The 144,179-nt window shown below is 38.3% G+C and overlaps 1 long non-coding RNA gene across 1 annotated transcript; it reads left to right on the top strand.

The window, feature by feature from the left end:
* The first annotated feature begins 47,259 nt into the window (after positions 1 to 47,259).
* LOC150080749 (uncharacterized) lies at positions 47,260 to 109,930 on the top strand. The gene is made up of 4 exons (XR_016547398.1): positions 47,260 to 47,661; positions 84,885 to 84,932; positions 99,563 to 99,687; positions 109,412 to 109,930. It is a non-coding gene; the product is annotated as an uncharacterized LOC150080749 (long non-coding RNA).
* The last annotated feature ends 34,249 nt before the right edge of the window (positions 109,931 to 144,179 follow it).

The following is a 144,179-nucleotide window of genomic DNA, read 5'->3' as shown; positions in this document are numbered from 1 at the left end:
ATGACGCGAGGAATTTTAATGGGCATTTTTCACTCCGAGGCTGAGTTAGTCGGTCTCAGGCGTAGATAGTAAGGTTTTCCCCCGAGAATCTGGGGTGTTTCGTCCAGCAAAATATACAAATCGACAATAGAACTCATGCAGTTAACAGTAATTTCAGTAGTAGTCGGAGTGAAAAGTACTATTAAAACAATCTCATATTTACATTTCCTTGATACAACATAAATCACAGTTGTTTTTAATTAAAACGTAAAAAATAAGAACACAAGAAAACTGCGCAGGAACCGAAAGTACTTTCTCAAAATGTGGCCTATTCACGATAGCGCCTTCTTTTCGCCTGTCGCTTGTATTCCACTTCCGGGGCATCTCTTGTTACTGTCCAACAGTAGTCAGCAAGCATAGATGCGTTTCACCTACCCTGATATCGTCTTTCCATTGCTGAAATGTCTTGGTGGGATCACTCACCCTGCTTGTCACTCACTGCACCACAGTTGTCAGAGAAGTCCAGATGAGAGTCGAGAAAGTGGATTTTCAGTGACATGTTGCATCCTAACAGACGATACTTTTCTAGAAGGTTGTTCACAGTCTCAACATAGTTTCCAGCTCTTCGGTTTCTCAGGAAGTCAGGCACAACACTTTTAAAGGCTTCCCAAGCTGCGTTCTCATTACCTTGGAGGACTCGCTCAAAGTTTTCATCCTCAAAGTTCACAAATTTGCGAACCAAGAAAGCATATGAATTTAATTATTCGGGTGGCCTAATATAATAGTTTTTTCCCCCAGAAACTCGGTTTTTTCGTACAGCAAACAGGCAAATCACCAGAGAACACACCCAATTTACAGACAAAATAAATATGGGTAGATGTAATCATTTACAGGGGACTCTAATATCATAATTTTTTTGTCCACATGAAAGAGACACATGAGAATATGAAATTAATTCCAGAAGCAATGAAGTTCAAAGACCACCAATGGCAGATCCGTGGAGACTTAAAGGTGATTGCAATACTACTGGGCATGCAGTTGGGATACACGAAGAACTGCTGTTTCCTGTGTGAGTGGTATAGCCGAGCTAGGTCCTCACACTACAAGAGAAAAGTGTGGCCTATAAGGGAAAATCTGCACCCCTGGGAACAAATGTCCAGCACAATCCTTTGGTTGATCGAAGAAAAATTCTTCTGTCCCCTTTACACACCAAACTGGGACTCCTGAAGAACTTTGTTAAGGAGATGAACCAGGATGGAAAAGCTTTTAAATACCTGAGAGGACAATTTCCATTGTTGAGTGATGCTAAGGTTAAAGAAGGAATCTTTCTTGGTTCGCAAATTTGTGAACTTTGAGGATGAAAACTTTGAGCAAGTCCTCCAGGGTAATGAGAAGCAGCTTGGGAAGCCTTTAAAAGTGTTGTGCCTGACTTCCTGAGAAACCGAAGAGCTGGAAACTATGTTGAGACTGTGAACAACCTTCTAGAAAAGTATCGTCTATTAGGCTGCAACATGTCACTGAAAATCCACTTTTCTCGACTCTCATCTGGACTTCTTCTCTGACAACTGTGGTGCAGTGAGTGACAAGAAATTACTTAAGAAATTACTCAAATGAATGAGACTTTCGAACCATTTTTTATAGTTCCTTTTGTGAATCAACGAGCGGACATATCCTTCTTTCATAGATGAGTCAGGTCTTACTGTAAACATTTCAACTCTTTAAAAATGAAGCGAAGATGTAGGGGGTACTCTAAATGAGAAAGCCTATCACAGAACAAATTTTAAGATTAAATAAGTTAACCACTGAATATGAATGCAACGTTTATAAAAAAATGCTAGACCGAGTTTATATCCGAAATATTTCTTAGTCTAGTAACTAGCCTTCTTGCCAGATGCTAGAATTAGAATTGGAATTATGATATTCTTTACTGCAACACTCTCTAATCGTAATTAGAAGGTTTTCTCACTACTGTAACTTATAGGCGCGAGGGTTTTCTTAAACATGCTGATTTAAATTGTGCTTCCAAAATAGATGCGTCTTCATCCGTGGGCTGTTATCTCTTTAATACGTGATTCAAGTGCTAATCCAATAGGAGAGTTCTATATCCGATCTCATAATGACCTTCGCACAAGTTCGACAGATATTGTGGCCTTTGCGGCCTGTCAGAAGAGGCGCACTGTTCACTTATGGATAGCATCAAGTGGAGAATATCCAGCCATATCGAGAGAGAGATAAGAAACATTGTTTCTTAGAATAAAATATTAATTTCTCTCAGATGGCTCTATTATTTCTGACACTATAATATAATCATTTCAAGTGTTAAAGAGAAAAGGAAAGCAAAAGTGTGTTGATGCGAACCAAAAACTAGTTATTAAAACTGTTGTTAAGCGCTTGCAAATCCTAGCCATGATTTAATATTGATGGAAGCGTGTAGACGAAGTGGCAAGGGCTGGAAATGTGCGTTATTGTTCGCTCTCTCGCTAATGGCATAGTAGAGGGCATCACTGCTCTCTCACGCCATGCAGAAAAGGCCTAGTTTTTCTTCCCACTTCAGGCAGAAGTTGAGAATTGCTTGTTTCCAATGCTGAGATAATTGTCCTTACCATCTTCATCCGAGCATCCGCATGTAACAATTAGAATGCCAATACAGAGGATTTTCATAGAAGTTTATATTTCGTTTTAAATGAAATTTGGGACTTGTTCGAAGCTACCTTGCCCAACTGTTTCGCATCGCTTGAACATCACATGGGAAGTTCTGATAAACATTTCTTGAGAGCAGTATAGAACGTGCCTGAAATGTTAAGCAAACATTACCTTTCCTAACTGGTTTTATTCGCTATTTGTTGCACAAAACGTATCTGACGACGAAAGGCGCATGACATGTGGAACTCATTTTTTATTGCATCGAATAACGAAGATAAAAGGAGGAATTTTGTTTAAGCCTGCTAATTGCGTCAGGTGTTAAAAATCATAACATAAGGTCTGCGAAGCAATATGACAGGTTCTTTACACCAGAGAATGAAAAGCAATTATGGTAGTCAACAGAATAATTAGGAAGTCGGGGACTATAATGAGAAGAGGATCTTTAGATGTTGAGTTCTTGAATGCTACGAAAAAATTAGATACCTGAAAACCATAAAGGAAAGGGCAACACAGTTCCAGGATCATTAATGAGAATTCTCTCTTTATTTCTCTTTTTCCCATTTCAACGTCGCCACCAAACAAAACCGGGAAAGAAAGTGTTTGATAAATCTGCAATAAACTCCGATCCACATAATGGATAAATTTTATTTTAGAGTGAAGTGACAGACTCAGGACCTTCCTTTAGTTGGTGACGTTGACAGTAATATTAATCACTTCGAGAAGAAACCGTGGATTTCAATTTGTTGCGTTATTTAGCTCGGTTAATGCTGTTTATGGTGACACACTGCACCTTAATTACGTAACAAGTTAACCTTTTGTAACCAACGATCGTGAGCTTCGGTAATTTAAAATGTAATCAACCTGCTGGAGATTAATTAGTCAGAAAAGGTGAAGGGCGAAGTTTTTAACAAGTACCTCGTCTGTGGCACCATCACTACTCTTTCTTGTTATTCTGAGTCCATTAAACAATTATATGCACTAGTCTACGTGGAAAGAGAGTTTTGAAAGGGATAAAGAAAGAGAAGTGTTAAAAGGGATGAACCCGACCAGCTTGAAGTCTGTTAAAGATTATTATCCACTTCCTTGTAAATCGGATCAACTTCTAATACGGTCCCACAATCAGAAACAGATCGGAAAGCAAATTGCCTGTGTATTAAACTAAGTTTACTAGTCTTACACACTTCCCTACTATTAATATGCGGGAACCATTCCTTTGTCACGTCCTACCTATCCAAGCACCACGTGTCAGACACAACTATAAAAATTTGTTTGTAAGCCTTCAAGGAGACTGTAGTACTTTTATGCAATATGCCGCGATCTGTAAGATGTAAAATCTTACAAGTATAATATTTTATAGAAAAGTGAGATTAATTTAAATTAAAACTTATAATAAAGCAATATGGGGGAGCGAAACCTTACAAGTCAAGAATATTACTAAGATCACTCGCAAGGGATTAAATTAGACAACGTCTATACAAGGGGAGCGGTAAGCTGAAAGGCTATTAGCAACCTGGGTACACTTCGACTCTCAGCAGACAGTGACAAACCAAAACAATAGAAACCAGTAGCAACTGCTGTTAGTAATAGGTGTTAACTCTGGAAAACAATTGTGCGGTGGGCCATGGTACTGTCGGGACATTTTCTTTGATCGGTGACATCTGGAGAAGAGACAGGAAGTAAATACGGGACAAATGCTGGAATTAGAGTTAAGACTGGCGTCTGGCTGTCGGTGATGGCAAGTTTTGTAGATCGTGTGAAATTAGTCTGCTAAAGTATAACTATAAGCGGCTGACTTCAAAGGTACAGACAGCCTGAGAAATTTTACAAATTTCTTAAAATAAGAAGTTAGATCGAGCAATAAGGAGAAAGCTTGAGAAAATAAAACGGGCAAATAGAACAGAGTGAAAGTTGACAAAATAAGAAACATTGGTTAAGACTCAGAACAAGGGCCGGCCTGAAACATAGGGGCGGTACGTAATTCAGATGAAAAAGGTGAGCGAAAGGGGGGAAAAGATGACAAAGTTGAGATTCTTGTCGGCGTTTCTGAAAATGGGATAGTCAAGAACACAGTTGAGTTTTGTCGGTGTTTATCGAAATGGGTTAAAAAAAAGTAACTGAGTAGGAAACACACAGAACCCCGAGTTGAGTTTATGTGGGTGTTTATGGAAATGAGTTAGGGAGAGACAAAGTTGAGATTCTTGTCGGCGTTTTGAAAAATGAGTTAGGACAAACAGTTGAGTGTTTGGTCGTGGTAGAAAATATGAGTTGGTAACAGTTGACAGTTGAGTTTTTTGTCGTGTTAGAAATTATGGAGTGTAAGGAGAATAAGCCTGTCCATCATTGGAAGGCAAGAGCAGTGGCCGTATGCTATAGTCTAATCCACATCGGAAGAAAGGCAAGGATAGTGACCCGAATGCAACGAGCGCTGTGAAATGTTTCTTAATTTAATAAGAAGTTCTTAATAGGTGGAGCGGAGAAGCGAGGGTGGCACCCTATGAGCTATCTCCTTGTGGATGAGCTGTAAAAAGTGGAGTAGAGGAGTTAGTGTGAGATGCCCTGTGAGTTTTTCTTTTTGTGAATAAGTTTTAATAAGGTGGAGAGGGGAGGAGCGAAGCCGAAAAATTAGTAGCTCGAGAGAAGGAGCGAAAATGCGGAATTAGTAGCTCGATGAGAAGGAACGAAGCAGCGAATGGATGGTAGCCCGAATGAGGTGGAGAATGGACGCTAGTCCCATGCAGACAAGAGTTCCTGAAAATTATCTGTAGCAGATTCAGGTGAAGCAGATGAAGGAGATCCTCAGAGAGCCAAAAAAAATGGAAGGTTGAAACCGCCCCGGAAAGCAAAGGTACCTGGAAAAAGATAGAAGTAGGTGAGAATATAGTAAGTACTGTAAGTTAACAAGGACTGTTAGTGAAACAGTATAGTGATTAATTAAAAAAAAGGGGTAGCACTAGAAGTAAATTGATAGATAAATTATCTCTGAAGTAAATTATATGCAGTCGCATTCATGAATGTTCGTCAGTTGAGGTTAGGTTACATCAGTTTGTCATGTCAGGTTGTAACTTTGAGTTGTCTTGTATACTAACAGAGTTATTATGTTAAAAAAGGTTATTGTAAAATGCAAAGGAAACGAAGGATGAGTAATAGATTAAATTGTTGTTCAAATGATTATAATGTGTTAGAAGGGTAGTAAGGTTTATACGAGAAGTTTTGATTATGTTTTAAGGATAGATAATTGAATTATACGAGAATCTTTGAATGTTTTAAGGATAGATAATTGAATATAGTGTTTGTATTGATGAAGAATTGTTGGTTCATCTGAAAGACTAATAACAAATAGAGACTTTAGGAAGTTAAGATTGGTCTTCAGTGTATTGTAACAGAATGGTGAGAACACAGAGTATAATGATGAAAGTAGCATATTGATTGTTAATATAAGAAACACAATTGTATCCAAGGAGTTAGTTAGGGCAAGAAGAATGAATCAAGTGTTTTCATATAATGGTCAACAACTCAGATTAGCTAGTGAAGGGAAATAGGAATAAGAATAATACATGCAAGGTATCCTTGATTTAACTTTGTATGCATATTACAAGTTTTTTAATTCAATTGTATATTATGTTGTATATATATATGTAAATAAACTTTGTTGTTTATTAACCAGTGAGTTTTGTTATTCCTGAACACTCAGCCTTTCCGAAGGGAATTATACACAATTGAGAAGTTCCCTTGAATCTGGAATTCTCCTGTGAAGCAAAGTCAGATGTGTACGTGGGGGTGTAAGAAATAGAGGTCTATATAGTTATAAGGGAACAGAACAGATAAGGAAATTTTAATAAAGCATTATTACTATTAATATTCAAAATAAAACTAAATTCAAATTCCTTTTTTTTTATTATTATTTCCTCCCCCCCGCACAGATCGACGAAGTTTACAGACTTCCAGAGCAAAATGATAAACAGGTGCTGCATAAGCAGTCGGTCGGTATGTGGCGTTTCAAGGGCACTGAAAATTCGCAGGTCGATGATGATCGACGATGGTATACCATCAACACCTTCAATAACAGCAAGAATGTGAAGAAACTAATTGCAAGCAAGCTTCTACAGACCTGGCAAGCCAGATGGACAGAGACTGACAAGAGTATAATTACCAAAAACGTTCTTCCCGACGTTTCACTTGTTTCCCTCAAAGCTCCATCCCAAGGTCTTTACGCCACATATCTGATAACTGGGCGTGGTTCCATCAATCATAAATTGACTTCTATGGGCATAATAGAAAATCTCTATTGTTCTTGTGGCCAGATTGAAAACTGTAACCATCTACTATACATCTGCCAATTCTATGATGACCTTGTTAGCATATTTTACGCTAGGATTCAAGGCTTACCAGGGATATGAATACCTGCACATTACAGAAGAACAGTACTATCATGCGTTCACCAAATTGCTCAAGATCTGTTCGCAAGACGGAAGACCCTCCAGCGTCCTTATACTGGGGACCATGATGATGCCTAGACTTTAAGTAAGAAATCTTTATTGCAATAATAATGATGATAATGATACAATTCGATAGATTGCAATTAGCCAACTGAATTCCCCTACCATATGCTTCACAGGCTTTACTCTGTCGATAAAACTTTCGCTATATCTGGATTAACTTTCGATAACTTTCGATATATCAGGATTTGCTAACCCTGTCTTTAGACAGAGTAGGATTCAGGTTATCTTTGACCACTACTATACCTTTGGCGTAGTAGTGGTCAAAGGCTCCCTTGCTGTGTGACTTCCTTCCCTTTTCCAGGCCTTGTTCTCCTTTTCCGGGACTTGTTACCCTGCTTCACTCCCTTCTTGCACTGTATCACCATGCTCGATCGACTATAATATATATATTTTTAAGGACCCGCCATGGAAAGCTTAGGTAACTCTGTGGCAGCACTGCCAGAGTGTCATTGCCTCTTCTGTACCTCCTGGCCTATTTTCACGTGGCGAATGACGAAAACGTAGGTTCCCAAAAGGGGCCCCGCTGCTAAACGATCAGAAGAACAACACAACATAATACCACACTTCATAAACCCTAAACTCACACATGCACATTCTGGCCTTTACAATGAACTGTATGCATCACAGAGTTACTAAGCAGAGTTGGGGGAGACCCCCGGCGACTCTTGACACTGAACACTATCTCACTATGTCACTATTTCAGCAAACAATGAAATTTCGGAAGAATCTTTGAAATCGGGACTGCCCCGAATTTTTTCAGCGAGATCCCAATTTCAAGGATTTCAAATAATAATGATGACTGTTCCATGGTCTGGGAAAACCAGCTTTCTGTTCAATCTCGGACCAGTGCTGACTTTTATCTATTCTATTCAATGGTCACATGGGATCAAACCACGTTTAATTTAAACACCTCGTGGTACTATACTTCCGCGCTAATACTGCTATGTTCCACTGTGTTACAGACTACTTTTCAAGCACGTTTCTGTAACAGTTTTATTGGAAAATACTGATAAAAATATGAAATTCGTGCAATACTCAAGTCTCCCTTCTCACGCATTGAAAATGGGTTGTATTGTTTAATAATACAAATTAATTTAATAATAAATACTCGCCAACTTAATAATATGCCCTAAGCTAATAAGGCTGGTTTGGTTTGTTTGTTTTGAGGAATGGAAAATTCTACTTTCTCGGAGAAAAATTTCCTTTTCGCCCAAGTAATTTCTGTAGCTAACCTCATGGTTTTTAGAGGTATTTCTCATAGGGTTTTATTAAAGAGACAAAGGCCTTTTTCAACACGGTTTAAGAGAGAGCGGAAACGCTGTTTACTGCGAGTGCATACTAAGTACCGTCCCTCGAATCCATCAGCTCATGATGTAGTACAGATAATTCCTTCTTCCTGAGGAAATTATGGATGAATCTTAAAATCCATTAAAGAACAACAGTCCCATTATAAATTCGTAATCGCGATCACCATTTAGAATTTCATCAGATGATTCCCACTCATCATCAGCACCTCCACCCCCAATTCCAGACAGAAAGACAGTTGATCGAAACTAGTTGAAGTTTTATCTGAAACACTTTTTATGAGATTCTTTAAGGGAATACGAACTTCACAGACTGGCCAACTAAATGCCACTTTTCACTCTAAAAATCAAGAAACCGCAAGTCTTTCCGATTAAACAAACTGGTTACTGATATTAGAAAAATCTCGAATGAACTGTTTGTTAGACTTTGCATTCTATCAGGACTCACGTGGTAAAAGCAATATCCGCTGAACTGACAAATGAATTTCTCACTAAAGCTAAACAAATACCATTTTCGACACAATTTCTGTTGGAGATCTTCCTCTGACTCTTGAGAAGATAATGAAATCTATCTATCAGTCTTTAGCTACCCAAAAAAAGTCTACTTTCCTCGGGTAAAAGAATATTTTCAAGTTTCTGAAATTGCACCACCTCTTCAGACGTTATGTGGAGTCATTCATAATTGGCCTCCCAGAAGGAAATTTAAGTCTGATAGCAGTGAGCCAACTCGTCAAACTTGTCGCCAAAATGTTGATTTCACAAAATTAGTAAACTTATGTGCCATGATTGTCGGTTGTGCAGTTATATCCAAAAGGAAGTTCCCCAACTTTCCGCAAGAAATTCCCCTGCGGAAAGGAAGGATAAACAGATATCAAAAATTCTTTGTTATACCAAACAGATCTATCCACGATAACCTACATTTATCAGATTAGAAGCGTTAATAAAAACGGAAAGTGAGGATGTGCCTCCACTGTCTTTGTTAGATATGTATCTTTTTATTGCTTAAAAACATCATCAGTATTAGTTTCAGTGAAGTCATAGATAGTCCTCTCTTCTGGTTTTTCGCACCACGCGAAAAGCCCAAAAATTGAGTAAATAAAGATGGAACCGCAGTTGAAAGGAGATAAACGGGAAAAAGTAAGAGAACTACAGGCTGTAGCTGTAATATTTAAGTGTCTTTGCACTGAAGGAGTTAAGAAAGAGTAAACTGACTGTGTAACCCTAAGTCAGCTCTATAAGCATGGTCTCGCCATGTTACTTGGCAGTCATGCAACGAGAAGTATAACATTACATTGCATTCCATTCTAATTTGCATAAAAACTAAATGTAATACATAAATCGTAGAGTTACTAAACAGTATGACCAGACGAACGCTTTTAGCCAAATAGAATGTCCAGATCATGTTAACTGATTATTTGTCGCTCACTTCTCCTTTGGTAACATCCTGGTTCTAATCTTGTTGAAGACTACTAAGGCGTTTTAAAGTGAAAGGAAGAGTTAATTAAATTAATCGGCCTTGTTTTTTTCAGGAGATTTTTCGTGAATTATTTCATAAAGCAGAAAGAAAAACTGGCCTTAGAACAGAATTTTGAGCCACATTTCACTGATGCCTCATTCACGAAGTTTCAGTATTACTAACCCTAGCCCACGTCTTTTCAGCTATATTGCTGGCAGTGCACTTGAATAATATAAATGATATAAAACAACAATAAACTATATTACATATAACTTTACGAAGGCCATAAAAAGAACTCCATGGGATATTCGAAAGTGTCTTCAAATCAAGCAGCAACCTTCATTAGCATAAATGATCCACAATGCACCTCTATAGATGCAAAGAACACCTCACAAACATACGGAACTGAAGGACCGAAAGCATCAGGTGTTATGGCTTATGAAATGCGCCCGAAATACCCGTCGTGCGGAAGCTGAGCTAACTTGTGAAAGAAGCCAAGTAAATGATCCCCGTTTATGTTGTAATGCTTCCGTTTCGAAGTTTTAACAACGTTTGAAAGTTTCCGGGGAACGGCTATACGCGCGCTCCTCAATCAGGGAGTAGCTGCTCTATTATTTAATTCAGACACAAGATTCCAAAGGAGATAACCTGTGTAATTCAGATTATAATCAATTGTAGCCTCCCCCTCATCGAGTTTTGTTGATCATGAATGGTTGGAGAACCCTTGCAATTTGCTGCATAATTCGAGCTTATACAACGAAGACCTTAACTCCTGATGGTGAACACTATTCATTTTTGAGCTCCAAATCATGCAGTTTATTTTTTGCAGGACTGTTAAGGGTGGAAAAGCGAAGAAAATCATTAATGTTCCCTGCAATTTTTGTGGAACAGTTACCATTTTTCTGACGAAAAAAACCTTAACTCAATAATTAAAAGCCATGAAATAAACGTAAAAAATACAGTATACCGAACCCAAAAGTTTTTTTTTTCATGAAGTTTCAAACTTAAATGCACTTATTACAGCGATTCTCTGAGCTTGCATTCTGCTTTAAGTTGAGTTCTTTTAAAAGTGTGCGAATCCACATAAGGCTATGATGCTTTCAGTATGCCTTCTGTGTTGTTTGCCAATAGTGAATTATATGGCAAGTTTGTACACTTCTCAGGATTAAAAAACTTGCTTTCTGGAAATAAAACAACCCTCACCTGATACTAGCTAGCTCAACCACTGTGAAAAACTCCAATTGATTTTTTTCTCTGTTCTTTATGATGTCTTCGTTCAGTTTTAACAACAGGTCATTGCGGCAGCAATCAATCGATCACTTATGATGGTAATCTCTACCATCACAAAAATTTCAGCATTTCTGCCATTTACTTGTGCTCTGTTAGTATCCTTCCGAAAGCAACTAAAGCCAAGGGGCTTCACCTTATTGTATCTATAAATCGTATCGACTCTATGGTAAAATTCCTCCCATCTTGACAGGATTCGAACCAGATTTCTTCCACACTGTGTTAAAGGACACCTATCGTAACCATTGCTTCAGTCAATGGTTACGATATTGCATTAAAGGTTTTCTTTCATATTCTCGACCAGCGAGCCAGTGGCAAGAGAAATTTTCAACTTGAATGCTCCATCAGTCAGAACGAATGTCCTCTCATTGCCTCGTATTCCTCGTGTCAATTTAGAACAGTAAGGGGTTCCTGTGAACCTAACAGTTGTCATCCCTGGATACAGGAGTATCAGTGTTCCTGAAATGTTCAGTAAAAGACATAATCTGATCATTCAGAATATTTGTAAGTCAACTTGATTCATCTTGGTTTGGTATTTCAATTGAGGGATTCAGTTTATTATGGTTAAAGCAGCCCCAAAGAATCATTGATCCGCCATCAGCTTGTACGACACTTTGAAAATAATCTTGATGAAATGCTTCTTTGCTTTTTCTTGCGAACTCAATGCCTAGTCGAGAGGGAATATAATGGTCAGTCTATTTTATTTATTTATTCTTATTTTTTGGCCAAGTGTTGTAGTCGGTCTTTGTCTCCGTTTATAGTGATATTTCACATAATTTGGAACTGGTGCTATCTTCAGGGGCGGCGCTAAATTTTAATTAATTGGCTTAATTTAATTTTTAATTTAAACTTTAATTAATTGGCTCTATGGGTTTGCCATAGAGCAATATATATATATGCATTCCATTGTTTTATATATTTGTATATAAAACAATGGAATGCATGTCTAAATGGCAAAGGTGACTTTTTAAATACGAGTCTAATGCCACCTTCTTTCTCAGCTTTCATTAGAGTATTAGAGCACTACATTAATACGGTATTAGAGTACTACATTTCTTATACTTTTGTGTTTGAGTCTGTCATAAAAATTCTTAGATCTCCATAACATCTCGTCAAAAATTAAAGATCCCCAGATGTTCACTCCTCAAAACGATGGTTGAAACAAATGCCAAAAACATTATTTCGATTTTGTTTTCTACAAAACTGAAACTGACTAAGTTTACCGTGTGCATAAACAGTTTTCTCAGTACTGGAGAAAAGACCAAAATACTGAATATTGCATTATCTTGGGGGCATATATGAAGAATGCAGTTTTATAAATGAAAATACAGAAACAATATGTTTACAGTGTGTACATTTTTCATAACTTTAAAATTGAAAAGAAAACAGAAGCACAGACACAGTGAAAAACTACGATTCTTTAGACCAATACAAGTAATCGTTTATTTCAGTAGATAAAAGATCAATGCTCTCTACCTCGTGTCCTCAGGAGTCCCTAGAGGAAGCTCAAATTTGAGCTCTCTCTCTCTAAGAGCTGGTCTGCAAAAATTAAAAAATATATACTCCCAAATATCTTCAAAAACTGATCCTCGAAACAGTTACTGTCTATATCTGTTCATATGGTTTATAAATGCAAATTATAAGATGAATAATAAAAAATTCTATTCATTCGGAAGAGGCTCTGGGTTCGTGCTGCTATTACAATATGATCTTACAGCGCGATAATCGAAATGTCTTATACTTTAACAAAATTCAGCTTTCTTGGCATAGAAGAAGACGGGGGAAAATGGAAATGGCATATTTCTCACTAGAGGTCAACGAATTTCGCACATTTATTAAATGTTTTGAGTAATATCAACATATGACAGGAGCTGGGCTTGTAAAAACATTTACAAGCCCAGCTCGGTTTTGTTTTCGTTTTCTGTTCAGCATTAAAATTAAATAAAAGTTTTCAAAGTAAATTAAAGCTAATTATTTATTTAAATTAAACTAATTTGCCGCGTTATATATTACGAATTCATAGCTGAAGAACTACGCTACAACCTGTAGAATAATTATCTTTACGTTGAAATTTTGCATCATTTATCTCTATCACGTCAAGCTTGCTACTGGAGGGTCAAGTGGAAATCTTTATGTTAGGGCAAAGCAGCAGTTTTTCATTTAGTCGCACGTGCTTGTAAAATTTAATAAGTGATCGCATGCTTATTGTAATTAAGAAAGAAACAACGGCTGAATGCTCAACTCCTTTTTGTCGTTAATTAAAACTATGTGATTTGTCTACATTTGGCCATAAATTGCTACGCCTTCATCAATAAAAGATTATTTCTGAAATCAGAAATGCTCAAAAGTTCTCCATAAAATTCCATGATAGCAAAACAAGAAAAATAATAAATCAATAATAATTTATCAACATTAACAACACAAGTATGGAGAAGAAAATTGAGCAGATCCTCAGAGCAACGACTTCTACCTGATGTCCTGATGCATCTTCTAAAGCGTTCTTTGAATCAAAGCTTAAACGTACAAATGGCTGACCTTTCACTAGCTATAAAAGCCAAGGTGTTATAGTCCCACATGTCGGAGTGGGATGCTGCTGAATTCACGTGACTTATGGAAGCGGGACAGCTCTGTTAACTGGCAATAGATTTTTTAGACGATACGCTACGTGTGCAAAATAAATCACCGCTCTTGTGATTGGGATAAATATGCTTGCTGTTAAGTAAGCCTGCAATTATTTCCAGGTTTTGAGTTCAACGCTTACCTTGATTTTTATGTTTTTAAACAAAATAAACGAAGCCAAAGTGATGCCACCTACTGGTAGACTAGCACTTGTTGTTGTCCAATGTCAGCGAAAAAGTTAAGAGAAATGGGCATCTTGTCTCGACTTAGTCATGTTCTAACTACTTGTTATTGCTCTACCATAGAACAATAATAAGTAGTTATGATTCTTCTAGCTCTCCATCTCCAAAAGCTTCTATAAGGATTTCAGTGGTCAGTGAGAAAACCTACGCAAGCATACAATATGCGAACTGATATAAATATATATATGGTACACCTGAATATTTTTAGTTTTCAGTTAATATGCCAAAGCTCTTATTTACTCTTCTAACGCTTCGTGTATCAGACTGGATTCCACTTGGCCCAATACACCTAAGTGAACAGAATGAAGACCGCAGTTGTAGCGTGTAAACTTTGCTTTCAAACGCGTGGCTCATCATGTAGCTCATTTCATTATCTTTAACCGAGAAAATGCTACAGATGTACTCGTACAAACACTGAGGGTGTAGACCGACGTGCAGGTTTATTAATTAGTTGGGAAATAACAAAGGAATGAAAGGTAATTTTTCAGCCTCGCTCTTCTCTCACTACGGTGCAATTGACAGGCTTACTTAATTAACTAATCTGTTCTTTTGTTTGTTGGGACGTCAACTTCTGTTCTATTCCTTATAATCAGTACGCACTGTAGGTTGGTAATGAGCACAAACTTAATCTTCGATAATTTCCTCAAATATTGGAGAGTTCGGGTAATTTCCAGAACGGAGAAGAGAAAACGCTTCGACGGGATCTGCCCCTTAAATTATGTTTTAAAAACTAATCTATTTTATTATTGTAAGCGCTTTGCTGTGTTCAATGGGTGTAGTAATAAAGAAAAAAAATAGAGGGAATTAATCCTCAGCGTAACAAATCCTCTTCCACTTTTTCAACAGTATCAAAGATCTTATTAAATAAGCAACGTTACGTGATGGGTATCCACTGTTTTAATAACTGACAGCAAATCCCATTAAATTAAAAGAGCGGCTTCAAACATCATAACTTCGATTTCGTTTTTTTCAAATAAAATTTTTATTTAATTTTTTTATAGTTTTTATACAGTTTTTTTTATATATTTTATATTTTATATAGAGTAATTTAAGATTCGAAAGTCTCTGAAAAGGAATGTTAACGTGGACACGTGCACAGTATTGTTTTTCGGATAAAAGGAATTGCAGAATATGGGATCGTGACTGTCAAGACTCAATTAGTAAAACTAAATGGGTTTGAAAGATTGAAATGGACTTTATTGAGATTAGAATGGCAGTCACGTATGTAGTTGTAAAAATACAACGAGCAGAAAAACCTACTTGTTCAGTCCATGTTTTCTCTGTATATAGTCGAATATAGAATGGTCGGTCTCGCTTTAATATCATCCGAATCCCTCAAAAGACCTCGCTTTTATGAGGGGGGGTCTCAGCCCCACATAACAGCCATGTCTTTTGAAGGTTGCAGGGTTCCATGTCTAAGCCAAAGCATGGTTTGCCACGTCGAGTCTCTATTAAGGAAAGTGGTATCTCACTGGGTGGAGAGAATCATCTGCAACCTACCATTTTTCAATACCATGGATCTAAGCTCGATCATTCTTCTAATGGGGTGTGAGTACAAAACTTAAATACTTACCTATATCGGTTCACACTTTGGAGGTCACATCGATTATATTAGGTCAATAACTCTGGGAGGCATACGCCCAGGGTTACTAAAACTTTCATTAATGGTGAAGATACAGGGGATTTATTTGGTTAATCTATCACTTCTGGTACCTTCCTTCTTTTGTTATCATCACTACAAGAGGAGTGTCCACAACCAATCTCAAAGAACAATTATTTATTGCGGCTGTTTTATGCATGGTCCTAAGCGAATTTTCGGACTAAGCATCTTTAACTATTAATCTGCAAATCTACAAGTAGGTTCTACTTAAAATTCATGATATACGTTCTCCCTAAATCAAAATATTCCTACACGCAGTTACCTTTTAGCAAAGAAATACGTAACCAAATTAGAGATAGGCAAAACAAATTTCTTAGCAGGCAAATTAGGATTTAAAATTTTCTATCGTCGATTTTCAAGAATAAAACTTTGATTAAGTACTGTCACCAGTAGAAATATTCTTAAATTCTAGTAACCTGGGCAAACCTCAGTTCTATGTAAAACAATGACTTGGAGTGTGTTCTAATTGTGAATTTATGGGTCAATCTGCTTGTTTCTTCAACGAAAATCCAAGTGTCCGGGAGAAAAAACCAAGGGTTCGAACCCGGGAATTTTCTGCCTGATGTGGAATGGCTTAGAATTTTAATAACTTCTTCAGAAATAACTCGCTTTATTAGTGACTGCATCCAGATAAAGTGGATACTTACAAAACTTTGCAGTGATGCGTATTATTTTATTTTATTTTATTTATTTATTTATTAGCTAGCAGCAGTAGGCACCTCAATCTTCTCGTAACAAACTTAAGTATGCTAGCAAACATTTCCAGGGAAACATAACTCGGCCCATTTCATAAAACAGGATGAAATTAAACTGTTGCCGACTTGCTTTAAGTGAATCTTTCGACTTTTCGATTGAAAGTGCATCGACTTCACTTAGTTTGTTTTTTAAAAAATGTTCTTCACTTTAACCCGTTTATTGAAAATGCCTTCTTTTCAACAGCTTTCTTAAGACATTGCGTTTCGATATGGAGATCGGTAAGCAAATTATTATATTTATTTAAGTCAGAGAAAATCTGAAATAGCAAACTAATGTATTTAGCAATTACAATTATGCAATTACAAATGTATTTAGCAATTACAAAAAGGGAAAAAAAAATCCAGATTGTAGAGAGCGCCTTTGCAATGCATTTGACACTCCTTATGGAATGAGATTCTATTTCTGAATGAGAATAACTTTGCGCCTGTTGGAACAAAATTTCTTGAACTTTTGTCTGTTACTCCACTTACAGTAAACTGAATCGATATCTTTGAAAACTGACTTTTAGATATTCTCTCAAAATATTATGACCGCCTCCGTATTTTAGAAATCGACCGTTTCTTCCCACCTGGTGGAATAGGTATCGCGGTGAGAACCGGTAAATGTGGACTGCAGATTCGTGGTATGTGGTCCATACGAAGTACCTAATCGACATGAGCAAGGCAAGTGGTCTGACAGACTTCAAAAAAAGGGATAATTTTTGGGTACCGTTTTGAAGGGTAGCAGAATATATAAACTGTCTAGCGGACAGAGCAGCGATCACTGGGCTAATGGTGGGCGCTCACGCCTCATTGATGGCTATTGTGGACGTGGGTTGTCCTGCCTTGAGCAAGCCAATAGAAGGAAAACATCACATTCCAAAATCACGATCCAGCAGACTTTCCTCACTGGCCGCCGGAGTAGGTGCCCGGTCAAGGTACCTATGCTTAAAGCAGCCAACCATCGCCAATGACGCATAAAGTTTGCAGATGAACGGCATAATTGTACCATTGACGACCGCAAAACAGCTGGCATTTCCGATAAAATACATTTCCTGGTATGCCATGTGTACAGTAATTGGAGGGTACGACGACAGACTGCAGAGAGGAATCACTCCGATGCCGTGGTCCAACAGAAACAGGCAGGTGGTGGCAGTGTTTTGGTATGGGGATGTTTTCTTGGGAATCTCTTGGAGCGCTCATATCCCTAGGCTGCACCCTGAATGCTAACAACTACCTATACATTGTGGCTGATCAAGTACATCAATTCATGGTAACTTGTCTTCCCGAATAGCACAGGTATGTACAGCCACACCTAAACATTAGCTCAACTCCGGGACGTGAGGGTGCTTATCTGACGGAAACCGCACGAAGCTATGCACCCGCCATGTCAACAAGGAACTGTTCAGGCAGATGGACGGTTAGTAATGGTCTGGGGGGGGGGGGGTTCAACTAGCACACGTTTGGACCTCTGGTACGTCTAGACGCATTTCTGAACGGTTCGAGTTACATGTCCATCCTTGCAGACCATCTGCATCTCTTCATGGTCATCGTGAACCCACAGGGCAATGGACTCTTCCAGCAGGACAATGCGCCTCTCCACAGAGCCGTGGTGACTAGAACATGGGTCTAAGAGCATTCTGCAGATTTTATCACCATGGAATGGCCTCCCCGTTCATCGAATCTTTTCAAAGCATCCCAAAATGCTTTGTGGTGCATTTTTGGGATGCTGTGGAAAGGTCCGTTCGAGCTTTGGATCCTCTACCCAGCAATGCGACGGAATTATGGACAGCGGTGCAGCAAACATGTATGGAAATACCTGTAGAAGGGTTTCGTGAACTAGCGGACTCAATGCCTCGCCGTGTGACTATTGTTATCCGGGTGAAAGGTGGGCCTACCCGTTACTAGGTAGTTATCCCATGATGTCTGTCCACTCAGTCTACTCTGGGCGCTGTTGTGTGTAAATACCACAGCAGAGATATATATTCATCGGTATGTCTAGCGTGTACTATCAAACACCTCAAACTAATCTGCGGGAGCACGTAAACGCACACAGTGCCTTGATATCTGACTTCCTGCTTTACATAAATTAGTACGATCACGTGGCAATGTTGTTGAGTCTTTGGTCGATCAGGGTGTAATTAATAAATTAGCCACTCAGTGTACATATATTCTCGTGAACTTCAAGGCTCTTTTCAAGAGCCTTGAAATTAGCTTTAAATTGGTTTAAATTTAGCTTTAAATTAGCTTTAATAATAATAATAATAATAATAATAATAAACATAATTCTATTAGCAATTTATTAAGAGATGCTACGGATAAGGTACAACAGCAGACAACTTCATCAAGTTTCACTCTTGTCATGTTCATTAGCAAATCACCCAGAAAAACAAATGCATTTCAAAAAAGGTATCAAAAAATCAGCCACCCGATATTTGATTAGATACCAGTACTCACAAAACGAAATAAAGTAAACTGATATCGCAATTAAAGTAATTCATCCGACTTTTGAAATAAGAATCCACTTTCACAAGGGTGGAGAATTCACTTCCAACGTTGTTCGATATTACACGCATAACACACTGCTCGACAAAATTAACAGAACAAAATATTTTTTTGTGAACAGTGTCGCCGAAGGCGAATATTTGATATAATAGAATGTTGTTGTTGTTGTTATTTGGTTTTTAGGAGCATTAGCAACTAAGGCCATGTTGCTCCGGGGATATGCGGTGATCATTCCCTGACCTTTCCGCATCCTCCGTATTTGGTGGATATAATAGGATCCTGACATGCAAATTAGCAGTATCCAATAGAAATCGATCTACCAACTTACAGAGCTGCACATTATGCAAATTATTCATGCCTATAAAACACGGGTTGCAACCACGTCAATTCCTATGTTTTTGGCTTGCCCAGTGGGATGGCTACATCTCCAGTACTCAGGATGGCGAGTCATCGTCGATTAGATGATTCTTTGAGATGGCGGACCGTTGGACGACTTGAAGCCTGGCAGAGGTTGCACGTTGGCTTAATGTATCAAGCAGTGTCATCTCGAGACTATGGAAGCAGTTTGCCCAACATATGGCACCCTAACCCTATGTTTTATTCCCAACTTACCCATACTCCATAGCCCAGCTGTCATCCCTATTTTTCGCCTGGTGGACCCTACCACCACAAATCTTTTACTTTTCTTGCCTGTCCTCCGGTGTGGATGATTGGCTTCTTCCACAGGGGTGCCCCTCTATTCCTTTAACTTCGTACTTCGTCGTGGAGAGCCTTCCTCTCATCCACCTTGACCTTCTTGCTCTGCTCCCTTTCCCCAACAACTGTCAGCCCTTTCACCTCTACCGAGTCTAGAGTTTTTTGTTTTTTTTACACAAAAGTCTCTCCCTAGCAAGCTCAGGCGCTGTCCAGCGTTCGCCTCCGCCAGAGCAGTTCTTCTAATGTAGCCGGCTGCCTCCTCAAGGCCGTGGGCGAAAACGCGCGGTCCCACTAGGGCCCCTGGAGGCTAAATTCCGGAGGAACACAACAGATCAACATAACCCCGCACTACACTACACAACTAACAGAAATACTTACACAATCTCTGGGATTTATAGACTTTGTACTGCGTCACAAAGCATATTTCGCGGTTTGTAGGGAAAACTCCAGGTGCCGCTACACAAGAAACCCTATACTCTATGGAAGCAGTTTCAGGAGACAGGAACTATTACAAGAAGAGCAGCCAAAGTCTCTCGAGAGCGATCTTGACAGTTCTTCTTGTAATGATTTCTTCTCTCCTTGTAATGGTTCCTGCTCGTTTTGTAATGGTTCCTGCTCGTTTTGTAATGGTTCCTGCTCGTTTTGTAATGGTTGCAGCACATCTACATCAACCAGAACAGACCGCTATCTGGCTCTAACAGCAAGATGGAATCATGAGATGTACTATCATCAACTGTCTGTTGAGGTTGCTGTGGCTACAAGAGAAAATATTTCCAACCGGGCTGTGTTAAGAACGCTCAATTCAAGTGGGCTCTGCGCAAGAAAGCCAATGGTTTTTTTTCCCATTAACCCTAAACCATCGCAGAGCTCGTCGAAACCTCGGTACCACGAACATGTGAATTAGAGCCCTGACAAATGGGACACAGTTCTATTCTCTGATGAGTCCCGTTTTTGCCTAATTCTAGACGTTATTTCATCTGGAAGTAATGAGGAATGCGGTACCATCCCTCCAACATCAGATAAAGGGACACTTTCGGCGGAGGCGGTGTTCTCGTGAAGGGCAGAATAATGATCAACGGCCGCAACCCTCTTCACGTTTTTGATAGGGGTACAGTAACTGCGCAGAGGTACCGAGAGCAGATCCTCGAACCCTACTTATGTGAGACTTTTTAGGGATGCGATTGGCCCAGATTTTCTTTTCGTACGCGACAAAGCTGTTGTACACATAGAGGTCATGTGGTAAAGAAATATTATTATTATTATTATTATTATTATTATTATTATTATTGTTGTTGCTCTTATATTATTTCTTCCTGATTGGGGAATTCCACTCCGTGACGGGTACTGCTACCAAGTACACAGGGTGGTTGTAATGTCTGGTTACTGTTATTATTATTATTATTATTATTATTATTATTATTATTATTATTATTATTATTCAGTTTATTAAGCTTGATTTCACCTCCTGTACAGCTGGTTGGCATACATACATTAAAAGGACAATAGATAACATTTGACAATGCGCTCGCCTGGAGTTGGGAATGAATATGTATACATATTTACAAGAGGAAGAAAACTTACATTTGAATTTACATACAAAATTTGTATATACAGAGAATTAATTAAATTTACAGTAAACAAAAAACAAGAAACAAGAAAATATAAAATCTATTTAATGACAGCCAAAGTCTTGAACTCCAGAGAATTTTATGCGTCTGTCGATGGCATGTGATGAACTGGTAGATTCGCGTTTGTCGAGATTCACTGGAGGTCGGTGCTTCGATGCATATCTTCCAGGATATTCTTACTGTATTTCTTGTCATCCAATAGTTTGTTGGGGTTAATTTGCAGATCGTTGAAATGTTCCATAATTTTTGCTGGGAACATATCTCTAAGGCGGACAAGGTTGGTAAGAGTCGATCTATACATAAATCGTTGTTTATGTCGCTCTCTTGGATTTCTTGCGCGTTGGAAGAATCACTCCTATTAGTTAACAGTTTGGCAAGAGTGATGAGGTTCTTTTCCAGGATTTTGATCTTCAATGGTGTCACGTTCATGTTAACATGTAGAATAGATCTAGAGATGGTGAACGGGTTCCCATGAATCCTGTTCAACCACCTCAGAACCCAATATTCAATTGCCAGGTATTTCTTCTCAATACTTGATGGGGCTGAGGACATAACTCAGACGCGTATAAAGCGATGGGACCGAGACACCTTTCAATGTGTTTGCATATTAGGGACGTATATCGCCCAGAAAGCTGCATATGTTTTCCTTTTGTATATATGAAATGGTCCTGGAAAGTAAGGTTTTCGTCCCAGGTGAGACCAAGGTCTGTGTGAGCTGAAACCTTTGTGTCCTTATTGCCATTTATTAGAGCTTGGATATCATTTTTATTCCATTTCTTGGTTATAGATATTTGCGAAGACTTTTTCTGATTTAGTTGGATGCCTGCCATGTCTAAGTATTCAACAACAAGTTGATTAATTTGTGTAGCAGTGTTTTGATTTATTTCTTGAACACTTTTAATGTCATCAGAAATGACGAACAACCTTCAAGGCATCAGCGTAAGAGCTCAAGTTTGTAAATTTCGCTAGAAATTATTATAAGATTAGTGAAAAGAGCGTGGTAGATAATTTTGTGGTACTCCTCTTCTTACCGTTGTCATAGTCTGGTAGCGAATATGAGATATTATCAGTATCCTTTCATTAAGGAGGTTGCGAAGGATGGAGATTAGTGAGGCGGTTGCCTTGTAATAGTTCTTTAATAAATGAAGCAGCGTCTGAATTGACACATTGTCGAAAGCTGATTTTATGTCAAAGAAAGTGATGTCTATTTGAGGTCTGTTACTGATGACATGTTGAATCCGAAACAGCGTGTCAAGAAGGTCTTGTTATTGTAGATAGGTGCAGCGAGGTGTGTAGATGTGATGGTCTGTCACCGAGGCAGTGATCAATTATTGCAGGGAGTAACATCTTTTCCAAGATTTTCAGGCTTTTCAAACAGCTTTTCAAAGACTATCTTGAAACCGAAGATATCCAACGACTGCCAGCACGATCGCCAGACTTAAATCCGATGGAACATGTTTGGGACGTCCTTCGGCGTCGCATTGCACGCCGACAGCCAACTCCTCGGTCACTTGATGAGCTAAGGGCTGCGCTCGTGGAAGAATGGGATTCGTTGCCACAGAATCTTATAGACACCGTTATATCGAGCATGGTTCACCGATATCAGGCCTGTGTAGCCGTTGGAGGGACCATCTCCATTACCTGACGGATACCCTTAGTATTGAGACCAAATCTTCATATTCCAATAGCCTCAATATTCCTGCTGCTGTATTATTAACATTAATATTAATTAATATATTAATATTAATCTGTATTATTAATTAATCTGCTATATTAATCTGCCAATGCCAGTTAATATTCATGATTCAAGTCATTCAACAGAGCAATTTATTGCCAAACAGACACTGTCAGATGATTCTTCTAAAGTAAATCGAACTGCTCTCACCACCTGCTCTCCTCTGCGGAATACTTCTGCTTGTACCCCTACTTTACAAGGTCAGAGTCACCAAGGGGAATCCTCTTCAACATCAGTTAAGGCAACATATGCAAAAATAACTGCTGCCACATCTAATGAGGTATTCAAACCTATCTATAGGGCTGACGCCACAGTGAGTAAACCTGCTTCTGATTGCCAGTCTCAACTGCCACACCAAAGATCAAAACAGAAGAAATCCTCAGAAAATGCTAAAGCACCTATATCTCAAGCTACTCTCTCTCTCTCTCCAAGCTTCCAGACATAATGCACCAATCTCGGAATGTAACTAATGCAGATAAATCTCAACTACTCAAACAAAAGTACAATATCACAATTATTCCCACTAAAGACCGAATTTTTGTTTCTAGGCTTGGACCCGCCACTAAATCTGAAGATCTCAACTTAATTAAAGAAGAATATGATTTCGGAGTGGATGTCCGTTCTCTGAAGATGCGATGCCCCGCCTACTCATCTTTTATAATAACATGCCTTCCATCACAAACTGAAAAAGTGCTGAATCTAAGATCCCTCTTATCAGGGGCTCTAGTAAAACGCTTCACGGACAGACCGCCAAGGGAGTCCAAAATCTCTTCTCTACATGCATAGCAATCAGTGGCCCTGCTATCTACACATACTACGCTCTCCCCTCGTCATAGAATCCCCAGATCTCAACTGTTCAGTGTTTACCTTCATAATTGCAGGACTATAATTAGCAACCTAAACCACTTTAGAGCAATCCAAGGCTCACATATTTACGACATTTACCTGCTCGCTGAAACCTGGCTCTCCACAGATATTGATGATCAGGAGATTATAGATGGGCAATATACAATCCATAGAAAGGACAGAGGATCTCGTGGAGGCGGAGTAGCTATTATACATTCTAACCATATACTCTGTGAAATTGCATCAAATTTCACAAATATTGAATCACTATATTGCCTTCTCCATCTTGGCAAGTTAAAAGTTTTATTAATATTACTTTATTTTCCACCTCCCTTAACTAATAGTGACCTTCAGTACTTGGAAAACTCGCTGGACTTATCTTCCCGCTAATTCAATCTGCCGACATAGCAATGGTTTTGGGTGACTTTAACTGTCCACTGGCCAATTTAGGATCTTCCTCTCCATCACTGCAGACTAGGGCTCTCTTTAATATGCTTCACAGCTATGGTCTTGAACAAGTTTGCAATTTTCCAACCAGAGAAAATGCTTATCTTGACCTAATATTCTCCTCTACTGATATTGAGGTTTGCAAAGACAATCCTATATTCCGCTCGGGTCATTTGCCAATTACTTTTGACATCACTGTGACCTCTCATAACTTCAAATGCAGCTCCCGTTCTCCACGCTTTAATTTCAGAATGGCTGACTGGCCTCTGCTCAACCTAGCTCTGAGCAATATGGACAAGCAGCTCTTTGATTCTGTTGATGACATCGATGTGCTCACAAATAAACTGATCAACTGTGTCCACTCAGTTATATCTGACATTGTTCCTCAATCCCATCTGACGGCACGTTATACCTACCAGCACTGCTATAACAGCGAATTAATACATAAAATTAAATCCAAAGAATTCTATAGAAACAAGTATAAGAAATCAGGTGACAGTCGATACTATGAAATATTCAGCCAACTCCGCAAATAAGTGAAAACCCTCATATTAAAATCTTACAACATGTATACAGAATCAATTCAGAATAGTCTACTTACTCACAGAGATATTAAACCATTCTAGAATTTCATGTAGAATAAGAATATAACCATCAGAAAGTTACTACTCCATAACGCAGATGGAATTCTCTTATTGGACGAACTCAGTATTGCTCAAGAGTTTGCCAAACATTTTTCCAGAATCCAAACAAACGATAAATTGAGACCTGCCTCATTTCCTGACTTCACACCTGTTAAAGAAGATATTCTCATCAACGTCTTTATCACAGATGAATATTTAAAGTCAGCATTAAAATGCACGAGAAATTACTATACTAGAGGTCCAGATAACATTCCTGGCTTATTTTGGAAAATGACTGTCGCTACCATAAAATCCCTCATACTGCGGATCTTCAACTTGTCTCTCAGGCAGGGCAAGTATCCTAAACACTTTAAGCAGGTCAATATAGTTCCAATTTTCAAGAAAGGTGATAAAAATGATGTAACTGATTACAGACCCATATCGTTGCAAAACAGTCTGGCTAAACTCTTCGACACAGCAGTACACAAACATCTCTTCGAATTCTTCATGCCGTTCACCTTGACACAGTCTACACAGATATATCTAAGGCATTTGATAAAGTCCCGCACGAAAAACTTCTGGAAAAACTTAAGCAATATGGTATCCGTGACCCTTTGCTCTCATGGCTCTCATGGATTACGCATCGTTCCTTGAGCGTTATCATCAATCAAGTGAACTCAGATCGTTTTATACCACTAAGAGGAGTACCTCAAGGCTCTTCCCTAGGTCCTCTTCTTTTAATTGTTTTCATAAATGATCTTCCTTCTTTCATCTGCGCCTCCGATATTCAAGTTGCTCTCTATGCAGATGATCTTAAGATCTACTCACCAGTGAAGGAGATAACAGATTCTCAACAGCTTCAATGCGCTCTCAATAAATTCTCTCTGTGGCTATCTCTAAATGGATTGTCTGCTAACCTCTCGAAGTGCAAAGTAATCTCTTTCTCATCCTGCAGATCTCCACAACTAATAAATACGGGGTACACTATTAACTCTGTGATCATCGAAAGGTGTGACCAAGTTAACGACTTGGGGATTCTCTTCTCCAGCAGTGCTAAATTTGATGCCCATGTCCTTAAAATCACCAGCAAAGCTTTCAAAACACTGGGATTTATCAAACGGAACACCTACAAGTTCAAAAACTACAGATATGTGGTTATCCTTTATAAAACTATAGTTCTCCCAATCCTTGAATTCAGTTCACCCATCTGGAATCCTCACACAAAGACTTTAACTAACAAAATCGAAGCACTCCAAAAAAATTTTGTCCGTTACCTTACGTTCCGTAATCCTTTGTTTTATCACACGGAGTACTATGAATCGTTGTGTGATTACTTTCTTCTGAGGCCTCTGTGCACTAGAAGAGTTATTGCTGACATCACCCTTCTAGCCAAAGCAATCACTGGAACTTATGGAGCATCTGATATCCTAAATAAAATAAACTTCAGTGCTCCTTGTAGACAATTTAGGAACCTTACGCTGTTTCGCCTTGACTCTGCCACTACGGACTTTATGAAGTTCAGTCCACTGAACAGCATCAGCAAATCAGCAAATGACTCTCTCAGGGACTTCTTTGACAACTCCCAATCACTGATGAACTCCATCCACAAGTTTGCCTCTTTTATTAAACTGCAAAGTGACTAGCTCATCTAATTATTATAGTTTATTATTTGTTTTATTATTTTTCTGTTCTCTGACTAATTAATTTATTATTTATTTTACCGGTAACTTAACTTAATGCAATCCTCTTTTGTACATATGATTTTAATTTTGAATCTATATCAATGTTTATCTTCCTGTTGGATTTCATAAATTTGTTATCAATTGTGTTCACTGTTCAGCTCTCAGATACATTGTTAATGGTTACCTGTTGTGTATCTTGTTGTCAATAAAATAAAAAATAAAATAAAATACGATTTTCGAGCATCTTATATTGATTTCTGTAATGTGACCTTTTGTAATTCAATAGAACCCCTATAAATGTCCCTTATACCTGTCCGAAGTTTCTCGCTGTCTCCTCATTTCATCGTTATTCTATGGTACACCACCATACCAAATTTTGTCCCGTTTCATCTCAAGCTGCACGAGTTACACCACATTTTCTACGTGTTCTGTTAATTTTGTCGAGCAGTGTACCTTTTTAACCCACGAAATAATTCTGTTTATACACTACTTTTAAGTGCTCTGAATTTTTCTCCCCTACTAGTTGCTCGTAGGCTAAGCTTTTCAACAAATTCTGCGCGCTGGAAGAGAGAGAGAAAAATTCTCTTTAAAAAAAAACGGATCGATTTTTCATCGCTCCAATAAGTAAACACTTAAAAGTCTTGATGTACATAAAAAATAAAGTAATTTTTGCGGTTATCTATTCGGAATAATTTTGGAGGGTGATAAATGTTGAATAATACACGGCGATCATTAATATTTTGAATTACTAATTAAGATACCGGCTTTAAAGTTTTAAAATGCGGTTATCATCTTTCAATTATGTACCAAATTATGCCACAGATTATATGCTTCATTATATATTGAAAAGAACCGCATTCAGGGAAAACGCGTTAAATTAATTGATAAAATATAATATTAAAATCGTTTTGATAAAATAAGGAAATTTAAATAAAATAATATGAACATATCTTTTGTTTGACTCGTTGAAATATTTCAATAACTTTACACGGTTTAATTTTAGCTCGATGAGATTTTGTTAGCGCCTTCCTTTCACGTATTGCATCTCTGTGGTGTGTCTTGGTTAGATTTCGAATATCAGTTGTCAGTACTACTTCTTTCATAAAATCTGTCACGTGCAGTTTTAGAGCTTTCTTCTTCTGTGGTGCTGACTCCTTACCAATAGCGAAACTACAATTCCTCTACCACAGGAAAGGTTTGGTACCGGAAGATTAGAAGGGCTGAATGATGTTTTTCTTTTGTCTTTTTTTTTATGGTTGCTAAAGAGCACATTGGGGGGGGGGGGGGCTTTCGCTGAGTTTAGGGAGGCAGAATTTATGGTTTTGTTACTGCCGAAAATCCATTTGGGAAATCCTACAAATGCGTGTATAAAATAAAAGTACATTAGAAAAGCAAGACAGGAATATTAGTAAAACAATCGCATAAAAACGGGGCGAGGTAAGTTACTTTACATATTAAAATTGCATATCGTTATTTCGTGTAATCCTGATTGATTGTTTGTTTGTTTTTTTTGTGCTTTTACTGCAGGAAATTTTGAAAATTCTCCAGAAAGGTGAACGCGTAATTTTGATTAAGTAAAGAAGAAAGTTTTCTAATAGTGAAGTTATCTGCAGAGATGGCCAACACATTTTTACTGCGCTTTGCCAACAAAACCAATTAAGTTACCAAAAAATCAAGAGTTGAAAGAGTACTGGGAGTGCTACAGAACTTCAAACTCTTTTTACATCATATTCAAGACTGCAATAAATGGTAGGCGAACTGATGAAGCTGAACAGCAATTTTGTCAAAAATCTACAACAAGACGGCTCTCATTTGAATTGAAACTGCCACGAGTTACTCTTATAAGACTTTTAACATTCTGGGTATTAAGTTTACATTGCAATATTGTATCAAGTCACAAATGACGATGATGCTCCTGATATAAATATAATATTTGCGGAGGCTTTAATCTAAAAGCTTGGAAAGAATGAAATATTTTGAAAATATTCTTGAGCTTTAATTGGATTTAGTATTAGTATTAGTAACGGCCGCATGGTGCAAGAAAGCCTATGGCTTATGCTGCACCAGCCAAAAAAAAAAAAAAAAAAAAAAAATCCGAACAAAACAATAAAAACAAAAAAAAAAAATAAAATAAATAACTAAATAATAATAAATAATAAAAAAAAAAAAAAAGGAAATTAAACCTATCATCCTATGCGCTTCCCTTACCCGAAAGTACTATCCAGATGACCTTTGAATTTCCCCAAACTGTCGGCCTCTACCACCCATGAAGGCAACTTATTCCAGTAATTAATAACTCGTTGGCTAAAATAAAACTTCCTGCAGTCCAATCTAAACATTTCCCCCCGTAACTTGAATTTATGTCCCCTAATTCTAGCATCATTTATAATCTTGAAAATTTCGTCCTCATTCATTTTATTGATGCCTCTCAGAGCCTTAAACACCTCAATAAAATCTCCTCTAAGGTGTCTAGTTTCCAAACTCTGCACCCGACATATTCGAAGTCTTTCTTCATAAGGACGCCCTTTTGCCGATCTCACCAGGCGAGTTACCCGTCTTTGCACCCTTTCAAGAAGCTCGATGTCTTTCTTTAGGTGCGGTCTCCATACTTGAACACAGTATTCCAAGTGTGGTCTAACATAAGCCTTATATAATGGGATTATCACGTCCCTATCTCTACTTGCAAAAGTTCGATAGATCATCGATAGGACACCATGGCCTTCCTTGCAACCTGTTTACAATGCTCAGAGAATTTCATGTCTGACCGTATTGTAACACCCAAGTCCCTTTCCTCCAGTACTGGGTTTAGTTGAACTCCACCAAGTGAATACGTTATTTTAGGATTACTGTTTCCCAGGTGTAATACCTTACACTTTGTTGGATTAAAGCACAGCTGCCATTTTTCTGACCATTCCTGAAGTCTATCTAGGTCTCTCTGAAGAAGCTCAGCTTGACAGTGATCATTAACTACTCTACCAATTTTAACATCATCTACAAATTTAGACATCACGCCCTCTATCCCTTCATCAATGACGTTTATGAAAATTAAAAACAACAGTGGTCCTAATACTGATCCTTGGGGAACCCCACTTCTTACATCAACCCAATCTGAGGAATAGCCATTTATCACAACCCTCTGCCTCCTGCCCCGAAGCCATCCTTCAATACATCTAAGGATTTTCCCAGTGATTCCAACCTGTTCCAGCTTATAAAGCAACCGCTCATGTGGGACTGAGTCAAAAGCTTTGCTGAAATCTAAATAAACAATGTCGAAATTATTCCCTAAATCCAGCTCGTGAGTGACCCTTTCGAAATAGCGAACCAGATTTGTTAAACATGATTTTCCCTTTACAAAACCATGCTGAGTATCCTTGAGAATTTCAATTCGATCCAAATGATCCTGAATTCCACCCTTGATCATTGCCTCCATGATTTTCCCTACTACTGAAGTCAGACTGACAGGTCGATAATTTCCAACTTCACTTTTAGAGCCACCCTTATGCATGGGAGATACATTGGCACTTTTCCAATCCAAGGGAATCTCCCCAGAGTCAAGTGATGCTCGCATAATTAGCCTCAATGGTTCAATGCACTCACTTGCCGTCTCCCTTAAGATTATGGGGTATATTCCATCAACTCCAGGAGCCTTACTGGTCTGTAGGCTCGAAAGTGTTTTCATTAAATAATCTTGCGAAATTTCAATATCATTAATTACATATTTTTTAACTTCGCTCCCACAATTTCCCATTGACAGAAAAAGGCTTTTCATTTGTAAATATCGATGCAAAATAACTGTTGAGTTCATCTGCAACGGCAGCTGGTGTATTTATTACTATCCCCTTTCCCTTACGTAAAGGTCCGGTCTGGTTTGTCCTGCTCTTCTTGGCATTTATATATGTGAAGAATTCTTTATCCCCCCCTCTTTGCTCTGTTTGCTAGTGATTTCTCATAAACTGCCTTTGCCTGTCGAACCTTTTCTGTGGCTCTATTGTGTGATGTGTGGCTCTACACATCACCTTGTAGCTGTTATAGGCTTCAGTACTTTTTATTGCTCTGTAACCTTTCCATGCCACCTTTTTCTGCTCAAGTAATGTGGCAACTTCGCTATTCATCCAACTTGGAACCCTTCTCGTGGAGTATTTTTTAATGGTATATACGCATTCAAGGCATCTGTGATTAATGTTTTAAAAGCGTACCACAGTTCAATTGTATTCATTCTCTGCGCGATATCTACCCAGTTAATAGAGGCCATGTAGTACCTTAAGGCATCGTAATTTCCTTTTCTGAAATTAAAATCAATTCCTTTGCCTTTTACTGCTGCTACCTCTTTCATCATCATCCACCGTAGAACTCCGTGATCACTTCCTGCTACTGGTTCCTCTACTGTCAGCCCTGTTATGTCATCTGATTCATGGGTGATGATGAGGTCTAGGATATTCTTTTCTCTGGTACTTTCCCTGACATGTAACAGTCATCTAGTTGATTTAAAAATTTTGTTCCTCATGTCGAGTTTCCTTCCCATTTACTTCAATCAATTAGAGGCAAATTGAAATCACCCACAATAAGGCATTGACGCTTACTTGCCCATTCCATTTGCATGTAGAGGCTTTTGTCATAATCTTCACAATCATCTGGTCTGTAGATTACTCCTACTCGCATTATACCTTTGTTTCCAACTATCTCACACCATACAGATTTTATACTAGCATGTGAAACGTCTGAATCCGGGAAAGCTATCGTCGCACTCAGGCTGCATTACCCCACCACCCCTTCTATCTACCCTATCCTTCCTAAATACATTATACAAGCCGTACTGAAACTCATCATCCCCAATTTCCGGGTGGCACCACGTCTCTGTAAGCCCTATTATGTCCGCGTTACTTGTTTTAACCAGCAGTTCGAATTCGCTCATTTTATTGACGACACTTCTAACGTTACTGTGTAAACAATTAAGATTTACTGTTCTTGTATATTTAACAACCCTAACACAACCCTTGAAGGTTTTTAGGCTCTTTTCCCTGATATTAGCTACCCGCTCACGATTTAGAATCATACCTTTTTGTGATTTCAGCGGTTTGCAGGATCGTAGGATCATCTGTAGGAATCTAGCCTCCCTTCTAGATGCCTGTTATGTGAAGCGTTATAAACGTCCTTTGGGGGATTTTGGAGGAAGAAGAGTCGGCAGTGTCTCGCTCACTCTCTAATAAGTAACGCTTCCACAGTAGAGAAGGTTATTGTTTATCAGTGGGTATTACCACCCATTTCTATTTGGCCCCCTCATCGGTGAGTGCGCAGGCACCTCCGATAGTAAAACGCCACCGCATTGCACAACTTCAACTGGCTTACTGTGTATACAAATCATGCTGATGCACTAACTTGTATGACAGTAAACTCTTCACGCATTCTGAGGTTTTTAACCCAAAATCTTGCACGTATTCATGGAAATTAACATTCCTTGAATTTTAATTTCCTGATTTTTCGTTCATTCAATCTGCTTGTGATTTTTTGTAATTATTTCAAGTTAATTAATATTCCAGGTGGGGAAAGCTGGGTTTTCTTCTTTGAATGAAGTTGGCTTCGTTAAATTGTCATAGGTTTTATGACGATGGTGGAATGTATGCGCGTTTTTCATCTGTCAGTTTAATTTGTGTATAATTTTCGCACTCTGTATATATGCGTAGTATATGTGGATTCGAATGGATGTTAGTAATTTTGGGATTTTTTTTTCAATTTATTTATATTCAATGTACCTTTATTTCTCCCTTTATTTTTTATTTCGTCGTCGTATTCAAACGGGATATCTGTATTTCTTTGAGATATTTCTCTCAGTTTTAATCTTCTTGAGATGTCTTGTTACGATTTTGTTACGTCTTTGATAATTAAAGTTTACTTTTGCTTTTTAATTCAAATACTTGTGTGATTCCGGATATTTCATTTTGTGTCTCTTTTTATTCCTTTCATTGTATGTTTCTTAAAAGTTCATCTTTGATTAATGATCTTTAATTTTCTTTACAAAAACTTAAAATAAACACAATTTTAGTATTTTCTTTTTCATTTCATAAATCCATGTTTAAAAGTTTTGTACCGTTTTTCGATAATAAATCTGATTTTTAATTTTTGGCATTTTTTTCCATTTTTTTCCATTTTATTTATAATGTATCCTTTTGCTATTATTTATAATAAGTATATATATATTTTTAATAAAAACTCATCGATGTTGTTAATCAGTCTTTCGAGCAAAACAAAAGTGAATTTGTTGTTTTTTTTTTTCACTGACATCTAAAGGTTGCAAATATATTGGAAGACGTGTGCTTTGTACACTCAGTGGACAGAAATCATGGTATACCTACCCAGTAACGGATAGGTCCCCCTTTCGTCCGGATAAGGACAGTCACATGGCGAGACATTGAGTCCGCTAGTTCACCAAAGCTTTCCACAGGTATTTCCATTCATGCTTGCTGCACCGCTGTCCATAATTCGTCCCATTCCTGGGCGGAGGATCCAAAGCTCGAACGGACCTTTCCACAGCATCCCAAAGATGATCCACAGAGTTCATGTCCGTTGAACAGGGAGGCCATTCCATGGTGATAAAATCTGCGGAATGCTCTTCGAACCATGTTCTAGTCTTCACCGCTCTGTGGGGAGGCGCATTGTCCTGCTGGAAGAGTCAATTGCCCTGTGGATGCACGATGACCATGAAGAGATGCAGATGGTCTGCAAGGATGGACACGTAACTTGAACCGTTCAGAGATGCGGCTAGATGTACCAGAGGTCCCAACGTGTGCCAGTTGAACACGCCCCAGACTATTACAGACCGTCCACCTGCCTGAACAGTTCCTTGGTGGCATGACGCGTGCATAGCTTCGTGCGGTTTCCGCCAGATACGCACCCTCCCGTCCGCTCGAAATCAGTGGAAACGGGACTCATCGGACCAGGACACTGGGTCCGATGAGTTTTAAGTTCAGGTTTAGTGAAAATCGTATATGTAGGCTTAAGAATAGAGAATCCTATACTTTTTTATTGGTACGCATATTTTTATTTGTGTAAATTAGCTTATATTTTCGTGTTTTTTTATATAAAAATAACTATTATTAATTATAAAATTAAATCAGTATTGATTTTTAAAATTTTCTTACTTAAAGATTTAATAAATCTTGTCCAACTGACATCATTCAAATAATAAAACGCTGTTCAAATAAGAAAATTCCCCAGAATTAAGCAAAGCGTGAATGTCTTAATAAAAAAGCACATAATCGATAATTAAACATACAAGCACTGATAATATACCACTGCATTTTTTTAAGAAGAGGATATATTATAATGTTTACTGATAAATCTGATTTTGTTTTTTATAAAACGAAAGACTGTAAGTTTATTATTCGACAACTTTAATATATATTAAACATTAATTTTTAAAATTCTTACTGCACTTTTTTAAAATTCTTTATACTCTACTGCTTTCAGTTAACATGACCGCAAATGGACTTGTTCCTTACTCTAATATCAACGGTGGATTGTTACCTAATGAATACAACTGGGATGAAGTAATAAAAAATAAAAGAAATCCCCCACCTCACCCACCACAAAGAGAAAAATCACAAAAATAAAACAAATAGATTATTTCCCTACAAAGACATAACAATAGATTTCCTCCATCCCTACGAATTCAAAGGAAAAAATATTACCGCATTCCCCTACAAAGAAATAAAAACAGCCAATTCCCCAACCCCTATAGATTGAAAGAAATAAAAATTGCCACACCCTTCAGAGGGCATTTATAGACCTACATCTGAGGATCGATATGAAGGGGAGGCACTCTTCCCCCTTCTACTTCTATCCATTCACGATATCCCAAGCGATTCCGAGCATGTTCGATCGACGTTACACCTGGCCTGGGCTTCAGTTACCGTTTCCTTACCTTGCTTTTATCCCCTTTGTGTATTTCATCCTACATTACTACTAACCATGCTGTCCTTGCTGAGACCGACTAACTCGGCCACGTTGAGAAAAAGACAAAAATTCCTTGCGTCATTAACGGGATTCGAACGCAGGTCTTTTCCACCCGGTGTGGGGAGGTCGGTGATTATACCAACTGTCCTACCAATGAGGGCATCGTACATGGGAACAAGTATCCATGTAGCAAAGAAATAATTGCACAATGCAGTCAAAATGCACTCGTTTACCCCGAAAAACGAACATCATCAATATTGCTTTTAGCTTCTACTGTTAAACAGTGATGCAGGCCACTATGAGTCATGGAAATGAATTGAGTCGAAAAGATGGCGGATATCATCCCGTGGAACCTGTTTTTGTATTTCTTGCAGTGCTCTAACTTGGGCAATAGTGCGTGCATATCGTAGTTGTGTATCTTTGTTTGAACACGTGCAGAATACATACCTCAGCTGTTCTTTGCATACCCGTGCGCAGCTGCTCAAACACCCTTAACAAGCACACCCATTATGAGACAAGAATGGCATACGACGACTAAAAAAAAAAATACTTTGAAAGTGTATTCTATCACCTAACTGGGAAAAATCCGTATTGCTATCGGTAGCGTTGTTACGTGACTACTGAAAGTGCTGTTGAGAGTTCTGAAAATATTCTTAATCTCCGTTATTTTAGAAATTTAAATTGCTCATATCAAATATATATTTTTTTTCTGGATTTTTTGTACTGGTGCACAGAAGAACTAATCACATCCCTCTTACGTGGTGCAAAGAAAGAAAAGAGAATGAGAAACATGTGATAATTGGAGAAGTTGAATTAAACATCTCCTAATAAGGTGATATAACCACGATTCTTTTAGCGTTTCTCGATTATCTGAGACTAATGGGCAATTACGAGTTAGAATTACTCTGTTGATCATCTGTGACTCTTTCTATAAACAAATACGAAATATGATCTGGAGTTAAAGGATGTTCTCGGTTGCCGTGGACATCTTTCAAAGATAAGCATAACGTCGGTTGAAATTGATTAGCCCATATTTCAGATCCATATTTTGTCTTACAGAAGGTCATAATGGCACACAATTCCCACATTAATATCCGCATAGATATTGTTCAAATCTTATCTCTTGATTGTCTTTCCACAGTTAAGTACGTGTGCATATCAAGGTGATGAGTATATGGAAGATAATAATGGATAGGATTTCTTCTATGCATTTATCCAACTTGGACGATTATGTTCATGGAACTTCTTCTGCAGATCAATTTATTGTACTGTTCTGAATCTTTCTTGTTGGAGATCCAATGCAGATACGTTTGTCAGATATTAATTGAAGTTGTATTGGAACGCAGAGTGCGCCAAAAGGTTGGTAAAATGTTTGAGACATGCTATTGACTATTCCGATATCGAAACTTAACCTTTTGTGGGCATTTTATGGAAATGCCCACAAAAGGTTAAGTGACTACTGAAAGTACGTCATTCTGGCATGCCGATATTTAAGCAGTTGTTGGGTATGATAAATGAACTGTCTGTAATGGAATAATCGATACAAATCGTTTTAACCTCTTCGCAGTTTAATACCATCTACAAAAGTGATTCCAAACTATTTAATTTGTAGCTATAAATTGTTAACTATACTTCTTTATTAAGAATAACAAAATAAGAAATAAAAAGATTTATAAATTAATAAATAGAATTAATAAATTTATCCACTAATTACATTGAATAAATCAAAGTTTAATACTGAATTAATTGTTATATAATTATAATAATAATTGTTATAATCATTTTAAGTCTTAATATTTAAAAGTTTTTTTACGAGGATTTATTTATTTTTTAATTTTTCATACACGCACCACAAAATCCGTCACATAAATTGTTGAATTCTAGTATTATGTACAACTCTTACTAATGACCTAAATAAATTCTAATAAGACCTTCTGAAGAGGCTCTTTAATATATTTAAATAACTTTAGATGGTATAATTTTAAAGCGAGATTCAATATTGTTCACGCCCCTTCTCTTTTCATATTACACTTTTGAGGTGTCGCCTTGGTTTGGTTCTGAGTATTTGTTATGGTTTTCCGAAGTATCTGCTTCGGAAATCTGTCACGTGCAATTTTTAGAGTCCCTCTCTTCGGTAATATTCTTTGTTCTGTGAATATCCCATTCCTTTGTTACCAAAAGCCCATTTCGGAAATCCCACTTCTTTCCATCCTTCTCTGGAATAGTAGAAGTCCCCTTCCTGAGAAGAGTAGAGGATTTCTCTTATTTTATGCATTATCATCAAACACGTTTTCTGGTTCTTACCTAAAAAATAAAAATAAAAAGACTGCGTGCAATTATATTGAAGATTTTCACTTCAGAAATGGATCACTGCATAGATGGTTCTAATTAATATTCTAAGTAAAACTGCTACTTAACTGCAGTTGAATCATTCATTATTTCTTCTTTCTGTTTTTGAATGATATTTATTATTCATTGCGTGTAAATCGAAAACAAATTTTTGAAGTTATCACTATCTAGGCCTCCGTAGCAGAATGGTCAAGTGCGAGGGTGCATTTCTGCACCCTCTTTGAGTGATGATCGTAGTTCGAACACGCGTATTCATGCGTGCTTGAACTACCGTTCTTTGTGAATTTCTCTGACCTTATGCGGTTGTCCTTGAGTAAAAACAGAAAATTTATTTAGTTATATTTCGATATTAACAGAATAGTTAATATTCAAAAAAGGTATTCTAAAAGTCAATAGTACTTGAAATTTTATTCCAAACGTTTATCATCGTATATATACGTTTATATTGAAATAATCTTCCTTATGTTTCAATGAACTGTGTTCTCAATGATGGTACGATATAACTCCTTCTAACATAATTAACTTTGTAATATTCAGTTGGCTTTTTTTATATATCATTGATATTTAGTTTCTATTTGGGGCATTGTTCTACCCCGTTGGAATTTGTCACCATTTTTATTTCTACTCCTTTTGATTCACTTCCCATGTGGGATTCTCCTCGCTCCCCACTACATTTCTCAAGCTTGCCCTTTTGCTACGACTCTTATTTATAATTCAATAATATTAAGAAACCAAAAGACTGTAAACGTACATAAGCCAAAATTTATCTTGCTTATTGATATTAAATTAATTTTACAGTCAACGAAACTCCAATGTATTCTGTGTATAAAATTTATTTAATCTAACTGAGAAAAAAAAGGAAAACTATAAAGGAAGGAAAGAATATATCCATTTATATAAGTACTTGTTATTAATAAAATCTTTAATACAAAATGGGTGTTCATGGTAATAATCAGAATGACCGAAATAAGAGTTTAATATATTTATGAGGAAACTTTTCGGTTTTTTCATGGAAGTGTTTGCTGCTGTGTTTTCATATCATGGAAATGGCAATATTCTTATCAAGAATACATAATTTAAAGAATAAATACTGGTCACAATTACTGGAAATGTGTACATTCTGAGAAAATCAAGATTTGGGTTCGCAGAAGAGGTGGCCGTAATTGAGACAAATAGGAACTTGGCAATTAGAAGACATTTAATCTATCTGCTTATGTTCTGGTTTTCACTTTTAACTACAGCATTAGTCGACTAATTGCTGTAATCTTGTTTTTGTGTTATCTGAGATCTTAATATCTCGAAAGTTAATAAACAACCCACAACATCGACAGCAAGGAGACATCGATGTTTTCAACAAATTTCCATTGTCTAAAATATCCAAGTTTCTGCCTACCTTCCTTTCTTATGTGGAATCGGATATCCGTTTATCATCAGTTTATAATAGTAAAAACAAAAATACGCCCATGTTGGCAAAAATCAATTAAAGTTACCACAGGTGGAGGTCAAAGTAAACAGAAGCATCACATTGATGCGTTCTATTTCATCAACTCCTATCACGTCGATTGCTACATTTCGTAATTTATTAAAGGTTTCGGGATGAACCACGTACATACCAATTCACAGAAACCTACAAAAAGCTTGACAACATCCCAACTTAATATTCTTACTTCTCCACAAAAGATTATTTAGTTTATATTGTTTTCTTTGTTTATATTTCGTCGCTTAGCATGATTAATATTCGTAACACTATTACCTTGTCATGTACTTGTTTTTCTTTCTTTTTTTCTGTCCTTAAATGCACATGGATATAGAATTTTCCACGTAATTGATTCAAAAGATGAAAAACATTCTTTATGAAGGACGATTTTCAAGACGAATTTTACTTTAGCAAACGGCAACAAATAAATAATCTTATTTTTAGACATGCAAACTAAGCAGTGCAGTCAAAAAGTTTCGGAACTTTGCAAACAGCCTCTGAGGGACGCAATTCCTGTTCGCATCGTTGTGTCTCCCCACGTAGGAGCATGTACCATAAGAAGTTCTGGTTCGCTCAATGAGTTTCTGATGGCTGGAAAAAGTACATGTGTGTATGTTCTTCGTTATCATTATTATTGAATTTCTTCTAGTCTCCGAAGGATTGTAACCAAGACGAGTGACAAGTAGCTAAACCAATATACATGTATTTCCACGGAGGACTATGTTCTTGTTGGAGTGAATTATATTCACACTGAACGTACAAACATTATTTTGTGTCTAAGTCTGTAAAACCTTGAGTGAGAATGTCTTTATCAAACAGACATAAAATTCCATAGTTCCTAGTTGTTCAAATGGCAGTACGAAAAGCTTACTTTGATAAAAGTTCAATATTTCCATAACGAAAGCAGCTCTTCGTGTCAAAGTTGACTATCGAAGAGGGAGGCAGCAGAAATCAAATTGGTAGACTCCAAAAAGACTCGATTTGATAAAAAGAGGACTCCAATTGACGGTCATGGTGCTTGGAAAACGGAGTCCTAAGTGCCAAAGTCCCATGGGATCAGGACAAGGTACAGGAGTAGTTATCGGTGACCAACAAGGGCTCCACGGATTCGTTTCCCACAAACCTTTCATCAAAAAAAAGTGTAATAATTAGAGACCAATAGATACCATGAAACGATGTTGGTTTTATTGCTCCAATGCCTTTTTAATGTAAATTTGTGCTGTGTATTTATTTACACAGCAAACAAAATGTTTAAATAAGTAACTCATGTTGTGTATTTAAGTAACGTAAATAAAGTAAAATTATCATAAAATTAATAAATCAATCAGTCGTATTCAAACGATGGAAGTCCTCTTGGACAATTATAAGTTGTGGAGAAAGGCAGAAGAATCAGAAAGAAGCCAAACCAAGCTACTAAGGCAGCAAAATGGCTAAATGCTAACTATACTACATTGAGTAGGTAAATAAATAAATCCCAAGGAAACAAAAATACGAGTAATACAAAGGAGATCTGCGCTTATTAAAAATCTGTAAAATCAATTTCAGTGAAAGCATGTCGAATACTAGGCGATGGGTAGTCGTGATGAGTTCTACATAGGTTGGATCCAAAAAATTAAAGATTATTTCCTGCTCATCTGAGATATTAAAAATCCTACTTAAACAAATAACAGGCTGGAAATCCTCCAACGCGTATTATGAGTCAGTTCATAACTCCAACAAAGTTCAAATTAATGTTCAAAGCAGTGCATAACTCCAACAAAGTTCAAGTTCAAAGCCAGTTCATAACTCCAATAAAAATTTCAAACTAGTAACTAACGAATAAGAATTTTCAAAACAAGATTGAGAGATGAAGGAAAACTATTTTTTATATTCTATAAACAGATAGTTAAGAAGTATGACAGAACCGATTAAAAACCCATTATTCCTAACGGAAGATTTTTAGTAACAATTGTACAAACATATCTAAAAACATTTAGAAAAATTATTGTTTCCAGAGGAATATAACCTTGAAACTTCGCAAATTAAAATAATCAGAAAACGTTCTGATTGGCAGAATGCGTTTTATCTGATTCCAGAGTCTTCATGGGTAGGATAGTTTGTATAATCACCGTCATCCCCGCACCGGGTGGAAAAGACCTGAGTTCGAATCTCGTCAATGGAGCGCTAGGAATTTTTGTGCGCCTTTTTCGCAACTTCGCCGAGTTAGTCGGTCTCAGGCGGTGGTGGCGTGTTCATTCCTCCCGAGGAAACTCGGGTTTTTCGTCCAGGAAACAGCATATCGACCACAAAACACACGAAGTTTACAGACATTATATGCGGCGCAATATGGCCTAAGTAGCTGATGCATCTAAAACCTTAAACACCTTACAACCAACAACAGACCTTGCCATGATATATAATGTAGCCTTTTCTTAGCAATGTACGTAAACAAGGACTGATAACATCCTGAAAAAAGGTCATATAAAAAACTATACATACGAAGCACACCGTGGTGCGTGCATGGAAAATCAAGAACTAGTTGTTTTTCTCCGTGCATAAACGATTCTAGTTCTGTCCTTGAATTTAATAGATCTGGGTTGTCTTTTGAAGTAATAATACTACAATATTATTGTCGTAACACGGAATATGCTGGGAAGTCATTAAAGATTCTAAAAAAGAAGGTTTCGAGTATGTAGCAATAATTTACAAAGTTCACAATTAAATCGAAAACAAAACATTACGATGCTTAAAAGATAACCATATCTGTAACGATCTCCTATAAAAAGCTCTGTGTGGAATTATCCCGTTGGGACTTTTTCTGTTTGCTTTGCACTTATTTCGCCTGATTGCTATATTTTTCTTGAACAGAGTATTCCAGAATCAAGGTGGGGAGCTTAATTTAATGTACAGGAGGCAGCAAAAATGCAGTATATCAATACGGAACATTCAACATATGAATTAAATTTTAAAAACATTTATAAATAATGGAACATAGTATATAGCGTCAATTGACTAGCGGCCCTACAGAGGGTCTCCCCCAACTCCACGATGTGACCTACAATACTCTGCAAAGGCCAGAGAGTGTGGGTTAGCGTTTGTTTATGTAGCGTTAGTGATGAGTTGTGTTATTATGTTGTTTCTTCTGGCCACTTAGCTAGGGGTACGTGGAACACCACCGACCCCGCCCGCCCCCGTTGCCCGTCCAATGGCGCGTGGATCTGGGCTAGGAAATAAGGAGGTTAAGTGCCCAATAAATAATGGTACATACACTATCCATCCAAAAAAAGTTATAGGACGCTTGTAGTTTTAACGTTTATTAATTAGACAAAATTAATAGAGCGTTGGCCCGTTAGCGAAGAGAGCCATCTTATGGTCGTCACTGCAATGTTCCGATCCTATTCTCTTCAAACCAAGTTTTCACATTTCGCAATTTTTGATTTGTGACATGGAACGTTGTCGTGTTAAGTGCAAGGGCTGCGTCCATGGAACCTTCACAATGCAGAGCACACTAGAACATTAAGGTAGGATGTAGCATTCGTCGTTCTATACACCGACATAGTCCATGCCATAGTTCTTCACACCGACAGGCGCCTCCGTAGCCAGGTGGGCAGGAGCAGCTGTGCGTAGCACACGCTTCTTGAGACCGGGATTCGAGCCCGTGACCACCAAATCCGGAGGATGCGGAAAGGTCAGGGAATGACCACCGCATATCCCAGGAGCAATATGGGCTTAGTTGCTAATGCTCCTAAAAAAACAAATAACAACAACAAATCACACCGACATAGTCCATGCCATGGTGTAAGGGATGCGTCCATCCATGGAACCTTCACAATTCAGAGCACACTAGAACATTAAGGTAGGATGTAGCATTCATGGTTCTATACACTGACATAGTCCATGCCATGGTTCTTCACACCGACATAGTCCATGCCATGGTTCCTCACAACAAGACATCTCCTACTCCCAACTTCATAGTTGGGAAAACACACTTAAGCACTAAGCGTTCTGCAGTCACCATACACAAACACGTCCATTAGACTGGAAATGTAGAGTATCTTGACGCTCCACAGAATTGATTTCGATTCATTCTTCCAGGTTTCAGTGAACATTTATTTTTATTATCAAATCGTTGTGGGCTACAGTTCTTCCATGAAAATTCATTACATGACATGCAACTCGCTACATATCCTGGATCATAGCTTCCAACTCAGATTCTCCAGGGTCTGATAGTGAGATTAGTTCATATTTTCACAGAGTTTGCTTTAATCAGAGAGGAGTGCGGTATTCCAGACTTTTGATTTGCAAAATCAGCAATCAGCTCTACAGTCACTATGGTTACACATTAGATTTTGCACGACACCGAACAAGACACATTCCACATAAATGTATACTCTTGCGTTACTATAACTCCCACTACATCATTAGCATAGTTTTATTTCGCATTTCATCCCAATACAACGCAATATGAGAAACCAAAAATGTAATGGAATAAAAATGAGGTGAGGGGGAACCCTCCGCTGTGTTATCTAATGGCACTTTTGATAATATAGAGGAAGGGGTTCTATTCAGTTAGAGTTTTGGTTTCTGAAATGCGTTACATTTCCATTGGGTTGATTTTGTCTCCATATTAATGGAAAAAAAATTATTCAGCTGTGATAGCCTTTTACGTAACTTATTCCTGTTGTTTGTACATTCTAAATTTCGTTTCTCATTTTAGACACCCTTTGAGACTTAAAGTGTTGGAACCAATCTGCTAAGAAACGGCCTTCTCCATTATTTTGATCAGTGTTCTGGTGTGGTCTTGGAGTTTATTGTCCTTTACCTGTGCGTGCTTTAGCTGAAATGTAGCATTTCCACTTCAACCGGTAGATTTTTGTTTCACGCTGTCTGCTTATTCCTGGTTCCGTAATTGTTTTCCTCTTCAGTTCACTATGTGCAACGTACGAATGTATATTTTCTCTTAAAATTTTATCACCTACATTCACTTCGAATAATTATTTTCAAGCTGAATATTGCCTAATGTCCATAAAAATGTAAAGAAAGGATATTTATAAATCAATGCAGAAAATCACATAAGACAGTGCTGTCTCTGTACTGCAGCACTGGAACTAGATCAACATGATTGTGAGTAACAGAAAAATAAAACAAGAAAAGACAAAACGCGTAGAGAGAGAGACTGAAGGAGATCCTCAATCCTCACATTCTTTCTGAGTAGAGTTAAATGAAATGTGTCAATAACCAGTAGTTTAAAAACAAACAAACTGAGATTACTCAATCCATTTAGAGCCTTAAATTCCTCAATTAGATCTCCTCGCAGGAGTCTAGTCTCCAGACGGTGTAATTTGCAGAAATGAAGCCTTTCCTGATAAGAGAACCCTTTTTGCTCTCCTCACCAATCTTGTTGCTCTTCCCTGCACCCATTGCAACAGCTCTATACACTTCCTAAAATTAGACCTCCAGACTTGTATTCAGTACTGAAGATGTGGCCTGACCACTGCTTTATACAATGGAACAATCATCTTCCTATCCCTGCTGGCAAAATTCAAGAATGTTATTGGCAAAACTCCATGAGTTATCCTGGCATCATCCTGTGTGCAATGCTCGGAGCACTGCACACACCTGCCTGCACAATTACCCCATGTCATATTCCTTCCCCACTACAATGAGTGTGGTAACGTACAATTGTTACGTTAATGTGGGATTATTACTACTCATATGAAGTGCCTTTCATTTGTGAATGTTAAACTTCTTCTCATTATATCTGCCAAATTTTCCACTTCTCATCACATCTGTCATTCACGTTCGTATCATCTGCAAACTTAGACATTTAGACTGATATTCATCGTCAATATCATTAATAAATATAGAAAACAGCAATCGTCCCAGTAGTCAAGAACACTGCGCTGCTCTACTAATAACATTAATCCAAGAAGAGCAAAGCCCATTGATATCCACACTCTGTTTTCTCTAATTCAACTGTCCCTTTACCCTTAGCAATAACTTGCCCTTAATGCCACACGGCTCTAATTTGTACAGCAGTCTTTTATTTGCAACAGTGTCAAAAGCTTTTTTGAAATCTAAGTACATGATGTCAGAATTATTTTTTTAATCCTGTTCCTTTGTTACTGCGTCACAGTATCCAATCAGATTGGTCAGACAAGACGCCCCTTAACAAATTCATGGTGTGACTGCGTATAACTCCATTGCCGTCTAGATGCTTCCGTGTTATTTCTTTAACTGGTTACTCCATTCTTTATCCTGGAACAGAAGCCAAGCTTACGGCTCTGAATGGGGAACATTCAGGGCCGTAATCGTACTGTCAAGGGCAAAGGTAACTTGTCCTTAATATCCTTTGCCCTTGACGGTAGTTATATCTTTAAGTAAGCCATAATACATGTATACTATAATCACTGTCACCTATTGGGTCTTTTATCTGCAGATTCTTATTGCATGAAGAATTGTTATTAATCACGAGATCAAGAATACTACTTTCTCTCTTTGCTTCTAACATTCTCCTGTAGAAAATGATCATCCAATAAAGTAGTAGATCCACTTAGTAGATCATTATAAATGGAAATAGTAAAGGGTGTATCATACTCTTATTGAGCAAAGATCCTATCTTTTCGTATTTAAGTTCAAAAAAACACTTTTTTTCTCTATTCTTGGCTGTGATAGCAATGACTTCTTATATTCTAACTTAGTTTGCTAACCACCTCTGCAATCTTCTCAAAAACTAACTTATAATCATTATATAACTCTGAGCTACCGTCATGCTGCAACTCCCAGTTGCCTTTTTCTGTTTTATCAGTGTCTCTAAATCCTTTTTCTTCCACTTTGTCTTCCTGCTGGTAGTACCTACTTAATGAACTGAAGGCGCTCTTGGCTTCGATGATGCATATCTTGAAAGTATCCTACAGTTCCTAATGGATTCGGTACAAACCTCCTAAGTCCACAGTAATCACTTCTTACTTTCTTTTACCTTACCTCCTTACCAATGAAGTTTGGACTTGGAAATTAATTATATGTATATTTATTTTTTGTTATTTGATTATTCTCAGTTTTTTCATATCAATCTTTTTCGGTCATGCAGTTTTTCCCTCCCTGTACTTGGGAAAACAGGAAATGGAGTATATCAGAGTACTGCTAAATTATGTGTAACTGACAGCGGGATTGCCATTGGTTGGCTGGGACTGTTTAATTAATAAATAATGCATAATAATAACTCATTACCTTCTAGAGTCATCCGGATTTTACCCTCAGGCGCGAGGGTGCACATGTACACGTTCTTTGAATGACCGTAGTTCAAGGCCGTGACTGCTCAATACGGTTCTGTTACTTGTATTCTCTCTATCTTGTGAACTCCTCTGACTGTGTAGTTGTCCCGGAGTATAAACAGAAAATTTAAACTATGGAATCCTCTCGTTCAAACCCTCCAGGAGAATGTAAGTGTGATCTTGGCTCATATCAATAACAAATTTTGTCTTTATCTGCTTCCCAACTAGCATTTCTCCTAAACCCTTTAAAGTTCCTTCAATGACATTAGTAAAGACACTTGCGTCTTTGTTCAAATGCACTCCTCCATCCCGGAAAAATACAGTTTCTTCTACTAATTAGGGCAAGAAATTCTGATAAAAATCCCTCCCCCGAAAGCTTTGCATGGCCCATCAAGCCTAGAGTTAATCGACAAGGCTTACGTCATGAAATCTGTCCTATCGTGTTTAGGCAGGACTTTGCAGAAAACATTGTTGTGCTCTAACTCAATGTAATTTTTCAACAAGATCCTATACTTTGTCCAGATCCTCAGATGGTTTGCATTTATTATCGTTAGTATTTATACACATGTATAACAGAAATTTTACATTGGCTGTTCCTTTGAGAACTGACAGCTAGGTTGGTATATCATTGATTGTTGCACCAAGCAGACATGTTTTTATTCCTTCTATTTATCTCTATTACAAAATATTTTTCTCCCAAATGAGTTCCTTAACAAAATTACCTCCTGCCAAGCCAAAACAATCTGTTCTTAACGATCCACATCGTGGGACCTGAATGAGGAGTGCCTCTCGTCGCATATCCTACTAGTATCTAGAAGAATATGCGAAGACTGGATACTTGAATTGCTGCCAAATATCCATTTTTTTTTCTCTTTCAGGGCAACAACCCACTTTCTTAGCGACCCAATTTCATGTATTGAGGAACTAAATTTCATATTCAGATCGCTACACCCCCCTGCATCTAGTATACAGAAATATTCACCATTCGTGCTATGATCATCTGCTGCAATTATGTGCCGTAGCATTTTTAGATGAACTTGTATTAACACACTTTATGGTTTTGGAAATATTTAAGGATAAATTTACAAAGTATAACTGATATAAAGTATTACAAAAATTCAGAAATTAATAAACAAGTGGTATTTATATAAAGTTTGCTTAAAAATCACTTGATACTCTATCTAATATTCTAAGCTGAAAAATTAAATTTAGAATGTAGGCCCAACTAGAGCTAATAAATGAATGTTCTATAAAATGTTCTAAAAGCATATACAACTTATATGAAAACGAATACATAATCACAAATTATTTAACTAACAGTTATATTGAAGGAGTTAGGAGTTATGTTTCTAACCTGTTGATTTTCCTTTTTTCAATCGAAATCAGTAAATCTGTCGCTCAGATTGACAGCATCCCAAACAAAAGGAAGAAATTTCATCCACCTACACTCCACCGATTTTTTTAAGGCCCGCCTCGATTCTCCCACACCACTTTTTAAAGCATCCGTTGTCGTGTACGATTCTGGAGATCTGATTGGCGCTCCACGCAGCTACGTCACTAGCTTTCAGGAGAAAGACGGTGAAAGGGGTGGGTTGAAATTTTGAACAATAACTGTAACAGGACAGCCTTTAATTGGAGCAGATATTTCGCAGACATCGGGTGCCGCTTTATAAAAAGGACCCCAAAGCACTTGTATCAGCTATCCTGTCACAACGTGCAAGGCGCAGCTGTCTTCTGTTCGCACTACCTTCCGTACAACCTCCTTCATCACGTGAGCGTTACCACTTGTCGCACATACTTTGTAGAAGAGAAACTCTTCTCTAATTTGTTCGGATCGGCCCAGCCCAAGCTTCGCAAAGATGAAGAGTTCTCAGTATTGTTTTCTTGTGGCAGGATCGTTGATCGCGCTATTAAGTCTGGTGTCCAGTATGTCTCTTGCTAAATCGCTGGACTGCCAGGATTTCTGCAGATAAATGAGCTTTGGCGGTATCCTGGGAGACTGTAACTGTGGATTTTAGGTATTCAACAAAAAAAGAGCTCCGAAAGAGTAAGCTAAGAGTTTTGCATTCATTGTATAGTTAATAGTGGGCGACTGATCACTTTTGCTTCTTGTTATTACCAAATTAATTAGGATACAGATAGTTAAGTAGTTTTTATTCGTCCTGATGACTGCGTACAACAATCCACACATAAATCCACACATTCTGTACCTAATTATCACCATAGTTGGCACTTGGAACGTTTGCATGGCAATTTTTTCCATCACTTTTAACTGCGTCGACTATAAAACGTGACCTAAATAACAAAATATTGTTATCTGAAATAATGAGCGTGAAAATAACTGAAATTACAACAGCCAATAGAAACTATAGTCATCATAGCGGTAGGTGTACTAGGAAATTCTTAATCAATAAAAAATTGCGAAAATTTTTGACAGAATAAAATTTCAATTTTTATTTATACTAATATTTATTTGCGACACTTTCACGGCTGAAATATGCAAAATTCTATTTGTTAATCAGTAATTCTTGGTTTAGTTTGTCTCCAATCTCTCTTCTAGATGGTTCTTTACTGTATTTCTTGCTATAGTATTCCCAAATTTTGTATATTTTTGCTCTTTTATGAAATATGATTTGTTTGATGTTTTGATTTCAATCTAGCGTATTGATCGAGGTTCGAATCCCATTGATGAGTCTAGGAATTTTTATGTTTTTCACAACGTGGCTGAGTTCGTATGTCTCAGCTCCAGAAACTCGTGTTTTTCTTCCAGCAAACGGGAAAATTGACCACGAAAGAACATACGCAATTTACAGGCATAATATACACTGCGCAATGGTGAAAGTCACTCATGCGCCTAAAACTGATTACTCTGGGGGAAGTACGACCTGTGCAGTCAGATATGCCGTTTTCTGAGCAGTGCAGACAGGCTGCAAGAGTAGCTCATGGTGTCTTGTCAATGACATACAGGAATTTTTCTAGCAGGAATAAGGAGGTGATTATTCCCTTGTATAAGGCAATGGTTACGCCACACCTTGACTACTGTATACAGGTCTGGAGGCCTCATTTTAGGAAGGATGTAGAGCTGCTGGAACGAGTACAGAGAAGGGCAATAAGATTACTGAATGGAACAAAGAACAAACTCTTACGAAGAAAGGCTTAAGTTTTGCAAATTACAGTGTCTGGTGACTAGGCACCTGCAAGGTAATCTGATAGAGGTGTATAAGGCCTTGAATGGTTTGAGTAAGATCAATGCTGATGGGATCCTTCCTCTTGCTCAGATTACTCACCTGAGGGGACATAAATTCAAATATGAGGAAAGACCATTGTAGAATAGATGTGTGAAAATTTGCCTTTAGCCAGTGGGTGGTTGATTGTTGGAACAAACTTCCATCTGTCGTAGTGGAGCTTAAAGAAGTTCAAGGCAGAACTTGATTTTTTGGCTGATGCTGTATAAGCTTGCTTTCTTGCATAATATGCGCCTACTAATGCTAATGCTCGCTAATACTCGTCATTAAACTTTTGATTTATGTTCAACTTTGAGACAATAGGGTTATCCAAGTTGGTTCTGCCTAAGTTGCTAATATACTTTTAAATTGCACAGAATCACATGAAGAGGTGAATCTGCTACACGCTTAAAAGTCTGATACCGCAAAACATCTGTTTTGAGTCTTACTGGCTTCTCATCAGCAGACGGGTGATCTCTACTAGCGAAGGAATGCCGAACTGTGCATGATGATTTTTTCGAAGTGAATAGCCAAGCGATATATGGAAGTGAAACTTCTGTTTTTGAAATGTCACAATGGATAAAGTGGAATACAGATTAGTGATTCGGTTCCTCTTTCTGTTAGGGAAAACATCCAAAACAATCCACGAAGAAATAGTCGCTGTTTATGGAGGAGACTGCCCAGGTTACAGTGTTGTTGCACATTGGTGTGATTAATTCAAATGTGGAAGAACCTCAGCGCATTATGAAGAAATCCTAGCAAATGCTATAACAGAAGAGAGCATTGCAAAAATTGAGGCATTAATCGTGGAATCTCCACGTTAGTGTCAAAGAACTAGCTGCAGGGTTCCAAATTAGTGTAGACTCTCTGGAGAACAAACACCATCCATCAACAGTTGCATATGAGTATAGTGCTTGCTAGATGGATTCCCTAACTACTTCTGACCCAATTTCCAGAAGAAGGAAAGAGTAAGTACAATATAAACATGGAATGTTGTCGATGTGCCAGGAAAGCAAGAGGAGTTTTTTTAACAGCTAGTCAACATGATGAAACTTGGATCTATCACTATGACCCCGAAACTAAACAAATCTAAAAACAGTGGAAGCATGCAGAATCACCACCCAGCCCACAAAAAGGCAAAGATACAATCAAGGGCTGTCAAGGTGATTCTGTCAGGATCAGTATGGTTTAATAATAACAGATTATTTTCAAAAGACTGTACTGCGACTGTGAAGTATTATTCCAACCTCTTAATAAAGAGGTTGAAATATTTTTATGAATCCTGCTTCCTCTTTTCTGCCCTGAAGTCCTTTCTTCGTGGAAAACACTTTGCTGCTTATAATAAGGTGATTTATGATGCCGAATGGTGGTTAGAAGGACATTTACACTCGGAAGACTTCTAAAAAAGTAGCTGCGGAAGTGTTTAGAGAAGTGGCAAAAATGTGTCATTTTGTCTGGTGACTACGTTGAAAAAACGTAATACATGGGGTTTGTTTCAACCTTCTATCACAACTACTTCTAGGTGAATACAAATATTTTTGAACCTCCCCCCCCCTCGTAAATAGTGTAATGTCAGTGGTCGTATCTTGACAACTGTCTAATGTTAATTAGTGGTCTGCTAAATATTTTATTAGCAAACAGTCATTTGATGTTTTAATAAGAAAAACCACCACGAAATATAAAGCACATTTGCACACTCTTAATAGTATATGCATATATATCGTATTATTAATTTGTTTAAGCATATCACAGATACAGTACGTTACCAAAAGTACTGAAACAATAAGAGAAAAGAAAGGGTCAAGAACGAATAACCATGTAGTCTTCGTGCAACAAGTTTCAACAAGTTAAAACACATTTCGAACGAAATAATCCTCTACTCTTCCAGCGGTCCTACTCTACCTTTAATATGGGCTTCTATCGAGTTCCCAACTCAGTGGGATTCTTTGGAAAATCTGAAGCGGATTTTTCAGAACGATGAAAGTTATTATTATAATGAAAACCCAAATATTTCCTTGTATCGCGTTTCGCACTGGCTGCGTCAAATGTTTTTAACAAAAGGAACCTGACTCAGATGTTGGTATGCCACAGTGCAAACGTGAGACCACTCATGATATTCGACTTCCGCAAAGTGCCTCCCGGTACAGGAAGCATTTGCTTTTATAGCTGCAGCCTTAATGGAATGCAATGGTTCCAGTAGAGAGTGAAGTAATTTTATTGAGAGTACAGTGGGTACTGTAATTTTTATAACTATTTCAAAGCATAATGCAAATGCTATAATCGATTATTTCCATTATGACCTGCATGATCTGAAAGGTGCCATAAAACTTTAGGAGGGTGTTCTACTCAGCATAGGGATTAAGATAATCCCTACTCAGTAGAACACGCATATGGATATACGGACGTAGGTCCGGAAAAGTTTCCCTTTCGAATTTTAGCCCGTTTTCTTATTTTGTACAGCGAAGGTAAGGATGCCTTGACAGGCATCCTTACCTTCTTGAGACTCCTTAAGAAAATAATAAGCTCCTCAGAGTATCTTTTCATAGATCGGACACGTTCGAAAATCCCCGCCGTATTTGGAATTGTTCGACGACAATCCACGATCCCTTATTGCAGAAGTTGTGCATTACAAAACTGGATAGCGTAAACAAGCGCCTTAAAGAAATCCAATTATTTAGATCGACAGATTGCAATCCATGCATTTGGTCTACCTCTACTAAACCAATGGCCGTGATACTTATTATCATGAAATTCTAGAGCAATGAGGCTAAAATGTGCAGGAGGCCCATGATGCATGAATCACATTTGACGGCGTTTTTCAGATTTAACTTCACCCAGAAATTCATGCAGATCATCCTCCAAGAAACGCCTGTAATTTTGGCCATTGAGCTTAGGTTGCAGGAAAAATAAACGAATCAGGCGCTCATCATCAACGGTAATAGCCGAAATGCGCCCTTGAAAAAACGAATAAAGGATCCTCTGTCTTGAAGATCTCTCTAGATAGCAAAAGCATTCTTGGCCAGACTTCGTCGTTTCCAAAAACGACGAAGTCTGGCCACTGTTAATCTCGTTCTATCCTCTATGAATGAAATGACGTCCGCCATGTAATTCAAGCGTTATAATACCGGTTATTCTCTTTAAAGGCAAAAATAATATGGGGATTTAAAATAACAACGGGAATGTTGTTATTTTAAATCCGCATGTTAATTTAAATTCACAAATGATAAACAGAACAACTGAAAAACAGAACAATCGAGGATTCATTTTAAGAACAGTTGCCTCACTCAGAAACAGTTGTTGGATTCGTTCGAAGATTTGTAAGCATGAACAGTCAGGTATGCGAATTGTTCAGATTTACCTATCGTCTTCTGACAGGTGTACTTACCTTACCTTCTTCTATGAAAAAGAAAAGATAAAATAAAAAGAGATTATAAATCTGGAAGGGATATGTTCCTGAATTTGTGTCCGTATGAACTTTTTTCATCCCCATTTTCAGTGGAACACCCTCCCAAATTTTGAAGAGACCAAAAACACTCGGTAGATCTCAGGTTACCCTGAAGATGTCTAATTGCTAAACTTTTCAGTCAGCACTTTCTAAGCTGTTCTTCAGATGGACATCGATTAGTACCCCGCCTTCTCACCAATCTGGTTGTCATTCTTTAAATCGTCTCTAGAAGCTGTAAGTCTTTATTTAGTCGTGGCCTCCAGACCTAAAAACAATACCTGATGATCTCAATGACGATGATGAGTCTGAAAAACGATGATCAGACTGCAAAGATGTTTTGCGGTCTCGCCATCACCTTGTACAGAAAAAGAGTCAATAATACGTATAGCGGGAAATGATTTCAGTAGGCATAAACTCAATGTCCCTCGCACAGAAAATGTATGGCGTAATGCCTTATCAAAAAAGTACTATCCAAAAAATGATAACGCATCATATATTTCCAGCACCATAGAACAAAATGAGTGCTGAAATACCAGAGGAGCATCACTTCAGGTGCGAAAGACTTCGAGACAAAAACTATATTCCTAATCATTGAGTGTCTGCTGAAAAGCCTGAAAAACAATTTATGCTATATTACATAAATATGTGCATAATAAAAAGAGCCCTTGATAAAAATGATCAATCTCATAAGGCAACACAAGAAAGAGAGAGAGAGAGAGAGAGAGAGAGAGAGTGGGTGTTTGTCTGACTATTCCCTTCACTCCTCCTCCTCCTCCTCCTGAATATTTGACCTTAGCATTCAGAAATAATAATCTATGAAATATTTTAACCAAATTTAGTACCTTTGAAAATAACGGAATATTTCTTTACATTTATTCAAGTAACAAGTTGATTATTCTGATAAAGTTTTATTGCATTACTTCATCATATTCCTCCAGAAATCTAATTTATATTTCAATTTTCCTTGGTTCGGCTTCTTTAATTTGTTACGAGTAATTACCGTAATTACAAACAGTCGCCTCCTTAATTCTTGACAAGTTCATTTCGACAATGTTCACACTCTAAGCGACTATGGAAATTATATATCTCTAGTTCCAGTGGACTCATTTTCAAGGAACCTTTTAAAACACAATTTTTCCATTTGTAATAATTATAGCACACGTGTATGTTCATTAAGATGGTCAATCTTTCTCGGCTGATTATGCGATTGATAAGCAATTAAAATTCGGCAGGTTGGAATTGAACACTTATTTCCGTTTGAAACTTTATTATCTTTGTTCAGAGAAAGAGGCTGTTGTTTCTTGTGGAAGATGTACATATATTTTATTGTTGCTGCCAGTTTAGACAAACTCAACTGGGTTAACGGTCAACAAGGCAAGACGTAACTTAGCATAACAGAGGCAACTTAAATATTCGATTTGATACCAGATTGGGAACACTCGTATAATCGACTCTCAAAGAGAGCGTAACGTATTCTAAAAGCACCAGTTTTGAAAGAAAATGTAAATTGGGTTGTATTCCAAACCTGCTGTCAATTATTATTATGATTACTATTATTATTTCTGTTTATTAATCATGGTTTAATCCTCCTCCCCATACAACGCTGTCCTTGAACAGTGTTGAACAATGTTGAACAAATCAAAGTCACAAGGCTCATGTTTGTATAGGATGGGGGACTCAAAATGCAGCAGGATATGACCATTCGCATTCTTTACTGGAATATAATCGATGTCACCAACTAGTTCCTGCACCATCCATCGCTTATTGATGTCCATTAACGAGCTCCACCTTCTGCTCATCAGGTGGCCGACGTCCAGCACGTACGTCGTCTTCTTACTTTCCCATAAACGGCAAATTAACCCGCAGTACGATACCACAATACATACTCGAACGCATTTTGAAAGCCAGGATGTATTCAACGAAGGGCTGAATCGTTGAATAACTCGAATATCTGGAACGAACTGCTCCAATTCGGACAGTGTACTAATGTGCGTATATTTATAAGGATCTTTAGACTTATTGACTATGAGTTTATTTCAACATAAATTGTACCAAAGAAATACGAAATTAAAGAGCAAATTCAGAACAGAACACTGAAGAAAATTCCTTCTCCCCAGACCCACTTATTAGATTTAAATAACCATTATAAGCTAGATCATTTTTAATGATATTTCAGGATTTTAGCTAATTTATAAATCTACAATTAATTTACTAATTATAACCATCCTTATGTACTGTTGACATGTACAGTTACCGAGGGATTTCCACATTTGGAGGTTACATTCGTGACTCCAGCTACCAGATAAATGCTTGTTTTTTACATTATCATCGATTTTAAAGTATTAATTTATCATGTAGGATGTATAAATCAAATTTATTGTACCAATACCATATATTACACATTTTAATCGGGACTAAGTCTTGTAATGTTTAAAAAAATAATAAAACTACGAACAAGTATTCCTCAGGTACATAAAAGTAACTTAACTTGGAAAGTATATTTTTTGTCCTGTATCGGCACTTGAATGAACAAAAAATCCAATCAAAGTTTATTATCCATTAGACCTCAGTCACCATAGAGCATAAGTACAGTCTGATGTGTAGTTTTGAAATATCTATTTCTCGAAAATTGAATAGATGGATTCTTCTTTCCCGACTTCAGTAAGAGGAATAAAATATTTACGTATATCACTCGACACGGAAACATTCCGATAACCAAACTTGTGTGTTCGTACATCACGGGTCCCGGTTTCAGCGATTTCATCAGCGCATATGGTTATGTTTATGAGGTGACAACAGCAACCATCCAAGCTCATTCTATAAATTTCACTTGAAAAGCACGTTTGTTCCATTTCTATACGGATATCTTGAGCTCGTATTTCTTATATATAACTACTGTATAGCAAACGTTTCAATTATATCATGCAAATCACATTTTGATGGGTGCATCAAGAGAATGTACGAATACAGCAGGTAATGCATTCTTCTAGGGTTTGTATATTAAGATCGGCGATGAAATAAAAAAAATTCGGGTTCTTTTCCATCGGAAATCGGTTTCATAACCTTACTTTTTATTTATTTTCTAGAAAGATCTTATATTTTTTGGTTGAACCTAATTCTTAGATTCAAGTATGATCTGTCTGAGAAAGGAGTCGAAAATAATGGAAAAGAAACAATATTATTGGGATAACTAAATAACGTGACGAATAATCAATGATGAGTGAAGGTCGGATAAAGATGGATAACTGTATTTTATTTGGAACTGTTTTTCTGTTTGATGATATTAAAGAAAAGGCTGCGTGTACATACACTACACACTATTACAGACATAATATACCGGCGCCCCTCCTCTGGGTCTTAACACTCTGCTCCTATAAGCCTGACGTAGCCGAGTGGTCAAGAGCGCGATTGCAGTAGCACACGCTCTTTGAGTGAACCGGGGTTCAAGCTCGTGACTACTACTCTGCTCCCAACTTTCAGTGGAGGATTTACAATGGTGGATGTAAATCAAAAACAATGTAGCTTTGTTCTGAAATCTTTTCTTTTTCGTTAAAAAGATCTGTAAAATGTAAGCTGCAGATGTAAATGGATTTTTCTGCATGCAGAAGGATTTCATTCAAAGTCTAATATACTCGTGCCAAAAAGTATTGGGACACTAAGAGAAAATAAATCGGCCAACTACTGAGCGCCAGGCACTCAGGGTCCGTAATCACGAATGGTCGTTAATGTGGTATCTCAAATACAGAGCTTTATGGTAACTGACAAAAGTTTCTAGTACCCCGGCTTGGCCTTAAACTGAGGAACTAACGAAAACGTTGTCTATTTGAGTATTCCAGTTGTTGTGAATGACAAGGGTGGGAAAAGCGACTCTGACTTCTTCCTGGAGAAGCGATTAAAGTTTTGGGGAAGAAGCGATTGGCAGATGAGGCGCCTCCCCATCGCCTCAACCCTGGCTCACTTGAGTATCTCCTTGCCGGGACAACTCCAGCTTTCAAAATTGTTAAAAAATACTTCTCTTCGCAAAATTTATAAATGACCTTTATAGAATTATTAACTAACTATTTAACAACATTTTTGTCACCAAAAGGAGAGTTACTTAATACAAAGAAGCGCGCTATCGAAGTGCAATTAAAAATAATTTTTTTTTAATTTTAACACAAAAAGTAAATGATAGATTTCAATTGAAATAGTTTTTCCTTGATAAGCATCGAATAACACATAGCTAATGTAGACATGTAGACATGTATAGTATCTTATGTAGGACGGCACCTTATCGAAAGTTTAACTCCGACTTTGTACATGTGATGATTACAGAAAGCACTGTAACTGGCCAGAAATATGTGTAATATTATCTTCGTGCAGTGTGTTTTTGTGTTGTTTCTGGCCGTTTTGTCACCAAGCAGGCGATCACCTGTAAAGCCTGCCCAGTGTCCGTCTACACCACGGGGAGGTAGACCACAATTACTCATGAACCATGGTCAGCCTCAACAGTCACGCACTGATTGTCCAAAGCGAGTTTGGAGCCATTCAAAAGAACCCCATGCCAGCAAGCCGGCAACAGCACACACACACACACACACACACACACATTCCCAGGAGACAAGACAGGACAGCAGAAGACGAAGAAATAAAGAAAGAAAGAAAAAGGCTTTATCTATGTCTTTGCCCCCGTCTTTATGCGGTGCTGCCCAAAGTACGACCACAAAGAGAAAAGGTGTGTCGTCAAACAAAAGTAGTAATGCCATCCAAAAACAAGATCGGCAGGAACAAGTTCAAGATATAATTCTGTTAATCTGGAGTGGTACCAGAAGTCGCTGGTTGATAACGGTATCACCGTGCAGGGGAAGGATTTGGTTGTGGAGAGTCTTGATAAAGAATGAATAACCAGCAAAGTGCAGCATCTGTTAAAACCTTCGTGTGTTCTTGAAAACCAACAAAATTTTGGACATTACGTCATCAGGATGACAAACGAGGCAACAGGTTGTATTTTCATTTATGAAGTGTTTTCAGTTTGATTTCTTGCATTAACGTTGAAAGACTTCCTGCGATTAAAAGCAGCATTGCAGAAAGTTTGAAGGGCCTGGAAATTATTGAGAGATATGAGTGTCTTCTCACATCCAGGAGACAAGTTTGAAACTGTTGCCTTAAGAGCCAATCTTAGGTCCTCGTAAATGGAGCATTCAAAAAGGATGTGAGGAGAGTTTTCCAGTAGCCCACATCGACAGGAGACTGTATTAGAAAGTCTGAATTGGTAGAGTTTTGCGTTAAGCGAACCATGTCCAGTTAGTATATTGGAAGTAAACAGTGAGGTAATAGCTCCTTGTTCGGTAGAATTCCATCTATTCTGACAGGTGTTGACTAACAAATTCCAGCATCGGATTCCTTCAGTGTTTGGATCAGCTTGAGAATTGACAACAAATCCTTGAAATTCTATAGAAATGCCTTGGTGGATGTAAAAAAGAAAGACCTCTAAACACAATATGCAGGTCAAGTGGTATAATGCCCGCAAGAGTCTGTAGAGCTGGAGTTGATACTGTTCGGTAAATGTGAAGTAGGCTAAGGAGAAAACAACGTTGAATATTGGATAACTTAGTTTGTACAGCTTTAAGTGCAGTACGTCTAAATCAAAGACTGACAACACAGGTAGTGTAATTGGGATTATGGCAGCATTATAAAATAGATGTAGGGTTTTAGTGTTCTGTCCCCGGTCTTCTCTGGTAATTTGGAGCAGCATTGCCGTAAAACTCTTAACTTTGACGGACAGGTGTTGAATACACTGAGTGAACACTGAATTATGACCACCTACCTAATACTTCGTAGGTCCTCCTTTTGTCCTCAGTACAGCAGTAGCTATCCGACGTGGCATTGATTCAACAAGATGTCCGAAGCGTTCGGGAGGTATGGCCAACCAAGCTTTGTGTAATGAGGTCAGCAATGCAGGTATGGAGGTGGTTGGTGTATCCAGACGCTGCATATGCCTTTCCATAGTGTTACACAATTGCTCTATGGGATTGACATCGTCGGAGTTCGGAGGCCAATCGATATTCTGGAAGTCAGAACTGTGTTCGTCAAACCATTCCTGCACGACAAGTGCCCGATGGCTCGGCACATGGCATCTTGGAGGACACCATCGCCATTCGGGAATTGCTGTCGGGTCGTTGTTTGACGCCAGTCCTGGTACACTTTAACTACGGCGACCCTCGAACACCCCACCAGTTCAGCCGTTTGGGAAATCGAGGCACCAGCTCATCGAGCACCCACATCTGTCCTTTATCAAAGTCCGATAAATCCTTCCTTTTACCCATCACACTCGGAATTTTACCACCTACTGAACCACTGACACCTTATCTATGCTACGTAGGTCGACTAAATCCGTACTCTCGTACCTCCGTGGTCAAAGGGTCGCATTCAGTTTTCACAGAGATGGTCATAATTCAGTGATCATTCAGTTTATGTGCAATAAAGGAAAAGCGGTCGTCGATGATGACTCCTAAAAATTTGGTGCTTCGGTCAAGTGGAAGTGATTTCTTGTCAAGATTTACAACTGTTGGTCTGCTACAGTCTAATTTGTGTTTTAAAATCATAATCTTCGATTTGGTTGGGGATAATTTCAATTTGTTCTTAGAGGACCAAGACGATAATTCGAGGAGTACTTTATTGGCATGGAGTTCTAAATCAGATCTTGAGTTTCCATTCACCAAAATGACAAGGTCAACTGCATTTGCAAGTTTTTTTTTTTTTTTTTTGAAATTCAGTCTTCCTAAGAAGCCAATCATCAAGAACTAGGTTCCAAATCAAAGGACCCAAAATTGATCCTTGGAGGCAACCAAGGGAGACAGATCTGTGAATCTTCGTGTTTTTAGTGATGACGGTGACAGTGCGATCAGCAAAGTAATTTCTAACAAGTTTATAAAGCTGAAGAGAGCAACGATTGGAACCGTGTCTACTGAGGGCGCTCTATCACCATAAAATATCAAAAGCGCCCTCAAAATCTATAAAGATCGCCATAACGTATTTGGAAGTGGAGCTATCAATAAGGTGGTGAAGTTCTAATAAGGCGTCTTCGCATCCAAACCCTTGCCTAAAACCGTATTGAAGAGAGGAAGTGGTAATTTTATTAGCGATTAGTCTCCTTAACAATTTTCCCAGGTGAGAGAGCAAGGCTATGGGGCGTTAGGATCTGGCATTGTTTAGTGGCTCACCAGGTTTATGTACAATCTTAAGAATGGCGTGTTTCCATGGTCTGTGAAACGTTCCAGTATTTAAGCAGTTGTTGAATAATTTAAGTAGAACTTTGGGCCTTAGGTCATAAAAATTTTGATAAATATATTGTCAATCAGATCATCGCCAGGACATTTGTTTGACTGAATTTTATTCAGTATTGAAGTAAGTTCCTCTGCAGTGAATGGACTTGTTTCTTCTAAAGGAAGGTATTTTTGGTTTAAATCTCGAATAGATAGATGGTGTGAAGTGTCAATAGTGAGATCATCATTAAGCAGCAGTCTGTCCAAGATGGCATTTACGGAGTCTGTTAATGTAAGAGTTTTCATACTGTTGGATGTAATGGAGTTAAAAATGTCACCTAGGATAATTTTATTTTTAGCAATTTTATAAATGACATCCCAAGGATTATTATTCCCAGATGTACGGACACAATTGTGCCAGGATTGCAATTTGCTTTCATAAATCAATTTTACGTATTTTCTTTTGAGAGTTTTGTATTCTTCGTGTAATTTGTTAACTTCTTCTTGAGGCCAAGTACGCCGTTTGCGCTGAAATGTCTTCTGGCTTTATGTACAAGTTTCCGAGTAGAAGAAAGTTCGTTATTCCACCAAGGTGTGCAGTTAGTTTTTAGCTTCTTTTTATGCGTAGATTTCTAAATTGCAGTAATGATAATGTTTTAAATCTGCAGTGCTAGTTGTTCGGTGGTAAGAGAATTAAAATTTTCTAGGTAGTCTTCAGACAAATCAGAGAGAACGGAACGATTAAAACGATCCCATTTTATGTTTCTAAGAAAGTAACATATGAGATTACGAAGAAGTTGTTGAAGAGGAAGACGATAGAGCGATGATCACTTGCTGTTAGGTCAGTTTCTACATGACAGTCAGTAATATAAGGAGCAATACGGGCTGTAGCCAGAGAAATGTCTATATTTGATTCACCCAGGGAATTAGAAAAGGTACATGGCTGGTTTGGTTGATTCAAGACAATAAGCTGATGGGAGAAGATGGTATCCTCAAGCAGTAATCCCCGAGCATCTGTGAAAGAACTATGGTACAATGCAACTTGGAGTTTGAGTCGAGTAAAACGGTGTATTTTTCCAACGGTGTATAATAAGCTATAGGTTGTTCGACAAGATTTTGTCCCCCCCCCCACATTTACCCCCCATTTCTCAGACAATTTTGTCAACAACGATCAATATAGCGTTATGTTGGCCCATATGATATAAAAACCCATGCAAATTTTCAAGTCAATAGGTTGAGTGGTTCCAGAGATACAATGCTGTGACAGAAGGACGGAGGAAACAGACAGACAACCGAGTGAAATTATAAGGGTCCTTCGTTAGACTACGGACCATAAAAGAGCCTTGATCTCTTTTCTCTATGATCTAAATTATCCAAGTAAAATAATTGAATAGCAGGTAGCAGAAACCATTTTAAATGCAATCCAGAAACTTTCAGGAATACGTATATACATACGATACAGCATCTCATGCATCTGGAGGTGTCGTTCCAGAGAATTTTCTTTTCCAATTCTCCAAATATCGATTTCTCCAAGCGTGACACTATTCTGTTAATGGCCATTCTGTGTGCATTAACTTCTGTGATGAAAGGTCTGGTAGTGGTGAGGAAGAACATCCCTCTGACTCCTATTGATACTCTTTTCTACTTAGAGTATACCGCCGACAACTGTTTTCTTAAATTCATCAAACCTTTTTGGTTACCAAACCTTAGCTCCTTTTTGTAGTTTTGCCAAATAGCACAACCAACCTTTTGAAGATCTCTTGTTATTAAAACGCTTACCATACAGTCGTTTTTAGTGTGTATAAAGCGGCGATTAGTAGGGAAATGGGCATATCCCTCGTGCGAGTATTCTTTAAATGACTTAACTTTATGCGAAACGAAATGACTGATGCCAATCAAACTTGATAAGGATGCAAATTAACCCAAGCAGTTTAGACGCAATGCAAGAGTAATGGCTTCCTACCCAAGTCTTACTGCCCAGTACAAAAGTATTGTCTCGAAATAACATATTTCGAGAAATTGCAGCCGAAGACGTGATCCCAATTTTAGCTAATGAGATGATACGAAGATAACGAAAGGTGGCGTGACCTCATCTGCTACAGTCGTGTTCTTTCATCCACAAGTAATTTCACATTATTCATGAATGCAAACGGCAACAGTTTCTCTTCGCAAAAATAACTCACATATTTGCTGAGCTTTATTTGCAATTCGAGCTTTTCTTTCATTTTTCCATCGTTCAGAAACGAGATTGCGGTCTCTTTAACAAATCCGTGTCCAATGACCATAATTATCAACAGTAATTACGTTTACGTGCAGTGTTTAATGTATTATCTCGTTATAGATTATGTTACCCGTGTGTTGAGGTCATCAAAGAGGATAATTTTCTTCAAACCTATTCTAGAAAAATAAGTGATTTTGAAAAAGGAATTATACAATTACTGATTATAATAAAATAAAATATACGTGTATTATTTAAAAAAAATGAATTTCATGTGGAAGTTTCGATTGGCCCATCTTATAAAAGAGTGTCATCATTAAAGAAAGCCGTTCCATTTTGACTGGCATGGTTCGTTGGTTTACATGGTCATCATCATCATCAGCCATTTTCAATCCACTGCAGGATGAAGGCCTCTCCAGCAACTTTCTAGTTCCTTCTGTTTTGAGCACTGGCCATCCATTTACTACCCAAAAACTCATGAATTTCATCTATCCATCTCCGCCTTTGTCTTCCAGGTTTTCTTCTAGCTCCTCTTGGGTACCATTTTGTTATTTTCTTAGTCCATCTGTCATCATGTCTTCGAGCTATGTGTCCTGCCCAAGAACATTTTAGTTCTTTAGTTTTGATAAGAATGTCCTTTACTTGAGTTTGCTGCCTAATCCATGTGTTTCTCTTCTTATCTAACAGTCTGATTCCCAATATAATTCGTTCCATTCTTCGCTGTGTAGTTCTCAGCTTCTCTTCCATTCTTTTGGTGAGTGCCCAAGTTTCACTTCCATAAGTCATGGTGGGGAGTATACATTGGTTCATTATTTTACGTTTCAGACAAACTGGGATATTGCTCTTCAGTATGTGACTATATTTCCTGAATGCTATCCATCCAAAATTTATTCTTCTCTTGACTTCCAGCCATTTATCATTATTACAGCTAATAACTTGTCCCAGATAAGTATATGACTCCACCTTTTCAATTACTGCTCCTTCAATCATTATTTCCCTTTCCGTGGCATACTTGTTCATCATTACTTTTGTTTTAGCCATATTCATCTTTAGTCCAAAATCCTTACTAACTGTGCATAACTGATTAAGATTTTCCTCTAATTCTTTGGGATCGTGGCTTATGACCACAATGTCATCTGCAAATCGTAAATGGTTTAGGTACTCTCCGTTCACATTGACTCCTTTCTGCGACCAGTCTAATCTTCTGAAAGCTTCCTCAAGGGCAGCAGTAAACAGCTTCGGAGATATTGTGTCTCCTTGTCGAACTCCTTTCTCGATTTTAAATTTGCTACTGTCTTTGTCTAGTCTAATAAAGGAGGTAGCACTCTCATATATTTTCTTCAAAATCATAATATATGGGGTATCTATGCCTTGTCTTTCCAGTGCCCGAAACATTGCCTTATGCTGTATGGAGTCAAATGCCTTTTCATAATCCACAAATGCCAGGCATAATGGTGTTTTATATTCATTTGCTTTCTCCATTAGCTGTGATATTACTTGAAGGTGATCCATAGTTGAGAATCCTGTCCTAAAGCCAGCTTGCTCTTTCGGTTGATTCTCATCAAGTATTCTTTCTAATCTGTTAGTAATGACCCTTGTGAACAACTTGTAGATGTGGGATAACAAGCTAATTGGTCTATAATTTCCAATTTCTGATTTATCTCCTTTCTTATGCAGCAAAACTATGATTGCATTATTCCACTGCTTAGGCGTCACACCTTTTCTAATGCACTTTGTGAAGAGTCTTGCCAGTTTTTGTGTTATGTCTCTTCCTCCCAATTTAACAACTCTACAGTAACTTCATCTTCCCCCGGGGCTTTCTGATTCTTCATTTTCTTCAATGCATGTCCTACCTCATCAGGAAGAATATCGGGTATGTCGTATGTGTTGCTACTTTGCAATCCATCTTCCCCACTGCTGGCATCATTCCCTCGCTCCTTGTATAATTCTCTATAGTAGTCTTCTGCTATTTGAATTATGCCTTCTCTGCTGTTTATAAGTACACCATCGCTATTCTTCAGTTTCAGTATCATTTGTCTTTCTGTATTACTGCTCATGGCTGCTGATTTAAATCCTTTGTTTTCCCTTAATGCTTGTTCTACTTTTTTTGTGTTAAATCTTCTTATGTCCTCTCTGAGTCTCTTTCTAATGGCTTTGCATAACTCAGTATACTCAATTTTCTCCCTGTCAGTGTTACATGGTAGGGAACATAATTATGAAAAAACAGGACACTGAAATACCACAAAAGTGCAGCGTAATATACATTGTAATTTGATATCTATGCTTTGATGGGTTAATACTCCATTTCCAGGTACAGAAGGTACACGAAACAATAATTAACAAAACCATACTCAAGTTTGTGCATTCTCCCTTTTTGCCGTTTGGAATAGACCACAAGACCTGCACCTCGATGAATTCTTCAGATAAAATGAAGGAAAGGCATGAGTTTAAAAATATATGTAACTTTTATTTTCATTCAGTCTCCAAGACAGAAAACAAGTCTATCCTTGGGTTTTACACGAAAAGTTATATTAAACTTCTTCGGCTACCACGGCCGAAGAAGTTTAATATAACTTTGTTAGACCAAAAAACATGATATCAGCATTAAATTGAAACAGCATATTGAAACTTTAAACAGCCTACGCAACATCATCAAATGGAAACAATCGGGACTACTGACAGACGAAATCATCCAACTTCGTGATAGCGCATATCCACATATATGACCTGGTTCAGACTGTCCTACAGAAGATGCTCGGAGAGGCACTCACATATCCTACGCACAGATGTGTCGTCATGTGCCTTTCATATTTTGGTCCGTTAAAGACAAGCTCTAGAAAGGTCGACATGTCCTAAAGCTTTATTTCGAACGATCTAGTAAACACGTCGTCGAATAATGATTAGGCCAGCGGTCAAAAGAAAATTTTAAGAGGGAATATACGAAGTAGTAACCCAATGAAACCTACGTCGAATATCTAAGTGTGATGTTAAAAATATTTTTAAAAATCTTAAACGTTTTTAATTGAATAACTCTCGTGTTCTGAGTGTGTTCGTATTTCTAAATTATTTGAGCACCATGGCCTCTGCAACCGAAGCACTAAGAACAACCAACCAACCTGATTGTTTCACTATGAGTTTCAGTAGAAAGCGAAAAAGATAAATAAATAAAATTATAAAATAAAACATAAATCAAAACAGAATATTTATGCCAATCCCATTCTCACAATGTAGCCCTTCAAATGGTCAGGATGGAATGGTATGCGTCTTGTTATACTAAAAAGGCTGCATATGAATACATCACCTGTTGAGATGTTATTAAGTTCATTATTAGACTTCGGAAGATTTTCCCGGCGCTGGAGAAGCGCTAACATATCCTCAATTTACAAAGGTGATGGGCAATTATAGACCAGTGAGTTTTGACTTCAGTGATGGGTAAGATCATGGAATCCCTGATTAATTATATAGTACAGAACTATCTCGATAGAAATAGTATCCTTAAAGGATCATAGAATTGGGTCGTAAAGAAGAAATCTTGCCTAACAAATCTAGTTAATTATTATGACGAAGTTATGAAATAGTTGGTTGCAACAAGCAACTTTGATATTATTAATCCTTTTGATACGGTTAACCATTAAAGGTTTTTATATATAAACTGGAACAAATGGAGATTAGTAACAAGATCTTTCGTTGGATCAATGGCTGGATAAAAAATAGGATACAAAGCGTACTCATAAATGGGCATAGCTCAGGGTGGGCCAGCGTAGCAAGTGGAGCCCTGAAGTATCAACGTTGAGGCCATATATATTTCTTATCTTCCTTACTGATATTGAGTAGGGACGGGACCGTAGGGCATTGTGAAAAGTTTGTTGATTATTTAATTGAGGTATGGGTGATTAACGACTAGAAATAGGCCATTTTACTTCGAAATTGTCTTAGGATAGTTGCATAAATTATCTAAAAAATGGCAACTGAAATTTAATGCTTCTAAATGTAAGTTTTTGCAAGTGGAGAACAGAAATCCAGGAGTTTGGTACAAGCTAGAATGGATGGAGTTAAAAGTGTTCAAGGACGAAAAAGACTCAAGGGTTACAATTCAGTTAGAAATGAAATATTCCATGCAGTGTAAACAGGTAAACATGTTCTCCTGTATATGATATATTTAGAACCTTTGCTAGTGGGGAAAAGGATGTTATCATACTTTTGTATAAGACGATGGTGAGACCGCTTTTAGAATATTTTGTCCAGGTTTGGAGAAAGACATAACACTTCTAGAAAGGCTCTAAAAAGGGCAACCATATTGATGAAGGATGCTAATCGATGTCCATATAAAAAACAGCTCACAAATTGCTGGCGTAAAAGCTTGGCAACTAGACATCTTGAAAGGCGGAACCTGATAGAGGATTATAAGGTCCTGAAGGGAATCAGTAAAATGAACGCGGAAGGCATATTTCCACTGTCAAAATGCGAAATTTTGGAGCTTAAAGGATAGATCTCATGAAGTTTATTTTTCATTTAGGTCATTATAATACTAATACTAGTAATAATACTCTCGCTGATATCATTTATGAAAATTAGAAATAAGAATGGACCCCCACTTGTTGCACCGTCCACTTTGAAGACTGACCAGTCAGACAACCCTCAGTTTCCACCTATCTTTTAGTTAGACAGCGATCCCGAGTAGGATCTTGTCAGCAACCCCAATTTGTTCTAGTTTATATTGCAGCATTCCATAAGGGCCAAATATGGGCCAAACAAGGGCCAAATATCAACGGCAAAGAAAATAAAGCTTCTTTATCTGCTAATAATTAGAAGAAATGCAAGCTTGAAATGGATAGGCCACTCGCCATCTACTGCACTCTAATTACGCTTAAAATTATAAGCAAGTGATTATAATATACTCATATTCAGTGATTTTTAAACGAAAAACAAAAATTTCTGATTTCGTATAAACGGCGAATTTTTGGTTTGTTAAATTTCCTCAGTTTTATTAAATAACGATTGTATTATCTGCATGTGCCCTTCAGTCTTTACTTATATTCCAAAAGTTTTACCAATATCTGTAATTCCATTGGCCTGCGGTAGCTCTTTTTGTTATTTTTTCAGAGACCTTACGTGAAGACTCATCGATTCGCTTCATTAACAGCGAAAAACGAATGACTAATTAACTCACTGCAAATAACCGTCAAGGTATTAAGTGGCTAATGAGTTCCCTTAAAATAATCCGAAGACCGTTCTCAACGTAATCGGCTATCAATACAACTCACTACACCATCAGCTCCTCTGAGAATGCGTGTCGATTTATGGAATTCTGACTATTTATATCCACGTGCCCGATTCATTTATGATTCATTATATCATTCTGATGGCATTGTGCATTAAAACCAGTTTAAAAGAGATTTACAAATACGATTGCTGGCTGGAAGGAATGCCCACTATTATTTTATCTGCTAATGGTATGCAGGCTGGAGTATTTTTGTCTAGAAACAAAAAACAAAAAAAAAAACAATGTACACTAATGTAAATATTGGTATGTTTGTTGAAATATCTGACAGTACTGCTGTGGATATCCAATACTTTGTGCAATGAAATGCATCCATCCCCTTTAAATTAAAGAAAGGATATTCCGTCTCCTTTCTTTAATTTAAATTTCACTTTTTCCCTTCATTTTTATTTTTTCTCTTTGTAAATCGCTTCTATTAATGTTTTGAATACTTTATAAATCATTTTTAACTTAAAAAGCTTCTTGGCTAACTGTTTTCATCATTTTAGGTGCGTTAATATACATTTATAATGCGCCTATTGTCTTCGTCATTATCCGTCTATCAATTCGCATGCAATACTTCGGCTCCAAGTGGATGGATTTTGATACAATTTTATATTTCTGTTTTCTAGAAAGATCTGTGGAGCCATCCGAAATTTAATTAAAATCCGACAAGCAGAAATATAACAATTGTCCGTCCGTCGTAATAACTCAACTCCCAGGAGATGGGTTTTCATCTATTGGGAATTTGGTTTTATATTTCGCTCTTTTAGAACGATTTGTTGAGACATCCTAAATTTCATTAAAATCGAACCAATAAAAAGCCAACAGTATTTATTCTTTTTTTTTTTTCCTACATTTCAGATAGGTTATCCAAATACAGTACTATACTTGGTCGTCCAAGTCAGTAGAGTTTACAATAAATCGTCAATCCAAATATTTATAGTATTTAGTAGTCACGGACTTGAACCCCGGTCCACTCAAGAACGCGTGCTATGCACTCTCGCTCCTGACCACTGGGCTACGTATTACTCATGGTTACAACCAGAAAATCAAACGAAACAGCCTATGGCGATTTGCATAACTGTGGCCGTTCAGTAGAAAGCTGGTGCACATGCAAAAATTTGAATCGTGATGAGAGGGCTCACAGATAAAATTGAACAGATAAAATTGCTGTTTATGTGAGCAAATTACTGAATGTTGAGCACGATTGTTATAGACCTTCGATTGGTTTCATATCGTGCTACAGACAACGAAATGGCCAGTAGACAATATCTGGATGACTTTACCAGGGGTCGAATAATTGGGAAGCTCGAGGACGGTCGAAGTGCGAGGAGCGTTCGGTATTGCCCATAGCATCGTCTCAGTTGAGTGATCGGCCTTCAGAGCGACAGATACAGCTGTTCGAAGGACCAGTGGTGGTCGTCCACGAAAAACAACCCTCAATGATGACCGCTATATACTCCTACAGGCTAAGAGGGACCGACACCAGACAGCGGGATCCATTGCAAACTAGCTGCACAGGACATAGGTTATCGCTTTTTACTGTGGCCAGGCGACTCCACAAAGGCGAACTGTTTGCCCGAAGGCCAGTACACTGCGTCCCTTTAGCACTTGCCCATCAGAGACACCGTTTACAGTGATGCATCGAACACAAGGGCTGGACAGCAGCGCAGTGGGGTAAGGTACTCTTTACTGATGAGAGTAGATTCAGTCTCAGCAGCGATTCTCGACGTCAGCTAATCTGAAGAGAGATTGGCACAAAACCGCAAACATCATTGAAAGTGATCGATATGGCAGTCGAGGTGTTCTCGTCTGGGGAGGAGTTATCTTGGATGGACGTACACAACTCCAGATACTGGAAGGCGGTACTGTAACCGGTGTACGCTACTGTACTTTTTTATTATTATTATGTCTAAGGTGGCACCTAGACTTCCGTCTATCTCCACCTGATAAAGTTGACTTTGTGCAGAACCTCTGCAAAATAGACCTGTAAGGAAGGTCTCTTCGCCATCAGGGAGAAGCTGTCACCTGCACAGCCGCTCCCCGCTGGCGAATAGACCCTAATGGCCGCCCATATTCACTTGGTGCTGGGCCTGGTCTTCTATTTTAAGTGCCTCATGCACAAAAATCCCGCACCCACCGGAACTACTACTGTACTGAGGTAATCCTTCCTCATGTGCATCTGTTCCGAGGTGACATTGGCCCCGAGTTCGTGTTTGTGGATGATAACGCCACACCCCATTGCACTGCAGCTGTTGATATTCTTTTACGAATAATACGTCCACACCCACCAGAAAATGTTCACCGGCTGAAGATGGCGCTGAAAGAGGAATGGACGATGTTAACGCAAGAACTTATCAACATTATTGTTCTAAGTATCGACAGGCGGTGCAAAGCCTGCATCGACATTAGGGATGGCCATATCTCCTACTGAGGACCATCTCTTCTCTTTGTCCATCTTTGGAAGTGACGCATCATTATCATGGCAGCCACTGCTAAGTTGCCATTTTTGAATAAAGTTCCTCTACCGTTTTGTTTCCGTTGTTGTGTCGGTGTTATTTCCTTCATCATTTCTGTACGTCACGAGATTCCTTTGGTATGCTTTTCCCATATCCAGGCCACTCCTGTGAGAAGCTGCATAGTGGCATAGTAGTGGCATAGTATTTAGGTTCAGGCGCCACCGGTGGTTTCCCACATCTGCACCATATGTACTCTGTGATGAAATGCAGAACTACTGCACAGCCAGAAAAAGAGTGTAATGTCTGGTTAATGTAGTATTGTGCTATGTTCTGTTGTTGTGTCTGGCTGCTTGGCCGCGGGGCCCCTACTGGGACTCCACGTTGCCCGCCACAACCACTGGGAGGTGAGCCAGGCTGCCCATTATACTCTGGCTGCCTCTGCCAGGGTTGCCTGAGCTACCTGACAGAAGCCATAAAAAAAAAATAAATAAATAAATAAATAAAAATAAATAAAATAAAAAATCATAAATAAAAAAAAATAAAAAAATAAAATAAATAAAATAAAAGAAATGAAGAGTGAAAAAAAAAAAAAAGTTGAGGCTGTAAAAAAAAAAAAACTATAATAATAATAAAAAAAAAATAAAAAATAAAATAAATAAATAAAAATAAATAAAATAAAAAGATAAGAGAGCATATGGGGGGGAATAAGAGAAGAAGAAGAGGTCAAATGTGGGGAACAGTACTTGGAGTGGACCAAAGAGGGAAGGCAGTCCACTCTAAGGAAGAGGATGGAGAAGGGAGTTGAAAATTACAGGAGCAAGTGCTCCTGTGAGTATCCTGCACCCAGGGTGAATTGTATTATCCTATCCCAGTAGGGGATCGCTGGGGTGGCACGTTGTTTTGTTCTGCCCTGAGTTCTGCAAGTCTTGCTCTTCTACAATTGAAAACAGCCTGGGCGTAGCGTGTTAAGGCTAGGTATGTGGCCTCTTCTTGGAGTAAAGTTGACTCCTGATTGCGGGGGTTTCCTTGAATATCTGTGAGAAATTGAAGTCTGGCGTTGTCGTAAGTGAGACACTCGTACATAAGGTGTTCCCAGGACTCCTCTTCACCACAGTGGCAATATGGGTTATTTTCTATTCCCATGGCTGTTAGTTTTTGCTGAAACGGTCCATGGCCTGTAAGCAGGAAGGTGACTTGCAATCCAGGCGAGTACCAGGGAGGAGGCTTTGGGGAAGTCCGACTAATTGAGGGAATAAACCTTTTGGTGATTGCTCCTTTAGGCGTTGTGTCCCATGTTTCTTGCCAGAGGTTTTGTAGGTGGTCTGCAATTTTTCTTCTTTCCTTCTTTGGGTCATTTGCATGGTTCAATTGCAGGTTTAACAATTGAGTTGGGATTCCCTTCTTCAGGCGCTGGAAGAGACCCCTCTTGACAACTTCCAGATAGAGAGGTAAGTATCCTGCAATGACTTGTAATGCAGGGGTGCTGACAGTACAGCACGCCCTGGTAACTGATAATAACATAAACCTTTGAATGGAATCAAGCTTGCGCTTGTTCCTTTCCAGGATTGCCTTTTCACACCAGATGGAGGCTCCATAGCACACAATCGGGACATATACTGCCTTATATATTAATGATAGAGCTTTATTCTTTAGGCCCCAATCCGCTCTGCTAATCCGCCTTATCATTGCAGTGTATTTTCGGATTTTAGCTGACAGGTATTTTAAGTGGGGATGGAAGGATAAGTTGGCGTCTAGATACAGGCCCAGATACTTGATTTCTGTGTAGAGACGGATTGGGGTGTTGTTAATTTTCATCACTGGTGGCCGTCGGATTTGGAGCTTTCCTTTTAGAAGGATTGACTTTGTTTTTTCACTGGAGATTGTTAATTTGTGCATGGCAGCCCAGTCTTGAAGTTTTCCCAGTGCAAAGTTGGCTTGAACTTCCAATGTGGCTCTTGTACCAGAATGAATAACCAGTACGAGATCATCAGCAAAGGCCAGGGGCTTGACCTCGCCGAGATCCATCCCCAGGAACTCGTCCAAGACAATGGACCAAAGAAATGGCCCAAGAACAGAGCCCTGAGGACAGCCTCGCAGTATATTCCTGGTGACTGTTTGGTATTTGTTGGTTACCTGCACTGTTCTATTGCTGAGGTAGGACTTTATACAGTTATATAGAATGCTGGACGTCTTGGCCTGCCGAAGTCTTTGAAGTATGCTGGGCCACCATAGTCGATCGAAGGCCCCCGCAAAGTCCACCATTATGGCTAGAGAGTATTTAGATTCTGTCTGGGTAGCTAGATAGATTAATCTGTGGATAGCATCTTCTGTACTGCAGCCTGTTTTAAAACCAAATTGATGCGGAGATGGTAATTGTTGCTCTTTGTAGTAGTCGGTGAGACGGCAGAGCAAAAGACGTTCTTGGAGTTTGGCCAAAACAGGAAGCAGGGCTATTGGTCTGTAAGAAGTCGGTACTTGAGGTGGTTTTTTCGGGTGTTTTAGGATTAACTTGAGTGTTGAAATTTTCCAGAAGTCAGGAAATGTTCCTTCAGCTAGGCATCTATTAAATAAACTTAAGAGAGTTATAGGATAGTGTTCTGCGAACTTTTTTACTACGTCAACTTCCAGCAAATCCAAGCCTAGGGTTTTACCCTCCTTCGTTTTGGCCAGGGCCAAATTCATTTCCAGGGATGTGAAGAGCGGTTCACTAGTATCTGATATGTATGCCCTGTTCCTGTCAATGATTTCTTGTTGTTCCAGTGTCGGTGCCAAGTCATCAGTTGGGTAGATATTGTCCAGTATGTTGTTGAGAGAATCAGACCAAGAGTATGTCGAAGTTCCATCCGGCCTGAGTGTGGTTTCCAAAACTTCACCTCTGGGTAGCCTGTTTGTAATGATCCGAAATACAATGCCCCATGGATCGCCATTTCCCACTGTGGAAACTAGAGTTTGCCATGACTCCTTCTTACATCTGCGTATTTCTTTGGAATATGCATTTCTTATCACACGGTAAGCCTCTCGTGCTGCAGCTACTTCTCTCGGGGGAAGGTGTACACGGGCTCGTTGAAATGTCTTCCTGGCTAGGTGGACTCTTATTCTCAGATCTCGCAAATTTGTATTCCACCAGGGGACCGCGTACCTGTATTGTCTTCTACGCGGGATGGAAGCATCACAGGCACTCCTGATGGCAGCTGTTACCTTGGTAACGCTTTCTTCAGGTGTGAGTGTAATAGGTAGTGGAATGTCTTCCGGAAAAAACTTGACCAATTCCTCTTGGAAGCGGCCCCAATCTGCTTTTTTGGTATTGTATCTCACTATGTCTCTAGGAATTGGTGGGGCACGTTCCACAGAACGAACGAGGGAGAAGGTGATTGCTCTGTGGTCTGACGTTGTCCATGACTCTTGAACAGCCCAGTTGATCAGTTTACTTTGAATGTCAGGTGTTGCTATAGTGACATCAATTGTGCTCTCTCAGAGGGAACTGCTGAAGGTGGAGAGGTGACCTGGACGATTCAGGATCCACAGACCAGACGAAATTATGTAATCTTCAAGTCTTGTACCATTTCTGGTTGGTGTTCTGTCTGGAGTTGGGCTGTGCCAGAGTGCTGAGCGACAGTTAGCATCCATGCCTATCAGTAACCGCCCACCTGGGAGGAGATGGAGTGCTTCCTGGATGATGGAGATTGCAGTAGTAATATCCTCACCAGGGTGAGAATATAGTGAGAGAAGATATAGGGACCCGAGAGATGTCATGATCTGCGCACAGGCGCTGATGGAGGTGCATAATGGCGCGATTTTAGTCACCGTTATTTCTGGACTCCTCACAAGAACAGCAGCTCATGGATGGTCTTCCGTGCAGTGAATGATTTTATATGAAGTGGGATATCCCACGACCTTCCCGGAGTGAACGTAGGGTTCCTGCAACATCATGGCGTCAATTTGATTTTCCTCAGCTTTGATCTTTAGCTGGTCTGCGACTACTCTCGCTCTCTGCGCATTTAGTTGCAGTAACTTGATCTCTTGTTGTCTGTTTCTTGTGGGGCATCTATCCATAATTTACTCTCATTTGGTAAAGGCTCTTCACTTTTTTGTATACTGGGCAGTTTGTGTCACGAATCGAATGATCGTGTGGTGCCCTAGCTGCCTTACAGTTTGCGCAGGTTGGAGACTGTTCTTTGCTGGGGCAGTTCTTAAAAACATGGCCCTTTTGAGCACAGTGGCCGCAGGTGTTCTCACGCTGGTTGCAGGTATGGGACGTATGCCCAAAGCGGAGACACCTATAGCACTTAGGAACCGATATGTGCTCTTTAAACCTATAGCTGCCCCAGCCAATATAAATTCTATTTTGGGTTTCAACAAGTTGCCACACTCTTGGGGATAGTTCAATTATCCAATTAACCCTTGTCGGTGATTTTGTTTTAGCTCTGTATTTTGGTTTGATGTCTTCTACCGCCTTTTCGTCCAGTAGATACATACTCAAGTTTTTATGGTAGATCTCTTCTTTGAGTTCCTCGGGGGTCATATTCTGGTCTATATCGAAAAGTATAATCGATGGCCCATTTTTTTGGGGGGTTTCAGCTCTTAATCCATAGTTGGTCATTTCTGTGTTATTTAAGATGGTTATTGCCTCCTCCCTGGTATCAGTTTCAATTATGACTCCGGGGTGTCTGGTTTTCCTGATACTCTTAATTCTGATGGTTTTCATCTGGTTCTTCATATTTTTTGTTAAGGCGTCTTTAACTGCATCGCTAGTTTCCAGTTGTGCATCTTCAGCTGGTTTAATTATGATTACATGTGACTCTGGCTTCTTGGCTATCCTTTTATCTTGTACGTTTTCAGGTAATTTGGTGTTTGATTGTGTTGCACCATTCCTCAACGCTTCTGCGAAGGAGCGGGGGCGTTGTTGCATTTGATTTCCTCGCTCCTGTGTAAGGACGTCAATTTTGGCTTCTAATCTTTCATGTTCTACATGGAGGTTTAAAACCACTGTCTCCATTTTGCTGAAGATACCAATTAAATCAGACCTGATGGCAGCAGTGATCCTGCTCGATTGTTTTGCCATATATTTCTCTAAGGACACTCTGATTGTCCTGATCTGATCAGTCGGAGAACCCGTTAGTGGGGGATCTTGACGCTTAGGCACTTGACTTTTAGGTTCTTCGCATTCTGAATCGCTGCAGGATTCATTTCCGCCCTCTAAAGTTGTGTCTTTAGGTGTTGGAGAATCTGTAGCCGATATCATTCTACTTCTCTCCTTTTTCTTGAAATTATCCTTAAAGGGCTTGTTTATCTCTTCCGCAGCAGAGGGAGCTTCGCTCCTGGATCGTGTAGAGTAGCTTACACGTTCATTTTCGAGATTTTGAACTTCTTTCTCACTCATATTTATTTCAATAGTTACCCAGATAATTTTGGGGAGAAGCAGTCGGTTTTTTACGAATATCAGAATTTAATCACAAGTGTGTTTCTAACTGAAGAAAACTGTTCTGATAATCTTAGCTGTATAGCAATAAACAGTGAACGTATTCTTTTTCCAACCCCGTGAGCACAAGAATCTAAATTTAACCTTTTGCTTCAGGGCTGACCACAAACCGAGGGGAAGACAGAAGGCAAACCGTGTAGTAGCTTTGACCTTGGCGGGAGGTTTAACTGACAAGCTATAGTCTTTGTCCTTCTGCAGGCAAATGCAGAATAAACACAACACAGAGAGTTAACGTATGATCAATCAAAATTTGAAAAAAAAAGTAAATTACCTTTTACTTTTTAGCAAGCTGATTTAACCCTCATAGAGATAAGATCTTGACCGTCTTGATGATATAAAATATAACAACTGTTCTTTCATTATGAACACTAAAATTTCATTAGAGGACGGAGCTAAGAAATACTGAACTTCCAACAAACTGATGTTCACTATCTGTAACTGTGAGAAGCTGCAGGTGAAACCTAACTGGTCCTTAAGTTTTGCACACCAGTGTATATATTGTAACTGAAGCACTGAATATTATGTTTTCTGTCATGCGCTGGTTAGAGGAAAGAATGCCAATGGGGCGTATGCGCAGAAACGAAATTTCTCATGAATTTTTCTTGGGAAGGGGGGGTAGGAATTCATAAAGTAATAGTCAGGTAACCAAAGTTTCTTTATAGATAAAACACATACTATAGATGGGCATGAGTTGTTTATCTTGGAATTGCCAGAAGACTCCATTTCTGCACTTGCACCTTGGACTTGCTATTGATTGTACATAGTGTATATACACTGTGCTGCCACTTTATTAGGTACACTTCTGCTGTGCACAAAAATGGTTTGACCCACAACGCTGCAAGTCACATGACCGCAGTTGTGGATATAAATGCAGCAGAACAAACTTTCTAGTACAAAGGGTACTAGGAAAGTTTTGCAATACAGCTTTGTTTATTTAATTTTTTCAAAGTAATTTCCTCTACATTCAATACACCTCTCCATCCTCCGAAACCAATCTTTAAACCAGTTCTGCCAAGTTTCACCAGGGAGTAAAGCACACTCGTTGTCCCAAGCCCGTAGAAGGTCCTCATCACTGGAAAACCGCCTCCCTTTTAGCTTCATTTTCACATGCGGGAACAGTGCAAAGTCGCAGGGAGCAAGGTCTGGACTGTAGGGAGGGTGCTCGAGAAGTTTCAGTCCTGTCGTGGTCAAATATTCGGTGCAGGTTTTGGCGCGGTGAGCTTTAGCATTATCGTGATGGAGGCACCAGGTGTCCATTCTTGACTTTGGCCGCAGGTTCTTCATAGATCCAATGACTTTAGGCAGGCATTGTTCAGTATACCACTTAGCTGTGACTGTCTTCTGCGTGTCCAAAACGACACGTTCCACAATTCCACTCGATTTGAAAAATACAGCTATCATTTTCTTCTTTACAGATCAGGATTTTCTGACAATTACGGGTGTGTCGTCATCATCAAAGACCCAAACTTTGTTTTGAGCCTTGGTCGGCAGATCGTAATAGTACAGCCAAGTCTCGTCACCTGTCACGATGTTGTTCACATACCGAGATTGTCCCTTATCAAACTTTTTTAACATCTCCCGGCACCAAGTCACACGTCGTGTCATCTGCTCTTCAGTCAGTTGATGCGGCACCCAGAGAGAACAAAGTTTCTTCACGTGCAAATGATCTTGCGGAATCGAACGAGTTGCTGGTGCATTTAGGCCCAAAGTATCCTCTATCTGTTGGTAGGTCACTCGCCTGTTTTCGTCAAGCATTTTCCTCTCGGCAGTAACGTTTTCCTCCGTAACTGACATTCGTGGCCTTCCCGACCTCTCAGAATCCTCCAGAGTGAAATTTCCCCTTTGGAATTCTCTATACCACCTGAATATCGTTGTACGATGTGGACAATCATCATCTAGTGCAAGAGTCATTTCTTCTAAGCACTGGTCTATGGTTAAACCACGCACGAAATTATACCGCAAAACTGTCCTTATCTCATTTCGTGACCATGATGCCATCGCAAGCACTTTACACTCTCACTACTAATGAATAACTGAGCCCATCGACTTGGCGAGGCGGCTACTATGCACGTATGAACATGTCTCAACATGCAGCAACAAGCAGCTTCCTGTGATTCATTGTTGCGTCATATTGCAAAACTTTCCTAGTACCCTTTGTATCAGTTAAGCGTACAAACCGTAGCAAGAATTGGGAAAAGGAGTGATTTAACGGACTTCGAACGTGGCATGGTAGTAGGTGCAAGACGTGCTGGACAAAGCATCTCAGAAACGGCAGTTCTCCTGAACTTTTCACTCACCACAGTTTCAAGGGTGTATCGAAAATGGTGCAACGAACAGAAAACATCCTCTCAATGGCACTCCTGTGGAAGAAAATCGCTTGTTCATGAGAGTGTAGAGTGTAGAGTGTATTTAGTGTCAAGCGGCACCAGGGGTTTCCCCCATCTCCGCGTTGCTTTCATTGTAGGTGTGCCAGTTCACTGGAAAGGCCAGAGATTTAAAAGTGTGTGGATATTGTATACGTATAGTGCTATGTACCGTTGTTCTTCTGGCTATTTAGCCGCTGGACCCCTGCTGAGGCCCAACGTTGTCCACACTCAGCCCCGTGGAGGCAGGCCAGGTACACCAGTATTTTTAGATAAGTACTCTGGCAGGTCCTGCCACCTAATTTCCTGAGATTTCAGTGGCTAGGACCTAAAAAAAAAAAATAAATAAATAAAAATAAAATAAAAAATAAAAAAAAATTGATCTTTTGCGTGGCGGGGGTAAGAGTGCTAGGATTTGATAGGCCGAAACTATTGGCAAACAGTAATTTGGACATGATTAAATTTGGACGTGTAGGGCAATCGCTTGTGTACAGATAGAGTAGAGGAGGGAGACTGAAGACTGGGCGAAGAGACAGAAATATGGAGTCAATAGGGAAGGCGACCCCAATAGGTGTCAGTGGGGCATGCCCATGCCCCACCAGAAGGAAAATTGGGGGTGGCGAGGAAGGGAGGAGACAAGAGGACAGGCACCTTCGCCCCTGCCAGGGAAGTGGAGTGGAAAGAAAGCCAGGAAAGAGTGCCCAGCTTGGTCGCCAATTGGCGCACTGGCAGCAAATCTGCTGTTCAAGGTGGGGAAAAAGATATGGGTCCAACGAAGCAGTTGGAACCAGTTCCCCGGTGTCATTCATTGGCTGTGTCCATCCAGGTAGTTTGAGGTCAGTCACGTTCATGGGTTATATACACGACCAGGGTAGGCTTGTGGAGTGTCTCTTTTGCATCCCGGATGGGTTTGGTCCATTGATCCTGTTTCCATCATCAGGAAGGGTGGTCTAGTGCTGCTTAAAGTCCGGTGTTGTGGAAGTTTAATGTCTGCTACAAGGCATACTGTGCCCTTAGTTCCTGATCGCAGAACAGGTTCTTCTTCTGGCAAAGAGTTCCTGTGCAAATCTGGTGAGGTTCTTATATTCTTCGCTTGTGTCCAATAGATGATGCTCCTGGCCTCGCGGCACGTAGGTCAATCTTGTTATTAGATTTCCACGTAGGTCCTCGTAGTTTGTACATTCGTGCATGAGGTGGGTCCAGCTTTCCGGTTCGCCACATGAACAGTTGAGGTCTTGGAGGAGGCCCAGAGATGTTAGTTTCTCGTTGAAGGGGCCGTGACCCGTCAATAAGTAGGTGGCATATAGGCCTGGGTGGAACCATACAGGTGGTTTTGGGAAAAACCTGTCTACATCAGGTATGAAGCGTCGTGTCACTTCTCCTTTGGTTGAGTCTGTCCACCTGTTTTGCCATTCCTGTTTTAAGTGTGCCAAGAGCCGAGCCTTTTCCATTTTTATATTGTTTGTGGGTTCAATCGTAAAGCCCGAGTAGGTCACAGAGATTCCTTTTGATATGTAGTATGCTAGTCCGCATCTGATCACTTCGAGATCCAGGGGTAAGGATCCAGTAAGAACCTGGAGCGCCTCCGTGCTCACAGTATTGCAGGCTCGGGTTGTTTTGAGCAATATTGTTCGTTGTGTTGAGTACAGTATTCTTTTGTTGGTGGTCAGTCTGGTTCTATGGTACCATATTGGTGCACCGTATGTGATCACTGGGAGAAAAGTAGTCTTGTAGTATAGCAACATGGTTTGTTTACTCAGCCCCCAGTCCTTGCGTGAGACTCGCGCAATCAGGCCTGAGTAGTTCCTAATCTTCGTCCTGAGTTGCCTGAGATGCGGTTGGAATGTGAGCTTGCTGTCAAAAATGATCCCGAGGTATTTCATTTGTTGGGTGAATTTGATTGTAGCACGATTTATTTTAATTTGCGGTGGCCTCCTTATGTCCAATGTTCCCTTAAGCAAGATGGAAGTCGTTTTGGCAGGCGAGATCTGTAGAAAGTTCTCCATAGCCCACTGCTGTAGAGTATACAGAGCTTGATTTGCTCGAGTCTCAAGTTGTGTCCTATAATCTGCCGTCACAGTGAGAATTAAATCATCCGCAAATGCTTGGGTTACCACATCCCCAAGGTCGGTGTTCAGAAAATCATCAAATACCATATTCCACAGCAATGGACCGAGCACGGAACCCTGGGGGCACCCCCTGTGGATGTTCCTGCTGATCTGTTTTTATGGTACTTTCACTTCTATTTTTCGGTGTGAGAGGTAGCTTTTGATATTATTATAAAGGTTGCTTGGGACCTGTGCCATTCTGAGCCTGCCCAAGACGCTCGGCCACCAAAGTGAGTCGAACGCCCCGGCGAAATCCACTGCAATAGCGAGAAAGTACTTCTGTTGGCAATCATTCACTGATATCAGTAGGTTTCTCATCGCATCGACAGTCGAGTGACCTGGCTTGAATCCGAATTGGTTTTTTGCCTCAAGGTTGGCAGTGGAGTAGTAGTGTTGTATCCGTCTATGAAGGAGCCGTTCATATAGCTTACTTAAAACTGTTAGGAGCGCTATGGGTCGATATGATTCCGGGAATGCCGGATTTTTGCTTGGGGATTTGAGAATTAATTTGACATTTGCTGTTCTCCACTCCTTAGGGAAGTAGCCAGCCTCCAGGCAGCAATTGTACAGCCTTAAGAGAAGTTGGGGTTCTAGGTCAGCAACCTTCTTTATGATTTCAGGTTCAAGCATATCTGTTCCAGGGCATCTTTTGGGCCTAATCCGGGCAGTCGCTTCTTGGAGTTCCTCCATTGTAAATGGTTGTTCTATCTGTTCCGTGAGGTATTCTTCATTTTCTTTGCACAGCTTGAGTTGTTGTTCACTGGTTGGCTGTGCTGGTTCCTTCAGTATTGCGTTTAGGAGGTTGTTGACTGATTCCTCCCATGTTGTTGTTAGAGTGCCTTGTGGAGTTCGAGTCGTCGTGAGGACTTCTCCCCTGGGGAGTTTATTCGTAGTTACTTTGTATATAACCCCCCAGGGATCCGCATTTCCAGCTGTGGAGACAAGTAACTCCCAGGATTTTCTTTTACTCTTTTGGATTTTGTCTGTGTATAGATTTCTTGCCTCCCTATAGCGTTGTCTTAAGGCCTCCACCTCAGCCTGCGGCCAAGACCTGCTTGTTCATGAGAGAGGTCAGAGGAGGATGGCTAGAATTGTGCAAGCAAACAGACGGGCCACAATGTCGCACATCACGTCAGAATACAACCTTGGTGCGCAGAACAAAATATCGCAACGGACCACTAGTCGCACTTTGTCGCGAATGGGCTACAACAGCCGACGGCCACATCGCGTACCTTTGTTATCAATGAAGAACAAGAGAGCACGCCTCCTGTGGGCACAGAAACACCAGCACTGAACTATCGAGGTTTGGAAAACAGTTGCTCGGTCTGATGAGTCGAAGTTCCTGGGGCATCATGTTGGTGGAAGGCTCAGAATTTGGCGAAAACAACATGAATCCATGGACCCGTCATGTCTGACGACTAATGTGCAAGGAGGTGGGGGCAGTGTTATGGTGTGGGGATTGTTTTCTTGGCACACCTTGGGTCCATTTAAACTCATAGATTCACGTCTGAATGCCACACCGTACCTAAACATCGTTGCTGACCAAGTGCATCCGTTCATGTTGACAGTTTATCCACAGTCAGATGGTTACTTCCAGCAGGATAATGCGCCGGTGCACAAAGCCCGAATCACTATGGAATGGTTCCAGGAACATGACAATGACTTTTCTTTGCTGCAGTTGCCCGCTCAGTCCGCGCATCTCAATCCTATTGAACATCTTTGGGATGAGCTGCAAAGGGCTGTTCGCTGCAGGCCTACACCTCCGTCGAATATCGAGGAACTGCGTGACACACTCATGCCTGCATGGTACTCCATTCCTGCACAACGTTTTGAGCATCTTGTTCAATCCATGCCTAGACGAATTCAGGCTGTTTTGAAGGTTAAAGAAGGCTCAACACGCTACTAGGTAGGTGTAACTAATAAAGTGGCAGCACAGTGTATTTGTTAATACTGAATCTTGCCCTTTTATTGGATTGTGACGGGGTGAAATTTGGTCCATGATCCTTGGACTCTTTTCTCAAAGAAGACAGGAATGTCCCTGACGACCCTCCTTTCATTGCTGATCCTGATACCAGGATGGAATTTTTGATACGTTGCCAAGTCACTCAACATAACACCAGAACAGAGCACCAAATTTACACACAAAACACTACATGCATATGATCGGATTTGGCGAAAGCCTCACCACAACAAGTGTAAAAGCGTGTAATGGGGGAAACCCTGGTGGTTGCCCCATTAACAACTACACTTAAATACTTAATTAAAAGAATGGCTGTATAAACACTACCAGTCTATAACTTTTCCGAAATCTATACTGGAGTGCAGGTTCTAAGTTCGAATCACGTTGATAACAGAAGTTCTTTGAGACCCCTTTAAGTGGATCCCAGTTAGTCGTTCTTAGAGTTAGAACTCATATCGCTTCTACGCATTAGAAGTAGAATTGATGTAAGTTCTTGGAGAAAATAAGTAGGTAATTGGCTACTAAGAATTTAAAGAAGCGCCTGCTGTTATTCCATTATTGAAATGCTAGAAGAATTCAATCTTTTCTCAAGAGACATTAAAATTTAATGAACGCCTTGATAATAAGAACAAAACTTTAGAAATGAGTATTTTTTCGTGATTTTTATGTTAAAGTGAATATCAATTCAGTTTACTTTTCTATGGTGTTTGAAATGCACACATCCATTTCGAGAGAAGACGTTATTTAGAAAAAAGGCTTTTAAAAAGCTATTATAAATGGAAGTGAGCTTTATGAGCGAGTTTATTTGATTTATACCTTATGTCGAATGTCCTTCTTTTCTTTATTAATTCTTGAGAATGAGAGTGCCTGACTAGTTTTATGGGGCAATCGAAATTAATTCGAAAAATATTTTTTCTTTGTTCACTTCAGCCTCGATATAAGTATAAATATAATATTGATTTGCGTATTTTTTGTAAAATACATCAAAATTATTCTTTTTAATAAAAGTACCTGTTTCCTGCAATTTGCGAAACACAAAAGTATTTTTGTTAGAAACGCATGTAGTTAATAACGAATTTATAATTCATTCTCGATTCATTTTCATCAATGTTCGGATGTAATTGATAGTTATCTTATCCGCCATCATTTGGAATTATCCTTAAAGAAAGCATAGTTAAGGTTATGTTAAATATTACGCAGAAAAAAAATAACGAAAAAGTCGCATCCAGCTCATTACGGCTTAATTTAGTCAATCTTTCCAATTTTCTTGATTTAGGTTGGATGTACCACGTTTCTGTCATTGCATCATGATTAAATTTCAAAATCCAGTGGACGCTGATTATTGTCATCACTTCGAGACTCAGTTTACTTCGTCACAAATAACTGATGATAACAACTGAAGAAACATGAACAGCTGCAGAGAAAGGAGACATTTACTCTTAACAAGAACTACTTCAGTTCTACAAATTGCAATGTCTAGAAACTAGACACCTACAAGATTTAAGTCTTTGAATGTGCGTGAAAATGCGCGAAAATTTCTTTTAGCCAGAGAGTAATTGATTGTTGAAGCAAAACTTCCATCTAGTGTTTTCGAGATCGGTCGCTAATCAAGTGATACATTCTAATTGCAGGAATCCTTGGATTCCTGCAATTAGAATGCAAGACGTTGCATTAACAAATGACACACCGCAACACGTTTCAGGCTTTTAGAATAATTAATTTATGTAGCATTCCCATGTATATTATTGTTAAGTAACATACCTACCTCTACATCATCAGCAAACTTAGACACTAAATTTCTATATCAATATAATACCTATATCATGACTATCTCAATAATACCTATATCAATCTCAGTAATAAATTGTAAGTAACTTGGCATTTTTAATTTTCTTTTTTGTCAGTATACAAAAGTGACGCGGGTGAAGGTTCAAAGTCGGAAACGGCTGACATAATGTTGTATATCGCACGCATGGCGATCAATTTTTGAGTGTCTGAGAGAAAGAATAGATCGGTAGAGATCTTTTCAACTTCGTACGTTTAATGGTTGTAGGGCAAGACGTGCAGGTGCCAGTATCTCGACAACAGCCAACGTGGTTAAGTGCTCCCATTCTGTGGTGTCACAAGTCTACCATGACTAGCTCAACAGCTGTCGAACACCCATGTGGACATGTGTTGTGTCTTATGTAAAGAACACCTAGCCGAAGATCACACATGGGACACCAACGTGTGGTCAATGCCCGTGGTGAGCGTCTTTTGTCCCGTATCATACAGCAGAAACGCAGCACAATGGCCCAGCTAACTACCTAGTACAACGTAGGAATAGAAAAACCAATATCCATATAGACTTTTTTCCATTTGTGTATTCTGTCTAGCGGCACAGAGGTTCTCCCAATTCCGCATATACACATGGACTATGAGCCGGACATTAGCACGTATAGGCTGTGGCAGCCGACACTGGTACCCATGCTCACTGCGAGACACAAGAAACTGCTCCTTACATGTGCAAGGTAGCACCAACACTGAACCAGTGACATGTTGACATATGGAAATCTGTCGCTGGTCTCGTTTCCAAGTCTTATGCTGATGATGCGTGTATCCGCATTTGGAGAAAGCAACACGAGGCCATGGCACGTGAGTGCACTGTTTGGTATTCAGCAGGCTGGGAACGATAGTGTTATGTTTTGGGTACTGTCTGTGTGGCATGCCCTGGGTTCTCTAATCACCGTTAATCAACTGCTCGATGGGAGCATCTAGCTTCCTCTCGTCGCATACCAAGAGCATCCTTCAAGATGGCAGTGTATCCGGACACTTATCAATATGTATTGCTAACCGGTTTTAGGAACATAACAATGAATTCTCCGTCCTCCCATGGCCGCCCAACTCATCCGATTTCAACCTAACTGTGCATGTGTGGGACCTATTGGAAAAGGACATTTGGTGTTACGACCATCACCAGGTGCATACATTACCGGACATATTGTGCAACGCATGAGTAGCACTACCACAAGACACCCTGCAATGCCCTGTGGTGTCCGTACCAAGGCGTGTAATATTAAAGGATGAAATTGGCTTCCAAGAGGTATTAGGTACCTTTTGGGGTCACAAAGCCAACTCAGTGAATAATTTTTAGTTAAAATTTTATTGATTCTCCAACTCTGATAATTGCTATTTCATAGTATGTTCGTCTTGAAAATTCTGTTCTTAAATACACCCTCTCGTTACCGCTTCTTACAACGAACTCTTCTTGTATGAGTCCGATATTTCATGAATGAAATACCGGACTTTTAATTATCTTCAGCATATCACTGCAGATAATTAAAAGTAAGCAAATAAACATTAAATTTTTCTCCAAAAACATTACATTTAAAAATAGCTGAATAAAACTAAATCAAATATATCCGTTCATTATTTCTCTATATAAAACAAGTTATTTAATTATTATTATTACAAATCGAACAAAGCAGTGTTGAATTTATTTAATCATCCGTTTTATTTTCTCCACAGTTCTGTGTATTCTTCCCAGGAAGACATCTCAAGACACAACATCTCCAGGTAAGATTAATACTGCGATATACTGTTTTTCTCATATATGCTGTAAATTTATTCTGGGTCATAATTGCGCTGGGATATTAAAACCTACTAATATTTCATAGCGGAATCAAGGTTCAATAGTCCTGAACTACCAAGTCATGTTAAACAAGAGAATTTCGAATAACTTATGAATAAGTTATTCGAAACAAAGTGTTGAATATCATTCACGAACCCAGCACGAAGTGTTGAATATCATTCAGATCACAAAACAACAGCTGATCGTAGCCATCAATTCTCTACCTGCCTCGTCAACCACCGGTGATGATGGAGTTCTCCAATTCATGCTCAAATGCCTAAGGCCGTACATTATTCAGCCACTTTTAATTATCTTCAACCGGTTACTCTCGAACTAGATTTTCCCACAGCAGTAGAAAATCTATCTCATCAAACCTTTAGCTAAAGTTCAGTCGCCATCGAAACCTAAACACTTCCGACCCATCTCCAACTCCTCCAGTCTGCTGAAGCTCCTGGAGAAGGCCTTACTCCCCATCCTCACTAAGCAGATCTTGTCCAGTAATCCAGCCCAAATTCACTACTCCCTTCCAAACAGATCAACGATCACCAATCTGCTAGCGACCATGATACTATCTTGTCAGCATTTGAGAAAAGGCAAGAATTAGCTGTTATTTACTTAGACATTGAGGCTGCATTTGATGCCGTCCAAGTAAACCAACTACTCACTCTCCTGGAATGCCACTTCCAGATCACAGGGAACATACAATGCTTTCTCTCCTCTCTTCTGCAAAACAGAGTTATACAGCTTCATACAGGAGATCGCACCCTTACAAGATCCGTCACCGCAAGAGTCCCACAAGGAGGGGTCCTTTCGGGCCTTCTGTTTTCATCTATTATCTTCCCACTGGTTGCACATTCCCGATGTCTACTGAGCTATGCGGATGATATCAAGATACTCACTCCCATCATCACCCGTCAAGACCTAGATCTGGTAAAAGTGAAAATTAACAACACTCTCACAGCAGTCACATCTTACCTCTGCCAGTTTGGGCTCAAGATCAATCCTGCTAAGTCCGAATTCATGGTGTATTAATTGAAGCAAACTCCTTCTTCTCTCCAGTCTTCAGTCGGCAACACCCTCATCCCAATTGTGTCCAGCCATCGTGATCTGGGCGTTGTATTCGACTCAAAACCTCGATTCAACGCCCACATAGACATACTCCTCACACGTGCTTCAAGACTCCGGTGGATAGCAAAACAACATCTCCTACATATCACAGATAAAAAGACAACCGTGAGATACATAAGAACAGTACTCTTTCCACCTTTACTTTATGCTGCTGAAATTTGGGCGTCAGCGGCACCGTTAATAAAGAAACCACTGTTTGCCGCAGAATTCTGGCTCCTAAAGTGGGCCAACAGGAAGCACAACCTTCCAGCTCTGATTCGCACCACGCAGCTTGTCGACTCTCTCGAGATTCCATGGCTTCCCACCTTAGTCGACGACCAACGCCTCCTAGCAACAGTCAAGATGATAACAGGCATAATTGCAACACCTTCATTCTGGGATACCATCTCTCGGACAGGTTCCTCCATCAGCAGATGCTCAAGCAAACCCAGGCACTTGACGCCGACCTGAACAAATTCGCTGTTGACCGGACTTACCGGAAAAAAAGTATGACTAGCAGGACTAATCAGCAATGACTGATGTGTACCTTGCATCTGTTCCTGTCTGATTGAGCTGGTGCTCTTATCTCGATGTTAAGCCAGCTCAATCAGACTTAACTCTCGTGAGGAGTTCTCTCCTTTGTATTAAAATATGTTTTCGTTTGTACCTTTTTTTTGTAAATAATTGTTCGATTTTCCCGGAAGTTTCGGGAGGCTGTAAACTCCTGGCTTTATGGCCGTGAAGGGCAATAAAGATTATCTCTCTCATAAGAAACCATCCAGTTCCGTACATAAATCTCCTACGTACATACAAATCGGCCCGAAGAAAATAGACTGGAAGAGAACTGAAGAAAAAACCAAGTTATTCATTTTATGCAATAACATTTCCTCTCTTTCTGTTTGACATTTTCGAGATTTTTTCCTTCGCCTTCTTCATTAGCAATGTCGTATCCTCATTACCCGCACAGGAGTTAATGATTAAGCAGTCCAGAGAAAGTAACTCGATTCCCAATTACGAAGCCAGCTTAACGTACAATGATGTTTTCGGAGTGAGAAGTCGCATTACCATCGGCACGTCTATCTCCCATCCGGAAATCGCTTTCTCGGTGTTCTTCGTTGTATTTAATATGAGATGAAAAGTAAGGAAGCAAAATCTTTCCTCTGAAGATATTTCTGTACACAGATAAACGAGATCTTCAGAGGACGCGCACATAATAAACACATTTTTATAAAAGAGAACGCATAAGTAACTTATTTTCATATAAAATAATTCACAGCACCTTAGTATTCTTCCCACTTAAATCCCACGCGATTAGTGCAGTGGATAACAACTTGCTCCTTCGCATCATATATCCAAGAGGTTCTATATTCGAGAGGATCTTTTATCGGATTTTAACACCATATTCGAGTTAGTCAGTCTTTCGTATGGATTGCATGATTTTAGCTCCAGGAAACATGCATACTCCTAAATATCCATACTCCTAATGTCATCACTTGCCTTTGCGCTTAATCGAAAATAATCTGAGCAAATCTGACTAAACCGTTGAATTAGAAAGATGATAATCTGACCAGCTTCACGAATCTAGTATCGCGAATTGCAATTGTAATCTCAATGAGGCAATATGCTATACATACATTGTGCTAAATATCCATGATAGCAACCTCTTTAGGTCCAAGATTTATCTATTTCAGTTTGGAATTATTTAGCAGAAATATTTTGCAACTGTCTTGTGTCAATGGATGGACTGAACCAACATGCTAGCATTCGCAGCCTTTAGAACCTCATTGATTAAACGTTCACAATTATTTAAGTGAATTATACAAATTTTTGTATAATTCACTCAAATAATTCGATTGTTAATGACCCATTGGTGAGAAAAAAACAGCTTTTTTTTTATTCATTTATATGCCTATTGCTCCACAGGATGTGCGTGAACACAACTGGGATCGAACCCCTTGACGGAAGGAACGTTTATCGGTAGTGTACCAACGTGGCCGAGCTAGTCGGCCTCGTGATTTGATTGGTTTTATTCGAAATTTATGTTTTTTGTATAATGGAAAGCAAACCGACCGACAAATTCACTCTACTACAGAAAGTAATTTTATATAATATAAAAATAAACTGACCCACATAGGTTTTTGTTCCTTTGGCACTTAACAACGTACAATAAAAGAATAAAAGTTTGTTTTATTCCAGCAGTTTTTCCAAAAGGAGTTTTTTTTTCTGGTGCTGTAAGTTTCAAAGATCTGTAGTGATATTAAAAACAGAAAGGTCGTTCTTTAAAATAAATAAAAAAATATATGCAATAGTACGAAGAGCGCTAACTCACTTTCCTAATAACGTTCCTCGAATTAACAGTCCAATCTCTCCTCACCGCACCCTTTGTCTCATCTCATTTCGTTATTGTTATTTACAGTTGAGTTCACTACAAAGATCTTCAAAGAAAAAAAAAGGAAAAGAGCGCGATTTTTTTTAAAAACTCGAGAGAAATGTAGGAAATGCATACATTGCAATGCAGAAATTATCATATGTGTCTGAGTAAAATCTACAATTCTATTCGTACTTCGGATTGCGTGTCTGTTATTGAAGGGAAAAAACACTCAGTTGCTTGGAATAAAAAAATGTATATTTTTAGACGTCTTAACAAAATTGAATAAATGATCAAAGGAATTAAAGATAAAATACTTTGCTGTGGAAATTTTTTCGCTATAAAGTAAAAACCAAGTCTGAATATAAGTTTCAATCTGACTTTCTTTCATTTTGAGTATGGATCGTTAATGTATATTTCTTGCCGCGGCCTACGACTTCATATCCTTGACTTTTTATTTTCAAAAAATCTTCTTCGTTGTTATTAGGAATCCAACTACAATTAAAATATCAATAATCAATATTTTAATCCAATTTTTCTCCAGTATGGTTGGTGGTTTTGCCGTTCGCAACTCGCTTAGAAAGGATTGAGTTCGAGATCCATCGAATCTGAAGGAATTTCTTTAAAAAGATTTCTAGTCATGACTAAAATTAGTCGATCTCAGACTTAAATATCCTCATGAAGTATTTCAGCTTTCTTATCATTGTTTTTTTTGTTGTTTTTGTTCTATCTTCACTTAAATTACAACCACGACATCAGTTTGGATTCCTCAAAGACAGAATTGCCTTAGCGCTAAGTGAAACCACCCAGCCTAACCCCACAATCTGGTTCTGAGTATGCGAACTTGAATGACCACTGCAAATAAAAATGTCTTCTTCCCCTTCGTTATTTATAGAGTTATAAGGGAAGAGACCCTTGTTTCTCTGGTCGGTTTTTCTATTTACAGGATGAAAAATCGTAATTTCTGGAAGTAAAAACCTTGCACTTCCACCCAAGGCTGCTAACTCAGTCCAGTTTGAGAGGTGTTTTTGAAGATACTTCTCCTGCTAACAGAAAAGAATATACTACTCTGGTCTTGCTAAAAGAAATCGACTTAAACATTTCTAAAAGGGGGACGAAGCCACTATATTCTTGAGAAAGACTTTTGTGTTATTCAATATTTTTATCGAACTATTGTACTTTCATTTAAATCTAGCTTCATTTAACTTTTTTTCATGTAACTGGTACTTATAATTTACAGAGTCTATCGGATTTAATATTAGCTGAGGTTCCTGGTTCTGTCTGACAGTCTCAGTCGTTTTGAATCGGTTATAAATCAAATAAGGTTAATCAAATAAGCTCGCCATTCAGATTAAAAAGAATTTCTTTATTTTACAGTGCAATAAGCTTTTTCGATAGCTTCTCGTCATTATCTCTGCTTTAAAGCATAAACACAGAATAATAAGGCAAATATTTTATTAAAATTCCAGTTCCGTTTATACTAATAACAAGTATTCTCCGAGGGAATTTGGACAGCCATAGAACAATCAAAATTTTTCTTCCTTGGGCACTAATCATGTCTATCTTTTCGATAAAAGGCTACTCGCATATAAAATGTTTACAAAGGAACAACTTGGAACCTTGCAAAATCCCCAAAACGCGTCTTTGTTGGGCAACAGATTAACAAAACCAAAAGAGCTGTTCAAACGTTCTGAATAGAATTGTTCCTGGACAATAAATGTTCCGTTGAGTCTAAGAGCTATGGCTGAAAGCCAACGAGGTATAATTTCGAATTTGACTCTATTGGGATTCCGATGTTTTCCGGCTAACCGATGAAATTGAACGGAAAGAATGTCATTATTTTATGATAAGCCTTGGAGAAAACGTAAATCGGCATCAGGGAAATTTACGGTGTTTGTTCTGGCGGGTAGACGATCGAGAAACAGTTTGGCGAAGAAATTTGGCTTTTACAATTGCTCTTTAGCTTCAGTATTCGCAATTTGTCAGCCACAAAATGCAATAGGGAACGGCGTATAGTATAAATATACCAATCGACATTTTCAAAATCTATATACAATGTAAACTTCTATACGATTATTTTAATGAAAGGGGCAAACCACTTTAATGGTAAGCCCTTACCATTTTTGCACAGAAACTCTTTGTTAGAAGGCGAGCACTTATAGCAAACCACCATGCACAGCACCCAGAAGCTGATGATGAATCCCAAAACCAGGACTAGAGAAAATCGGAATACACAAGAAAACTGTACCAAATAACCCACGAACATGACCATCATCTAGCCTTGTTCACGAGGGAACTGACAACCAGGACGACCTACGTCTGAACCAGAGACAACCGGACACAGGACTTGATTCATGTATGACCCTGCGACTGGGATCTGACTCCCACATTGAAAAAGAACACCAAAGAAGATCCAGTTCAGATCGCTTGGACCCCCACGTGCTCACAACTGTCAATGCCCGATGGCGATCAGTACCGGGCTCCCTTGCCTGGTACCTTTACTCCCTTTCCCCTGGTGGGGAGGAGGAGACAGTCTTGTCTCCTCCCACCTCTGCCAACCCTGATTCTTCTCCTGGTGGGGCTTGGGCCTGCCTCACTGAAAATCCTGGGGACGTCTTCTCTATCGTCCCCATACTTCTGTCTTTTCCCCCCAGCCTTCAGTCTCCCCCCCTACTCTGCCTAATACGCCAGCGTATAGCCCACACAAACTGCAAAAACTTAACTTCGTCCAAATTAAATCGCATACACCTCAAATGGCTTTTCTAATTCCAGCGCTCACCCCTAGCGAGTTTTTTTTTTTTTTTTTTTTTTTTTTTGGCCCTAGCCACTGAAATCTCAGGAAACTAGGTGGCAGGGCCTGCCAGAGTAAAATTTCATTCTGTGTACCTGGTCTGCCTCCACGAGGCCAAGTGTGGACAACGTTGGGCCTCAGTAGGGGTCCAGCGGCTAAACGGCCAGATGAACAACGATACACAACATTACACATATACAAAATCCACACACTTTTAAATCTCTGGCCTTCCCAGTGAACTGGTACACCTACAATGAAAGCAACGCGGAGATGGGAGAAATCCCTGGTGCCGTTAGACATCAATACACTTTACACTTTACACTTTACACACCACTTTAATGTTGTTTCTGCCAACAGTACATACAGTATATTCCCTTAACTTAACAATAGAAGTGGTTTGCCCTTTTCATATATATTATAACAGCTTCTAGAATATATTAAGCGCTTTTATATACTTTATTTATCAATCTTTTAATTTTCCAAAACAAATTCTCGTGCAGCGTGAAAATGAGTGGTAGTAAATATCATAAAAAAGTGTTTTTTTTTGTTATACTTTTCTAAAAAATATTTTTAAAACAATTTATTAGTTTAAAATCAACGAATTACTCATAAACTAGTGAGAGAGGGACTAAAATTATTCAGGGTAAACGATTTAGGAGTCATGATATAATAATCTGTGAAATTTATCAAATTCGCACGAATATGAAATCTTAGGGAGTAATAAAAGGATGGATCTTGTGAAGTTTACTTTCGGAAAGAGTGTTGTAGGTGATTGGAATACGTTATCTGCCAAAGTGGTAGAGGTAGAGAGCTTTCTAAGTTTGAGAGTGGAATTGGATAATCATTTTCCCATGGAAGGTTTTTTTGGCAGACAGAGGATTGTTTAATTGCATTATTTAATCATTCAAATTGTAATTAATGAGTATTTGAAACTTCTCTCTAAATGAACAGAAAAGTCGTTGTTATTATTATTACAGTATTATCATTATTATTATTATATTATTTCTTCCTGGTTGAGAGTTCCACCTCGTGACGGGTATTGCTACCAAGTACACGGGGGTGGTGGTTATGTCTGGTGTTACTGTTGGTCGAGGAACTCTTTGATTATCCTACAGATGTTCAGGATTGCGACTTTCTGGAGTTCCTTGTAGGTGTTCGCTGGGAGCTCTATTGCTGCTAGGTTGCTATGTAGGGTCTTTGGCACCATACTTGTGGTTGACACGATGATCGGGATGGTCGTTACTTGTTGCATATACCACATCTCTTTGATCTCCTGTTCGTGTACTTCCTGATTTTTTCCCCATTGGTTTTCTGCAGGTTGCCAATGTTGGGTACCGCTATGTCAATCAGATAGGTAGCTTTTCCTTCTTGTCCACAAGGGTTATGTCCGGTCTATTGTGCGGGATTGTCCTATCCGTTATTATGGCGCGGTCCCAGTACAGCTTGTGGGTTGGGGTCTCTAGTACTGCCTGGGGTCCGTACATGAATCCTTCAGTCTCGGGGAAGAGCGTCCCGCTCGTGAGCCATGTATTGGAAGCAATTTTATCTACGTGGTCTTGATGGAGATCAATGTAGTGTCTGCCATGGACTGTCTTTCTTTTCTGCCCATCTTTCTAGCTTCGTTTATGCCTCCTGGTGGGGAGACTCCTCGCTTAGGTTGAGTGAGGTATATCGCTTGTCGATCTTCCTTATGGCCTGGTAGAGTGCTGCTTTGTGTTACTGGAAGTTATTTTTCAGGTTAACTATCTCTGTCTTCTGTTGCTCAATGAGGTCTATCAGGCTCCTTCTTTCCGGGCAATTGTCAGTCTCTCCACGGCAGATTTCGGGTGGTGTTGATGGCTCTTTGGCACCATACCTGTGGTTGACACGATGATCGGGATGGTCGTTACTTGTTGCATATACCACATCTCCTTGATCTCCTGTCTTAGGTCGCAGGAGATCAAAGAGATGTGGTTGCAGGAGATCATGATATCCTCCAGCTCAGTGTTAGTCCAATCTATGACCCCGAAGGAGTATGTCAGCGCTGGGACTGCATAGGTGTTTATGGCTTTAACTGTGTTCCCTCCGTTCAGTTTTGCTTTCACCAAGCTTCTGAGTCTCTGACGGTATTTTTCAGTCAGTCAGGTCTTAATTTCCTTGTGCTGTAACTGCTGAGCCTGCATCATCTCCAAATATGTGTAGGCCTCTCCCTCTGCCATGGCTTCGATCTCTTTACCGGTCTGTAGCTGGTAGTTTCGGTTAACTAATTTTCCCTGGTGCAATCCGTGGGTCTTGTATTTGTCTAGACCAAATTCCATCCTAATATCATTGCTGAATTCTTCGGTGACTTAGAGTAGTTGCTGGAGGTGCTTCTCGGTTCCCGCGTAGAGCTTGATGTCATCGATGTACATCAAGTGGATGAGGGTGTACAGGTTCTTCCTTCCTTCTTTGAGGTTATATCCGCACTTGCTACTTTTGAGCATGGTGGATAACGGGTTAAATGCTAGACAGAACTATAATGTGTTCAGTACATCTCCCTGAAGGATTTCTCTCCTGATGGGGGATTAGCCTGGTTGTGATGTTTTCGACCTTAATGCTGGTACTCCATTTCGCCATCGTTTCTCCTAGGAAGTTTGTCATTATCGGATTGATTTTGTAGATGTTAAGCGCCTCTATTAGCCAGCTATAAGGCACGGAGTCGAAGGCCTTGCGGTAATCGATGTACGCTGTGTACATCTTGCGGCGCTTCTTGTAGGCTTGCTCCATAACCGCGGCATCTTGGGTTAATTGCTCCTTGCATCCTTTGCTTAGCCGCTTGCATCCTTTCTGCTGTTCGACCGTTATGTTCTGGCTCTCCAAGTGGTCTGAAATCGAATGTCTTCATCCAACGATTCTTTAAATTAAAGCCTGACCTCCTTCTACTTCTGTTTTACAAATGCCCCTTCTCCTCTCAGTTCCTGAAGGCTTGGAAGGTGGCCCTTCTTCGTCTCATCACCAAGCCTAACAAACCACTGACTGAATCCAGGTCCTTCTGGCCCATTGCCCTGCTGGCCAAACTTGGGAAAATCCTTGAGAGACTGATGTCCTACAGGGTCACAAACCTCCTACTATTAAAAGACTTGATATCCCCTTCACAGTATGGCTTCACCCCGGGTTGATCCAGTGAGGAGGCCCTTTCTGACCTAGTCCTTCATCTGGAGACTTTCCAGTCTAAATATGAACCGGCCATGTTCATCGACTTTGAGGGCGCCTTCGACAGAGTATGGTGGGAGAGTGCCCTTCAATGCCTCCGTCAAGCAGTTTGTCCGGCCAATCTATACAAGCTTTTTAGAAATTATTTTACTGAACGCACCATTATTGTCAAATCCAAACATCAACAGGTCTCCAGGCCTGTTCACAGGGGAGTGTCCCCAGGGTTCGGTCATTTGTAGGATAATTTGGAAAATTATCCTACAAAGTTTGCGCAGCAATGCATTTGAAAACACAAAAATAATAGCCTTCGCAGATGACCTCACCATCAATGGTGAGGTCATCCGAGTGACCATAACCGAGTGACTGCCATCCTCTTTTCATGTGTCTTCATTTCACATGTTAATATTAATTTTATATGTAAAATATGTAATTATACGTTTTATGTCCTAATATATGTTTTAAGTAATTTTTCCTGTATAAGTTATTTAATGTTAAACCCCTAGCATTGTCGCTGTTGTGGGTATTATTGCATCAGGCAATCATGTAACCAATCACTGCCTGCAATAAAGATACATAAATAAAATGTTTCAGGTCGGTCTCGCTCAGTAATTGAGATGAATGCCCAGGAAGATAGATATCCTCGAACATCTATCTTCCTGGGCAAGACTGCACAAACTCCATATTAATCCAGCAAAATCTAATATGATCATCTTTAAAACGAAGCTCGACATCAGAAGGGCCCCTCGGGTCAGGATCGATGGCACTCAGTTATCACTTGTCCTGCAAACTAAAGTCCTAGGAGTAGCTATAGACCACAAGTTGTCATTTCATCCCCACCTCCCACACTTGAGCGCAAAAGTCAAGAAATTCACCGCATCCATAGTTAGGATTTCGAGATGTGAGTGGGGACTGTCTCGCAGGACACTCCTCTTATACTATAAAGCTGTATTTTTGCCGATTGTAACTTACGCTGCCAGGGCCTGGTTTCACCGAGTGACTATTGTAAAATTGTGAGAGAAACTCCAATCAATACAAAGAAGTATGACTCTTGCCTCCGATCGGTTCTGTCACACTGTGTCCACGGCGGCTATTCAAGTCATCGCGGGGACAATCCTGCTGGATTTGGCTGTGATCTTCCGAGACCTCTGCTTTCGATTAAAGAAAAGAAACTTCCATATTTGACATAGAGCTGAACTTCGATAATGACATCAAGCGAGAAAAGACTAGATGTTATGATGAACTTATCAATCTGTGACAGACCAGATAGGACACTACCACTGGAGCAGGTAACCTTTGCAACGTCTAAAACCACCATCTCATAGTTTTCATGGAGTCTGGAAACTACATACATTGTTATCGACCACGGTTCCCTTAATGACAAGCTCCACCAGCTGAGATTGACCAATATAGATCTTTCCATCTGTGGCAACAAAGAAAAAAACTGGTTCCATATCCTTTTTCGAATATGATCTATATGAAGAACAACGTGAACAACTAAAGACAACTGTCTCTAGCTTTGCAACTGACCAACTGGGGCAACTCATCCAGTATCCTGAGAACCTCCCATCCTTCTAGAAGTTTGCCAAGGCTGCCTTTTCAAGGCGTTGTACCCTGCTGGCAGGGTACGACGCCTTGAAAAGCTCTGACTCTAGGGCTGTCCTTGGAGTTGGAGTAGCTCTTCTCTGCACTCCTTCCGAAAAATTTTTCACACCGGAAAATTTTTCGCACTGGCCTTACCGAGCCGGCCGCACATATAATATAATACATACATACATACAAGTGGTCTGATATCTTCCTGGTCATGCAGCTGGTCAATATCTTGTACATTGTTGAGAGGCAAATGATTGGGCTATATTTCGCTGGGTTTCTGTATCTTCGTCTTTAGGCTTCAGATATCTGATTCATTGAGTGAGAAACTTCTGGATTGTCTCTGGGTGCCTTATCATTCGGGTGAACTGCTCTGCCAGGTGCTTGTGCCAGGCGCGTATTATTATTATTCCCTGTTTTCAAACATATCTTCATCAACTTCCTCAGTAACAGCTACTTCTGCTCTTGAACAGTAAGCTTAATGCAGCAGTAGAAAACGACGTTTCAAAAATTTCTCACAAAAGAAACGTAATCGCTGAATCAACTAGATTCTCAAACCTTTTTTTGGAAAGCAATTTTACAACATTCGATTTTTTAGGAAATTTTGTAGAGAAAATCCATATCCTCATTTAACGTGTGAGGTCGTGCATCGTACTCTTGAAAACTGATCGATCAAAATTTTCTAATCCTGAAAGGACAAGGATGGCTATTATCTTAGCTATCTAAGAAGCTGTAAGTAAAGACAAATCTGCAACTTTGTTCTTAATGTACAGGGATCATCATATGTCGCGGAGTCCAATAAAATTGTTTGTTTGAGTATAAAAATTGTTTTATGAGTATATAACAAAAACCTCTTTAGAATTGTTTTTCTTTTTGTTCAGACAAGCAGTCTATGTTTAATACATCAAGAAATTAATGGTTAAAGGACTACGTCCTTTTTGGGACAATTCTGAAAAGGTCACCCCAGTGACACAATCCTTCGTTAAGTTTTTTTTGTTTCTATATTAGCCTATTTCTTCTTTTTAGCCCAATTCAGTATCTAGTGGTTCTAATCCACGTGAACTTGACATTCTGTTGTTTATGAAATCAGTGTATTTTTAACTTCCCAAGAAAAAGATCCAACTCTTAATAATACACTCGGAAAGTGTAGTACATAACCTCTGGCTTAGCATAAAATTGGGTTGTTGTTGTAGTAGTTTTAAGAGCATTAGCGCTGAGGCCGTATTGCTCCGTGTATACTGTCTGTAAATTGCGTGTGTTCTGTGGTCGAATTTTTGTTTGCTGGATGAAAAACCGGAGTTTTCGAAAGAAAAAACCACGCTACCCTCTCCTGAGACCGACTAACTAAGACACATTGTGAGAAAGGTCCATAAAAATTCCTCACATCATCGACGGGACTCGAACTCAGATATTTTCCATCCGGTGGGGGGAGGACGGCGATTCTACCAATGGTGCTATCCACAAGGGCATTAAAAATAGGACGAAACAGCCAAAAAAGTTATCAAATTATTTGTCTGAAAATAAACTGAAGATACGGGATGTCGAATGCCTGCGAAGTTTCTTTAGATTTTCCTTATTAAAAAAAAGGAAGAGTTCCTTTTGGTTTTTCATGATAAACTGTCTTAATCTACAGACATAGTCAACCTTTTCTATAAGGAGCTTTCACCAGATCGATTTGGTTACCATTATCAATAAAGCTTTATAGATCCTTCGCTGCCATCTTTCAAAAAATATTAATAAGTACTGCAATTTTCTCTTAAAGAGGTTATAATGGCTGTCGAATTTCCATTGGCACTCTTAATTCAAAATGTCTTCTTTCTCTTTCTATTGAGATCGAATATTTTCTTTTTGCAGCGGCGTTTACGTCACCAATATTTTATTTCTAACAGTTTGCATTATATTTAGGATGAACCGACAGTCGGTTTTTGTGGCAAATATTTGTCGTAATGGAAGTCCACAAAAGCACTGTCGGTGGTAATTCTTGTAAACTAATAGACTTTCGTAAAAACTTCGTAGGGCTAATCTGTTAATAACTCATGTAGCGTTTTTTCTATACAAGAGGAGTTTACCTCTAAGTCCTTTCACATCAATGCGCTCTTTATGCAAACATCAAAGACGTACAAAACTCACTGTCTGGTGTTGCTGTTTATTTAAGGCGTTATTATAGATTATAGATGTCATGAAGAAGCTATTATGAACATATTTATATTTCTACCTGCAGCCTTACGGAACGACAATTCCATGTCTGGTTGTAAACGTCCTGCCAAAAGAACTATTATACACTTGATGGCCAAAAAATTAGAAACCTTTATTCAATATCCAGTGGGGATATCCTTGCCCGTACTACAGCGGTACACGTGGCATGGATTCCGTTCGGTGTCTGAGGGAGTCTAACTCCAGATTCGACCATTCTTCCATCAGGATATTTGTCATCTGATGTACTGTGGTTGATAGAGAACTGCAAAGCCGAACTGCCCTTTCGAACATATCCCACACATTCTCAATTGGATTCAGAGCTGGAGAATTAGGCGGTCAGATGTTAGAAATCTTGGGAATGTTCCTTTAACTATTCAGATAGAAGTTTTGGACGGTGGATAGTTATACAGAATATACGGTGGATAGTCTTGAGAGAATCCATCTGGGTAAAAATGAACCATTGTAGGCTCAGTTAGTCAGATACGACAGAAAGTTATTCATTGGAAGTAACAGGACCTTCTAACTGTACGACCGGATCCATTCCGCTTGTACAGTTAGCAATCCAATCCAGTACCAACAGAACATACTTCGCATCCAGACTATCTCTGTCCACCACTCAAGAGCCTGGAGATGGTATCGTGATATGTTGCTACATGGCATTATGAGGCTCACGTCACATCCTGCCATTTGTGAAAAAAGTGTAAATCGAGACTCGGGGACCACATCATTTTTTTCTATTATTACAGAGTCCAGTCTTGGCATTGGCTTTCCTTAAAAATCGAAAGATTTTTAGGGAAAGAAGACACTTTGATATAAATACAAGACTTCCAAATTCCAGATTATTCAACTTCGCCGCATAGTTCGGCTGGAAATGGTTTCCCTTTGCCTAAATTGAATTTTTCAAACAGTTGCTGCACATTGGATTTTCTACTCTGACGCACAACTTGCTTTAAATTCCTGCGGTCCTTGGAGTACAGACTTTCTGTTGCATTCCCTCCTTTTAGAGCTGCATTCTCCTTTCTTTTTGAAAATCGGAAAGATTATCTGTCTTCCTAATGACTGGATCGACTAAGAAGCCCTAGGAAAGCGTACAGTATTTATCTGATACGAAGGAACTTGTGATCATATGATGGTACAACCTACTTTTGTATACTATACGCTTAATTAACTCTTGACACCTATTGCAAAAGGTTTCTAATTTTTTTGTCTGTGAAGCGTATAATCTTTATCGCGAATATTTTCTGACTCTTCTCTAAAAGCAGTTCCAGTTACAGCAAAACTCTTTGACTGATTTTTCAAAATAACTTTTAGTTATTTATGTCAGTAATTTTTTTGTAACTCATTTATTCAAACAGGATTCGGGCCATATTGGACAGCAAGCTTATGGATCTTCTTCGTATGGTTGCCATGGACACAATGAAACCTGAATTATCAGCTAAATAAATGTACTCACCAGAATATTTCTGCACTGTGTAATTTGGTAAGTTGAAAAGGGCTTCTCCTGTTTGCAGACATTTACTATGAAACTTATATTATTCAATAATAAGAAATAAACTATTATAATTATTAAATATAAATATTAAAATAAATTATTCAATAATAATAAATAAACTATTATATTAGAATCACCTGGAAAATCAATTTCAACTACCCATGTATGTAAATTGCATGAGTTCTCTGGTCGATTTGACCGTTTTTTTTGGACGAAAAACTCCAGTTTTTCCAGGAGAAAATTTTGCTATCTACTCCTGAGACCGACTAACTCAGCCACGGAGTGAAGAAAACCTAATTTCTTTTTGCAATGAAGGTGTCATTTAATTGTAGAGGTAGCGATCACGTCTCTGATTTTCCTAAACAGAAGAATGCAGCACCTCTTTTAGATTATATCGAGTTATTTGAACTGTTTATGATCCTTTTAAAATAAAATGAATTCTGTTTGTATAATCTTCTGGTGTTTCACGCTGATGGGAGGACCAGGATATGGTGAAAACAGTATTAATATAATCCATGGCTCCATCTTGCTAGATGTCAAAAATGCAGGCTGGTGGTGCGGTGTTTATTTTAATTGCAGATTATGGTAAATAACCTCGGTTACAGTGTGAAAAATTTCTTCAATAGTAAGCAAAAGGAATCAGTTAAACTTTAAATAACATAAGGGTTAATGTAATCGCATCATCTTATACGTAGCAAGCTACCCAAAGTAGGTACATGGCATCGTTTTAATTATATCTCATATTGTGAAGAGCTTCACAACGAGTTGCCATGATATTGCACTACCTCTAATAGGTAACGCTTCACCAATGGCGAAGACTATTATTACTTATTCTCGGCGGATACCACCACGCAGACGGCACCGTTTGCAAAAGGGTATGGGATAAAAACTGTGTTATCCACATCTCTGTTCCTATTAGACTTAGAACAATTAGGAGAAGAAGAAGAAGAAGAAGAAATGGCGTTGAAAGAAGAAAGGGCATTTACTCCTCACACTCACTCAACTCGTAACTCCCTCGAATAGGCAACGCTTCCTCATTAGAGAAGACAGTTGTTACCTATTTTCGGTAACTTGGGCAGTATCAAGCTTCCCCAGACAGCACCGTTTCGTGGGTGAGCAGGTACTCCGATGTTGTAATCGTGACAACTCAGATATAACTCAAGTATAACTCCACAATATGAGAGATGCATGATGGTGTGCAGTAATTTAGACTAAAAGAATTCTAGGGCAAACGCATGAAGCTACATGGGAGTTTACTGAAGTGCGGGTTAGTGCAATCGCATAATTTTTATACGTACCAAACTATGCTTTTAGTCTAAATTACTGCACACCATCAGGCATCTGTCATATTGTGGTGTTATATTTCATAACTGAGTTGTCACGATGGCAACATCAGGGTACCTGCCCACCCACCGAAGAGGAGCCAATAAGCCTTGAAACGGTGCGGTCTGGGTGGGAGAACATGAAGTCTCCATTATCGAAATCGAACTTCACTATCAGTTGAAATTACTATCGGTCTATGGTATTGTTTCTGGCATTTGTTGTTTACAAAAAGTGACTTCAAATCAAATTGTGGGGGTTATGTTTTCTTTCTTCCCCTTTTGTCACTTTATGTCTTATATCACCCTCCTTATACCTTAACTTTAATTGCAATTACCTTTACATGTATATATCTACATATATTTATTCTCTTTGGATGCTTAATTTATTCCCCTTCACTAATCCCCACTTTGCAATCTGACTTGGGTGCCTCACGGAAGACTTCAGGTTTGAAATGAGGTTCTATACTAGTGCTCTCCTCCTTCGGATTTGGTTGTGTGTTCAAAAATGACCAAACACAATTTTTCTCAAGTTATATACTCGTTTATTATACAAATTTACGTGAATGGAAATGATCAATGGTTAAGTACATATTGCAATTAAAAGGTATTAACCTTACCGAACAATTAATTAATTAATTTTTAAATTAATTAAAATCTGTTTATTTCCCAAGAAACCTTGGTGTCACCCCGGGACGGCTCTGTGCCAAAAGGGTGTGAATATTTACAGACTAGGGTGCGAGGAACACAATGTACAATAAACAAGAGTACATGCGTGCTCGACCCGAGACTTTTACAGGATTAAATATACAATAATATACAAAACATACAGTAATATACAAAATATATGATTGCATGAAGACAAAAAGTCTTTGTCATATACAAATAAGCAAGTATAAAAAAAAACCAAAAAAAAAACCAAGTCAGTCATGTCCAGGAGCAGGTGAGTATCATAGATTCATTATCTGGTAGCAGTTCTTGAGGATTTCCTTCCTGTAGAGCTTGTCTTCACAGAACCTATCAGGGTGCATCCTAAATTTATTGAAGATCCGAAGACAATTGGCTGGAAACATGTTCCTCAGGGAATCAATGTTTGACAGCGTAAGACGCAGAGGGAGACAGGAGTCGGGGTGCTCCCCTCTTGCCCTCCTCGGGCCAGAGATTTGCTTGTAGGATCGATCTGGAGATAGTTAGGGGGTGGCCTCAACCCTGTTCATCCATCTAAGCAACCAGTACTCTAAACTGAGATACTTCTGAAGGTATGAGGCAGGGGCAGATGACCAAATTTCTGAAGCATAGAAAGGAATCGGCGTAATACACCTCAGGATGTGCCGAACAAGCAGCGCTGGCTGATGCACACCAACGAGCTCTTGACGCACTGCCCAAAGACCCGCGTACGTCTTCTGCCTCATCCTGACAAAGTGAAGCTGAAATGTGAGCCCAACATCCCAGGTGAGGCCAAGGTCAGTATGAGAGGTCACGATTCGCACCGATTTGCCACTAACAAAGATTTGGATATCATTTTTTGACTTTATTCTTGGTTATTGTCAGTTGCGCTGATTTGGAAGGGCTCAGATGCAGCCCAATTGATGCAAGATAACTTTCCAAGCTCAATATCCGCCTAGAAGCTTGTTGATTGATATCATGAATCTGATGATTATGATCTGAGCTCACGTAGAACTTCAGATCGTCGGCATAAGAGACAAAGTTCGGATTCTGAGAAAGGAAAGGCTCCAAAACTGCTGCAAACAGGATAGCTGACAGTACACTTCCTTGCAGGATGCCTCTTGAGACGTCAATAGTTACTTGAAAGTCATTGTGGGTCACAGACAGGTGTCTAGGAAGTAAAATAGACTTCAAAATTTGAAGTAAGGTATCTGCCAGGCCGAAGTAGTGTTTCAGAATGGTAAACAGACCTGGGAGGTGTATTCTGTCATAAGCCGATTTTGTGTCGAAGAATATGATATCAATCTGTGATTTGTTGTTAAGGGTGCGCTGAATTCTGAAGAGGGTATCAAGAAGATTGGTAGTTGTCGATCTCCTTTGTAGAACGGTATGCAGGTACTCGGGCCTGTGTGCAAAGCAATGCTGGGCAATTGTTGGCTGAATTACTTTTTCAAAATTTTTGAAAAAGTAATTCAGCCAACAAGATGTGTAATTATCGTCTAGGTTAAACTATCTTCCTGTACATCACACTTCTCTATATCACAAGGCTGTTAACACTTCCATAATTTAATTGGCACTGACTTCTCTAAGTAACTCACCTTTATCTCTGCTGTATCAACATAGATTCCACATTCGAATCTTCCTACATCCAATACTCTTCTTCTAGTCACAATAATGATGATAAACTCTTCCTATTTAGACTTTATCTTAGTACAATAAAAATCATCTTTAATACTTACGTATATCTTATTTCTAACACTTATGCTGGCAACGATACCTCCGACCATCCATTACATCACATTCGGGACTTCATGTTTTGTAACATTCATCTTTATAATCCTTCCTAATTATCCCATCCAAAATTTGTTAATTTACATCCATTCATTTAAAGGCAATTTCACCTTATCTATGTTTTTCTCTTACCTTATTCTAATAGTCTACATTACGTATAGATTTCTGATTATACATATATGCTAAAATGTTCCCCTTAACTCCCCTATCCATTCTCTAGAGTCCTTTAAGTCATTAAGTAATATTTACGTTATCTGACCACTTACTTCTATTGGTGGATTAGATCTCTCCGCTAGGGCTTTCCGCTTCCTCTCTCAGGAAACTTGGGGTTTCCATCTCGTCCTGGGCAGGTTCGCCTCACCGTTACCTCACTATATTTTTTTTACTTGGACCTTTTAAAACTTAATCATCCCTTCCATATCTGGTTCTCCGTTAGACTTCTCTCGGGAACTATTTTCTGGGCCTTTCTCTCCAAGAAGGACACAACTCGACTCTCGGCTCTGCCTTTTCTCTTTCCGTGGCGGGCTGGCATTCTTTCCTTACTCGGCTCACATATCTTCACTACTGGCCGGATCCTGGACACAAGTGTAGTCTCTTACACGACAAAACTTAGGAGGTACAGCTTGCGATTATGTTGCCAGGAAATTCGATCACCCGATTACTGCCTTCCGATGCTGGACCAGGCTTTATTTCCCTGCTTGGCCCACTCATCTGCACACTGGCCATTATTACTGCCCTCCGATGCCGGACCAGGCTTTATTTCTCTTCTTGGCTCATTAATCTGCACACCACTTAACTGTTGCTTCCATCAATAAGTTTATAACACAACCACTCAACTGTTCTCTACCGCGGACAATTTATAGGACCTACTCACTCACTTCTTTCATCTTTAAACTTATCAAATTTTTCTTAACTGATTTATCTGTCTTAAAACTTTATCTAAACTTATTCCGCTAACTATTCCATCTTAACCTTGGTCAAAACTTACTCAACTGACTGACTGAACTTCTTTTTCTCGTGCGCTCTCCCTTTTTGTTCCCCGACATTTCGTACTGCCCCTCTTTGCTGACCCGCCTTAGCTCGGGACTTTAACCACTCTCTTCTCACTACTTAACATTACATCCCGTGTTATTTATTAGTATTAATTTCCCAATGCCGTCCCCTTTTTCGAGCGAGCCAACCTCACTTTTGGATATCAGCCCCTTTCCTTCCCAAACCGTAACTCTTTTGATGTTTACCGGCCACTTAATTTCCACTTCTTCTCTCCGTATCCCTTTTGATGTTAGACAGGAGAAGGGTTGCTCCCGAGCAACTCTTCTCCTGTCTTTCTACACAATGACCCCCACTGCTTAGTCCCGCTATCCTTGCTTGCTCTTTCGTTTTGATGGGCGTTGATACTTTATCTTTTGCTACAGTTTATTCTCACGTTATACCTGTCCCTACATTAAATTTAACCTTCTCTTAATTTAATCCCCTAGCGTGTGACCCACTATCTTTAACAACATTTGTGATTTGTAATGTTTCACCTCACCTTTCACTATACCAGAAGTTTCACTTTTAATTAATCTCTCATATATTTTTCTTTTTTGTCTTGTAAGACTTTATATCTTACAAAATTAAATGCGTAGATAGAAAGACATTACGTAGTTGTTCATAACGAATTAATTTGAAATATGAATAACCCATTTCCATGAGCTGTTTTATCAACGGAATTTGTTGTGCGTTAAGTTGAATCCCCCACATAGTAGAGTCGCTAATTATTAAGTAGTTCTGTTGTGTTTGGTCATCTCAGGTTGTGTGGGTGTGTGCTGGTGTGCTTGCATGCTCTCTATTGTGTGAATTATAAAAAATAACTTTAAAAAGTAAAAGCATTCTGGTTAGCAGAACAGAAATATCCAGAATATCGATTTTGGATGATCCTATCGTAAAAATGTTTTCTAAACAAATAAAGAACACCATTTACCGCATGTGGTCTCGGTCCACCTTGCTGGAAAAATATTTCTTGCATATTAACTTCCATGCCTTGGATTTGGAACAAAGCTGTCTTGAAGAATTTGTAGGTAACAGTCGGTATCCACTGTACCATCACGAAATATTGTTCCACTAGATGGAAAGCATAATACGCTCATTTTCTGGGTATAAGGTGTCTACTTGGGGATTTTAAGTGGCTTGAACATGCATATTCGCTTCATCTGTGAACCAAATATGACGAATAACCGCTGGATTTATGGTCCATTTGAGTAGTTTTTCTTCAAGAAAAACTACTCAAATGGACCATAAAAGTCGAGTCGCCATCTCTGTCTTCAACGGTCGTGGATTATTGTACCTGAACTTTATTGGAAATCATTTTTATGCGTTGTTGAGCAAGTTAAAGCGGAAGATGCCGCTGAAAGAGTCAATCTACTGGCTGATTTTTATAGGACTATGAGTAAAAGCTGCTTCCTGTACGCGGTCAATGTTTCTCGGTGCTCTCACATACTTTTCTTCCCACAGCTCATTTCTTTTAACCAATTGTTAATTGATGATTTATCTGGACATTCTTTGCTATAAAATCTTGACATTCGCAGTGTATCTCAGTAACGCTATCACTTAATAAAACGTTTTCATCCAAAACACGCAGAAATGTACGCCATTTTCTTGTTCTCTTAAGCGCTTAAAAAGAATTTACGCTCAACCTATCACGGCCACGTCATTAGTTCTATATGCTATTTGATACCAAATTGCATATTTTTAATTTTAAATAAATATGTGCAATTCAAACCATACCATGTGTTTGATACTCTGTATTATTACATTTATTATCAGCTGATAGAATTGATTTAACTCAGGCCGTTAATGTGGTTCATGTTGATATTTCCCATATAAACCGTGAGTCAATCTATAAGCCACCAAGTGTTGAATAAAATAACACTTTTTTCTCCCTAAAATTCGATTATTGGTGTCTTAAGCTATACAATCCCAGAATTACGGTACTCCAATGCACTCTGTTTGATTGTCGAATGAGTTTAGTGACTCAATTATCCCTTGCTAGTGTTTTTACTGTTGTTATGTGTTCGTATTGACCATGAACACAAAATCTTCAGGCTTTCTCTAAGCCACAATTCTTAAAATAGATGCTGGAAACCTCCAGTAGTCACGCAGACTATTTTGTAGGAATATTCTTGAGTCCCCTGGTTAATTAAAAAATGTTTTTCATAGATTCTATTTCGTCAGACGTCTTTCTAAATTATATTTTCTTACCGCTTTATAATGAAAAAAGACTTGATCTTAAAAAGCTCGACAGAAGAAACATAAAGCTATTTTTCGTTTACAAAGCATAGTTTTCAAGTTCCATATATTTTTTTGCATTATTGTTATGCTATAAATTAAAACAAACTATTTATATTAAAAATGAGAGTGAATCCATATACCCAAATTAAATTGAAGGGAAAATTCTCATTCACTTCATATCTTTATATTAATAAAATTTATTTATCGTCCTTTATATGGCTTGGTGAGAAATTAAAGGATATATGTCGTTGTTAGTGCATACTAATATTTCGTTACTTTTTAACAGATTCATTAGCAGTTGGTAAATTTTCTAAAAGTTGTTATAATGAACAAAATAATGTGAAGTGAAATATTTGATTGCATTAAGAAGATGGTCACTTTCAGGAGATGGTCCTACTGGGTCATCGCCAATTTCAGGATCTGATACCCCATCTTTACTTCCAGGTCCTATGGAGGTGGTCCTTTGGAGTCACGGAGTGTTTAATAATTAGACTAATTTCGGACACCATATTTCTAAATGGAACTGAAAGGCTGCTTGATGTTATGGCGCTCTAAGCGCATCAGCAACTTAGGCCATATTGTATATATGTCTGTAAATTGCGTGTGTTCTGTAATCGATTTGCTGTTCTGACTGAAAAAACCATGAAACCCTCACCTGAGGCCGACTAACTCAGCCATATTGTTAAAAAGGCCCACGAAAAATTCCTAGCGCTTCATTGACGAGATTCCAACTCAGATCTTTTCCACTCGGTGCGGGGAGGACAGTGATTATACCAACTGTGCTACCCACGAGGAGGAATCGAAACGATAAATACAAAAGTAACTCTTTGTACATGCAGGTATAACCTCATTAGCTACTGTGACCTTAATTTTAATAGAGAAGAAAAGTCAGTCAATATGCCACTTAATTGCAAACAATAGAAATAAAAACAATTCGCTAAAATCTAGTTTCGAGCCCGTCACCACCAAATACGGAGGATGCGGAGAGGTCAGGGAATGACCACCGCATATCCCGGAGCAATACGGCCTTAGTTGCTAATGCTCCTAAAAACCAAATAACGACAACAATAACAACCAAAATCTAGTATAATTTATTTAGTAATATTGACAACCCAAAAGGTCTTAAAAGCTGAACCAAACATTAAAATTGATAATAAATTTCATTTGATTCAACGAATTTCAATTGTCTTGATATTATTTTCTAGCGAGAAATCAGTTCCCACGAATCCAAAATATCTTCGTCAATGACAGCAACCGGCCCAGAATCTCCAAGTATATTTCAGGAGCAGACTATAACCGTAGAAAGTACTGCTAAATGTAATAAAATATTGATGTCAATACAATTCATATTTGTCATAATAAACCATACAACCTACGAACTGAAAACTTTGTATAACTCACTCGAAACCACTCCTCCTCGTCCGAGATCGACTCCATACAGTCTAGACTGATGACGAGTTCCTAGGAGTTTATGGTCACCGATGGAATCTGAGCCCAAATCTCTCGAAACGAATAACAAGTTGCTAAACACTATAGTCCCACGGAGAACCTTGTTTCTGCTTCTTATTATAAAGTAGTACAGCCGAAACCAGTATGAAATTAGAAAATATATTTATGCAAAAATAATAAAAATATATGGTGTTCATAACATGCATCAACAATCGATTTGTAATATCTCATTATAGCTGTAGTAAAAGAAATTTATAAACATTATAAAAAGAAATATTTATTTATTTATTAAAAATAAACGCACACACATGAACTCGAAACAATCGATCTAAGTCTAAGTCTAAAACAATAAGTCTACAATATTGAACACAGATAATGGTCGCAGGGCCTGATGACGTCCATACCTCAATGGCATAAAGTAACGATGAGTATAAAATGGTTTCGATGTAACGGACAATATTTTTCTGATCAATGAAGTGTATTGGTGTCTATTGCTGAACTACTGAACGTCGTAATGATATAACTCAATAAGAAGCAAGTGTAATTTATTTAAATCAAAGAATGCAATTATTTATGGTAAAGTATGCATTATAATGTACTGACGCACCATTACAATTGCAGTATGCATTGTATTCTGTTGTGGATTCTCCTTCCGGAATGAAAAACCAATTTCTGAGAGATAAAAACGCGCAGTCCTCGCTCGAGAGCTTCTAACCCAATCTTGTTATAAAAAAACACATACAATTTCCTCCTCTCTCGATGGAAAGAATTTCTTAATTTCGACCAGCGATGAGAATCGAATCCAGGCCTTTATCACACTATGCAATAAAATGCAACGAAGCTATCCATGCTACCTGCGAAGCTTTAGCATCGCAGAAGTGGATTCATCAATGAAGCAGCACACGACGTCCAAATAAACCGACTGCCATCTTTAAATATTCAAAGTTAACTTATAAGAGATGGTTATGATGAAGAATAAAAATTCTTTTTTTCGCTTTTCCTTTACCGAAAGTCTAACTCAAAATGCATCTCCTTAGATCCTGTTTTATTTTAGCTCAATACACGTTTAGCAATTCAGATCACTATACTTGAGAAACATCACTAAAAATTTCATCGGTTTTATCTAGAACAAACATAATAATTAAAATCAATTATTGTAACAATATTATATATTCATTTCTAACTACAATTTCAAACTTATTTTTATTTCTTTTTAGGTTAATCGTCGCACACCTTTTCTATCATCTGCAATTTTTTGAGAAAAAACTCAATTAAATGATTATCACAGACGTTAAGACAGTGGTAGGGCTGAATGGTCAACAGACATTGAGTTTTCTAATGAACCCCCACCAAATTTCTACAGGTAAAACGTTTAAAAGCAGCTGCCCTCAGATGAGAAGACTAAATGTCGGATCCCGGTCTCCAAATACAAAATAAACCATTAAGGTATTGTTTCGATTTTTTATCTATATCGCATTAAAATAGTACTTAACCTCATCACTAAATATTATCTAGTTTTAGTAGGATTTAGTCTTAATGAGACTGTAGAAAATGTATAATTTGGAGATTAATTTGCTTCAGGAGCATTAAGTATTTCGTCCGAGGAGTTGTTGATGGAGTTCGAGACCTTTTAAATTAAAGATCTTTTGGATCTTTTAATCCAAAGCGTAGCTGAGACCAGAGTCTTTCATTACCTCTTTAAATTGTGGTTACACAAATTCCCTCTTCCATCTTCATATCACCTCTTATTGTAAAGTTCTCCTGTAAACAAAGAAATCCTACATTGCATTTAACATAGGAATTTTACGGATTCATAACTTTACGAAATTTTCATTAAATGATAATTTATGTAGTATATCAAATGTTGTGTAATCCCATCATACGAAAGATACATAAGAGATGTACAAATAGTTTTCTCTTAGGTAGAAACAGTGCCTTGAAACTTAATTTACAAGAATAATGATTCAAATTCATCTGGACCACGGTTTAGAAAACAAAAAAGACCACCGCTCATTCATAGATAAAAATTGATTTATTTCCTTTAGCGGCTACAAATATAGAAATAATGATGGATCATTTGGATCATGTTTTTCAGTAGATTCCATTTTAATGTATGGCTTAAGCCGCTGACTTGATTTTATGCATATTCATTATTAGTAATCAAATGGACATAGAATTAAAATTATGAATCAAGGAACTTTCATATTTTTCATGGGTTCGTTGGAAAGTTCATCACGTTCAAAGTAACGTGAAAGTTCATCACGTTAATTATTATTATTATTTTTTTCTAGTTACAGGCAGATTTTCGTTGTGAGGCACACGATCTGTAAACTCGAATCTGAATACTCGAAAGTTTCACGTATACAATAAAGAGTTTTTCTTCTAATGGAATATTTGAGTGCTGGAGGGCTTCGTTTGAACATTGTATAAAACCCAGACATATCTGTTAAACAACAATTTAAGTTTGTTTAATAAACCTTTGTTTTAAGGTTTGTAGTCCGATTTTCTTGTTCTACACATGAGATTGAAAACGAGAACCTTTTAACCTGCATTCAGGTTTTTCCGTGCCAAATGCCATTGTGGAGAATCCAGATTTTAACTCTCGTATTTGAATTAACCTTTAATGAAAGGTCAAATATTCTTAAACGATGATAAAAGAGTTGTTTACTACACAAAAATTCCCATAAGTGGTTGGTGATAAAAAAATTCAAGTAATTTTCGTAATTAGCATTAAAAACCACAAGAATTAACTACTTTTATCTAAGAAATAAAATAAATGTCAAAAAGTGGTATTGTACTTCTCCATCATGTGGAAGTAAAGCGTGAAAATTAATATTTGTTTTGAACACAAACATAAAATTTTATTCCTCGTGCAATAAACAATTTTAAATTAATATATTTTGTGTTGTCTACTCGTTGATAGTAACAGCATAATATGTAAAGTTTCTATGAAGTAAACTACTTCTATATACTGAAGTTACATAAATGATTTATGTTGTAAAAATATTTTAAAGTGAAAGGGAAATAAATATAACATACTCAATAAGGATAATGAATTTCTTTTCTGCGTGTCAAATATTAATTTCTAAGTGTACGGAAAACTAATCTTGGAAAATTACAAATAGATTAAAGCATACATTCAAAGCTGGTACGCTTAAAAAATACGCCAGACAGAAAATATTAAGAATTATCAGTATAATTAAAAGAACGCAGCTGTTCCTTAACAAGATTCATAAACAGTGATATCTCATTGATAGACGGTTTTTACTGTTTTAATTCGTTATAAAGTTATATCATTGTTAGTGTACACCAAATTACGTTTAGATTAATTAAATATTCTCGGGAAGTGATGATGATGATTATGGTAGTTACAAAATTTGAAAAGTTATAAGCAACTGTACACTAGTTGCTGTAATGTAAATATTGTATTGCATTATATAGTTACGGTTATAATTTTAATTTGCGAGTGTAAGAACTTGTAGTTGCAGTTCTAATTTTGGTTAACTGCAAAAAGCTGGAAATAACTGGTTTAAACAATTATGAATAATATATTTAAAAATGTTTTGAACAGTTGCCGTTTTTTACTTCATAAAGATAAAGAAAATAGTAAACCTGTAACCATAATTAAATCATAGCTTGGAAGAAAGAATATAGATAATTCTCGGTTTATTTTTATTTATTTTTGATGAATTTAAATTCTAAGTGTGATCGTTGTTTATAAATCTTGCGTTCAGATGGCGTTGCATATACTCTGGGCTTGCAAATTTTATTTAGTGATGCTTTCGTAATTAATGATTCTACCGTTTAAACTAAATTAGAAATTTCACCTTGTGCAATAAAAAAGATATTTATTTAGCGCTGGGATTCTCTATAGAAGATTTTCGTAATTAGCTTTAAAAGTCCTCCAGCGATTAACTACAAAAAATAGACCTTAAGGCCTTTCGGACGTCATTTTTCATCCATTCTCTGATAAGCTGTAACAGTAATGAAATAGTTATCCAAAAGTTATAAAATGTAAAAAAAATAATGTGTGGATTAAATTATGTCGAACTTTAAATAAAAACAATGATCGGATATAATAAAATATTCAAACACCAAATAATATTTCAACTGGTCATTCAGTAGTAGCTTCTTTATATAATTGGATGGGAAAGGAATACAGCGTTATGTGAACACAAACATAAATGTTATTGCTATGCGGTTCCTGTGGTTTCCCACAAATCCGCATTAAGTACTCTGTTAACATTGCAAAGCCAGTCAATGTGAGCTGTGTGAGTGGTATGTTGTTTGACTGGCCTCTGTTACTAGGAGGCTCGATCACCAGGAAGGAGCCTTCCAGCATCTGTCCACTGGCACGAGGAGCCGGACCAGGGAGTTAAAAAAAATACATCTGACGGGTCGTCCACACTCTTGCAAAAGCGAGAGTGGGGAGGGGCCAAGGAAAGCGCAGAGAAGAGACAGGAAAGTGTAAGACAGCGGAGGATGGCAGATTGTATGCATCCCCCAGCGAAAAGGAGCAGGAAGAGCGCCAGGTGCAGTTGAGGGAATCCTAGAGAAGGGCTGTGGGTAGGGAGAAGAGAACAGGCAAAGTTCAAATTGGGTGGCCCCTATGGATCATCCCGCCCAGGGGCGCACCCTGGGCCAAGAGTGGAGCCCAATTTGCTGTTTCATGACTGGGAGCTTCCGGTGCTAGGTATCAGTTGCTGCGTGGAGGAGGTTGTCCGGGAGTAGTGTCAGGAAGTTGCAGGTGTTTGTCAGCGACGATGAAAGACCTCGTTGGCATAACTGGTCGGTGCACTGAAAGCATCGTTAGATTCCAATAACTTGGTTTCTGGCCGAAGTAATGTGATGTGGAGGTCTAGGAGTAGTTGGTTTCTTAGATCGAAGTATACGTTGCATGAGTGCATCCCGTGGTCCCAGTCTTGCACAGAGAGAATGGCATTAGCAAGTAATAGTTTATCACCACTGATGGTCTCAAGAAAAGTCCTTTAGTATAAGCGAAAAGCAGAGACTTGGTGGGGCCTACTGATTTCGCCACAGAAATGAAACAGTCAAGAATTACTTCAGGGAAACAAAAGTCACGATTACTATTTTTCAAAAACATTGATAAAACACATTCATTAAACGACAAAATTTAATTATAACGAGTATTTTCGAAATCGTTGTTCCTTCGATACAGTGGACTAGCTGGCGTTTATTTCGGCATAGTTCTATAAGTAAGTTATTCGACCACCATTGCATTTCTTCTAGCTAATGACTACAATTTCCATATATTTACTCATCCAGCCTATAGCACATTTTCATTCCAGATCATCCTCTTTCTAATTTTGTTTGTTGCGTTTCATGTAGGAAAGAAATCGCTTTGTGATTAAAAATAACAAAAGGCGACTCCGGATATGATAGCTGAAACTCTACCGAGGCCCTGTTCATTACTTTGAATTATTACCACTGCGATTTCGCGATGCACAATTCAAGAAAATCCACCTTTGTGTAAAAATTTCGAGTAACTTCTTATAAGATCACGCAAATGGAAAGTAAAGATTTTGTGTGAGAATAAAAACGTTATCTGCCCTACCATAATTGAGTTTTGCTGGCATCATTAAGGGAAAATTACGAAGGAAGTTCTTAAAAATTAAATGGCATTCATTTGTACTGACAGCTCTCGTACTTGGTTGCCTGGAATTTACCAACGTTATTCAAAAGCAAGAATTGGATGATATCAATGCATGCACCGCACTTTCTTTTTGTTGTATTCAGACGTGATAATTGCGAATGCTATTTGGAAAAATTTTAACAGAAATGTTTAGATACGCAAAACATGATAAAAATTTTTTATTTCGATTTGCTGCTCTTCTGGAATTATGGAACAGTTATTCTTGTAATTGCTGTACTAGGTGGTAGATGACTCTCATCAACCGGTGCAATACCACCACTTTGCTTATTGGAGGCTCGAAGTGGTGAAACCCATGTTAAGTCTCTAAAGCTACGTTCCGGTCAACCCTTCCCTATCTCTTCCATTAGGCAGTATGATTGATGACTTTTTGAGGTTATGATGAACATAGTGGCGAGATCCAATATTCCTTACATTTCGAGGGCACAGCTCTAAAACGGTGTTCGCAGGCCGGCCGCTAGTTAGTACACCGGACCGAACCTATTAATAACTCTCTAGGAGGCTTCCGAATCAGCTACTGTATAATCTTGCTACCTCTACTCTGCCAGATAGTGACTGGAGGGAGTCCGAGTAGAGTGTATGCGAGGGGCATTGTCGAAGCCACGTTATGAGAAGAATCTGGGTATATTCTTACCATGTGTACGCCATATCGAAATATTTCACTACTTCATACAGCATGTCCCTCCCACTTTATCTTACTATTGAATACACCAAGAATTGTCAAACTAATAGAGTAAGCTTATCTGCGAAAAGATCTAAACTTTCCAAACACTTCCTAATTCATTTCACAAATATACGTGGTCTCAATTCTAATCTCAACGATGTCCATTTCCACTTGCAGTCTGCCAAACCCCATGTACTTTTTCTGACAGAATCTCAGTTATCGGTTGATTCAATTACTGCTCATCTCAGATGCCCAAATTATTCGCTGTATGATTCCTTTCGCCTCAAAGGTGGTACTTGTGCATTTGTCCGTTCTGATATTCCCTGTCAGAGACTTGGTAATTTGTAATCTCCTCCTCTCTTCGATGTTCTCTGGCTTTAAATCTCTCTACCTCATTGTGTCAAATTCATCTGTTGTCTCTACCGTTCTCCCAACTCCACTAATCACTTGGAGCTCTTTGACTTCCTCTCTTTGCAACGTGACTTTCTCCACACCAACTTTTCTAACAGTGAGGTAATAATTTTCCTTGATGATTTTAATGTTCACAACTCCAGCTGGCTTCAGTTTTCTAGTCACACTAACCCAGCTGGTCGAGATGCTGAGGCTTTTGTAATTACTAATAACCTTGCACAGATTTTTCATTTACCTACAAGAATACCGTACAATCCTAATCATATAGCCAACACGCTTGATCTTTTTCTCACAAACAACCCTTCTAAGTACACGGATGAAATGTGAGAGGTCCTTTAGGCACTTCAGATCACAATTTGGTGATTGTCTCTTCTCCAATGGAACCTTTATCTCACGGCTATTCCCAACCTCGTGTTGTTTGGCATTACAAGAATGCAAAATGGGATGACCTGCGAGATTTCTTTTCTTCTTTTCCTTGGTCGGATTACTGTTTCGAAACTTCTGATGTCAACGTTTGCTCAGATCGTGTCAGTGAAATTATTCTTGCAGAAATGGAATACTTTATCCCACACTCCACTTTAAAATCTCGTCCTTTATCTAAACCTTGGTTTTCCAATAAATGTGCTAAGGCTGTTCAAGAGAAGAACATTGCATATCGTAATTGGCTTGTTTCTAATTCTTCAGTTTCATTTTCTGCCTACACCAAAGCTCGCAACAATTGTAAAGCAGTTATTAGTCAGTCCAAACTAGAGTTTGAACAGGCTAAGAGTAGAAAACTTGCTTCTTGCCCTAAAGGTAGCCGAGCATTCTGGTCTCTTGTCAAAACTGTTGGCCGCAACTTTTGCCCACCTCTGCTCCCACCTCTGTCCAAAGCAGATGGTTCTGTTGTCACTTCAGCCAAGGATAAAGCTGACCTGCTAGCATCCCATTTTTCTTCCAACTCATGTATTAATGATCTTGGTAAAACACCTCCCACCATTCCCAACATGCTCCATTCAATGCCTCCTGTGGTCTTCCGTCAAAAGGATGTCAGAAGGATTTTTACGAATATTGATGCTAAGAAAGCTCCAGGTCCAGATGGTATTTCTCCACTTGTTCTCAAAACCTGCGCTCCTGAACTTACTCCTATCTTTGCCGCCTTTTTTAACTTTCTTATTCCAAAGGTGTTTTTCCTTCTGTTGGAAATTTGCTCATATCCAGCCCAGTTCCTAAAAAGGGTGACAAATCCCTCCCATCCAATTGTCGTCCCATTGCAATTACTTCTACTCTTTCTAAAGTAATGGAGAAATCAATTAACCGCCTACTCTTAAACTACATAGAAACCTTCCGTCTGATCAATGATTGCCAGTATGGATTCCGTCAGTGTCGATCCACTGGTGATATTCTGGCTTATGTTACCCATTTATGGACTAATTCAATGGAAAGGTTCGGTGAAACACAAATAGTTGCTCTTGACATCTCAAGGGCTTTCGATCGTGTTTGGCATAAAGGTCTTCTAAACAAACTTCCATCTTATGGTTTTCCAATTGTTTTTTTGTAACTGGTTATCCAGTTTTCTCTCTGATCGCTCACTGCAGGTGATGGTAGATGGCTCTCTGTCTTCTAACTTCTCCACTAATGCCGGTGTCCCCCAAGGTTCAGTTCTTAATGACCTTCTTCCATTGACTGGCAATCCTATCCATAGTTTTGCCGATGATAACACATTGCATTCCACTTTCCATTTTGAGAAACCTTGCCCTGCTCAATCAGCTTCAACTTCTCGAAAATCTGCTACCAATTCCTTAAATGCCGATCTCCATGTAATTCTCCAGTGGGGCAAAGACAACTTAGTTGATTTCAATCCTTCTAAAACTCGGTCTTGTCTTGTATCTCGCAAAAAGGATTCTTCTGCCCTTATGCTTCTCTTTGGTGACACTCCGTTTTCTAGGCAAAATGATATATCTCTTTTGGGGATTACCCTGACTTCTAATCTCTCTTTGCACAAGTACATTACAAATATTGCTTCCTCTGCATCTTAAAAACTTGGTTTTCTCTTTCGCTCTCGGCGTTACTTTTCTTCCAAACAGCTGCTCACTCTGTATAAATCGCAAATCCGCCCTGCCATGGAATATTGTTCCCACATCTGGGGTGGTGCCCCCAAAACCTCTCTCAGGCTTCTTGATTCCATTCAGAAGAGGGCACTTAGGTTAATTAATGATTCGTCTTTAACAGAGTCTCTCCACTCGCTGTCTCATAGACGTACTGTTTCTGCTGCATGCCTCTTCTACAGATACTTCCATGGCCACTGTTCTTCTGAATTGGCTTCTATAATTTCCGCTCTCTCTTTCAAAATAGTCCGAACACAGCCAACATCTATTCCATCTACAAACTCACAGAACCAAACTCATAGTCCATCTACAAACTCACAGAACCAACTTTTCATCTTCCTCATTTATTAATTCAAGTGCCATTTTCTGGAACAACCTTCCTTCATACGTATTTCCTGAAAATTACAATCTACAGAAGTTCAAGTCGAATGTCAACAAATATCTTCTTTCGTCTTCTCAACCTCCAACCCATGATGGCACTAAGTACCAAAGGTTCTAATACCTCTCGTGTTTGGGGTTTACATAAAAAAAAAAAGAACTATATTTGATTTTACGGCGCATATCACGCACACACTTGTGCAGGGGTTATATGCTGAGACTAGATCGCCTTAGTGCCTTAAGACAACACAGTGTGTTCACTGGTCGATTTGCATATTATGTAGGCTGAAAATTATGGTGCAGTCGCCAATATTTGGCTGCCATATAATCTACACATAATGATCTTCATATAATAATAAATTCGAATCATAGTTTCTAAAATTTGATTGGGCATATTTTTGCTTGCGATCTATTTACCTAATCATGTGAGACTGGTTGATCACAAAGTAATGAAGAATATCATCAGATGCAATCGCAATGTTTTCTTTCATGTTAAAGCGATTTTCCATAATAGGTCGTCAAAGTCATCATGAAAATATGGGATCTGTGGCTGCCACTGAACTTAGTCATGACAAAAGAAATAAAAGAGATTAAAATTACAACAAACGCTTCACAGGTGGATCCTTTTTAATGTGAAAATAAGTACATTTTAATAGAAGTAATCGCCACTTTACAGTAAAAACTTTGATACTTTCTCTTTGAAGACAACAACCTTCCTGACTCCCTTTGCTTTATCACCATTACAGGATACCGTGAATGCGGTGCTCAATTCTGTGTAAGGTCCTAGAGAAACCTTATTACCTACACAGCTATACCAAACTGGCCTCACAAATCCATTATGCAATAGACACCAAACCATTCTCCTACGACAAGCTGCTTTCAATTACAGCTACATTTCTCAATGAATTCCAAGGCAATTCGGAAATTTCTCTCACCTACTTCCACTCTCAGATTCGCTTTTGACTCTATTGACATCTCAGCACTCCGCCCACTGTGTCAGAAGCATTTCCATATTTCCAGAAATATGCTCTCTTTTCAGCAACTTACTCTCTTAACGGCCACGCCTTCTAAATTGGAGATACCATACTTTCATCAGCATTTTAGCAGAGGCCTCTCACAAGAAGGGGTATAAATTTCAGGCCTATTATTTACTTCCCTCCTAGTTCCTCTGGGCGACATGCTCTAATCTGTTATGCAGGTAATATCAAACTAATTGCAAGTACTCTGAAAATAATATAAGTAATATAATATTATACTCTATCTTTCTGTCAAATTAAATAGAGATGGTCCAATATATTTTTGGCAATTTGGCATGTCTTTAATACAGCGAAATTGGGCTAAATTAGATTTTCACTTAAAGCACAGATCATGGAGTCATTTTCAACCCCAAGTTCAGGTTTTTCAGTCATTTTGGTACTGTTCAGCAAAAAAAAGGAGCGATTTTAGAGGAGGTGTTGCCTAGATGGAAATCTAAGCATTGCCTGGTCTATATTAAGGATAATGACATAACGAGAAGCACATTAATACAGATGTCTACTCGGTAGGAAGGAAAGATGGAATTGTGCTGTGCAGCCTGCGAATAACTATACTTATCTGAATACTGGCTTTTCAAATGAGCGCCCCACAAACATGGCTTGTTCCCTTTCGAAGAATCACAACCACTGCAAAATCCTTAAAATTACTGGGGTTCCATATATATCTGAGTTCATTAACACCATCAATACATTCAAAGGACGCATGATTCTCTACTGAACATTTTATCACGAGAAACGTTTTAGTGGTGAATCTATTTCTAACACTTCGGGCGACTTCCTATCAGTCACTAACGAAACAAGTTGCACATGATCATAACATTCCTTCCTGAGAAAATGCTGAAGATCGCACAGCCTCTTGACGCTGACCTTTGCGAATTCGTTACGAATAAAAATTATATCTGAAAAATCTTAGAGACCACTTTGTTTGTGTTCTTAAATAGAATCGATCCATTAACATCCTTTCCATTTTCCACTAATCAAACCGGAAAGTAATGTAATAATTATGTCACTGTTAACGCGAGCTATCTCCCAATTTATATGGATAATTTTAGATGATGCAATGTTTTGTTACCTGCGGTTCTCAAGGACTGTGCTCGTAAACTTCCTTTATCTGCTTTAGTCCGCGCGTGTAGCGCAGTGGTTATAATCACCGTCCTCCCCATGCTGGGTGGAAAAGGCCCAGGTCCAAATCCCGTCAATAACGCAAGGAACCTTTAAGGGTTTTTTTCACTGCGTGACTGAGTTAGTCGGTCTTAGGCATGGACAGCAAGGTTTTCTCCCGGAGCTCGAGTTTTTCGTCCATCAAAACTAGCAGACTACAAAACACAGGCAATTTACAGATATATAAATACATAGGCAGATGAATTAATTTTTCGGTGATGCTAAATGCCCATTTATCATGCTTTAAGCTAGATAATTCTATTCTTTGGTAACTTATCTGGCCGGACCAAGGACAACAAATAGCGCATCTCAACCACCGAAACAAAATTGATGATATTTCACGGTTTTCTGTTTAGTGCAGAAGACTGCAGTCTAACTTAATGAAAAATCGCTGTCTCTTGTTACTATGTATAAGAACCTACAGGGAATGGACAAATAAAAACAGATGATATTAAAGTATTATTTTTATAAATGCTGTATGACGGATTTATGAAGATGCATTGATGTTTTTATTTTATTTATTTATTTTTTTTTTCCAAAATTTCTTACAGGTTGTATTGCGAAGGAAAAACGTTAAAGATGATGTTGATTTAGAGATGATATAAAAAGGTACATGAAAAAAATTACCGACCTCTCTGAATTCAAGAGGTCAAGTTGTTGGTGTACGCTTAGCAAGGGAATCGGTGATAGAATCCGCTGAGATGTTTAATATATCCAGAGCAACTGTAGCGAAAAATATTAAGCCACCCAAATATTAAATCATCTGCCGTGTCTTATGTCTGTAAATTGCGTATGTTCTATGGTCGATAAGCCTGTTTTGCTGGATAAAAAACCCCGAGTTTCTGGCCCATAAAAGTTCCTCGCGTCATTGACGGGATTCGAACCCGGGCCTTTTACATCCGGTGTGGGGAGGAGCGTAACGATACCCCCTTTGCTATCTTCGCAGACGAAAACAATGTCTGCATTCATAAAGTATCGTTATTGATGGTTAGCTAGAAAGAGCATGTAATGATGGAAGGAGCACAAAAACTGGACACTTGATGACTGGAAAAATTTATTTTTTCCAGTCATCAAGTTAAAAATTTATTTGAATCAATTCAACGTAGAATACTAGCTGTTTTAAAAGCAGAGTCGCCCAACACCGTATTATTGAGTACCTGTAATTCTTATCATAGATGTTTTCATTATTTTGTCTACTCTTGTAGGTATCAGTTCTGACGATAAATTACTTCACATACAGGATCTTTCAAGGAAAGTTAAGAATTTTACTTTAATGCTTTTTAGAATTTCTAGGCAAGAATGAGGTCTTATAAATGCTGAAATGGCTCAACCGGCGAACTGGCAACAGTACACTATTTCTAGGGTCCAACTGTACATCAATCTCGACGTCACCACATGGAAACTACCGATTGGGGCAGCTAACATACTTGTATTGGACGCCTTGTTCTTGCTGATATAACGGAACTGATTAAAACTCCCCAAATTGCTGGAAAGAGCTAAGCAGGTCCCATGTTCTCGCTCAAAAAGTTTCAACAACCTCAAAGGGCTAAGAACCTCACGATACATTCTCCAGATTCCTCTTCCGCTAACAGGTGATTCACAGCAGTCGTTGAGGAGACGGTTGACACTTTTCGGGCAGGCTTTTATCGGAAAAATTGGGGCTCCAATTCAGGGTTATACCACCACGATAAGCCTGTTAGATTGTATTGCGGTTACTTCTTTGATGGTTGACCTGTGATGCTGTGGTGTTATTGTGGTTCCAGGGAATGTACGTGGAGACTGGATGAGGTATTCCCCTTTACTATTAACTGCTGTACTCTTGGAACTGTTCGAGTTTGAGGAAAAGTTGACTTCATTGTGATCACAATTCCAGTTTAAGACATCTGCTTCCTTGATTCGACTTCTACTCATTTTAAATCTTCATGGTCTACCTACAAGTGTCAATTGGATCCTTGGAGCTCATCACAACCTTATGTTGGGAATTCATAGTGTCAGATACCTTCATGGTATTACATTGTAATATGGATATTACATTAGGAATGAATTTACTCTCTACGAGGAAATCTGAGATAATTGTATATCAACACTGTTCAGTGGTACAGCATTATAAATAGGTTGAAAGATTTCTGGGAGAGCTGGTTGGAACCGCATAGTACAATAAATAAAAATATATATATCAAGGGGCTTCAGGGAAAACATCTTGGAGGATTCTTGTGCAAATGGACTTTGCACATTGTTGCCTACTTTAAATGGATATACCTCATTCTCTGTATGATACTATGAATTGTATTTGTAACACTGTATGTATGGTATTGTAATATACGGCATATACTGTATTACAATATTACAATATTGTAATATATTGCCTGGCACAATAAAAAATTCTCCAATTGGAGCAGCACGTTGGCTTATAATCTGTGCTGGTCACACGGTCTGTACATCAGAACAGATCAGATTAATATTTACTAGCAGAGTAGACGTAGGATGTGCGAACTGTTCTGATTACCGGTGGAAGTCTGCTCTACTCTCCTCTCCCTTCCTTAACTCCAAATGTCTGCTATTCACCTAGTTTCATCTCCTCTGTTGAGTTGCGTGCTGCCAAGACTTTCAGTTTAGACTATATTCTGATCTAGTGATCATATATACATAATGGACTGCTTATGAAGAGTGGATTTAATTTAGTTTATCTGGACTTGCTGCTAACAGTTTTTACAGTCTGCCAATTTGTACCTCATAGGGAAAACACATCTTTGTTGAAGCCATCACCCAGTTTAGACTTCATTGAAATTTAGACTTCATTAAGTCAAATAATGTGGATTCTTCTTTCCGGTGGCATCTTCGTTAAGTCTCTTTGTGCACTTTTTTATAATTGATAGACTGATAACGGTTTAGTTCTTCCTCTCTAATGGGGGTTGTAGTTCTTGTGCGCCTTTAGATTTACTGGAATATCATTGACTACATTACCTATTGGACTGGGCTATGTGGATCTATACACTAGATTATTAAATTTATGCCATTGATCCCGATATATTCTGCCAGCAGAATGCATACAGACATTAGAAACTAATGGAAACATAAAGAACACTTCAGACTTCACAAGCTATGACTTCAAGGAAACCAGTTGAAAGAAAACGAGATGCCAACGCTACCTATGGAAGGATTAATATAAAATTAAATAACAGAAAGCCTCCACTAATCTTCACCCTCGGTATTTAGGATATTAAAAGACGCTTGACACTGTAAACTCAGATTGACAGAAAAGAACCGAAACGGCGAACGACAACCTGTAATGAACTAATATGAGCTACCTCAACCAAAGGCACTCTTATTTTATTTCATATATAATACAGTGGTGTGCAAAATTTAAGGACCAGTCAGGTTTTCACCTGTAGCTTCTCATAGGAGTGGCCTGGATATGGGAAAAGCATACCAAAGGAACCTCGTGAGGTACAGAAAGGATAAAGGAAACAACACCGACACAACAACGGAAACAAAACGGTACAGAGGGACTTGATTCAAAAATGGCAACATAGCACTGGCTACCATGATACAGATGCATCACTGCCAAAGATGGGACAAAGGGAAGAGGTGGTCCTCAGTAGGAGATATGGCCACCCCTAATGTCGATGCAGGATTTGCGCAGCTCGTCCATGCTTAGAACAATGTTGTTGATAAGTTCTTGTGGTAACACCGTCCATTCCTCTGTCAGCGCCATCTTCAGCCGGTGAACAATTTCTGGTGGGTGTGAACGTGCCGTTAGGCGTCTCCCCAGAGCGTCCCATATGTGTTTGATGGGATTTAGATCGGTCAGAGGAACAGACAGGCCAATCCATACGAACAATGTACTCACTTTCCAAAAGCATATCAACAGCTGCAGTGCGATGCGGTGTTTCGTTATCATCCATAAACACGAACTCGGAGCCAATGGCACCTCGGAACAGACGCACATGGAGAAGGGTTACCTCAGTACAATAGCATGCACCGGTTACAGTACCGCCTTACAGTATCTGCAGTTGTGTAGGTCCATCCAAGATAATGCCTCCCCAGACGAGAACACAACGACCGCATTATCGATCCCTTTCAGTGATGTTTGCGGTGTGATAATTGTGTGCGAACCTCTCGCCAGATTAGCTGACGTCCAGAATCGCTGCTGAGACTGAATCTACTCTCATCAGTAAAGAGTACCTTAAGTAAAGATTTTGCGGTTGTAACCTTTAGAAATAGTGGTGGGCCTTAAGGTTTTCACACCAGTATATATATATGTATAGAGTATTTTTTGACATCTGCGCGAGTAGCACAGTGGTATCGTCACCGTCCTCCTTACACCGGCTGGAAAAGGTTTGGTCCAAATCCCGTTGATAACGCGAGAACATTTATCTCTCCGTGGCTGATTATTCGGTCTCAGACGTAGACAGTAAGGTTTTCTCTTCGGAAAAACGGTGATTTTTCGTCCAGCAATTCTGGCAAATCGACACGTAATTTACAGACGCAATACACTATGGGTAGTTGAAAGTTATTTCCAGGTGACCCTGATATAATAGTTTAGTTTTCACTTCAGTGCGTTTCGACAACGCTAGCCGTACAGATTCTTGCAGGAACTTTACCATTGGACCCGCATATTGCATTTAGAGACCATTTTATATCCGCCCAGGCATTTCTACGGAATTTCAGAGAATCATTGTTAATCCTCAAGCTGATCCCAAAACTGAACGAACTAGATGCTGGAATTTATTACTCGCCATTTGGCAGAATATATAGAATTTTACAGAAAAAGAAGCCATTACTAAAAAATTCGTTCCCAGTGTAACTACAATAATTTCATTATATATGGTTCGGTGATCCCAAAACCCTTCTCAAGCTTTTAGATTCCATTCAAAAGAGTGCAGTTATTTTAATTACTGACTCATCACTAACAAAGTCTCTCCACTCTCTGTGTCTCATAGACACCCTCTTTCTTCCACATGCCTTTTCTATAGATATTTCAATGTGTATTGTTCTGAATTGGTTTCTATAATTCCGCTCTCTCTTCCAAACACCTAACGCAACCAGTCAGCGTCCTTTTACTGTTCGACTTCAAACTCACAGAACCAACTTTTCTTCTTCCTCATTTATTCATTCAACTACTGATAAGGAATTCTTCACATATATATGCAAAGAAGAGAAGAACAAATCAGATGGGGCCCTTATGTAATGGAATTAAAGTAGTATTAGATACCCCAGCTGATGTTGCAGCTGATGTCAATATCGATGCGACAGTTACTTTGCATCGATATTGACAGAAGAAAACACTTTATGTCAATGGGAAATTGTGGGAGTGAAGTTGAAAAATACGTAATTAATGATATCGAAATTTCACAAGGTTATTTAACGAAAAAACTTTCGAGCCTAAAGGCAAGTAAGGCTCCTAGGGTTGATAGCATGGACCCAATAATCTTAAGTAAGGCATTGAATCATTAGAGCGATTCCGTTGAACCAGGCGAGATTCCTTTGGATTGGAAATGTGCCAATGTATTTCTAATACATAAGGGCGGTTCTAAGAGTGTAGTAGGAAATTACCGGCCGGTCAGTCTAACTTCAGTAGTAGGGAAAATCATGACGGCAATGATCAAGAAAGGTAATTCGGAGTCATTTCGATAGAAATGGAACTCTGAAGGATACGCAGGATGTTTTTTGTAAAGGGAAAATTATGTTTAACAAATCTGATTAGCTATTTTGAGAGTATCACTCGCGAGATGGATTTAGGGAGTAATTTCGACATGTTTAGACTTGATTGCAGGAAGTTTTATTTTAGCCAGCGAGATATAATTAATTGGAATAAGTTACCTACATGGGTGTTGAGGCTGACAGTTTGGGGAAATTCAAAGGTCATCTGGATAGTTACCTATGAGAGGAGGGAAATGCATAGGATGTCTATTTTCTTTTCTTTCATTATTTATCTGTATCTCATATTGTGTTCCTCCTTCACAGCGAGTTGCCATGTATTGCACTACCTCGAATAAGTAACGCTTCACCAAAAGAGAAGACTATTGTTACTTATTCTCGGTGGGCAACACCACCCAGACGGCACCGTTTCAAGGCTTGTTGGCAAGTCTTCTCTTTTGGCGAAGCGTTATTTAGTCCAGGTAGTGCAATACATGGCAACTCGTTGTGAAGGAGGAACACAGTATGAGATACAGATAAAATGATGCCCCTTCAAACTATAAATGTAGTTTTTTCGTTTAAGAGTTTTCTATAGTGTATTTACATCAATATTATATAGAATATTTAAACTCTTAAACATATGATGCTTTATTGCATCAATCTTCATTTTAACATTTCGTAACCAGTACCAATACTAATACTAACTTCCGTTTTCTGGAACAAACTCCCTTCATTTATTGAAAATTACAATCTACGTAAATTCAAATCTAATGTCACCAAGTATCTTCTCTCATATTCTCAACCTTCAACCCATGTACGGTACTAAGTACTATAGGTTCTAAAGCGTCTTGTGCGTGGGGTTTTCATTAAACAAATAAATAAAAACAAAAAAAGACACTAATATTGTCCAGATCGCGAAAACAATTGCAACATACGGCTGTTATTTGCATAACTCAAGTTAATTTCCCCATTAACTAACAACCAAGCTCAAGAAGAATGAAACGTTACGAGATTCCGCTGTGGATTGCATTATAGCGAATTTTTTGAGTCCCATTTTCTTGTACTTTCGTTTTAAAGTTTTAATGGGAAATTCCTTTTTCTATAAAAAAAAGTCTTTGAACGATTTTCATTACTGCAATTGCATTCGAATATTCTGTAAATATGCAGTTATTACGCATCATCCATGATACACATCGCATGCTAAAGCTAATATCCGGTCATTCAAAGAATTACAATTTCGAATGTTTTTGTTTTCCATCTGTTAATGAGCTCCTTAGGGACGCTCTCGTGGCTACGTTTACTATTGCAATCAGTTTCTTTGAAATACTAATGACTACCAGTTTTTTTTTTTTTTACTTTTCCGACTTGTTTTCATGAAAATCTGCTTTAAATATCATTCCCAAGAGTGCGAAAGCGAGTTTGCCAGAAAGACTAATCTCCTCTGTTGTTTCAATATCTCCTTGTTTAAACATTTCTTTTACTTGTAGATATTTAATTAACATTTTCCTTGTGCCTACTTATTTTTATATTTTATTCCATCTTTTAAATCCTGGATTTATGGTGGTACTGCGGTTATGCGCGAAAAAACTGAGTTCAGCGTATAACTGATTGCAGTATGTAATTACCCTACAATGCTTTGAGGTCGGTGCGGTTTCAGTTGGTTGGATCTAGTTAATTTTACTGTAATATGAACTCTTCAGATGTTATTAATCAGCACTAAGGCATGGCGATACCTCATCAGCAGAACCATAAGGCTCAGCACAGAGCTCAAAAACCTGGGTGTCATCTTCAATACCCGCTTATCCTTCAAACCGCACCTAAACTATCTAAGAAGAAAAATGAGAAATTCCACTGCCTTAATAAACAGAATTGTCCGAAGAGACTGGGGACTGAAACAGAGAACGATGATTTTTTTTATTATAAGGCAGCCTTCTTACCAATCGCGACATACGCAACTGGTGCCTGGTACAAAAAGGTCAGCACAGCTGCAAACCTAAGAATACTTGATTCCATACATAGAATCATGCTACTCACTACTACTCGTGCCTGCAGCACAGTGAGCGCACACGCCCTACAAGTCATCGCTGGAACCCTCCCCTTGGACCTAAAGGTGGTGAGGAGAGGCATCCTCCACGAGCTCGCTAAAGGCAATGCTTGTACACACCTTGACTTCAACGGAGATCCAGTAAACAACCACATTGCGCAAAAAAAAGAAGACTGCAGATATGGCAGGCATGATGGGATGTCTCCATCAAAGGTCGGATAAAATAGAAGTTCTTTCCAAATGTAGATAGATTCCAAAACCTAAATTACCAACCTGGTACGCACCTGGTTTTTTTTGACATACCTACTCACACGACATGGCGCCTTAAACGCCAAACTAACAACTCTAGCAATAATTGAAAATCCAAATTGTATTTGTGGCGATCCAGAAACCTAGTCGCACTTAAAGTTCGACTGCCACAAATACGACGATATCCGCTACCAGCTGGTGACAAGACTACAACATTCACCGAAGGACCAGAAGCAATTCATCCTGGACGATAAAGAATCATATATGGCATTCACATATATGGTATTAAATAATACATAATTAAATACATTGCTTTTAGGTTTTGAATCGATCCTAAAAGTAAGGCCCATGTTATAAAACACCCTGTATAGATGGATTCAATGAAAGTTAAGTTTTCATATAAGAGAGTAACTGAAAGATTCTTAAGTCTCCTAGATAAAAATACAGACTCACTTTACTCTTGTTTCTAAGAAATCTGTTTTTTAATATTAATCTTCCCCTATTTTTTTGTCTCTCTTTCTAGTGCTTTTGAATATTCATTAATGCCGAAAATTTAAGGACAAAGTTTGCTCTTAGACTAACTTAGTAAGCTGTTAAACTTAATCTGGGTTAACAACTTTCACCATTTTAATGTTTTTTCTTAGTTAAAAATAATTCTTCGGCGTGCAACAGAGACAAGCATCGCCCAGTACACAGAATCCGCTAACAACCTCATCAACACAAAAGCTCATCCATACATTGCGGTGGAACTGGATAAGTAAAGGGATTATTCATTCTGAACAGTCCTTTGTTTTATTCTGCTTCTTAATGACAACGTAACGTAGATAGTGGCCTGTGCAGATTCCAAACCGCCCTTGGAATTATATCGTATCTTTTAGCGATGAAGACCATCAGGAATCAGCACCAAACTGAACCGCAGGCGATAAACCGATTTTCCTGGTCAATAATCTCATTTTGCCTGTTTATTAACTCTAATCAAAATAAACTGACAAAGATATCCATCGATTCCATTGATTTGAAAGCGATTTGGGATTTGCTCAATACAGAATCTTTATAGCCCCTTTGTTTGACACATTGGTTGAACACCTGTGTTTCACAAGTTGCGGCATGGATTCCACCCACATCTAGAAGGTGGTGTGTGTGTGTATGTTGCATACAAACAAAATTAAAAATAAAATGGCATAAAAATAAATTTTAAAAACTATTTTAGAATTAGACATTATTGAAATATGCTGAAAACCGAGTTTCTTAATCTCGATAGTAAGAGGAAGTGTGAGCTGAAAGTCGCTTCACGAAAATGTTTGAGAAGAATTCTGTAAGATAATTATCTTTTCTTCTGTTGTTCTTTTCGATGTTATCAAAACAGAATCCATCACTTCACGGCGCAGCCTCATTTGCCACTCCTGTCAAAGAAAACAGTAAATAGGATTCATTGGCACACAACGCATTTTTCCAGTTCCATTCAGCCTTTTTTTTTATCATCTGTTTTTCGCTAAGGCCAGATTTGCAGATCGGACGTTGACTAAAAATGTACAATATCATTCTTGTAGTTGATTAGAATATGGAAATGTTTCTCTCATGATTGGAACCGTCTGGACTTGTTTTTGTTTTAGTTTTTCAAGATAATACACCATTAAGATACTGCTGTTGACACTTCGATACTTCCATGGTTTGTACTAAATTAGGGAATACTAGTTATTAATTCCATTCTGTCTTCTCTAGTCGTTATCTGTCTTCTTGTTTCTCATCTTGGACTGCATGCATTTGTATTCCATGAGTTTCGTTTTTCTTAAGTGGAGCCTAAGACACTCGTATCTGCATCACCTTCACCATTCATTGCTAAATTTAATGTGACTGACTATTTGTTTATTCAACAAAAATGTTCAGACACAGGCCCGATCATGATTTTTTTGGGTAGTCTGCCAACTAATTTGTTCAAGTAGTTCTCCAAAACACTTCAAGTGCATTTTGCTAATCGTTTCTTAAATACACGGTGAGAGATGAAATAATGTCTATAATTCAAAACAATTTTGTTCTTATTTTCAAACCAGCAATTTCCTCAAGTTTAAGCTGGAGTTTTGTATTTATTGTGCATAACAGGTGGCAACTTGTTGAAGACTAATTAAAATATTCTGACAAAATACTTTCCAAAAGGTTTAATTTAAAAATAAAGACAACTACGGCACAATGAATACAAAATAAAGCTCCGTATCATTTGCTAATGACATCGAATTAATAAAAACATAGGAATTTTGTCAGGATTTTAGTATTCTTCATCACTGCGAATTATTTGAATAGTCTTTCAGATTGTATTCGCATCGCATAAGAAAGCTTACAGAAAAGCGAAGATGGTCATTGCTTAGCAAATCAACGTCCGCATAAAAAATATAGAAACAAAGGTATTCTCAAGTGGCTACTGCTAAAAATACGTTAACTTCATTTAACCGCATTTCAGACGTCCTTAATCAATTTAAGGTGGTCTTTGAAGTGGATCCCACTTGAAATAAATAGGTCTGGACGCCGCGTAAGGTTTCAATGAATATCTGATTGTACAAAACAGGACATTTAAAATCAAATATATATCCTTACAAATATACATTATAAAGAAATACACAATATATAATGTAAATAGCATGGATATTATTAGTGAGAATTGTAGCTATTCAAAAAACACCTAGTGATCAATCTTTAATCATTTAATCGATCAAACACATTCATCAATCTTTGAACCTAGGTATGATTGAATAGGTTTTCGATTTCAGGTTTTTCATCCAGCAGAAATGCAAACCAACCATAGAATACACAATATACTGACACCTCCTAACCCTAATTAAGGGCATAGAAATAAATGTTTTAAGCAGAGGGGAAGAGGGGTTAAGTATAGAAGAATAACATTTATAATTAACACACCGTCATTGAAACACACAAAACATTCGTGAACTGTACAATGACCTCAATTATACAGTGGTTTAGTGGGCGTCCTCTCGCTCTCCTCTACATCAGCTCCAACAACCCAATGTATATTTTAAAATTAAATGCATATATTTAAACATATCTATCATTATTTCAGTACTTTATTTTAAACTTCGTTATATTTGTTCTTGAGATAATGTCTGCAAGCATTTCATGATAATTTTCTCTCAATAATCTTACAATGGCCTTCATGAAGCGATACGAATCACACGATTTGAATAGTCTGTAACAGAGTGCTGCTAGCAATCGTTGCTTTGAATAGATTTTTCCAATTTTTTATAAATTATAGCTTTTTTCGGGGTTACAATATAAAATGACTTCAAAGGATACGTTATGAAAGAACTCCAAAAACACGCAAATGTCATTTTAATGACTCCGTCTTAAAGAATTTTCTTTTGTAAAGCAGGTGAGCACGAAATATGTTTTGATATTTATTGTTCGCATATATTTTCCATTACTCATGTAGGGCGTAGCGATATTTATAGTAGATCACCTCCAACGTGTAAAGAATGATACTTAAAAATGCTCTAATGCAGTCAGAATTGGCAAGCAAACAAATTACATCATTTTTTTTAAACAAAACACTAGTACAGTGATACTCGTAATACTGATCTTAAATATGCTGGGAAGAAAATGTGCCGCCTTAATAATATGTACACGACACATCGTCGTGTTCCTAAATGTTCTCTAAAATTAATTTTAACGAGAGTTGACTGCAACCTTTCTTACTCATCTTCAAAAATCCAGCGGATGTATTCAGTGTATTAGTTCCATTGGCAAAAGACAAACTTTTTGCAGAACAGAGTAGAATAGGGACAAAATGCATTCTGAGAAACTAAAACCAGAAAGTAAACAAAATCATAAATATAATGTTAACTTGAGCACAAAGCTAATACAGACAGGGACAATTATCCAATTTCCCAATCGTTCCTTCACGACTAAGGTTTATTTCTGAATCAGTTAATGCATCGTGCAGAAAGATAAATCTATTCTAAATAACAGTGAGTGAAAGTAAAGTAAATTGAACTAGCAATAATCGAAAATTTTCTTGAGAAATTCTGGACAAGAAGACAAAAGTCAGATTCTACGGAGGTTAGATCAACACAAACTTTAGTAAAAAACATTGTATTTACTAAGCTGAAAGTCAAATGAAAAATTAATTTACTTGGGTTTGTTACAGAACCTCGTCATTCATAAGTTCAGACAAACTGTGAAGGATATCCTTCCATTATAATATGGAGAGCATAATGAAGCAAAATGAATATTTCAACATCCACATGGTTCAATTAATGGAATTACGGTAATCCTATATAAAATTTAATGTTAAATGAAAATAATTATTACAACATAACATGTTATTTTGACTTAGGAATTAAGGTACGGACGTTTAATTTTTATATGCTATTACTGAATGCTCTATACCAAATTTGTGAAGAATTTCTAGTGAGCCAATCTTTTATATTGCAATCAAACAACAATTTAACTAACGTCAAACAAACTTCTTACAGGAATCACCCAGTCCAATGTGATTATTCCGTATGCAACCAAATGCTCTCTATGCCTCTGTCATCTAGTCTGCAAGTCAATCTTCTTATCTTCAAAAGTTCCGTAGCACAGAGTACTGGATCTTGAGGTGGCTGAACAAAGTAACAGGAAGGCCATTTACCACTCTCAATGGTCACTTCCCATACCACTCTTAAAATCTCCATGGAAGTTTTCTTCACTTTCAGAAATGTACAAACCCTGGCTAAGCTCATCACTGACGAAATGGACACCAGACCTCTCGCTGCTGATCCTCAGTCTTACTGTGACTTAAATGTACTATTTACAAGAAGTAACCAGCTCGACTCCAAATGCAAGTCATCGGATGCATAGATCGAATGTCCTCACCCAACGCAATGGCAATTGTAAACAAACCTACCATCGATCGTAAACAGCTCTCCATGTACAGAAACAAATCTCTCTACAGAAACAAATTTTTAAGCATTTTAAACAAATGATTTAAAACAAATTTTTAAATCTATACTTTCAGATTTATACACAACGACCTGTTCTCACTATCGCTATTAACAGCAGTCTCTGCACGCGGGACCTTTGACCCTCTGAAATTTAATAAAATAGACAATCCCAGAGATGAAGACAGTATGCGCGTTTATTGTAATTTTCATTTCTTCATTCAAATTGTCTAGAGTGTGGCGCCAATATCGTCGTGATTTTTTCGATTGCATCATTTTAATTAATACATTCCCTTTATGTTCAAGACTGTATACAGAATACTGTATTATTTACAACTGTACACCTTATTAACCCACTTAATTGTCTAAGGCTGGATTTTAATTTAATAAAGGATTAATAGTAATAGTTGATCAGCGAAAGTATATGATCCTACGAGTACGAACCTCGAGCCGTACTAGAGGCCCCTACCCAAAAGTTGTACTGCGACGGCGCCATAAGAACGAACAAGACGATCCCTAGACGATTGGCACAACAGACCTGACATAACCCTCACTTACAAAAAGGAAAAGACTACCTACTGTAACCTAATAGACGACCAACACCAGCAACCTCCATAAAACCTATAAGAAAAAGATCAGGAAGTTCACAGATTTTATACAGGAAGTCAAAGAGATGTGGCATATGGAACAAGTAACGACCCCGATCATCGTTGCAACCACCGGCATGGTACCAAATAGCCTGCATTAAGAACCTAGCAGCAAAAAACCTTTCAGCGAACACCTACAAGGAACTCTAGAAAGCCGTGATTCTGAACACGTTTAGGATAGTCAGAGATTTCCTTGACCAATAATAGTAACCGGAGATAACAACCACCTCATTCACCTGGTACCAATACCCGTCACTGTTTGGAAAAAACACATAAGGAGAAGAAAGAAATTATAATAATACAATACAATACAATATTTATTAGTCTTCATCAAATAATTTGATCAAAAACCCATTAAGCATTTCGGAATCCTTATTAACAAGTTATTGTTACACATTTACTCAATCTCAAATTTAATTATACAATTCTCAAACCCACTTCCCGAGAAAAAAGGAAGGGGAAAGAAGAAAAGAAAATCAAAAATTAGTTGATTCCACGAAACCAAGATAGAAAACAACTAACTATTGCAATTCTTTTGGTAACTCATTAAATATTAAAAAATCATCGTAAATATAATTTCATTTGAGTGCATGTCAATGATTGCCTAATCTCAAAATCCAACTTTGATAAACCGTTATTTATAATGTAATAAGGTTGTCTTGTTCCATGTTTATTTAATAGTTTAGAATATTGGAATACATGAATCCGTGGGTGACGTAAACTATAATTTGTCGTGTCTAGATAATTTCGAGCACTCTTTATTGTATTAAAGTTTGTTTTTTTTAATCGAATTAAATAATAATTTCTGAATACAAAATAATATCTTAAAACACTTTTCTTTCTGTTAATATCATCCCATTTATCACTTCCAATAATTAATTTTAGTATCTTTTGTATAATTATATACTAAGAGTAATTCAGAAGTACTCTAGCCCAAATACTTTCAGCATAATTTAAAATCGAATCAACCAATTGTGGTTAAAGTAAATTTATATCTAATACGATAAAAAAATAAACAAAATTTTATCTTACTAATCAAATTAATGTGTTCCAACCTTAGAGTCGATTTTTCTTCTCTTTAACAGTTATACGATTTCTTTTACGTAAAAGTTTCCAACTTTACCAAGAAAAAAAAACAGCTTAGCAAGCTAAGCCAGCTAATTAAATAGTTTGTCATCCTGTTTTTTTTTTTCTATTTGTAAGTGTACTAACACCATTATTCCCTATTAATGGACAGAGGACTTTCCTTTTCCTACTAATTAGATTTTACTTAGTTCGCATTAACTAGCAAAACCTGGATTCTAACAAATGCCCAAAATTTATATTAAAATGAAAAATTACAATTGTGTATTTAATACAGTTATTTGTATTATTGACTAACGCGTTAATACACCAAAAAACATCACAGGTGCACTAATACAATATAAATATGTTAGTGCCTTGTACCGTAAGGATGAAAATATTTAGATCAGCCTCAAATGCATACGTCCTTCTCTAATACAAAAACCCTCACCCAAAAATAAACGCTGAATTCACGTTTTACTAAAAAAAAAAACAAAACGTATGCGTTCTCTGAAACTGCGAGTTGCGTTTTATGAGAATAACATAAATCTAGTGTAGCGCATTTATGTTTAAATATGTATTAGATTCTTTCTTCTCTATGAATATTACACTAAGCCCGCTATCATTTTCTGAAGAGAACGAAACGCCAGAGGCAGAAAGAAGGGCTCATAATACATTCAACGAATTTCTTCGAAAGAATACAATATTTAGGTTTCTCTTGGTGGCACTATTTTGTTGCTTGTATAAACTAAAGCTATTGCCATGTGGTGGGTTTCTTCGGAGGAAACCGATCAAACCAAACTCCTTTCGGACATCGAAGACACAGGAGGACATTATTGAAAAGTAACGATCATGGTTAATGTAAGAACTTTCCCCCTTCCTCCCACTTGATTATTTTATTTCGAGAATATAAACATGTACAATACTTTCTGCAATGCGTAATTGCTGAGAATAGAACCATGGGAATTATGAAGGACGATTCCCAAGTCTCGAATTTGTAAGCTTTTTAACTCTTAGAAGCGTATTTTTTTTATTTATTTTTTTTTTTTTTTTGTAATTAATACAAGTTAAAAGTAAATAACTAATTGCCTTGTTGCCAAATAATTAACTAAAATGCATGAGAGCAATGTTCACCAAACTCAATATAACTGCACAGTATCACCCACATCTAATAATGATCCAACTTTATATTCCAGACAGTAAGGTCAATCAATAAGCTATAAATTATTTTATTAAATGGACCATGAAAGAAGTAGCGATAAGGTTCAAATTTCTTCTCCGAAAATTTCTCTAACCTTTTAATTTCTTCTCTTTTCCAGGGTGTTCTGAATGTCCTGTCTTTACAGATAAGATCTCCTCTCCACATACGTATTTTGCAACTTCCGTTAAAGTTCTAGTAAATTTTTGCCATTCTTTACATCAAATATTTAGCATCTGGAATAACATTCATGAATCTTTGTGCACGTACGTTTTACGTCCTTTATTTTGGCACTTATCATTTTTAAGATGATGACGATTACTACCAGTCTCTAATCTTCTTCCTATTCTCTTGTATCTTCAACTGATTGTTTAGAATACTTTTTCTGTAATATTATAATCAGTTAGGTATTTTTTTTTGTTTCTAATAAGCTCCTTCCGCGTAAACTGTGGTTGAAATCATACTGAATTACTGTTTGCAATTAAGAATGGGATGTTTGCGCAAAATTTGAGTGGTCTTTTACCATTATTGTCAAGTTTACTCCTTTGAGAAAATGTTCCTAAAATATCTCTTTCTAATACCGATATCTGAATCCTCTATTACTCTAATGGATACGAGTCTGCTTACCACTAGTTTACTAGATTTGTTTTGTGAACGCGATTTCGGTGAATCATGGTTTGAAATAACTTTAAAATAACGTTGTCTCGTTTTCAGTGGCCGTGGTTTGGTCTTTATAATCTGCATACTCAACACGAAGGAGTCACACAGTTGACCACTGGCTTTCAAAGAGATTAACTAATTCCATAGTCTACTTTGTTGTTGGATATATCATGCAATGTTCAATATCATGCAATGATACAATATTCTCAAACGTCGCTCTAAAGGTATATATTTAAAGTCAGTTCTATTTTATATTAAAACTTATTTTATTATTTTTTTACAAAATCAATAACTACTGTGCACCCTACCAGTACTCCAATATCAAAGAAATTCTGTTAGAATAATATCCCGTAATCTAATAAAACCCTTTTCTACTGGGGTGTATCCGCTTAATTAGTATGAACCATATAAATCATATATGATAAACCGTAGTTTTGAAAAGCAATTTGTTTGTGGCAAGCAACGCCTTAGATTATCAACTTCATAAAAAGATTAAGTCCATTCTTCGTTTCATTCATAAATGAAGTAGTAATGTCCAATGTCTTTTGTTAAAAGTAACGTGGAAAGGAATTCTTCAACGTACTTTTCACATTCCAGCAATTTTAAAAGAAATAATTAAAAATCCAACCCAAATATTCACAGAATAGTATGAAAACATTAAAACAGGACATTAGACTCCAGAAAATCTGGTTCTACTTTATATAAGTAAAAGAAATTATAAGAATTATTTTGCTTGTTAATTTTAAGTTTCATAGTTGAGTTGCCATTTCCGTTTCGGATTATATCAGAAGCAAGGACGATGGAATATCTTCGGTTATCCTGATATTTTTTCCGATGCGCTTGGGAAAAGAATTACTTACAGCATTTTACCAGAAGTGTTGAGTGCCTGCCCTTGAATCAGAAAGAGAAATTCAGTACACTTCCCTGTGGGAATGACATTTCATGATGTCCAACGAAACATGTCACTTGTACTTCTTTCTTCTTTTTTTGTGCGTCTGAAACCTCTTCTTTGTTGCCTAAAGATTACATACGAATACCAACGTAGTATTCAGCGGAATTTTCTGCACCCCTCAGTTTACGAAGCGTAACCTTCGCTTATTTAAACCTATTTTCCATAACTATGACACATTGGCAAACTGCGAGGTCAGAAATCACTAGTGTAAAAAGGCTTTATTTATTTTAGTGGGAAAATATTACATTTTGTATCTGGCCACTTAAAACAATCTTTTCTGATGTTTAAAGGTCATACATTATATTTACATTTTGTTGTTGTTGTTGGCTACTAGGAGTATCGACCACAAGGCCATATTGCACCGTGTATATTGTCTGTAAATTGCGTGTGTTTTGGACGAAAAATACGAGTTTCCAGGAGAAAAAACCACGCTGCCCTCGCATGAGACCGACTCACTCAGCCACGTTGTGAAAAAGGTCCATAAAAATTCCTCCAGTCAACGAAAGAACCCCAACTCAGGTCTTTTCCAGCCGGTTGCTATATTTACATCTGATCTTCCTCTTCTTATCAGTTTTAGTCTACGAGTATGTCTTTTTGGAAACTTTATCTTCGATGTATACTCAATAAATATGCCATCACTTATAGAAAATTGTTATCCCTTTTTTAAATTTTTAAAAAATTTAAAAACTCTTACAAAACAGCAACGACTTTACAGAGGAGCAGAATGTACAATAACATCATAATGCTGTATGCTAATAAATCCACTAAAAAGGTGTCATCATCTTCAAACAGTCTTCAAACAAGGCGACAATGGCTTCACATTAATTTAAACAGAATAGCTTCAGTTCGTTCCATTGTAGTTCGATAAACATCCAATGTCGAAGAAAAATATAAAAATGAAATGAAAAATAATAAAAACAAAAAATAAAATATAATAAAAATAGAAATTGTATACATAATAAAATAATAAAAACCGTTATAATAAATAAATAATAAATAAAAACAATTTAAAAAGCACTTGAAGCTAATATGGTTCTCTATAGGTGCTCCTATATAAAAATTCTCTTTATTATTTCGAACAAATTCTGGTCTTTTGGGTAAAAATTAACTGCGAAAAGCCTTTAATTGGTGTGCTTAACGGATTTCATTGAGTCGTAAAACGGGATTTGATTATCGAAGCGTATCAGAAAAGCTCTTCAACGTCCTTGTACCGTTCAACCTTCGAATTAATTTGCAAATGAAAGTAATTGAACAAGGCTAAACCACTGTTGTTACCGAAACAGATTGTAAAAGGAATCTTAATGTTACTAATTGCTTTGTGGTTTGGTGATTTTGTTGAATTATCATTAATGAGATGCATGCGTCCGTTATATCTGCTGGTTTACTGACTTCATCCAGTCTTCGGAAGCTTAGAAATCATTTCAGCTTTCTTGCTGAGAGACCTTTTTCATCTTTTTGATCACTCGAAACCCTACCAATAATCAAGTTTTAAAAGCCTTTAATTTTTCTTCTGTTGCGCCATAACAAAACAGGAAAGTTCTACTTCATACATGTTTACTCTTTTTTAAAATTGCCTTAATGAAGAATTTGTGGGCAGCTATCGGTTTCCCACACACCCCAAAAGATTTTTCAAGTAATAAACTGGTCTCTATTTGGTGATGTTCCTGGAAATCTTTCCATTTTAATTATGCAATCATCATGAGCATTTCTACGAACTCTTGTAGATTAATCACAAAGAACACAAATTATTACTTGAGCATGGAGCATTAGTATCGTACGCTTATGGCTCTACGAAATCCATATTCTTACACTGGATCCCAATAGTAATGGAACAGTGGGGATCCTGTGTATGTTCTATTCAGTCTGTAATTAGATCAAGTTGTGAAAAATTGAGAACGGATTGTATAGCGTTGGTTGAAGTCCATAAATTCTTTGTGTTCAGTGAATTATAAATGAGAAATTAATGCCTGTTAATTCAAATAAGCCCTTGGGGTAGCACAGTTAGTAGAATCGCCGTACTACTCACGCCAGGTGTAAAAGACCTCAATTCGAATTTCATCGGTGACACGAGAAATTTTTATGGGCCTTTTTCACAATGTGGCTAAGTTAGTTGGTCTCAGACGAGGGTTGCACGGTTTTTAACTCCAGGAAACCCGGGTTTTTTGTCCAGCTAATAGAAAATCCACCACAGAACACACGATTTACAGATATTATATACGGCGGAATATGGTCTAAGTTGCTGATGCGCCTAAAATTCTACAACAACCAACCAACTTCAAATAAAAGCAATGTTTAGTTTGATATAAAGTGTTATTTACTTTAATGACACCATCCATACTGCTTATCAATTGCCTAACTCAAAGTTAGACAATCATTTTCTCGAATGTAAAAAAGAAAGTTTTGACAGCTGTCAGGTTCTCTGTCATCAGCTTTGTTACTTTATGGTGCGCCACGACTACAGGGTTAATACATAATAAAGGAAAAATAAATCCATGACCTCTAGGGAAAGCGGAAGGTCTTCAGGAAGAACTCGGTGAAGAGTGGAACTTCGTCCAAGATACGCTCTGTTGTGGGATGTAGCATGGTGAGGTTATTGTGTTTCTGTCCAGAAACGTGTGTGTGTGTGTGTGTTATTCATATTCACAATGAACTGATAACAAATCACGTGTTCATTCTCATCATATCCATGTAATTCCAACTTAAAGAACTTGATAAAGAAAAAAATTACATTATTGGCTCTCATTTCACGCCTTCATTTATTTCAGTGAAATTGGAATTTTGATATGTTTTCTTCAGCGATGACGAATGATTCCACAATGATCACATGAATAGTCAAAACACCAAGATAGGAAAATCCTCTTCTTTTTTTTTTTTTAATGAATGCCTTTATATCCTCAAAAATTGCGGTTGTGCTGCGTGCCGTTTCACTTCACCGAGTGAATGGACCATTTCGTGAACACAGTTCACGGAAACGTACACAGGGATTTAATACACCAGAAATTGTGCTACTTCACAATGAAACCCTATTGTTGGGCTCAGCGAGACACGGTGACAGTGTAAACGTGGTAATGCTGAGAGACTTCTTCGATGATCTTATTCCTGAAAATGTATAATAGTTACCAAGGCTACAAGATTTAACACCTGAGGATTATTATTTGTGGAGTTTGTTGAAAAGCAAAGTGTATACTTTGCCTTCAATTCAGTTTTCAGTTCTTACAATGCACTACTTTGTAAGAACTGAAAGCCAATATAAGGTGCGAACTGCAAACATGGACGTTCAGGTATTAGAAAGGCGCCATCGAATATAATTAATAGTGTCCCTACATCTATTCAAGAAGGCGAGTATTTTCAATATCTGATTTTTATGTTGCGTGAATTCTGAATCAACCTATAATTCTTCACCAAATTTCTTTGATTCAATCACTCATACACTGGTGCGCAAAACTTAAGGACCAACACTATTTCTAAAGGTTACACAACCACAAAATCATTCCTTAAGGTACTCTTTACTGATGAGAGTAGGTTCAGTCTCAGCAACGATTCCGGATGTCAGCTAATCTAGCGAGAGGTTGGCACACGGTATCACCACGCAAACATCACTGAAAGGAATCGATATGGAGGTCGAGGTGTTCTTGTCTGGGGAGGCGTTATCTTCGATGGACGTATACAACTCCAGATACTGGAAGGCGGTACTGTAACCGATGCACGCTACTGTACTGAGGTAATCCTCCCCAATGTGCGTCTATTCAGAGGTGCCATTGGCCCCGAGTTCGTGTTTATGGATGATAACGACGCACCCCATCGCACTGCAGCTGTTGATATGCTTTTGGAAAGTGAGGACTGTTTGTATGGATTGGCCTGCCCGTTCCAACGATCTAAATCCCATCGAACACATATGGGACGCTCTGGAGAGACGCCTAGAGGCACGACCACATCCACCAGAAAATGTTCACAAATTGAAGATGGCGCTGACAGAGGAATGGACGATGTTACCGCAAGAACTTATCAACAACATTGTCCTAAGTATGGGCAGGCGGTGCAAAGCCTGCATCGACATTAGGGGGTGTCTATATCTCCTACTGAGGACCACTTCTTCCCTTTTTTCCATCTTTGGCAGTGATTCATTTGTATCATGTTGCCATTTTTGAATAAACTCCCTCTGTACCGTTTTGTTCCCGTTGTTGTGTCGGTGTTGTTTCCCCTATCCTTTCTGTACCTCACGAGGTGGCGCCTCCGTAGCCAGGTGGGAAGGAGCAGCAGTGCGTAGCACACGCTTCTTGATTAGACCGGGGTTCGAGCCCGTCACCACCAAATACGGAGGATGCGGAAAGGTCAGGGAATGACCACCGCATATCCCGGAGCAATATGGCCTTAGTTGCTAATGCTCCTAAAAATCAAATAACAACAAAAACCTCACGAGGTTACTTTGGTATGCTTTTACAATATCCAGGCCACTCCTATGAGAAGCTACAGGTGAAAACCTGACTGGTCCTTAAATTTTGGGCACCAGTGTATTTTAAAAACTATTTCTTTCTTTCGTTTTTTTTTAATTGTTTCTATTTTTTTTAAAATTATTTCTCTTTTTTTTTTCGTCTCTTACTTAACATCTGGGCACCAGTATGTTCCTAATTAAATAAAATTACCAGTATTCAAAAACCAGTATAATAAAAACAAAATGTATTACAGATCGATAATTAATTCACATTAGCGAACTTCCTAGGGTAACGTTTGTGAGTCAACTTTCATCTGTAAATTACCAACGTTAAAAATTTTCATGCTAAGTAAACATTAAGTTTAGAGAGCTGAGCATGTCTATTAAAGTTTTAATATATCATGAGTAAACGTTGCATTAGTTAAATTCTGAGAAACTTGAAAAAAATAAATGCGAACATTTCTAATTTAAAACTTCTCCTGGATCCTCAAAAATGTCTTTGTCACTTTCCTTTTAAGTATTTTAGAATTCAGCCTGATCAGTTGCATATCGTATATCGAAAGCATCCAGAAATACGCTGCCCTACCATTAATATCCGGACACCCCTCCATGGATGGGGAAACAGGTCCTATGCATGCAACACGTCACAGAACCTGCTATAAATACGCACACTGGGCTTCGAACAGACAACAGACAATTGCAAAAGTGGGCATGCAAGACGACACATTCAACAGTTCAACGTAATTGATCACCTCAACAAATTCTAGACGCCGATTAACATGGTGTAAGGGGCGCGAATCCTGGACTGTAGAGCAGTGGAAAACAGTCCTATGGACAGACGAGTCGAGATTCGCACTCTACCAGTCTAATGGCCGTTCCTGGAAAGAACTGTTCCCCTGGGCGAATGCCAGGGGAATAGTTCTTTCCTGATGGTATCCTCCCAACAATGAAGTTTGGTGGAGACAGTGTCATGGTATGGAGTTCCTTTAATAGTTTGGCTTGGCCCATTAGTCGTTATCGACAAAACCATGAATGCTGTGCAATACCAAGACAGCCTGGACAATTATGCACTTTCAATATTATAGCAATACTTCGGAGAAGGCCCCTGTATTAGCAAGAGAACCCGCCATGCCATACTGCCCGGGTCGTAACAGAGTGGTTTGAGGACATTGGTGTGGAAAAGTTCGATTGGCCAGCCCAGAGTCCTTATCTGAACCTTATCGAACATCTTTGGGATGTATTGGATCGTCGCGTAAGTGCACGTCGAGATCACCCAAAGAACAAGCAGAAATGGTGGCTGAGTTAAAGGCCGAGTGGAGGAACGTATCACCTGACATTTATAAAAAGCTGGTTGAGAGTATGCCGCGAAGATCGAAGGTCGTAATAAAAGCAAAAGGTTTCAGCACAAAATATTAAATGGCACAATAAAAGCTCTTTTTTGTCTAAAGGCAGGTGTCCGGCAGTGTATTTTGCATCATGTCAAACAAAACCACCGTGTTTCAAAATTTACTGTTCATTTAGATTACTGGTCAATACTGCGGGGTTGCCTTGGCAGTAACAATTAGACATATCTATTGTTTATAAACTGAGTGCGATCTGAAGATGGTCTGTGCTGGATGAAAAATCCCAATCCCTCTTCAGGCTCGCTAACTCAATCTCCTCCTACCAGAATGAACCTCAATACGTTTCCGCAGTTATTGCAGAGAGAGAGCGAGAGAGAGAGAGAGAGACAAACCAGCTACTTTCGAAACTGATGTAAAATAGCAAAGCCACTAAACACCAAGGAGGCCATATTGTAATGCAAATAAAGTCTTTCAAGGATTTAATGAGCAAATGGACAAAGAGGCATTTCTTAAATTTAGCAGTTTCAAAGTTTACTTGATCACTGCACGCTACTATTTTAAGCCACTCACAACGATATTTAAGATTGAATTAATCCATACGCTTTTCTTCCTTTCCATTTACTAAATTAATACAATTAACCGTTTTTTTTTTTTTTTTAAAGCCAAAAGTAAAGATCGTCACGCAGAGTTTGTTCGGCTTTGAAATTCGCTTTGAGCTGTGTACGTTACAGCGCGAAACATAACTCAGAATAATTCCGCTTCTATCCTGAGTCTCAGCAAACATGGATCGTCTTACTGCGGAACAAACGATCGACGCGTTCTAGCTGTGAAATCAGCAGATGGTGGGCTGAAACAAAGTTGATTTTTCTAAAGGTCTTGTTTCCTGAGAATTTTGGCACTTAGAGTTAGTTTTTATTGAGGATGAAATAAAGGGAAATACTTCTCTTCGAAAGCTAAGTAAGAAATCAAAATATATCAGCAGTAATTGTAAAAATAAATAAATAATTGTAAATTTATTAAGAATTAAAAATAAAATGCTCATATAGAAAAAGGCGTACTGAATACAGTCTACTTTAAGACACACAAAATTAAATTCAATTTTAAAGTACGTTAATTTTTTTTAAAGCGGGCAGATTTTGAATTTTGTTAGCAATAATTTCTGAAAATATCAGACAATGCAGTTTAGAAGATTCTCTTAAGTCAAACAAAACAAAGACTGGCGGTGTGGATAAATGTCGATTGTGTTTTGACATGCAAAATTATGTAGAAAATTTCAGGAAACAGAAGATGAATCATAACCCATCTAAGGTTACTTCACTACAGGATGACCGATATATCTATAACTACACGATCTTAGAGAGAGTATGCGACACATGAACTTGGACTGGTGCTTCCAAGAAAGGATTCCTTGGAGGCCCGAAATT

Source organism: Mastigoproctus giganteus, chromosome 9, assembly GCF_048544385.1.
Source record: "Mastigoproctus giganteus isolate SK-2022 chromosome 9, ASM4854438v1, whole genome shotgun sequence".
Classification (NCBI taxonomy): Eukaryota; Metazoa; Arthropoda; class Arachnida; order Uropygi; family Thelyphonidae; genus Mastigoproctus; species Mastigoproctus giganteus.
The sequence above is the reverse complement of the archived record's forward strand: the minus strand, read 5'-3'. Positions and strand labels throughout refer to the sequence as shown.